A 115,412-nucleotide genomic window follows, 5' to 3' on the forward strand; every position below is an offset into this window, starting at 1 on the left:
AGTTGGAGGCACGGATTTCTCCCCACTTTGTCCACGCCTGCTTCAGATCCATTCTCTTGGTCCCAATCCTCTAACTGTACTGCAGTCCTTGGATATATCTTCGCCTAATAAGGGACAAAACTACATGTTATCCCAAGGAATAAGGACTAATATTACAGCCCCATTTCTTCTCTCTGATATTTCCTGTGATCACTCTCCAACCTAACATCTGGTGCCATTTCCCTGGCTGCCGGGCCAACCCGTGCCCAGAAGGGCGGGGCACATACATCTCATAATGGGCATTCAGCCATGGGATGATGTAAGGGCTTGTGTGGGAGATAAATGCTGGGGTGTGTTTGAGCTTATGTCCAATTACTCCTCTTTGCCAAGATGAGTAACTAGAGAAATGTCATTTGGAAAAATGATGAGAAAGCTACCCCGGATTTCCTCATCTCGGCCCCAGACTCCTGCCCACTCTGCCCCCTCATGCTCTCGTTTTCCAACCCACTTTCCTCTCCTATATAACTCTTGTGACTTTCAGACTGTTCCCCAGCGCCATCTACCTCTCTCAGCTTACTGCCCTACCACTTTACCTCCTCTGACTAGAACCATCCCTTCTTGCCACCCTACCTCACAGGTTTCACTGTCCAAATCTTCCACTGTTCGTTCCAAACCATCCACTCGCCACTCTAGCTCTAGTAATCTTGCTCCTCTTTCCTTTTACTCCTTTGTCTTTGCCCCTACTCCCCCTTCCAGCCCTTCTTTCTAGATATTTGAAGTCTGGTCCTCACCAACATTCCAGCCAAACCCATCCAGACTTCTGTGATCCATAAATCTTATCTTGGAGAGATGATTTCCTTGGGAGTGGGACAGTTCTGATGCCATCCAGAATTACCAAGACTGTGGATCTCCAGGAGACTGACCTGGTGAGCACTGGGAATTCAAGAGAATGCCGACCAGCATTCAGGTTGGAAGGTAAGCTCTGTTACTTACAGAACCCCTTTTCCATGATGGAGTTTTCAGCCATATCCTGGTTATCTTACTATTATCTGAATTGTGTCTCCATCCTTAACATCCTTAACATCCTTCTTGTTAAAGGTGTCTCTGGCACCCTTCAGATGCCAAACACACCTTTAACAAGATCCGCTTTGTAGAGAATCTGTTTCTTTCCTCTCTTCCCCATGACCCAGCCTGAATGAGCTTCTACATTTTTAACTGGCTTCTCCGTGGAACTTGGTCTGTGACCACAGAACAAACAGCAAGACCAGTGACACAAAGTAGAGAAGAGTGAGTGGAAAACTTCTAATCTGATCTCTATGCAGTTAAATCCTATTGAGATGCCCTAGATTAAATTGAGTGCAAGAATGGGTGACCCCTAAAAACTTACACACAAAGCGTAAGTCCTCTATTATAGACATATGGGGATTCGAGGTTTTATGATCTGGCTCCTCCAAGACTCTATTTTTCTGCATCCTAGGATTGTAGAAACTTACCAGGGACTTTCTGACTTGGAGAAATGTCTCCTGTAAAAAGATGGGGGGCCCTCCATTATGTTATCATCAAAGCTCTGAAAGCTGAACCTCTGTACCCCAGAAAATGGCAGGTAGTAGAGCCTAGAAGGCAAAGACATCCAGATCCTACTCAGGTGATAGCATCAGATGAACAGATGATACACTTTTTTTTTTTTTAAGTGCTTTCCTCAAATCAATACATAGGTTCAGTGGAATCTCAATCAAAACCCCAGCATATTTTTAGGAAGCTTGACAAGCTGATTATAATTTGGGTGGACAGGGAAAAGGGCCAAGATTAGCCAAGACTCTCTTAAGAACTGGTAGGGACAATTTTCCTACCAGATACCAGGATTTGTCACAAAAATTATATTAATTAAGATAGTATAGTAGTAGTACCAACATGGACAAATAGATAAGTGGCATAGAAGTGTCCAGACACAGGTTCCTACACATGTGGACACTTGATTTAAGACAAAAGTATCATAGCAGAACCATGGGGATGGGCAGTCTTTTCAATAAATTGGTTCTTGGTCCATTGAGTACTCCTATGGAAAAAAAATAAGCTCGATTCTTACCATGTAACTACACTAAAAAATCAACTTCAGGTAAAACACACATAAATGTGAAAGAGTAAAAACAAATCATGTAGAATTTCTCTGGTCACCCCTGGCTATTGAGCACTTGACACGCACTATCCAGTATAAAATTTGCGCTGGATTTGAAACACAGTGCGAAAAAAAACAATAAAATATCTCAACAGTATTTATATTGAAATGTTGAAATGATAATTTGGATATATTGTATTAAATAAAACATCTTTTAAATTAGTTGAATCTGCTTCTTTTTGCTCTTTTGATTAGATACTAGAAAATTTTTAATTGCTGGTGTGGCTTGCTTCATATTTTTATTCAACGGTACTGATTTGAAGGTAACATAAGAAAATACTGCCACAACATCAATTAGAAAAATATGTCTTCAGTGTCATTTAGAAAGCATAAAGGGAAAAACTGATATATTTGACCACATTTAAATTTTAAGAAGATACTATAAAGTGTCTTTTAAGTTATCTAAACAGTATCATTAAGAGTCTAAAAAGGAAAACCGTACAGTGAAAAAATAAATTTACAGAACATACAGCTCCCAATGGGCTTAGTATATCAATACTCTATAAAGAGCTCCAATAAATTAATAAAGAAAAGACAAACAATACAAAAGAAAAATAGAAAAAGATTTTTAATAGGAACTTCACAAAGGATATTCAAATGACCAATAAGCATACAAAAAAAGTTGGCCAACCTCATTAGTCAATAGAAGAACACAAATTAAAACCATAATGAGATAGCACTCCCAAGTATACAGCCAACAAAATGTTTGCACATGGGCATCAAGAGACATCTACCAAAAATGTGCGTGACTTGTAATGGTCCATATTGAAACAGCCCCATGTCTATTAGTAGCAAAATGATGGGGGGCCCTCCATTATGTTATCATCAAAGCTCTGAAAGCTGAACCTCTGTACCCCAGAAAATGGCAGGTAGTAGAGCCTAGAAGGCAAAGACATGATCTGGCTCCTCCAAGACTCTATTGTGACTGTCTTATAGTCACAAAAGTGAACAGTACACAGGAATGAAACCACAACCCCACACAACAGCACAGATGAATTTCACAAACATAATTTAAGCAAAAGAAGTCAAACACAGAAGCATGCACATTGTATGATTCCATTTACACAAAGTGAAAACATGGGCAAAGTGATCTATGGTGTTGAGTCAGGTTAGGGGGTACCTTTGAGGAGAAAGCGGAAGACAGGGTTTAGGTAGGGGTGTGAGAGAGGCTTCTTGGGGTGCTCTTAATGTTCTATTGTCTGCTTCTGTGATGGTTACACGTATGTACTTGTGGTAAATAAGTATGAGCTACCCGTTCTGCAGGAAAGCACTTTTCTGTGTATGTGTGATGTTTCACAATTAAAAAGTTTCTCTTGTGATTTTTAAACATGAGTGCTTATCAGGAATCCCTAACTTGTAACTGTGAGTTGTCACAGGTTAGGGTGCCCAGGGCTCCCATAAAGGACCCAGCAGCTCTCCCCTTGTACGTTTCCTCCACTTCTACCAAACGTAGAGATTACCATATGGTCTTTCTCTTTTATTTGTTAATATGGTGAATTGATATTTCCAAATACTAAACCAGCCTTACATCCCTTGAACAAACCCATCTGACTATGGTATATTAACCTTTTTAATTTTTTTGGATATAATTTTCTAATACTTAGTTAAGGATTTTTACGTCTTTTACAATATTTTACCTATGTTTGCAAGGCTTATTTTAGTTTTCTTTTTTTGTAATAATTTGTCTGGTTTTAGTGTTGATATAATACTGACCTCAAAATGAGTTAGGAAACGGAGCATCTGGCTAGCTCAGTCAGTAAAGCATGTGACTCTTGGTCTTAGGGTTGTGAGTTCAAGCCCCCACATTGATGGGTGTACTGCTTACTTTAAAAGAAATTTTTATAATTAGGGACGCCTGGGTGGCTCAGTTGGTTAAGCAGCTGCCTTTGGCTCAGGTCATGATCCCAGCGTTCTGGGATCGAGTCCCACATCGGGCTCCTTGCTCCTGCTTCTCCCTCTGACTCTGCCTTCCACTCTGTCTGCCTGTGCTCACTCTCGCTTGCTCTCTCTCTCTGACAAATAAATAAATAAAATCTTTAAAAAAAAAAAAAGAAATTTTTATAATTAAAAAATAAAAATGACCAAAAAATGCGTTGGGAAATAATTCTTCCACTCCTGTTTTCTGAAAGCATTTGGGTAGGAGTAGAATTTTCATCACTATATGCTTGACAGATTGACCAGAGAATCCATCTGGGCCTGGAGGGTATATTAGGGGAAGTTTTCAATCAAAAATTGAATTTTAGGGGCACCTGGGTGGCTCAGTGGGTTAAGCCTCTGCCTTCGGCTCAGGTCATGATCTCAGGGTCCTGGGATCGAGCCCCACATCGGGCTCTCTGCTCAACGGGAAGCCTGCTTCCTCCTCTCTCTCTGTCTGCCTCTCTGCCTACTTGTGATCTCTCTCTCTCTCTCTGTCAAATAAATAAATAAAATCTTTTAAAAAATTGAATTTTAAAAAATAGATATAAAGCTATATATATTTTCCATTTCCTTTTTTTTTTTTCTTTTTTTGTCAGTTCTGGAAATCTATGCCTTCTCAGAAGTTATCCATTTCGTTTAAGTTTTCAAATTTCTATGTTGCTTTTTTTCCTGACTATGGGTCACATTTCCCTACTTCAACTGTCTGCTTTGCTAATAATTTTCAATTGATGCTGTCCTTTGTGAATGTTATAGTGCTGAGTGCTGGGTTTTGTTTTCATTCTTTAAGATGTGTTGGAAATTTTTCCTGGAGACAGACTGGCCCTTTCTGTGGATCTATCTGATACTTGTAGAGCCTTGTTTTGAAGCTTTGTTAGGGAAAGCCTAGAGCAACCTTTTCTCTAAGCCTAGCTTAGTCTTTTTACTAAGGTGTTAACTTTTGGGGGTCTCCACCCAACACCCTCACCAAGGACTCTCTACCTTGTCTGGTCAGAACTCAGTTTTTTCTCAGTCCTGTATGAATTCTGGTTGTTGCTTGGCTCACAGCTTCCCAGTCGTTCCTTCACCGAGTTTCTCCCTTTTTAGTCTCGGGCAAGACTCAAAGGGTTTCCATGCACATTTCTGGCTCTCTCTCGCTCTCTCCCTCACCCCTCCCTCTAGTTATCGGCTCCACAAATTTTCATCTGCCTCACACTCCTGAACATTAGTCTGTGTCTCCTCAACCAGGCCATTATCACCTGCTTAGCTTGGGTTGGCCTTCCCTGCATTTTTGAGAAAATATCTCCAGGCAGAAATTTGGAACAACTATAGGGCTCATCTCCTTTGTCTCCCTTCTCTCAAAGAATCACAGTCCAGCACTGCTCCATACCCAGGCCCTGCATTTAAATGTTTGTAGAAGTTGGGGAAGCCCAGAAGGAAAAATATCTTGTTTTATTTACAAGCCTGCGTGGCTTTCCGATCTCCTTACCCCAATACACACTCACTCTGTACCATGCAGAATCAATCTTGTACCATATAGAGTTGGTCTGTTTGTAGTTTTAGGGCATAGTATTATATTATAAACCTTAGCCTTAACTTTTTTCAGTCGCTGCTGTTTTAAGATCCGCGCTCATGGCTATAAGGACATCTCATTTGTGGCTCTAAGTGTTGCATGGCGGCTCACCGGCATACGATGCTGATCTCCCCTTTTGTATGATATGGATAGTTTTAATTTTTTTTTTCTTCATAAAATGTTCATGTGTCTTTATTAGGTTAATTCCTAGATAGCTGTTTTTTGTTAATATGAATGACTTTTTCTATTATATTTTTCTAGTTGATTTCCCTGTTAGCTGAGTCTCTGCATCTGCTCCTAATGGAGAGGTAAGACAGATTTCAAGAAAAATCTGCAACCTCAGACAACAGCTGAGAAGCTAGAGGACAAGACCATCATGTTTTTCAACTCCCCTGTGTTTTTCAATAAATAGTCTCAGAGTTTAGAAGCACACTGATGGCCTGGAATGTCCCCAGGTAAGCAGAAGCTAGCCCCAGAGATTCACTGGACTGGCCTCCACTGGGCTGGGCTATGAAGTGTTCAAAGGCACCTGGGAAATATAATAACGTGGGGCTGGAGTGGAGGGAAGATGAAGCTTCAGTGACTCCCTTCCTTCTGAGCCTCCTCCTTGTCATAGTCCTTCCTGTATGGAGGGAGGGTTGCTGGATCACAAGTTCAGAGCTGAAGAAAGGTCAGTTTAGCTGGGGACCAATACAGCCTTTGCTAGTTGTCCCAGAGCTAGCAAGGCAGCTCTTGAGCAGAATGATGATTCATTCCGACTTAGGCTTAGGAAGACAGTGAAGACTTCAGAGGCCGTTTGAGCCTTGCTAGAAAAAGGGACCCAGGAATGGCTCACAATAAGTAACAAAGGGGCTTCTCTAGTTCAGTCCTGGTGTAATAGAATCCGTTTGTGTTTTTGAATCATGCGAGGGTTTATGTAATGATGTAAGCAGAAGAAAATCCCAGTACTAACTGAGCAGACATCCAAACAGCCAGCAAACCTTTACTAAACACCCATATCTGCCCATAGTAGGCCAGGTACTGGTCATGCAGAGATGGACCCAATATATTTCTCATTCTCAAGTAACTTACATGTAAACAAAGAATTTTAGTAAAGTAGTCCGGTAACTACAGATTTGGAGCAAAGCATGTCACAGAGAAAAGCTGGACTAGGGACTATGGAGTTCAGTAACTTTTTGGAAGAAGCTCACTGTACGTGAGCTCGTTATAAATAGGTCCTCTCCAGACAGACACAGGGGAAAGAGCCTTCCAGGCCAAGGAGAAGGAGTAGCAGGAGCTAAAACAAGGAGCCATTAAGGAGCTAGATGGGTTCAGGCCTGTCCCAGACCTACACACATCCTTGAATATGCTGTGTCCTTGAATGAATGCATGGATAGATGAATCAGTGAAGTACTTAATGGAAAAGAGCATGGGCTTTGGAGTCAGACTGTATTACATGAGGTATCTGGAGTAGTCAAATTCATACAGAAAGTGCAATGGCAGTTTCCAGAGGCTATGGGGGAGCAGGCCATGGGAAGTTGTTTAATGAGTATCAGAAAATTCTGGAAATTGGTTTCATGCAATGTGAATATACTTAACACCACTGAATTATATCCTTAAAAATGATTCTAATGGTAAATTTTATGTTGTGTATTTTACCACAATTGAATTTTTTAAGTAAATAAACTATAAAATCCCCAAGTCCCTTACATCAGGAAAGTGCTCTTCTTGGGATACCTGAGTGGCTCTGAGGTTAAGCAGCAGCCTTCAGCTCAGGTCATGATCCCAGGGTCCTGGAATCAAGTTCCACCTGGGGGTCCTAGCTCCTGAGGAGCCTGCTTTTCCCTCTGTCTGTCATTCCCCTGCATGTACTCACACCCACTCTTTCTCTCTCTCCCTGACTAATAAATAAATAAAATCTTTAAAACACTCCCTCCCAAAAGTAAAGGGTTCTTCTGTCTATATTATCCCACAGATGATAAGGGCCAGAATACCTTGTCAAACTTGAAACCTCCTCTGTTTTGTGAGACAGACATTGAGAGTTTCCTTTCTAGTCATCTGCTTTAAAAAGGGAGAGGTTGGAAGCCCAGGAGACCAGAGCGAGACGCGGGGACCATGTTCTGACGCAAGCTGATGGCCCTTGACTACCACAACCTGGCTGGTTTCAACTGCAAAGATGAAACCGAATTTAGAAACTTTATTGTTTGGCTTGAAGACCAGAAAATCAGACACTACAAAATTGAAGACAGAGGTAATTTAAGAAACATCCACAGCAGTGACTGGCCCAAGTTCTTTGAAAAGTATCTCAAAGATGTTAACTGTCCTTTCAAGATTCAAGATCGACAAGAAGCAATTGACTGGCTTCTTGGTTTAGCTGTTAGACTTGAATATGGAGATAATGCTGAAAAATACAAGGACTTGGTATCTGATAACACAAAAAATGCTGACAATGCAGCTAAAAATGCAGAGTCATTGATCAATTTGGATGTAAATAATCCTGATTTTAAGGCTGGTGTAATGGCTTTGGCTAACCTTCTTCAAATTCAGCGTCATGATGATTACCTGGTAATGCTTAAGGCAATTAGCATTTTGGTCCAGGAGCACCTGACACAGGATGCAGTTGCTAAAGCAAATCAAACGAAAGAGAGCTTGCCTGTTGCTTTAGACAAACATATTCTTGGTTTTGAGACAGGAGATGCAGTTCTTAATGAAGCTGCTCAAATTCTGCGATTGCTGCATATAGAAGAGCTCAGAGAGCTACAGACAAGAATTAATGAAGCCATAGTAGCTGTTCGGGCAATTATTGCTGATCCAAAGACAAAGGGGAAAGTTGGAAGATGAACGTTTTAGGATTTCAGCTTCTCACCTACTTAGTACAGTTGGGAACCATGTATGCTCTGGCATGTGTTTGGAAATCAAATGTCACATTTTCAAGGGAAGAATCCTAGAAATTTGACTATGTTCTCGAGATTTACCATCATTGCTTTTTCTTTAATAAAGTTCAGGAAAGTGGAAAAAAATCAAAAATAAAAAAAATAAAAAATAAAATAAAAAGGGAGAGGTTTTTGGCGATTCACAGACCTGTACCCCTGAGGATAAAAATATTATGTTTATTAAAAATTTTAAAAAATTATTTTTTTTTTTAAAGGGAGAGGTTTCTGACTCCTTCCCAAATCTGTTTTAGGAAATGACTGTCCAAGGTGAGGTCCAATCAAGTCCATTACCTCCTGGGTCTGCTGCTGGATTGTGTCCTCTCCTGGCGGTATGTGGGGTTGGTCCTAGGAACCAGGCTGGATCTTGAGAGGCTGGGCAAGGTGAGTCGTCAGTCAGGGTTTGGGCTTAGGAAGCAAGCGGGCTCAGAAATAAGGTTCTGGAAGGTGCGGACGGGGTGGGGGGATGGGCGGCCCCCGGGAGGGTGTATTGGGGGGTGGTTGTCGAAGGGAGGCTGTAATCTGGGACGCTGTTGCCGGGAGACAGTGTGGGACGCGGTTGCCTGGAGACGGCGCTCCTTCCTGCTCCCTGGCCAGCGTCCGGAAGGCAGGGAGAAAGGGGTAAGAGCGCACCCAGCACCGCCAAAGCCATGGCCGGACGCCAAAAAGAGAAAGTGATCCCAGACGAGGTCCACCAGAACCAGATCCTGCGGGAATTATACCTCAAAGAGCTTCGAACCCAGAAACTCTACACACAGTACCACGTGAATCCCCTCCGCAAAGGTGAGGGGCGCCCCGGGGCGGAGGTAGAAGACTGGGGTGAGCTTCCCCAGGAAGGAGGGGCCGTCGGGGTGCGGGATGGGGATGCGGGGCTGAGCACAGTGGAAGACGCCTTCTCTGACCTCGCCCCCCTCCCTAGATTTCAGAAGAGGGGAGAATAAGGGGAGAGTTTCGCTCCACATCCCACCAAAAACTTTAATGTATTAAAACGCACACACATCGGGGCGCCTGGGTGGCTCAGTGGCTTAAAGCCTCTGCCTTTGGCTCAGGTCATGATCCCAGGGTCCCGGGATCGAGCCCCGCATCAGGTTCTCTGCGGGCAGGGAGCCTGCTTCCTCCTCTCTCTCTGCCTGCCTCTCTGTCTACTTGTGATCTCTGTCTGTCAGATAAATAAATTAAATAATCTGGAAAAAAAAAATAAAATGCACACACATCACTATTAAATAGTATTTTTGTGGTCAAAAGGTTGAAAGACTTTTTGAAATTTTGCTTTCTAAATAATTACATCTTGTAGGGTTTTACGTTCTATTTCCTTGTTATGTTTTGGTTTGTTGTTAAGAAGCTAGTTGTGTTTGTGTTGCTAGTTGTGTTTGTGTTGTAAATAAGCTAGTTTGTTTTTCCAGGCTTTTCATATTGTCTTAAATGTTGGGAAAGTTCAGGGGGTGGGGTGGTGCTGGGCTCAGGGCCCACAGTGCCCCTCTGATAAACTGGCCCTGCCCTCACTCCTCACCTGACACATTCCTTGAGCAGTGCCCCTGAATGCCGGTGGGTCTCAGATGGAGTCCCAGACCCATGCCCCCAACCACCACCCAGCTCTCTTCCCCTGGACAAGCTGTGGGTCCCTTAAACTCCCCAGCTGGAAAACTGGGGGCAGGTGTCCCCCACCTGCCGCTACTCCAGAGGATCTTGTTTGAAGAGAAGGTACTGCAATCGTTTTTCTGTCCCAGACTGAAGCCTGGAAGTCATCCTCAGTCTCTCCGTCACTGCACACATCGAAGTGGTCGCAGTCCTGGCTATTCCTTAACATTTCTCTCACCCGACCGACCCTTCCAGTGTTCTGACATCAGTGAAAGACTGTGGTGTTCGTGAAGACCTCTCCACCTGCACTCACTTGCTTCCCCCTTCTAATTAGGGCCTGAGTCCAGCCCTCTCTCCAGCCTCCCCGCCAAGCCTCAGCAGGGCCCTTCTCACTTCTGTCCGCAGTGATATCGGATGGGCTCCTAACTACCCTCTTCCTCCAAACTCTCTGTCCCCACACCACTTCCTGCTGGAGCGATGCTAAAAATGAGTTCGATCCCATCAGTCCCTCTGTAAGACTCTCAGGGACCCCCAGCTTCTGAACCAAGGTTTAAACCAGTCAGTGCATAAGACCCCTGTGGATCCGGCTTTGCTGCCCACCCAGCCTCCTCGGGACTCCTCTCCCCAGCCACACACTGCTCCTTTAATAAATATTTTAGTGCCTATTCTGCACCAGGCTCCCTTCTCTCCCAACACATCTCAATAAGTGGATTTCCTAAATACATCACACCTTTCCCCATCTTGTTACCTTTGTAATCATTGTTTCTTCTTCCAGAACTTCTCTCCCAAATTCTGGGCCCAATTCACTGTAGTCCACTGCAGCTCAGCTATGCAGAGAAAATGTAAGGTCATTTTCTAGATAAAACTTGTATATATTTAAGTTCTAGAACATGATGTTTTGATATACATACACAGTGAAATGATTACAAGAGTCAAGCTAAGTAGCATACCCATCTCACAGAGTTACCCTGTGTGTTGGGGTTGGGGAGAGAGCACAGGATATGTAATGTCTTCTTCTTTTTTTTTTTTTTTCAGCATAACAGTATTCATTGTTTTTTCACCACACCCAGTGCTCCATGCAATCCGTGCCCTCTATAATACCCACCATCTGGTACCCCAGCCTCCCACTTCCGCTCTCGCCACTTCAAACCCCGCAGATTGTTTTTCAGAGTCCATAGTCTCTCATGGTTCACCTCCCCTTCCAATTTCCCCCAACTCCATTTTGCTCAGAACTCACCTGGTTTTCCCCTGGAGCTCCCAGCCAATTTCAGGAAAACAAATCAGCGGTCCAATTCTGTTTAAACTTGGTGCATTTCCACAATTTAAATTACCTTTTCGGGTAACGTTCAGTCTTTCTAGGTCTCTGAGCTCATGTCCCTTGGGTACACGATTAGTGTGATCCATTGGGATAAAGTGAGGAAATACTAGAATTAATACTCATATGTCTGCTAGAATTTGTATTTAGGTTTACTTTTAGATATAAAGTAAGAAATTTTACTGCTCATAGTACATAGAGACATATAAATACACATGTATTAGGTGTGCGCTCAGAAGTTTTTTACTGGTAGGAGTCTGAGGTAAAAAACAATTTTGGAGACCACTGGTTCCTTCTGGCTTCTGCTCATTTCCTACTACCCTCCACTTAGCTCACTCCACAGAATTATTCTGGTCTTCTCGATGTTTCTCAAACTCACCAAGCTCACACTTGGATTCCCTCACTTTATGTGGAGCTCTACTCACATGGCACATTTCCTTAGAGACCTGTCACCCCCACCCGACCATCCACACTCTACCCATGTAACGGGCTTTACTGTTCTACAGCTCTCTTGTTTTTCCCAGGTATTTATTTGTTTATTGTCTGTTACCGCAAATAAGAAGCTCAGGGAGTACAGGAACTGCCTCTGTTCACAGCCCTGTCTCCTGGGCATCGGTTATTTTGAGTTGAATGGATGTCTGTGGATTCTGCACCTCTGCGATCACACAGCCTCCAGGAGATATATCACCATGGGTCTAACCTTGTTTGGCTACCTGGTGTGTCTGCATCCCTGTAGGCCAGTACTCTTTGAGAGAACATTCAGCAACAATGAAACGTTTCATAGCTGTGCTGCCCCGATTGGGAGCCATTAGCCCCATGTGGCAATGGAGCCCTTGAAATGTGGCGAGTGTGCCTGTGGAATGGATTTCTAAGTGTATTTAATTTTAACCATTCAAATGCAAGTAGCCACATGTGGCTGATGACCACTGTCCTGGACAGTGCCACTCTGGACTGTGAAGTCCCTGAGAGCCTCATTCCCTGGTGCCCAATACAATACCTGACATGTGGCAGACACTCAGAAAAATGCTCAGCAGGTGTCTGGCTCGGGTGAGTCGTCAAGAGGGCGGGATGTTAATGTTGTAACGTCAACCTGTGATGCTGTTTTTCTCTAGTTCACACAATCACCAGAAAGCCCATGTCTTGGCATGATAACCTGGAGGAACCTGCAGATGGTAAGTCCTGGGCTTTGTGAACACCACCGATAGAGCCCAGATAGGCAGCTGGCTGGAGAGAACTTTCAGGGTAGTGTTAACTTGGGGCAACATTTTGATCATCTGAAAAGTGGACTCACACTCGTGAAGCTCACAGGAGACCAATATATTCAACCATATGGCCAGTTCATTGACTGTCAGGCCAAGAAAAATGCTCCTAATGGTCTTAGCAATGCATTTATATATTCATTCATCAAACATTTCGCTGTGACAAGCAGAGGTTCTGAAGTCATTTTAATGGAGTTCAAATCCTGGTTCAGCCACTCATTAACAGTGTGGCTTTGGGCAAGTTTTTTTGCCCTCCCTGAACCTATCTCTCTGGTTGTTGTGAGGATTCAACAGAATAACCCAAGTACTGAGAGCATAGAACAGTATAGTACATGGTGATCAGGAAATGCTATTACTTTCATTATTACCATGTCACTCTGATGGGGCAGGGGGTGGGGGAGGTAGAGACCTCACACCACAGTGAAGGAGACAGATGAGTAAATAGAGAACAAAATTGGGATGGCAACAGCAGAGAAAAACAGGTGCCCTAGACAGGTCGTGGAGTTCTGGGAAGTCTTCTTGGAGGAGGTGGTAACAGGCTGAGGTGGAGTAGGTCAGGTAGAGAAGACCAGAAGGACGTTCTGAGTTATATGGAAAGGCGCAGAAATGAGAGACAGCAGCACGGCCCAAGGAAGCGGGTAGCTGGGCATGGGGTAGCTGGGCATGGCTGTGGTCTCCAAGTGGGCAGGTCCACACTCAGGAATGATGGGAGAGGTATTTGATGGAAAGCCCAATCCTTCCTGGCAAGCTCGCCTCCCTCCCCCTTTAGAGTAGAATTTGATGGAGCGAAGAGGTAAAGTTTCTCTAGGAGGACAGGGTAAGAAGGTGGAGTGGGCAGGAGGAGGGAGGATCTCAGAGCATAGCGGAGACAGCCAAGCGGATCGACTCCTAGAGCTCGTCAGAGGAAGTGGGATGTTATCTGTGGTGAAGAGACCAGCCCAGCTAGAAGAAGGGAGAGGAGCTGGGGCTGGGCAGTGGCAGAGAGAGTAACAGGCAGCGAGGGACCTGAAAGTGAGCCAGGAGTGTACTGCAAACTGTTTATATCACAAATAAGCTCAGCCCGGGGCCAGGTCTTCATGCTCAGTTGTCTTGCTGAAGTAGATATTGGCCTCCCCATCTTCCAGATGAGCAAAGTGAGGCCCAGAGAAGTTAAACCCCCCATCAAGCTGGTAGCGAAAGGGCCAGGACTGTCTGACTACGAAGCACAGGTTCTTATGATTGTCAAACTGCCTCTCAAATTTGAGACTCGATAGGGTGGAAATTAAAAATGAAATCTTTGTAAGCCCGCAAGCTGTGGAGTTACAGATCGGCGTGGGATTGGCAGCCATTCCTATAGCCATACGGAGGATTTGGCCTGTTTACAACCCTCCTCCTCACTCTGCCATAGCCACATTGGCCCAGCTTGCTCGTGCCTCGGGGCCTTTGTTCTTGCTGCCTGTCCTGTGCTTTTCCTCTGCCTCTGTCTCAGGGCTGGATCCTGCTTGGCATCCAGACCCTGGTCTCCACCTCTGCATGCCCCTTTGCTACCTCCTGCTTCAGCTGGCATCACCCTCAGATTTGCTTGTCCCCTTGGTCATTGTGTACCCTGTCGCCCCACCAAGACCACACACTTCAGGAGAGCAGGGACCATGTTCATCACATTGTGCTCTGCCTTTGGGGTCCAGAAGAGTGCCTGGTACAAGTTTGTGCTCAACAAATATTTGTGGAAAGATGAGCCTTGCAAGGCCTTGGCAGGGCCCCCAAGTCTGGGCACTGTGTCTCTAAGGAAGCCTGTGGTTTGAGTAAAGGGCATAGGAACTCTCGGCCCCAAAGCATGCCTCCTCCATAACTCATGCCTACTTTCCCAGCCAGGTTTCTAAATCTTATCCACCATGCTGCCCTCGGGCCAAGAAAGAAATACACAGAGACACAGACCGAAAGCCAAGAAATTGGATGGGACTCAGAGCCCTTGGTAAGTGTGGCTTCTTCACCTAGGAAGCAAGAGGCAACAGAGGCCATTGGTTAAGAGAACAGTAGATGAGGCCAGACTGCCTGGGTCTGAACTCTGGCTGCCACTTACCAGCTGTGTGACCTCGGGTAAATCACAAAGCTCTTCCGTGACTCCATGTCCTCAGTGTAATATGGAGATAGCAGAGATACTACAGAATGCGCTAATTTGTAAGGTGCTTAGAGCAGTGCCCAACACATAGCAGACATCATCTAGGTGTGGACCAGACAAAGCTTGCTGGTGACTGCCTGGGTCTACTCTGCCAGTTTCTAGCAGGGTGGTCGGCACATCACGTGACCTCACAGAGTTCCATTCCTTTATCTATAAAATGGGAACGCTAGTAACATGCCCCTTGTTGGATCGGAAAGGCCCGGGAGCTGCCAGGAGCCCGGGAAATGGGATCATCAGCGTGTTGTCACCCTGCAATGAGACAGGGCTTCTGGTACGAGGACAGTTTGAATTTCCTGCCACATCTGCCTTTTTACTTGCCCACGTCTTTGATCACATAGACCGTCTTAGTTTTTAAGTTAAATGCGCCAGCCTTTTCCGTCACTGTTTCTGGGATTTGTGCCTTGTTTAGGAAAGCCTTCAATATTCAGAGTAGTCAGGTGACTAGCTTTCCTTCTAGATTTCTTTCCAAGTTGTTGTGTTCTTTTTAACACTTGGCTTTTAGTCTATCTCTGTATTTGGTGCCTGATGTGAAGCTGGAGACGCTCTTCCTCAGCTACGGCAGAACGTCCTGCGGCCCCTCAAAAGCACCGGGATCTCATACACCCCGTCTCCTTAGTGGATGCTTCCCGCAGCCTGCCTCCTGACCCCAAACCTATACTCCTCCGGGAAGTCCTCCTCGTCCTTCAGGACTGCTAAGGAGCCACCTCTTTATAAAGCACAAGTAAGGGATGTGCACCCCACACTCCCCACCAGGCAGATTTGGGCACCTTCCCCTCCTGCTACTGGGGCACCGCGTGCCTCCAGCTTCCGCACCAGTCAGCTCAATTCTGTGTATCAGTGTAACATGGTGGCTCTAGAGCCAGACAGCTGGAGTTCAAATCCCGGCTCCACCACTTTCTAGCCGTGGGAACTAAACCTCTCAACTCCCAGTTACCCATCTTAAAAGGGGAATAATAATACTGGCCCTTGAAGGCGTGTTGTGGGGATTAACAGAGACGCTGTGTCTAAACTGCTTAGGGCAATGCCCGGTTGTCGTCCTCCACTGAGCGTGCACCCTTCCCAAGACCACCACATCCTGTGGTTCTTACCTTTCTACTCTGGGGCCTCGCCTTCTCTTCCATTTATACAGCTCCAGTCTGGGGTGTGTGGGTCTGCTGCAGGGCTGCTGCAGGGAAACTGGAAGAAATAGCTCGGGAAGGAGGGAAGGAAGGGGAGAGAGGGAGGAAGGGAGAGAGGGAAGGATTGATTGAGTGAAAAGCTTCTCCTTTACAACAGCTCCTCTTCAGATGTGGGGCTCACCCTGAAGAGAGGACACTGGGAGACAGGAAGTGGGTCCAGCAGGAGCACTCCACCTTCCCAGAGGGACTGAGTCCCAAAAGAGCCGTGCTTAAACAGACAGAGGAGGAGGATGGGTGGGGGACTGACTTAAGAGTGAATGGGGGGGGGGTGCGCTGGAGGATTGTGAAGGGAAAGACAAATTATCTGAGTTACTCAACCAACATTAAAAATTACTATAAAACACAAATAATTTAATTCGCTGTTCTTCATTTTCTTAAAGAGGAAAGGCTGGGCCCCATGGGTACAGAGAGGGCATGTGGAAATGCATCTTTGACCCGCATGTCTCAGGGCAGGGCCAGTGGGGGTGCCCCGGCTAGCCCTGCCCCGCTCCAGCCTCTCCAGGCCTGGCCGATAAGGGACTGTGTGCGCCAGCCGTCAGCCATCGCTGTGAGCTGTGTTGGGTCTACAAACAACGCCACGCCTGTTCATCACAAACATAGGGAACTGTGCTGTCGGATGGCGCTGGTGGCAGAGTAAGAAAGTACAGGCCCCAAAAGTTAGATCCAGGTGTTGTGCAGCCATAAAAAGGAATTAAGCCAGAGATTCAGAGTGATATAACTGGGGGCCGAAGAGGCTTGATCAGCCCGAATTTAACTTAGGGCTCCCTGCCCTCTAGCAGAACCTCACCCTGGACAAACAGACAACCCCAGTCCCAGTACTTGGACACTGGGGAAGCCACACTCAAACACCTCTTGGCTTCTGCTCTCCTAGTAACATTTGATGGAAATGTATCCTTTAATTGCCTGAGTTCATCTTAGAGCTTCTATCAGATTTATGTGTCTGAGTGCTCGCCCTTAGCCCTCTGTGTAACCACATCAACGACATCCATTCTTTCAGTGACAAATGTGTCCTGAACCTCTAGTGTGTGCTGGACACTGTTCTAGGTGTTGGGGATAAGCAGTGACTGAAACAGGTATAGCAGCCGCCCTCCTGGGGCTCACGTTCCAGGGGACCAAGAGTCCAGAGGTGTGGCCTCCAACACAGGTGTGGGAAGGGTAGTGCAGCAACTTGGCCTACATTATAACTGTTTTGATGTAAATGCTGTCATTTCCATTCCCAAACAAGGTTGCGCCAGGAGATCTGGAGATGGCACACTGGAGCCCAGGTCCTTGCAGTGACGTGGTCCTTTCCCCACAGAGGCTTCCTTTTGATGCCTGTGTTCTCTTATCTAGGTCAACCCGGAACGTGATGACCGCAGGCTGAACCACTTCAGGGTCTACAACGATATCACGCTGTACAAAGCTAAAATGTGGAGCTTGGGAGAAGATGATCGCCACAAGTAGTCTTCCAGCGGTGACGGCGGCCCTGTCTTCCATACCCAACGTGTGTGCAGCTCAGATGAATAAAGATTACTTTCAAGCCTCAGTCTGGCTTTTCCTGAGTCTCACATTTCTCCTTTCTGCCCACGTCCACTGCTTCAAATCCTCGATCTTATAAACCAGTGGCAGAATTCCAGGTTAAGATGCAAACAATATTCCCTCTGAATATTCTGAATAACTCTGAATTCCCTCTGAATATTCCCACAATATTCCCTCCTCAGACCCCAGTAAAGGACAATGAAGAGACAAAAATGTATGAATGCGAGACTGGGAGAGGAACATCAGCATCCAAGAAGACTGAAGACGTATTTCGGAGATGGAAAGCTGATGGAAGAAGGTGAGGAAACCACACATAGGACCCGCTGAGTGGAACACCTCGGAGCACAGAGCCCTGGAGAGAGGTGCAGGACTTGGAGAGAAGGGGTGTGAAGCACGGAACCAAAAATGGACACTGGCATAAAGAGCATCTCCCCACACACCAACCAGGCATGGAGCATCGCCCACACTGGAAGCCTGCTCTTGGAGAAATGGGGAAAGCCCAGGGCTCAGGGACAGTGCATGAAACACAGGGTAGGAATGAGGTGTGAGGCTACAAACGATGAAAATCCGTGAAAGGAAGCTTGACCCCGTAGGCCACACATATATTGCATTTTTACCTTGGGATTGAAGCCGAAAGGTGGTTCTCCAGAGAAATGAAATGGCTCTAAAGAAATCCCCCCCCCCCCCAATGTACTACCATTTGAAGGTCCTGAGGAGAAAGAGGCAGCGAACTCCAGGCTGCTGAGCACGCGGAGATGTGGGGGGGGGGCACCCCAGAGCACATAGAAGCCCCTTGCCCACCCCCACTTTGCTCCATGTAGCTCTCACCTTTGGCTGTTCTGAGTTATGCCTGAAAGGGTGAAGCTATAGATCGCTGAGATCACTCCTGCTTTTGGAACCTGACAGCATCGAACGGAAGTCTGCAAATCTGAGTGGACTTGCCCTGGGAGACCTTTTCATAAAATATGGTGAGGACTAATCATTAATGACTACTCGGGCATCTAGAAATGTGCCCTTTTGCTATAAGGGACCTGTGCTATCATAGATCTACGATAGACCTGTCCCTGGTTCCTGACACAAAGCTCTAAATCCCATATCATTTCCTGAGAGGGTGATAGGGACACCTTTTATTCTAATGAGGCAACCCTTAGCAGCCTCTAGGTAGCTTCAGAATGGGGGCCCACTCACCAGAAAGACCAAACCTTGGTTAGAAACTTGGAATTTTAGCCCCACTCCATCTCTAGGGAGGGAAGAGGGACAGAAGATGGACCATCACCAATGGCCAGTGACTTAATACAATCATGCCGACCTAGTGAAACCACCATGAAAACCCCTAAACTCAGGGTTGGAGAGCTTCAAGGCTGGTGAACACGTCAAGGGCTGGGTGGGAAGGTGTCATGCCCAAAAAGGGCATGGAAATACCGAGCACCCTCCCTACCTCCATACCTTTAGAACATTTTGTCAAAATATTAAGATCCCCTTGTCTGATTTTTGGCAAGCAGCTCATTTTTCTGGTCCCGCACTACTGTGCAAAGTGAGGACAGCCTGTGTATACAGTAATAGCTTCCTCTCTCTCTCTTATGTTGAGTTAGTGAATGTGTTATATTTCAAGGAACAGACCTGCAGGAGCAGGGAGAACAGACCTGCAGGAGCAGGGACAGCTTTCAGAGCCAACAACTCGGTGATGAGAAAGAACCAGGGATCTGATCTACTTTATAATTTACACAGGATCAGAGTTAGACTCACATCTCTGCCTATTGACTGCCTTTTACACTCTCCTTGAAATACAATCTCCAAGATGAAGGGATTTTTAAAAGCTCATCAAAGTACTAAAACCCCACAAAACAGATAATCATGTCAAAAAAATGGGCAGGAGACGCCTGGGTGGCTCAGTGGGTTAAGCCGCTGCCTTCGGCTCAGGTCATGATCTCGGGGTCCTGGGATCGAGTCCCACATTGGGCTGTCTGCTCAGCAGGGAGCCTGCTTCCTCCTCTCTCTCTGCCTGCCTCTCTGCCTACTTGTGATCTCTGTCAAATAAATAAATAAAATCTTTTAAAAAAAATGGGCAGAAAACCTGAACAGACACTTCTCCAATGAAGACATACAAATGGCTAACAGACAAATGAAAAAATGTTCATCATCACTAGCCATCAGGGAGAGTCAAATCAAAACCACATTGAGATACCACCCTACACCAGTTAGAATGGCCAAAATTAACAAGACAGTAAATAATGTGTGTTGGAGAGGATGTGGAGAAAGAGGAACCCTCTTAACACTGTTGGTGGGAATGCAAGTTGGTACAGCCACTTTGAAAAACAGTGTGGAGATTCCTTAAGAAATTAAAAATAGAGCTTCCCTATGACCATGCAATTGCACTACTGGGTATTTACCCCAAAGATACAGATGTAGTGAAAAGAAGGGCCACCTGTACCCCAATGTTCATAGCAGCAATGGCCACGGTCACCAAACTGGAAAGAACCAAGATGCCCTTAAACAGATGAATGGATGAGGAGGATGTGGTCCATATACACTATGGAGTATTATGCCTCCATCAGAACGGATGAATACCCAACTTTTGTATCAACATGGATGGGACTGGAAAAAAGATTCTGTTGAGTGAAACAAGTCAAGCAGAGAGAATTAACTATCATATGGTTTTCCTTATTTGTGGAGCATAAGGAATAATGTGGAGGACATGGGGAGATGGAGAGGAGAAGGAGTTGGGGGAAATCGGAGGGGAAGACGAACCAGGAGACACTGTGGACACTGAAAAACAATCCCAGGGTTTTGGAGGGGCAAGGGATGGGAGGTTGGGTGAGGCTGGTGGTGGATATTATGGAGGGCACAGATTACATGGAGCACTGGGTGTGGTGCCTAACAATGAATTCTAGAACACTGAAATTAAAAAACAAAAAACAAAAAACGACTGTTACATGCAAAGAAAACAATAAAACTAGTTATTTGGTAGACTAGATTTTAAAACATTAAACACATTGAGAATCAACTGTTTTGTTTATAAAAAACAAAACAAAACAAGTGTTTGCCTGTGTTAATGTGTACAGGACACGGAGCAAGTTTCCTCTCCATGCTTTGGTAAACTGTCTTCCTCCTAAGTTTGGAGTTGGTTCTACCACGTCATCAGCCTCAATGCCCGGGGCTGTAATGGAACACAATGGGAGGCTGATACGGCCTGCACCCCGGTGATACTTCACAGGCTGACATGGTAGAGGTGACATGATGACTTCTATGAAGTATATCTCTGAAGTTTAGGACAGTGATTCTATTTGTTATCCAAGAAAAAAAAAAAGGAAGAAAGGTAGGTACACAGTTTTCAATTCTTTCTTTAAAAGTACTAGCAGTAATGAGTTACTTTTGGCCTTACCAGTATGAACTGTTAACATGTATTCTCCTTTCTTAAAACTCTCAATATGTTCCACACATAATCCAAAGTCTTGAACCAATTCTGAGGCTCCTTATTTGAATTACTATGCATTAGCCCGGGCACTAAGAGTGTAGATTATCAAAAACAGGTCAGGGTAAAACATTTTGGTCTTCTGAACACATGACCTGTTTGCTCAGAATGTTGTTAACTAAAATGCATTTACGAACACTAAGTTCATTGTTTTTGTACCAGAAAGAATCATATGGAACCAGAAATGTCCTTTTTTATATACCAATGATGCTACAAAAAAGGAAACAATGTGATAATACATTATTTTTTCTCCTTAAAAATATATAGTTCTCAGGTATTTCCAGCTGCCTTAATGTATGCTTTCTAAACTGGAATGGAGAAAAGAAAGACAGGTAAACAAACTTCCTACCCTCAACACAGAGTAAAACCCAACATGCAATGTGGCTTTCCTACCCATGTCCGACCTATGTCTCACCACCAGCCAGCACCTGAGTACCTCTCAAGTATGTACCATGAAGGCTCAGACATTATGGAAAGCCCCCCAGCAAAATAATTCCAAGCAGGTATAAACCCTTACCATATGGCAGGCAATGTTCTAAGCATTTTACATATACTAACTCATTTAAAGCTGACAGAAACTGTATTTGGTAGATATTCTTCTCATGTCTATACAGAAATGACATAGCACAGAGAAATTAACATGCCCAGGGTCAAACAGCAGGTAAGCAGTAGAAACAGGTGTTCAACCCAGCAGTCCGTGCTCTTGACTTCCATACAGCTCGACATGAAAAAGGGGGATCATAATGAACAGGGAGGGGCTGGGGGAAACCCAAGGAAACAGAATGAAAGGAACAGAGGAAAACTTAAAAAACCAAAATCAAAATTCACATTCTGAGATAAGAGAATAAAGAACTGGGGGTAAAATGGAAAATGAAAGCTAAAATAAATATTCACTAAATGATTAGGAACAAAAAATCAAAGAAATCTTTTCTCTAAAGTGGAACTAAAATACAAACTTAGAAGATCATCAGAAGGGGTTCAAAATTTGACCAACAGAAACTCCAGAATTGGGATGCCTGGGTGGCTCAGTCGGTTAAGTGGCTGCCTTTGGTTCAAGTCATGATCCCAGAGTCCTGGGATTGAGTCCCACATCGGCTCCTTGCTCCGTAGGGAACCTGCTTCTCCCTCTGCCTCTGCCTGCCACTCTGCCTGCCTGTACTCTATCTCTCTGACAAACAAATAAATAAAATCTTTAAAAAAAAAAAAAAAGAAAGGAAGAAAGAAAAGAAACTCCAGAATTAGAACAAAGAAAATAGGGAGAGGCTATCAAATAAAATTTGCCAGAACTGAAGATCTAGCATCCTTCCAAATATCCTCACCAAAGAATAATAACAGGTCCATGCCAAGACATGTCCTCATGGAATTTCAGATCACAGGAGAAGAAAAGATTCCAGAGAGAAGAGAAGGAATGGCAGCAACTTTTCAGTGGGGAGAGGAGGCAGTATGCAACAATCTCAGGGCAACTCCCACCAACCAAACTAAAGGCAACATCAGAAAGGCAGGAGTCCCAAAGGTCTCTTTCCTAGAAAGATACTAAAAGACGGTACATAGAAAAAGAAGGCATAAGCTAAGATGGGAATGGGATCCAGGAAATAGACCAATCTAAATGGTCTAGAAGAGACAGGGTGAGAGCTATATGACAGACCTAGGTTAGAGCAGGAAATTATAAAGTGGATAAAATGACATGTGTCTAGGGAAAAATAAGGATCTACAAGGAAAATTAGGCACACTGAAAAAATACAAAATAATAATTAACTCAAGGAAAACCCAAAAGCTGTACCACAAAAGAAATTTTATCCTAGTACATCTGGCTGACAATGAAGGTATTTAAACAGTCACAATGATATAACCACTGACTCCTGATTTATCTAAAATCATGATACAATTAATTAGGATGAGGTAGGTCTAAGTTAAATCTTCATCTATCATAAAGGAACAGCAATTTGGACTCAAAACCTAAGTAATCATCAATAAATAGCAATCTTACTTAATATGTAAAAGTAACTTTTCCACCTTTTATTACTGAGTTTTTAACCAAGATTCTATGTTTCTTTGAAAATTTTTTAGTTTATTGGAAAAACTTTTTACAAAAATATTCCAACAGAAGAAATACAACTGTCTAGTGAAATCCCAAGCCTGCAACCCCTTTTCTTGGTTCTTTGTGTATGAAGATGCTGTTCAGCGTGCTCTGCTCTTCATTTTCTCTCTTGTCCGTTTTCCAGGCCTCTTCTACAGAAAAAAAAAAAATACCACAGGTGATCACACAGCAACTTGGCCTTCTGCCCTAAGAAAGGGAAGGGTGCAGGTAGGTATGGGATAGGACCCATGGCTCACTTACATTTGATCCTTTCTTCCCAGGTCTCTTGAGGCCCTTGCCATGAGCCGTCTTGGCCCGGAAGCTGGATACATCATCATAGCTCTCACGCGTGTTCCACTTGGAGCCTTTCTTCTTTCCACCAAAGCCAAACTTCTGGTTTTTATACCGCCGCTTAGCGTTGGGCCTGGAAAAAAAGCAGGCTTACGGGTCACCCACGGCACTGCAAATCCTGATGATTCCCATGGCCCACCAATACCCTTATTTTCCAGTCTATAAGCAAAAGCTCTTAGATGTTACTGTTACCCAGAATCTCATCCCTGGCCCTACACCCTTAACTCTAAAAACTCCCCAGGCAAGCCCATCTACTTATGGTTTTAACTACTGGAGCACAAAAACAAAACAAGATCCAAGAAAGGATCCATATGTATCTTGTGGCTCAACATTTATCTCTGGAAAGCTTCTTCTATTTTAACTAACTCTTGCTAGATCATTCTCAGATGTTTCTACTCCTTTCAAGGATAGTACATACAGTTAACATTCAAATGTAATATATTTTAAAAACTGGTCATCCCGTAGGAAGCTCAAATTCAGCATATCCAAGATCACACGCCATCTCCCTTCCTAGCCTGGTTTCACCTCCTGTATATGAACACTGACTCAAGGATGGTGGTCCTCCCACCTATTCCAGCCTCCCAGGCTAGAAACCTGGGCACCAGTCTTGATTCTTCCCTCTTTCACTCTCTACGCCCAACACAATTACAGAGTGCTGCTAATTTAACTTCTTGAATATTTCAACCCGTTTTCTCTTCTCGGCCTGTTACCACCTTCAGCTCATTATCATTACTCTCCGGACTCTGTAGAAGCCCCCTAGTCAGTTTCCCTGCCTCCCTCAGGTCCATCCTTTAACACAGTTAAACTGTACCACTGTACCACTGTACCACTACAGTTTTTCAAACATATGACTATGACCTGCTCATTATTTTGAGTAAAGCCATCAAGGTCTACCTCACTGCCTACTGGATAAAACCCAAGCTTCGGAACAAGGCAAACATTGCATCTGTGACTCAGCCCAGGCACCCCTCCAGCTACATCTCACCTCCCCGAGACTGCCCCACACTGCACTCCCCACAGTACCAGATGCTTGCTATTCCTCATACACAAACCTGCTGCTCTCAACTCTATGCTTCTGCTCATTTGCGTTCTTCATTCTTGAAGCTGAAACCTGTGTCTCTCCTTTTCTTCTGGTTAATTCTTCTTGCTTATCCTTCAGACTAGGCTCAGGTGGGACCCTCCTCCAAAGAGCCATCCTCACACCCTGATCTCCAGACCAGGTCAGCTATTTCTAAAATGTGCTTCTGCACTATGTCTTAAATGCCTTTATCATGGCATTAATATATTCTACAGAAATTATCATTTCCCCCAGGCCTGGTGTCCAGGGATGCATAAAGGTAAACTAAGAAGAAAATAATAATATCCACCATTAGACCTTTAAATCTGCATAATGCTATGAGGGCATACTATTTTCTCATTTTCACAGATAAGGCAACTAATATTTAGGAAGGTCAAGTAACTTGCTCAAAGCTACCCAAAATGGCAAACTCTAGACCCGAACCCTACGTCTACACTCCAAACCATCGTACCGTGAGATGTGGAATCAACTTTTACTGAGTATTCACTTAAAATGTGCCAAGTCCTTATATCACCCTACTTCAGGGTTTTGTTGTTGTTGTTGTTGTGTAGTTAATTATTTTTTAAAGTAAGCTCTATGTCCAACGTGGGACTTAAACTCATGACCCCAAGATCAAGAGTCAAATGCTCTACCTGACTGAGCCCAGCCAAGCGCCCCCTAAGTCACTCTACTTTAACCTTCCAAGACTGATAGGGCTAAAAGGACCATCCCAAAGGCCCATACGCCTTGGCCACAGGCGGCACTGTGCTCTCTCAGCTCTGAGCCCACTCCTGGGGAGTTCCCCACTGTACTCAGACTGCTTGCCCAGTACCCACCACAAAGCCGAAGCAAAACCCCTCATACCCCTTCTTCATCTGCTGGCCTTTTGCTCCTTCCTTCGTTCTCCGTGCAACAGGCTTCTGATCTCCCTCAAGGAAATCCAGTTTATCAGAAAAGCCTAGGGGTGAACAGGTACTTTGATCAGCACCAACACATTTTATTTTTTTGAAGATTTTATTTATTTATTTGACACAGAGAGAACAAGCATAGCACGGGGACTAACAAAGGGAGAGAAAGAAGCAGACTCCCCGCTGAGCAGGGAGCCCAATGCAGGGCTCGATCCAAGGACCCCAGGATCATGACCTAAGCAGCAGACCCTCAGCCGACTGAGCCACCCAGGCACTCCAGCACCAAAACATTTTAAGAAAAGCTGAAGCTTCCAAAGAAGGTTGTTACTTGCTAAATCAATTTTAAGAGGCACATTCTGCTCCCCATGCTGTCCCAAACTTTAGGTCCAACGGTTTGAAATCAATCAAGGCTCTACAGCAACAGGTGTTAAAATCAGCAGCTGCCCCCACTCTCCTGTATCCTTAGAGGGAGGTATACTGACCTTTCTGATATTTCTTAATGGCATTCATCATATGTGTTTTCTCTCGCTGCCTCTTCTGAAGAACCTCTGTTTGCACCTGGGACATGAACACAGGGCTGTCACACCCACTCCAGACCATCATCCCCGTGAGTGTCTCCATCGTCTTGGTAACAATGCTGTGCTACCATCCCCACTGAACTTTTACTGTGTGCCACAACTATGTTAAGGCTCTAAGTATATTCTTAGTTTATCTCCTCAACTACCCTGTGAAGTAGAAATTCCTATCACCCCCCCGAAAATGAAGCACAGAGAGTAACTTGTGTGAGTCACACAGTTAGAAAGTGCACAGCTGAATTCACACCCCGAGTCTGCACTCTTACCCCATTCCACAATCCTACCTACAAAACTAAGTCTAGTTTTACATCTAGATCTAGGCCTACATCCAATTCTCAGATTAAGTATCTAGCCCCTACTGTTAGTAAGCAAGAAAGTATCAACAGAAACAATCTCGCAAAAAAAAAAAAAAAAAAGAAAAAGAAAAAACTAGCCGTAAGGACAAAAGCAGAGGATTCCACTCAAAAGCAGGGTTTCTCAATATCAATTCTACTGATCACTTAGACAGGATCACTCTCTACTGGGCGGTGGACGGCCTGTCCTGGGCATTGTAGGACACCTAGCAGCTTCCCTGCTGTCTACCCACTAGATGCAAGTAGCACTCTCCCCCTCAAGACATGACACCAACAATGTCTCCAGGCGTTGCTAGATGTTCCCTGGTAAGGCAAAATTATCCCCAGTTGAGAACCACTGCCGTGACATTTCTTCGAATAACAAATGATGAGTTAATAGGCCCAAGTAAAAGTTGTCTTTGCCTTTGATCAGTTGGGTTCTGTTACTGCCAACTATCCAGGTCTTTGAGTTGACCTCAGCTGTCAATCACCAGATCGATACAATACATGCACAGCTGCCCTTCTGCAAAGAACAGGATGCTGATCTACTCTTACTCCTTGGAGGACCTGTCAATGACGTAACTCCAATATGGAGAGCAGCTCAGCACCCCAGACCATGAACGTTTATGCCCAAAATGTTGACAAAGTCTGAACACTCGCGCTGATCCTCCCCACACTCACTTCTTCCCACAACCCTGACTTTAACTCCTGTCATCTTCTTTCCTAAATGGCCACGAAATAAAGGAGAAAAACCAAGAAGGGTTTCCCTAGATATTACGGTAGAACTCAGATATCCATTGGTCAAGCACACAGGAGCCATTTTTCTCCTCAATTGGATGACAATCAATAATATGGTTCTTTGAAAGGCTTTTCAGTTATCCAGACCAGTGAGTGATTCTCCAACACTGGATGCATTTCAGAATCACATGAGAAGTTTTTGGGGGTAGGGAAGACAATACACACAGATTCCCAGACATTCTGAAACCTAGAAATCTGTTTTGAAAGATTTCCCCCGGTGATTGTGCTGTGAGGTCAGGTTTGGACCCCACCGGTCTGGACCCACTCCTTCACTGCACAGATGTGCCAATGAAGCCCAGCAAAATGAATTATTTCCCAGCAGTGACCATGCCCCGCCACCACCACCCGCTGCCAACCGCTCATCCCTTGAGACCCTGGTATCAAGGAAAGATGGTGTTTATATCCAAGCACAGACGGCCTCTTTGAGGAGAGATAATCAACACAAGACGGAACACACACACACGGCACAGAACCAGATCTGACCCCGGCACCCCAGCCTGATGGATACTCGGCCTCATTCTAAGCCCGCACACTCTCCTTCTCACCTTCTTCCCGTATTTCCTAAGCGCCCGCAGTTGCTTCGCCTTTTCAGACTTCTCCATGGCTGCCTGTTTAGCCTGCAGCTTCTGTCGAATCTAAAACACAAAATGTTGTCAGCTTATGTTATTTGAGTCTGGCCCGACCACTAATTAAGGTGCACTGGAGTGGGACCAGATCTTCCCAGTTCTGCAAACTAGGGCTCAAAGGAAACTTGGACAAGAGGCCCAAAGGCTGAACACTTTGTCCAAGATACCGAAAGCATCAGCAGTAGAACCTGAAAGGGACCTTCCCAATCTCAGTGTGCTGTTTGTTCTGTTACGCAAAGCTGCCGGCTTGCATTCTGCCAGGAGAAACGAACTTCTCCCCAACCCTACTGTCTGCAGACTCGTGAAACCAGCATGCAGCCTCAGTTCCCTTCTCCAATATACGAGATACATGTTAAAAACTCAAACCAGTATCCGGTACCCAGCCTCTTCCATCAGATCAGCCAGTTCAGTCAAAGGGTAAGCGCTCGTCAGGATAAGTGTACAGAGATATGTCTGAGCTCATCTCTAAATTAGCTTCCCCAAGTACCACTGAGACAAGAGTTCCCTAAAATCCAGAGACCCAACTATTGGAAGAGATCTTGGATTAAATTCTGGCAATTCTCTTCCTCCCAAAGTTAAATGAGGGCCAAGTTCTGTCTAACTGGAAATTATATTACATCTGATATTAATTAGTCCCTCATCTTAGAAAACACTGAGGCCCAGAAAAAAAGGAACTGTTTACAAGTTATAGTCCCAGCCCGTGACAATGGCAGAACAAGAAGTGTGTTTATTCTACACACCATACCATGACCACACCAGCTAAGAAATGCAAAAGGCCATCTTTATCTCTGAAACCACAGTTCTTATAGTACTTCTCCTCCCCTTAAATGTTTAAATTAGGGGGAAAAAATCATCCTTATGTTTTTCTAATTGGCGGTGACCGGCACGAGTCTGAAGTAGACAGTTCTAGTAATTGTCCTCTGACAACCACTTCCCTATTATTGGGCTTAGTCTTTTTAAATGTAGTAGGGGGGCACCTGGGTGGCTCAGTTGGTTGAACGTCTGCCTTCAGCTCAGGTCATGATGCCAGGGTTCTGGGATTGAGCCCTGCACCCGGCTCCCTGCTCCACAGGGAGTCTACTTCTCCCTCTGCCTTTCCGCCTGGCTTGTGCTCTCTCTCCCTTGCACACTCTCTCCATCTTCCAAATAAATAAATAAATAAAATCTTAAAAAATTAAAAAAAATAAATAAATAAATGTTGTAAGAGATGAGGTGCCTGGGTGGCTCAGTCAATTAACTGTCAGCCTTCGGCTCACGTCATGATCCCAGAGTGGGGAGCCTGCTTCTCCCTCTCCTTCTGCCTGCCGCTCCCCCTGCTTGTGCTCACTCTCTCTCCCTCCCTGTCAAATAAATAAATAAAATCTTGAAAAAAAAAGTTACAAGAGATAAGTCAGCTACCCACACTTAAGTATAAAGTCTTCGCTTTCCAGAGTAAACCTTTGTGTCTTACCTTCTGCATCTGTTGATCAGACTTGGCCATCTCTGCAAAATAGTCAGTGGGCCTCTTCGTAGGGACTTTGAGCTGATGGAGGCGGGGTAATACCGCCAACACTGCAGCCTGGGCCTGCCGGTAGCTGAGGATGGAGGACAGTGTGATATGGGACAAACTGGGCAATAAGCTAAGAGAAAGAGACCTTCTATTCCTTCTCACTTGCCTATCTGACAAGGATAACCTCAGAGTTATCCATGATCAGAAAAATTCTCAACATCTGACTTCCACCAGCAAGAACACACACACAAATGCAATAAAACCTCTTTTACTTGGTATCTAGGAGAAATTTAGCCCTTTTTAGAAGGGGAATTCTGCTAAAAAAAAAATTTTTTCATTTAAAAGAGTGACCGCACTTGGGCTACCTGGGTGGCTCAGTGGTTAAAGCCTCTGCCTTCAGCTCAGGTCATGACCTCAGGGTCCTGGGATGGAGCCCCGCAAAGAGCCTGCTTCCCCCTCTCTCTGCCTGCCTCTCTGCCTACTTGTGATCTCTCTCTCTCTGTCAAATAAATAAATAAACAAAAATTTTAAAAAAAGAAACAATGTGGTTTAAAAAAAAATAAAAGTACCCATCAACTTACAAACTAGTATCAATTATGAATTCTTATGTAATCACTGGAAAAAGTTCACATAAGAACCTACCAGAAGCAAGTTTTTGTTAAAATAACTGAAAGTACAAAGTAACTCTAAAACTAAATACTTCGAAATAAAATTTAAAAATAAACTGGACTTTGAATTATAACTGGTGGACCCAGCAGGCGCTTGTCTCAACCACGCACAATCTCCTTAGCTCTTTTGAATATTAAGAAGCCCTCTTTCTTACTCTCAGGCTTATGACAACGTCCGAGGAGTACAGGTACACTACTTCCCCCGCAGCCCCCTCCCTCCAGCACAGGGACCCATAATTCCCACACCTGAAAACAAACATACAAGCTCATCTCCCGCTGGAAGTCATCTTCTGGATCAACAGCTTTCTGATCCTTATTCTGAGGTGTTGACTGAGGTCCACTGACTTCCGGCACGGGACCCAGGGTCACATCAAGCCTTTCAACCCACTCCAGATCCCGCTTGAATTCAGCCAAACACTGCTTCAGGCCACTCTAGGAAACCCAGACACAGAGCCAGCATCAAGGACACAGGCCAACCCCCACAACCGGGTCGGGAACTGACCCTCCTGGCACTGCGCAGGCTGAGTCTTCCCTGGGACAAGAACTCCGCCTGAGAAGCACAACAGTGTCTCATGAGCATCCCGTGTCCCAGGACCCCGGCCGGGCGTCCAAGCTCACCACGTCGTTCACAGCCTTCTTCGGCCCCTCCAGCACGACATTGAGGCCTGGCTTCAGGAGTCCCCGCGAAAACGCATCCTGCAACTGCAGAGTACAGTGGGCAGTCAGCACCGGGGGAGTGAGGACCTTCTCCCGCGCCCTGCCCCGCGAGCCCGGCTGACACCTACCTCTCGGTCTGTGACCAGAGAATCATCAGAATCCGAGTCCGAACCTGACAGCGGGGGAGTGTCCATGTCCCAGCGAGTGCGCGCGTCCACGCTACTCTAACTCGCCGGATGGCCCGAGGCCCGCTCGGCCGACCAGTGGCGCCTCTAGCCGCGACTGCCTGTCCCCACCCGGTGCTCTCACACCGCGGCCCACGTGGACCAGAGCGGCACCAGCAACCACTGTTCTCCGCAGAGGCTGCCCTCTTCGACAGGGACTTCCGCTTCCGGTTGCAGAATCACACTTCCGGTTTGCCGTTGCTATAGGAACCACCCCGGCGTCTGAGAGAGACAGGATTGCTTGGGACCCGTAGGAGTTCTACCGCTGGATACACGAGTAGTCTGGTGATCCGGAGCGAAAGAGCGAAAGGTGGGAGCGCGTAGCTGGGGGTCGTCTGGAGAAGCAGGCGGCCAGGAGGAGCGAAGGAGAGGGAGAAGCAGCAGCCCGGGGCAAAAGGGCGTGAGGAGGGCGCTGGAGGGGCGGGGGGAGCGGAGGAGGGCTCCGGGGCGGGGTTGGGGGCGGGGACTTGGCGGGGCGGGGCCAGGGGCGGGACGGGTCTCCGCCCTTACCAGCTCGCGGGATGTTCAGCAGAACTTTGCGGGGTACCATGTCGACCGTGGTGGCTCAGTCGCTGCATGTTTTTGGTCTTCGATCCCACGTGGCCAACAATATCTTCTTCTTCGATGAGCAGATCATTATATTTCCTTCAGGAAATCACTGTGTGAAATACAATGTGGACCAGAAGTGGCAAAAATTCATTCCAGGTAAAAACCCTTTCCATCCTGACACATACATTAACCGTAGGAGCCAGATATGACCCGATAAACCCAAGGAGAGTACTGAAAGGAAAGGTTTTCGACCAACTTAAATATACGTGTTCAATCATATGAATCGAATGTCTCAAATATGTTTATCCATTTTAGTGTGGATGGACACTTGGGAAACAATAGTTTTTTTGCTATTACAAAGCGTGCCACTGTAAAGTTTCTTCTTTTGTGCATGCTCCTCCGCTTGTGCAGATTCTGCAGGGCACGCAGCCAGGACTAAAATTACTGGGTAATGCGCTAGTACCAATTTACACTTCCACCAGGGGGCATGAGAGTCGCGATTCCTTCCTGGCCTCCAACCTTTGGCATTGTCCAACTTCCTAATTCTTTGCTAAGCTAGTGGTTGAGAAAGAGTATCTTGTTGTAGTTTTAGTGTGCATTTCTTTGCTACTAATGAGGATGAATCGCTTGTTACATGTTTATGGGCCATTCCTTTTAGTCTTGTGTGAATGTCCTGTTCGACTCTTTTACCCATCTCTCTCTCTCTCTTTTTGGTAATTTTCTTATTAATTTATGGGCACATTTTATATACTCTATAGAATTTCTCCCACTTTGGGGCTTGTGTTTTCTCCTTTTGTATGGTATCTTGATGAACAGAAATCCTTAGGGTTTGTTTTTTTTTTAAAGATTTTATTTATTTATTTGACAGAGAGAAATCACAAGTAGATGGAGAGGCAGGCAGAGAGAGAGAGAGGGAAGCAGGCTCCCTGCCGGGAGCAGAGAGCCCGATGCGGGACTCAATCCCAGGACCCTGAGATCATGACCTGAGCCGAATGCAGCGGCTTACCCCACTGAGCCACCCAGGCGCCCTAGGGTTGTTTTTTTTTTTTTTAATTTTTAAATTTTTTAAACAATTTCATTTTTTTAAGATTTTATTTGTTTATTTGACAGAGAGAGATCACAAGTAGGCAGAGAGGCAGGCAGAGAGAGAGAGAGAGAGAAGCAGGCTCCCTGCTGAGCAGAGAGCCGGATGCGGGACTTGATCCCAGGACCCTGATATCATGACCTGAGCCAAAGGCAGAGAGAGGCTTAAACCACTGAGCCACCCACGCACCCCAAAATTTTTAAATTTTTAAATTAACATATAATGTATTATTTGCCCCAGGGTTACAGGTCTGTGAATAACCAGGTTTACACATCACAGCACTCACCATAGCATATACCTTCCCCAATGTCCATCACCCAGCCCCTCCCCCCCAGCAACCCTCAGTTTGTTTTGTGAGATTAAGAGTCTCTTATGGTTTGTCTCCCTCCCAATCCCATCTTGTTTCATTTATTCCTTTCCTACCCCCCAAACCCCCACGTGGCCTCTCAACTTCCTCGTATCAGGGAGATCATATGATAATTGTCTTTCTCTGATTGACTTAAGACATTCTTAGTTTTAATGAAGTAAAATTTATCAGCCTTTTTCTTGTGACTTGTTCAAGAATTCTTCCCTACCTCAAGATTATTAATATATATTATTACTATATCCCCCTATATTGTTCCTATACTTTTTCCTTTCACCTTTTAGGCTCTGAGTTAGGAGGGTGCTCAGGGCGTTAGGGGAATAGCAAGGAGGCCAGTGTGGCTGGAATGGAGTCAATGGAGGAGTAGGGAGGGGGAGGCCAGTGGGAGAAGTACTAGGGCTTTGTAGGTTAAAGGCTCTTACTCTGATAAAGTAGGAAGCCATGGGGGCCTTCTGAACAGAGTAACAGGATCTAACTTATGTCTCAATAGACTCTGTGGCTACTGTATAGAGAACAGATTTAAGGAGGGGCAAGGGAGGAAGCAGGAGACCAGGTAAGAAGAGACACTGGCTTGGAGTGGGGTGGTGGCAGGCAGTTGGGACAGTGATAGAAAAGACTGAAGAAAGGTCAGGTTTTGCGGAGAGTAGGGGGAAACCTCCTACTCATAGTTGGGATGCCCACTAGTGAGGCAATGCAGATATTAAGTGAGCAGTTTGATTTGAGGTCTGGATACAAGGAAGAGAGGTCCAGGCTGGTGATAGAAATTTGAAGGTCATCCACACAGAGATGAAATATAAAATCATTCAAATGCCAGAGATCCTCTTAAGGGTGAAGGTATTTATAAAACAGTAGAGTACTCTCTGGGACACTCCTACATTTAGTGCTGGGGAACTGAGGAAGAGCCAGCTGAAGAGTCTTTGAAGGAGTAACCAAAAAGATTGGAGGAGATCCATGCAAGAGGTGACAATATTTCAAGGAGGAGTCTGTCATCAACTGGGTTAAAACAGCGCAAAAGCATTTTACAAGCTCTGCAATCAGCCGACATGTATCAGGCACAGGTTTGGTGTCAGGCACTGGTGATTGGATGGGTTGGGGAGGGATGGGTGGATGGAGGGGTGGGGGAGGGATGGGGGAGGGGTGGGTGAATGGAGGGTTGGGGGAGGGGTGGGTGGATGGAGGGGTGGGTGGATGGATGAGCAAGAAAGCCACGGCCCCTACCCTCTAGGGGCTCTCACTGTTGTTGTGCAGACAGGTATGTGTTCCAAGGAGCAGGACTTGGAAATGAGCAGGACAAATGCTATGCCAGGGATGGCCCTGGTGTGAGAGCACAAAAGGAAGGAGGGAGAAATTTTCCTTTGCCTCCTCCAGGCAGTCTCATCTATGCTTTTACAGTTTCAGCTTCTCACATGACTCTTACCCCAACTCTGCATTTTCAGCCCAGCCCGTCCCTGAGCTTTGGAATCATACACAGCTCTTGGCTAGACCTCCTTACCTAAATGTCCTGCCGTGTGTAGCTCCCACACAGTATATCCAGAACTGAATTTATCCTTTCTTTTTTGCTCCCTCTCTTCCCTTAAGATCCTCCTTTGCCAGATTGTCAAATACATGATAAAGCTATGATTACAAAAATAAGTAGTGCTGGTATAAATATCCCAGAAACCCAGTGTATATATTTATATATGTAAATGAATTTGATTTATCATTAAGGTGGCATTAGGAATCTATGCTGCGGGCGCCTGGGTGGCTCAGTCGGTTAAGCATATGCCTTTGGCTCAGGTCATGATGCTGGGGTCCTGGGATGGATCCCCGTGTTGGGCTCCCTGCTCCAGTGGGGAGCCTGCTTCTCCCTCTCCCTCTGCCAGCCGCTCTGCCCACTTACGGTCTCTATTTCTCTTTCTCTCTCTCTCTCTCTCCCCCTCTCTGTCAAATTTATAACATCTTTTAAAAAACTATTTTAAAAAAGGAATCTTTGCTGGGACAACTAGTGAGGTATTTGGAAAATGGGAATCAACTTAAATCCCTCACTTCATGTCTTTAACCATCCCGAACCCAAGATGAAGTAAAGACTTTAGGGTTAAAAAAAAAAAGAAATCAGAAAAAAACTAGAACCAAATAAACATGAATAAAAACAAAATTCTTGGGGCGCCTGGGTGGCTCAGTCAGTTAAGCGTCTGCCTTTGGCTGGTCATAATCCCAGGGTCCTGGGATGGAGTCCCGCATCGGGCTTCCTGCTCAGCTGGAAGCTTGCTTCTCCCTCTCCCTTGGCCTGCCACTCTGCCTACTTGTGCTCTCTCTCTTTCTCTCTCTGTCAAATAAATAAATAAAATCTTAAACACACACACAAAATCCTTGGACAGGATGTTTTCAGCAAAAAACAGTAGATGTCATCTTCACCATGACCCCTAACTGTCCCCTACCTGTGTTCCTTCCCAGCTGTCTCCCCTACTTCCCGTCACCAGATGTCAGTCATTGCTCGCTTCTCCTCTTCCTGGGCCTCACCCAGGCAACCACTGGGTCTGACTTAGCATTTCTCTCATCACCTGTCCCAACCTTCATATTGCTTGTCACTACCATTCCCTTTTTTAAATAATCTGCCCCCTTCCCTGGCTTCCCTTCCTCCAAGACTGTCTCTCACACAGTTGCCAGAGTGATCTTTCTATGACACACATGTTACCCTTCCAAAAATTTCTCTGTGGCTTTTCATTTGCCTCCGTGGTGAAGTTCAAACTCTCACACAAGGCTGCCAGTGACCTAAAACCTGGCTTTTTTGCTGAGGCGCAGTGACTCTCTGCAGCCCTTCCAGAGAGGTCCTACTGCTGGCCAGACTTGCCGCAGCTCGTTGTAAAGCACAACAGAGGGGGCCCAGGGCATCAGGGTTAGCGCCTGTCCCCTGCCTCACTCACCCTCCCCACCCTGGGCTTGAATCCCGGCTGGCTTCTCCACACAGCGTGGGAGGCACAGAGGCTTGGGCTGCTAATACTTTTAAACACTCAAGAAAATGAATAGAATAATAATAAATCCAATCTGCATTACATTCTTCTTTATACCAATGCGATCATAAAATGCAATTTGTTTTTTAACATTTTATTTTTTAGACCATTTTATTAATTGTTACCATTAATGGAAGAAGGGATCCATGAACATCATAACACAGGCCATTTAATCTCCCAGATAAAGTTTTTGGCACTTCACCTTTGCCTCGGCCTCTGCTTTCTAGACCACAACTTCTATTCTTGTGCCTGGTACCTCATGGTTGCAAGACGACTGCTCTATCTCCAGATGGCACCGACATGTTCCAGGAAAATTAGGGGTAGAATGCATCCATCTCTGGTTTTTGAGAATGCACAAGCTTTGCCATAAAGCCAGTCCAGCAGATTTCTGTGGCTGTCTCGTGGTCAGAACATTACATAGATGACCTAACTGCGAGAGAGCCTGGGGACCCCAGTATTTGGCCTCTCTGCCTCAAAAGTAGAGGAATATTGAGGGCTGGTGGCTCTGAGCATCAAGGCCCACCCATTTCCACCCCTCTAGATCCACCTTTGGCTTCCCCTGGCTCCAACCACACCCCACTGTTCTTACTTCTCCACCATCTGTACCCTTTCTCACATCCACACCTTTGCTTTTCCTTCCACCTGCCCCACCTGGTCCTCCTGGCATCCTTCCATAACTTCTCCTTCTACCTCAGCCTCAGTCAGGTACCCATCCTCATCATTTCCTAATACCCCATAGTGGTACCAAGGAGCTACAGGGATTGACAGGTACTCTTTCTGTGCCTTTCTCCCATGTTGCAAACCCGCCACCACTGTGCTTGGCTCATGTCGAGTCATGGCGAAAGCACCATGTGCCCTCATTATCCGCCTTTACCTCTGTCCACAGGCTCAGACAAGAGTCAGGGCATGCTGGCCTTGTCCATCAGTCCCAATCGGCGATATCTTGCTATCTCCGAGACTGTGCAAGAAAAACCCATCATCACCATTTATGAACTGTCATCCATCCCTTGTCGGAAGCGCAAAATCCTTAACAATTTTGACTTCCCCGTTCAGAGGTTTATTAGCATGGCTTTTTCTCCAGACTCCAAATACCTGTTGACTCAGACATCACCTCCAGAGTCAAACCTTGTCTATTGGCTGTGGGAAAAACAGAAAGTAATGGCTATGATTAGAACCGACTCTCAAAACAATGCTGCCTACCAGGTACCTTCCCGCATAACAAGTACTGTGCAGGTTATGAAAAATAGTATAAGCTTCATGGAATGCTGTGTGCGAGCAACAGTGCTGATTTCATTTGCATTTCTAAATTTAGTCTCTCAAAAACCACATGTGGTCTGTATGATTATTATCGTCCTTTTATATATGAGAGGACTGAGGCTCCTAGAGGTTAAGCCTCTCACCTAAGATCACACAGGTAATGGGGTGGCGGGGGCTGGAGTCCCTGTCTGCAGTGCCTGTCTTCTTTCCTGTGGCCCAGAACTGCTTTCCCAGCTTGGGCCCCGAGATGGACTGAGAACTCACTTTTTCTTGCTGGTCCTGACCTCTTCTGGCAGTGGGAAGATTTTAAGAATGTAATGCGAAGTGGTAGAACTTGAGGAACATGTCCATGAAATTGCAGTTACATGGGGAGTGGAACTTGCCATCATGGTTTGAGGGTAAAACGAAGAGGACACTTGCGAAGGCTGATGGATTACTTAGGCAAGGGGTCCCAAGGAGGTTTTATCTTGGTGCAGTCACCCCAGGCTAGGATCTGGTACTCAGCTTTACAATTCAAGAACTCAGATCTGCTCATGTTCAGAGATATGAGCCAGTCAGTGTCTCAGGAATGGACTGCATTATTCTCACGAGAGGCTGATGGCAACCCCAGCATGTGACGATGAGAATGCTCCCATCATTTACCTGGTGCAGTTCCTCCCTAGCGACAGAGAACTTGGGAGGTGAAATGAGTAATCAGAGGTTACTTGGTGACCAAAGGCAAGAGAGCTGGAGGATTAGTTCGTCTAGGCCTTGGTGAGGTCAGGCCCAGCCTCTCTAAACAGAGTAGAGTACATCCCTTAGAATGTAGATTCTAGATCCACTAGATTCAGTGAACATTTATGGGACGCGCACTATGAACCCAGCCCTGGAAATACAGGGTTGAAGAAATTACAGCCCATCAGATGTAGTAGGAGTGCAGGTTGACCGCTATTATAATACATCCCATTTGGTGGGAGAATGCATAGCTGTTGCTGACATGGTCCCTTTCCCCCTGGGCAGGGCACGTAAACCCACCAGAGCCCCCCTTTTCCAGCTGAGGCTTTGTTCCATTTTTGTCAAGACCTGCTTATCTCCTTTTTGGCCTTGGTAAATGATCTCTGTAGGTTTCCTAGTTTAAGATGCTGGGCTCTACAAATATGATGAAACTGGGCACTTGTCAAATATGGTATCAAAACTTACCGTGATTTCATGATGTTTAAAGGCTACTCTGGGCTACCGGAAATAAATATTCATGAAATGAGAAGTAATTCCATCACAGTAAGTTTGATCCTTTCCCATTTTACAGGTAAGCTTCAATCCCCAGGATAACACTCAGGTTTGTGTCACCGGAAATGGGATGTTTAAGCTCCTCCGTTTTGCTGAGGGAACCCTGAAGCAAACCAATTTTCAGAGGGGAGAGTCCCATAACTATCTAGCCCATGCCTGGGTGTCTGAGGACAAGATCATCGTTGGCACCGATACAGGCAGGCTCTTCCTCTTTGAATCTGGAGATCAACGCTGGGAGACAAGTATAATGGTCAAGGAGACCACAAGTGAAACCAAGAACCTGGAGAAGATCCAGGAATCTGAGAGGTAATGGTGCCCCTCTGGGCTGGTGCTCTTGTGAAAATATGCTCATCATCCTAATAGCCTTACACCAAAAATAGCTTTCTTTCAAAGTTACTCAGAACCCCCTCCCACCTTAAAATCAACTCTTTTCATCTTCCCTCTGCCTTTCTCATGTTCGTCTGTATTCACGCACAAATTTAACAGTTACGACCACAGCCTAGATACAATTCTTTTTATTTTTATACCTACTCTCATTTTATAACCATTTCAGATGATTAGTCTTCAAAACCACAGATTTTCAAACAGACATTTTCTAGTAGCTACCTAATTTTCTGATTCAATTCAGTAACTGGCCACTAAGTCCTTGCAGTATGCAAGGCACCTTGCTCTGTGCTAGGGACATGGGTACTCAATGACCTCACAATTCGAAAGGAGCCAGCAGACCCACAAAGAAGTACAGGGAGGTTGTTGGTAAATCCGACAAAAGCATATGGGGTAAAGCAGGGGCTCAGGTCAACTTTACCTTTACAACAGCCAATAATAGTCATATCTCAAACATATTAGGATGCACCATTGCATGTACTAGTCACTGTGTTAAGCACTCTGTGACTTTGTGTATTCTCATTTGAGGCTTACCCAACATAGTGCATACTATTATCATGCCCATTTTATAAAGGACAATGAGGCTCAAACAGAGCCTCAGAGATCATAATACATAAACCCCAAGATCGTAATACTGTCTTCCCGGCTCTGGAAACTAAGTCCTCCAGCACATGACATATGATAAAGTCTTCTCCCCGTGTAACTTTCAGTCCACCATCCCCCTCATACATGACCTCTCCTTTTTCTGTCATGATTTTATTAAGAGCTTCCTAATAAGTCCCCCTGCCCTCCAGTTTGCCATGTTCCTAATCCTGCTGTGGTCTGGTGCTCTAAGAATAAAGCCCAGACTCCTGAACCTGGCCCACGCGTCTCCCTGCTGCTCGGACCCATCTTTACACCCGGAGCATGCACTCCTGCCTCTATCTACCACGCATGTCTCATGCACTCTTGCTTCCGGGCTTGGTCATATGTAGTTCTCCCTACCCCCGTCCTCCAGACCCATTCACACCCTGACGTACTCCTGTCCGTTCCTCAGATCAGCTGGGAGTTCTCAGTCTCTGCTCATCTCAGGTTGCGCGCATCTCTGCTGTAAATGACCTCAGAAAATCCTCGCTACTTGCCGACTGGCTGCTCGCATCCCACCCAGCTGTTCCCTAATGGTCCTTAGGAGTTGTCCCCTAGACTCTATGCTTCTGAGGGCAGGAACTATGTGCCCTCTTACTTACCATTGTTTCACAGAGTTGTTAACACCGTTTAATTCCAATAAGTATTTGTTATGTGGAAGGAAGGAGGGAGAGAAGAGCAGGAGGGAGGGGAGGAGGAAGGAAGTAGGGAGAGAGGGAGAAAGTGGAACCCTGGATTCAAATCTCAGCCCTTCCACTCATTAGTTGTGTATCCTAGAAAACTCTCTGAACCACTTTTTCCTAAAAAGGAGGATAATAGTGGATGGAACGACTGTAGTAATAATAGTGACCACACAGGCTGGATGAGACTACCGAATAAACGGGCAACCTTCCAATCTTTGGAGTTTGTGTAACAGTCTGAGGACAAAGGGTAGCATTTAGGTTATGGGACTCACAATGGGTGATTCCTCCCACATCCAAAGACAGCCCTCCCTTCTCATCCCTAGCTGAACTCTCCTCGTTGGAATCGTCTCTGTCAACCTTATATGCTATTTTCTTTTTCTAGCCTGATTGAATTTCCAACCATCAGCTCCCCGGCCCCTTCCTACGAACAGGTCATGTTGGCCAGGAGCCTCAGCCAGCTGACCATGCCCCAGGTGTTCGCCATTGCAGCTTATTCAAAGGGATTTGCCTGTTCCGCTGGTCCAGGCAGAGTTTTACTGTTTGAGAAGATGGAGGAGAAGGATTTTTACCGGGAGAGCAGGGAAATCCGGGTAAGGAGGGAAGGAAGAGCAGAACTGGGGTTCTCTTGGCACCTGTTCTCCTTGATCAGAGCACGGACAGGGATTTTGCCGGGAGGAAAGGGCTATAGTGCTGAGTGGAAATGGGGACTTGAGCCATTAGTCCCTGTTGGTAGTTTTAGGATGGGGTGCACAGAGTGGGGTTTTTAATTGGGAGGATCTGGATTTGAATTCTGGAAGAGAACTTTGGCAAGTTATATTTTCTCTTTGAAGCTTAGTGTTGCAATAAAAATCGTATTATGATAGATACTGATATTTAACGTCTGGCACACAGGAAGCGTTCAGTAAATGTTTATGGAATAAGTGATACATACCGCTATCGAGAGAAAGATCGTCTGTGCTTGGGGAAGATCCAGGAAGGCTCTGGGTGTCTGGTGGGAATCTCTGGAGAGGGGTCCTCGACGAAGGATAGCAAGTGGCGGGAGGGAACAGTTTGGGAATTGCAGGTGGAAGGAACAGGTGAGTCATAGGCACCATGGACAGCAAGCAGGTGGCGTGTCTGGGAGATGCTGTGCTTCCCGGTGGAGAGGAACTGAATCACTCGAAAGGAAAAGATGGGAGCTGAGGCTGGTGAAAGATCTCGAATGCCAGCGGAAGGAGTGTGTGTGATTCAGCAGAAGCATTACACTTAGGAAAACCAATCCTCCTGGGGCGTGTAGTGGGGGGTGGGGGCACTTGGAGGCACTGGATGTGCTGTGGCTACAGACACACTGAAGGAGCCAGCCTTGATTCTGACCTTATTGGCAGAGTGACTTGAGATGAGCTGCTGACTCCAGCAAAACCTCTGTTTCTTCCCTGAGAAAGTAGCCCATCCCTGGTGGGGTTACCAAAAGGAGGAAGCAACACCTGTGAAATGATGTGACCAGTGCTTTGTGCTCCTCAGATGATACCTATTACCACTGCCATGCCTCGGAATCCGTGAAGAGGCTGTGTTAGTCCAGCCAAGCAGTAGTGAGGTCTAGTCACAGCAGTGAATAGCAGGGAAAGTGGGAGGGAGAAGAGCCTTTGTGCAGGTTAAGCCTGTAGAACTTTCCCTGAGTGGACGTGAGCAGGACCTTGAGCAGGACTGAGCAGGAGCCTCTGGCTCTGGTGAGAAGGAAATTTCTACGGTTGATGAGGACACTCAATAAATGATATAGTAGAAGAAAGTAAGAACTGAGTGAGAGGTAAGGATGTGGAAACACTATGTGCAAGCCAACCTTTCAAGAAGTTTGTTAGCAGACAAAAAGCAATGGCAGGGGAAAAGGAAATCTAATGTTACAATGTCTACTTGGCAACTCCCGGCCCTCTCAGGGACTGCTGGCTGAGCTGCTGTGTGACCCTCTTGTCCTTTCTCTGCCCTGTCACCTGCCCCACATGGAAGAGGAGCCGTCACCTTCCCTTCTGCTGCCCTGAGATGCACAAAGTGTGCCCGATGAGGTGACACCCACACTGGGCTTCCGACAGACGGGCAAGGGTGGGATTTAAACAAACACTTGTTTTCAGAGGCAATCTCAAACTGAGATGTAGAGAGATCATTTTCATACGTGCTGCTGTCCCTTAGTCAGCCAGTCATCATGTAAGGGTGAATACGAACCCCACAGAAACCGAAGTGACTGAGGCCCTCCCTTCTCCACATCTGAGGAGGGTCCTGGGAAGCATGCTGGTCTGGGAGTCTGGGAGCTAAAAGTATCTGAGAGAACACTGGAAGTCCCAAGGACACACTGATTGACGATGTGGGAACATTCCTAACAGTTGTTTTGCATCTTGGGCAGATTCCTGTGGACCCACAGAGCAATGAACCAAGTCAATCTGACAAGCAGGACATCCTCTGCCTGTGCTTCAGTCCCTCAGAGGAAACCCTGGTTGCCAGCACCAGCAAGAACCAACTCTACAGCATCACCATGTCCCTGACAGAGATCAGCAAGGTGAGTCTTCCCCAGCAAGGCTTCCCTCCATCCCAAGGACTGGTTACCATGTGGGCAGCTTTTAATCCAGATTTGCTGAGCCTGGCTCATTCAGCCTCTTCATAAGAGCAAAAGAAACTCTAATCTTAAGATTTCGCTGTAGACATACTCCACTCTCGGTGGGATTGTGATTGCTTGCAGCCTTCTTGGAGGACACGTTGGAGTTGTATGTCAGGTTTAAATTGTACATCTCCTTTAACCCTGCGGATGCACTTAAGAGAATTCAAGGTACTCCTATAGCTGCTCATGGACACAAAGATGTACATATATAAAGAAGTTTATTTTTCCTTTTTTGGCTTTAAATAACAAAGAAAGCTAGCATAAAGACACTGCAGACATTGCAACAAAAAAGTATTGTTAAAGATAAAGAGAATCACTCTGAAACACCAAAAGGTTCACTTCACTGAGAAGATAATTTTAAAACCGTATGCACCTGATAGCATGCATTCAAAATACATAAAGCAAAATTTGACAGAACAACAAGGAAAATAGACCATCTACAATCAGAGTAGGAGATTTTAACCTATCTTTCTCAGCAATGGTGTTTTTTCTTAAATAATAGTTTTACTGAGTATTGGTATTTATTCACATGCTATACAATTCACTTATTTAAAGTGTACAATTCAGTGGTCTTGAGTGTATTTACAGTCATGCAGCCATTACCAGAGTCAATTTTAGAGCATTGTCATTGCTTCTGGTTCTTTTTTGCTTGTCCCTGTGGATTTGAAGTACCATCTGAAGTCACTCCCTTAGCCTAGTACAGATTTGCTCCCGCCTACCTTCTTTTTGTTTTTATTGGCAAATATATTTCCATGCACCCAACAAAGCATAAAATGTGTATTTTTTCATATAGTGGCTTTCCCACTAACGTTAAAGAAGAGTGGGGATAAAATATGTGTTTATATTACCTTTTATAATGACATGCTACCTTTACTGGTGGTGTATTTTTCGATGGATTCAAACTACTCTCTGGAGTCACTTCTTTTCAATGTGAAGAATCTCCTTTAGTATTTCATATAAGGCAAGTCTGCAAGCAGTAAACTCTTTTAGTGCTTGTTGGGGATGTTTTTATTTCCCTTTCATTTTTAAGACATAGCTTTGCCTGATATAGAATTCTTGATAGACAGTTTTTCCTTTGAGTACTTTGAATGTGTTATTCTACTCCCTTTTGGCTTCTATTATTTTTGCTGGGAAATCTGCTGTTATCTTGTTGGAATTCCCTTGTAACTGATCAATCATTTTGATCTTGGTGCTTTCAAGGTTTTTTGCTTTTTGTTTTTCTTCAGTTTTTGAAATTTTTACCATCATATGTCTGTGGATCTCTTTGTGTTTATCTTTCTTGGAGTTCATTCAGCTTCCTGGATGTGTACATTAATATTTTTCAATAAGTTTGGGAAGTTTTCAGCCATTACTTATTCAAATATTTCTCTGCTCCTTTCTCTTTCTCCTCCCCTCTGGTATTCCTATCATACATATGTTGGTGTGTTTAATCGTGTTCCACATTGACCTGCAATTCAGTTCATTTTTCTTCATTCTTTTTTCTGTTTTTCAGATTGTGTAATCTTTATTGATCTGTCTTTAACCTCACTAGTTCTTTCTTCTGCTAGTTCAGATCTCTTTTGAGTTCCTCTAGTGGATTTTTCACTCCTGTTAATTGTATTTTTCACCCCCAGAATTTTTTTCTTTCTTTTGATAGAGAGAGAGAGCATATACACAAGCAGGGGTAGGGTGTGAGCCAAGGGAGAGGGAGAGAATCTTAAGGAGGCTCCATGCCCAAAGTGGAGCCTGATGTAGGGCTCAATCTCACAACCCTGAGATCATAACCTAAACTGAAATCAAGAGGCAAAAGCTTAACTGACCTGAGCCACCAAGGCACCCCCATGAATTTCTATTTTTTTATTAGTTTTATTTTATTTTTTAATTAACATATAATGTATTATTTGCTCCAGGGGTACAGGTCTGTGAATTGTCAGGTTTACACACTTCACAGCACTCACCATAGCACATACCCTCCCCAATGTCCATAACCCAACCACCCTCTCCCTACCCCTCCTCCCCCCAGCACTCCTCATTTTGTTTTGTGAGATTAAGAGTCTTTTATGGTTTGTCTTCCTCCTGATCCCATCTTGTTTCATTTTTTCCTTCCCTACCCCTCAAACCCACCACCTTGCTTCTTGTATCAGGGAGATCATATGACAATTGTCTTTCTCTGATTGACTTATTTTGCTCAGCATAATACCCTCTAGTTCCATCCACATTGTTGCAAATGGCAAGATTTCATTTCTTTTGATGGCTGCATAGTATTCCATTGTATATATATACCACATCATCTTTATCCATTCATTTGTTGATGGACATCTAGGTTCTTTCCATAGTTTGGCCATTAGGGACATTGCTGCTATAAACAATGAATTTCTATTTTTTAAATAATTTTTATCCCTTTTTGATATTCCCTATTTGATCTGACATTGTTATCAGAAGTTTCTTTACTTCTTTAATTATGGTTTTCTTTAGTTCTCTGAATAGATCTATAATGGCCACTGTGAAATCTTCATACTTTGAATCCAATACCTGGTCACTCTCACAAGCAATTTCTGGTGCCTATGTGTACAAAAATGCAAATTAAAACAAGTCTGAGATCTTTCCTTTTTTTTTTTTTTTCAATGACACTTTTCCTTGCTTTAATATTTTTTAATCTTTTTTTGCTTTTGAAATGAACTTTCAATTACAAAATATCAAACTACACTCAAAAATGCCAGCTATTGGCGTAGTATGGAGAGGCTCACAGCTAAGGACAGATAGCAGTGGCAGGTGGCAGGAGGTGGGAAGTGATTGAAGCAGTGGTTACAAATGTTCACAGGAAGCTAAAACTATCCTGTACCCTAAAGTTAGCATAAGCTAGAGTCTCCACTGCCTTGGTGGGTGGCCTCAGAGTGTTTGGGTTCAGATTCTACAAGGCAATACAGTTCCTTCCAGTTAAGAGTCCTTGGCTTGTACCAGTCACAGGGTGGCCAGATGGCACTAGACCAATCTAGTCTATTGATTTTTCAGACTGTTGTCATAGATGTACCAAGAGACTTCAGGAGCTCTACACTTCAGTGACAGCACGTAACTTGGGTTTCCTGGCTAGATACGTAGCTCAAGCAAAACCCAAATGCCATCAATGAGCTTCAGGGATTAGTACAGCATGTTCTGCCCTTCCAAATTCCTCTTGGCAGTAGTATAAACGTTGTTGTTTTAAATTTGCTGGAAAGTGTTGACATTTAAATAACATTCCTTAATCTAAAACTGAGCTTTGTTTTCATTGGGAACATCCTTCCTTGTTGCAAGGAAGACCTGGCACTTCATTTGCCATCTTCTACAGAATGCACATTGAGTGGGATGAGGCAGCTGAAGTAGTGTCATGGTGATGTACTACCCCCTCTGATTCCCCAGAGAGCAAAGTGACAAGTGGAAGGGCCAACTTTTTCAGTAGCATATTCTAGTCATCAGAGTCCTTGGGTAATAACTCTAGAAACTTCATTAGTTGAAAGCACCAATACTGAGTTGGCAGGAGATAGCCAGGGAGTTATGTGCTCACAGATGCTCTAAACTTCTGTCATTGTTAAGGTTGTTGTTAGATAGTCCAAGATGAAAATCTGGCCCTATTCAGTGTACTCATTTGGGGATGTCAGCAGCTTATTGATGTTCTGTGGATTCAGATCGAGCAGGTTGCTATTTAGGTGGGGTTCACTGATTTCAGATAATGCTACCACCACTGGATTTGAATCTGCTATGAGATCCCACAGAGAATCCGCAAATCCCTGTTCTTCCACCGTGTGAGCATTGATATCATAGACTTTTGCCACACAAAATTGCTGCTGCTGTTTTCCAACATAGGGATCATCCTTCAAGCACGTGCAAAAGGGCTTACAAAGATCTTGTATAATTTTGTCCACCCAGATACACCCCATGGTCCTGACTGCCAAGGCCATAACTAGAGGATAGGGATCTTCACAGTCCTACACAAAGCTGTTGACAGCCATGATGGCCATGGCTGGCTGACTCTTGGAGTAGTTCATCAAATAGAGATACACAAGCCTCTTTAATTCCAGACTGGTTTGCATACGGTTCACTACATATGGAAAGAGAGAGCTGACATCCTCCCCCACAGTCATGGCAACAGTCACTTTCTTCACAGCCTCCCTCTCTTTTCTTTTTTTTTCCTTATTGAGTTCAGCCTGCAATTGAAAGATTTCTCCTTTTTCATTGATTGTGAAATGCTTGGAGTCAGTTATGGTTTGAGATTTTTTTTTTAATTTAAATTTTTTAATTTAAGTTCAGTTAACATAGAGTGTATTATTCGTTCCAGAGGTAGAGGTCAGTGATTCTTCAGTCCTAGATAATACCCAGAACTCATTGCATCACATGCCCTCCTTAATGCCCATCACCTCAACTCCCTCCCCTCCAGTTTGTTTCCTATGATTAAGTCTCTTGTGGTTTGTCTCCCTCTCTGATTTCATCTTGTTTTATTTTTCCTCCCCTTCCCCTATGATCCTCTCTTTTTTTTTTTTTTCTTAAATTCTGCATATGAGTGAGATCGTATAGTAATCGTCTTTCTCTGATTGACTTATTTCACCTAGCATGGTTTAGGATCTTTAATGTGAGACAGAGGCAAGGGCAGGGGTGGCCGCAGCAGCCAGAGAGCATGGCCCGAGTGGTGGGGTAATGGTTTCCTGCACGTCACAACTGAGAGTCTTCTTTGTAAGAATTATTTTTAATATATTACCAAAAATTAGAAAGTCAGATCTCAGAGACTTCTGAGAACAAGGGAGAAGGGGGATCCTAATGTGATGGTGATGGGGATGTAAACCCGCACAGGTATTCCAGAGAGCAATCTGGTAGTTCTTGGTCAAATAGAGAATGCATACATCTTGTTACCCAGTGGTCTGGCCCTAGATGCATACCAGGAGCTATATCATGCCGGTCTGCTAAAGAACATGCCCAAAGGCCTTCACCTTGATGTTCGTAGGAATGGAGAGTTGAAGACAACCCAGATGTCCATTCCTAGGAGTGATAGAAAAGTGAAGTAGCTGGATTCATTCTACAGAATACTAAACCTAAGTTAGAAGCGATGATTATACATATGACAACACAGATGGTTGAGAGAAAAAGGTAAAACTAAGAATGCCATCTGAAGCACATGCCGTTTACAGAAATATCCAAGGACAGAAATGAAACACATTGATTGGTGCCTTTGAGAGGGAAGAATAAGAGTGAAAATTAAAGAACAGAGAAATGAAATAAACATAAAATAAAAAATGACCATACATGAATTGATTATGACGGTCTACAGCTCTGCCCCTGGGATATAAAATAAAGAGAATAAAGATACCAAATCAAGGAAATAGGAAGCCAGGTCATCAGATGAGCTTTGGGAATGGGAGAAGAGGAAGAGCATTTGAAGGGCCTAGAAAGAGAATAAATAGCATGAAATTGGTATCTCTTGTAGATTCAGGAAGTGAACTTACTGAGAAACCTGGCAGAGTTACTGGGTCCGTTAGAGGGTTGCGGTCTTGAATTCTAAGTGAAACCAGTAAGCCTGCTTGCCTGATTCTCCATCATTGTACAGCTTCTCAGGCAAAGGCACAGAAAAAAACCCAAAAAACGAAAAACAAAAAAGGAAGAACTACTGCTGTTCTTTTTTTTTTTTTTTAAGATTTCATTTATTTATTTGGCAGAGATCACAAGTAGGCAGAGAGGCAGGCAGAGAGAGATGGGGAAGCAGGCTCCCTGCTGAGCAGAGAGCCCCATGCGGGGCTCCATCCCAGGACCCTGGGATCATGATCATGACCTGGGCTGAAGGCAGAGGCTTAACCCACTTAACCCACTTAGCCACCCAGGTGCCCCACTATTGCTGTTCTTAAGATAAGAGACTTGAGTATGTTTAAAAGCTGGTAGGAATGTACCAGTAGAGACAAGGAGGTTGAAGATATTGGAGAAAACAGGGGTAAGACATGGAAAAGAATGGGAATAATTGTGCCTGCTCATCGTCCCCAGCACGGCACCTTCCTCCGAGGTGGTAAGGAAGGCCGAGAGGAGAGAGATAAGCTAATAAGTGGGAAAGGGCCAGGATTTGACGGAACCCTCATCCCAGCCTTTGTCTGCACCTGATTGAACTCCCCGGCCATCACTCCTCCTTCAGGTGTCCCAGCGATAAAGCCCCCAGTTACAGAACACATGGGGCCTACACAGCCAGTGTAATAGAATACATTTTCATGTCAAATATTCACCCAGTTCCCACTGCTGCCTGTGGCAGAACAGCACCGTTTCTCTGGAGAGGAATTTGGCAGTACCTTTCAAGGTCTTTAGAATTTCAAATGACATCCCCCTCCCCTTATTCTATTTCTAGAAAAGTATCCATTGTGTCAGTCCCAGCCTGCTGATGACGATGCTATTGGCTAGGAATGCCTGAGGCACTTGATCAGGCCCATAGTACTCCTAGCAAACCCCCAGACGTTTCTTCCACCAGGGACAGAGATGTGGCTGGACCAGACCTTTTGTTTCTCACTAAGATTGCAGGAGGCACTTCAGCAAAAACCCTCAGGGAACTTCGGGGAACATGATTTATTACTCACAGGCTCTGGAGGGTACAGAGCACACATGAGGGCCACACGGTGAGGTCATGGAGAGAGAGAAAAAGAGAGAGGGCACGGGACTTCGCTTATATGAGGCAGTAAAGGTGGGATGTCTAGGATTATATGTGTTCACTCTTTATGGGCTAATTGAAGGCTTAAGGGCAGGATTGAGAGCACAGGAAGGGAGAAGTGGGATCAATCAAGCAGTCAGTGTCTAAGTTATCCAGGGCATTCTGAAAAAGGGACCTCCATGGGTAGGGGCACTCTACTTCCTTACCTGGTGGTTTCGCTAGCAACCGGCAATAAGTCTATTCAGGTGGAGGTATTTGGAAATGGATGCCTGCATATTCAAAAGCTTAGTGTTGGACACTCACACCTCAGGATCTAAGGAGGTAATCACAGAGGTACACAGACATACATGCAGACATGTTTAGCCTGGTTACTCCTAAATAACAAAAAAATGGAATCCACTGAAGTGTTCCCACAGTAGAGGAATGGTAATCTATATTAAATTCTGGCATAGCTATAGAATAAAATATTGTAGCGCCATTAAGATAATGTTTTAAAAATAAGATGCATGATACTAAAGCAGTCTTCCTACAGCCTGATTCCTGGGCAGCCAGGCTAACTGATGCTCCTGATAGTACTGAGAGCTGACGTGCACAGCCAGCCTCTCGCTCACTCTGCCAGATCTCACTCTGTGATTTCTCCAGGGGGAGCCCGTTCACTTCGAGTATCTGATGTACCCCTTGCACTCGGCATCCATCACTGGTCTAGCCACGTGCATCCGCAAACCCCTCATTGCCACCTGTTCTCTGGATCGATCCGTTCGCATCTGGAATTACGAATCAAAGTAAGGATGAAAGGCATTGCTATTGTAGTGTGCAAGATTTCAGTTGTTAAATTTGTTCATGTGAATTGTTTTAATTAGAAAATTTTTAAATGTAATTGCTTAGAAGCTTTCAGTTGGAAAAGAATTTTTTTTTAAGATTTTATTCATTTATTTGAGTGAGAGAGCACATGCAGGGAGGAGGGGCAGAGGAGGAGGGAGAAGCAGGCTCCAAACTGAGTAGGGAGGCCAACACAGGGCTTGATCCCAAGACCCTGGGGTCATGATCTGAGCCAAAAGCAGCTGCTTAACTGACTGAACCACATGGGCACCCTGGAAATGATGTTTTTTTTAGCAAGTCAGGCAACGTACCTGCTTCCCTTCTGTTTTTGTTTGTGCTTGACCTAGAAGATTGCTTTGTGTTCATTAAGTACTTACCACATGCCAGACACCATGCTGGACACTAGGGACATAAAGATAGCACACCAGTATCTCACCTTCTTGTATAACTTCCTATGTTCTTCCAGTTTTCCTATCCCCTCACTCCCATTTGATGTACTTTTTGCCACATAGAGCTCTCAGGATCACTCATTCCATCTCTTTCTCCTTATCCCTGCCCCCGTCACCCTTAACTCCCTAATGAATTTACCCTCCTGGCATAGCTCCCCTGAGAATCTCCAACTTAGTTTGGCCCCACACTGGAATATCTTGGGTCTTTGTGTATGGCCGCTGGGCTGCTGGGAAAAAACTGTATGATCCCTCTGATCTGGTGACTCTAAATGGAGCTGTGCCCTCAGCATCACTAGACAGCTCATTGATCACATCCCCTAATCTCCATACTCATTGCTGGGAACACTCCCCAAAGAACCAAAATCTAGAAAAAAGAGGAACCAATCATTTTAAGCAACAACATATCTCAAATGCTATGATAAAAGAATTTACCAGATAAAGTGGAGGGCTCAAGGGCATTAGCAGGCTGGACTTCTAATTCAGTAGTTGGTCTTTCTCACAGCACACTGGAGCTATTTAAGGAATACCAAGAAGAGGCATATACAATCAGCCTTCACCCGTCTGGACACTTCATTGTAGTAGGGTTTGCTGACAAACTACGCCTTATGAATCTACTCATTGATGATATACGTTCCTTCAAAGAATATTCTGTCAGAGGATGCAGAGAGGTAAGACGCTGGAGATAATGGTCCAGTTTTGTAGAAAACTGGGGTTGAAATATCAAGAACTCTTGTTCTTTGAGTATTATCAGATAATTGAAGTGAGTGGACTCCCTCTGGAAAAACACGCTCTTGTGAGGTGAGACCAAAGCCTGTCTTAAAGAACTTCAGTGACTTTAAAAGAAGAAAAAAGGGGGATGCCTGGGTGGCTCAGTTGGTTAAGCAGCTGCCTTCGGCTCAGGTCATGATCCTAGCATCCTGGGATCGAGTCCCACATCGGGCTCCTTGCTCCGCAGGGAGCCTGCTTCTCCCTCTGCCTCTGCCTGCCATTCTGTCTGCCTGTGCTTGCTCTCTCTCTCTCTCTCTGATAAATAAATAAAATCTTAAAAAAAATTAAAAAAAATAAATAAAAGAAGAAAAAGGAAGAAATCTAGTTCTTCTCTCACCACATTCTTGAACGTATGGGCTCCATCTCGTTTTTCTCATGCTCATCAAGATATTTCATAGAACCCCAAGCCTCGTGAGATCCCAGGTGTGATTAATCCTCTCTGTGATTGCAGAGAAACAAAAAACATCAAAAAGCAAAGCTATCTCAGACTCAGAGTCCCAACTGGAAAGGTGAGGTTGGAGACTGAGTGGGGCCCGGGAATATGCATGTTAACAGGGAAAGGCAGGAAGCAGCCCATGCCCATCGCACTTCCCCCTGAGATGACTGCAGAAACCAGATAGTGACTGAGGGAATTGCTTCCCCACTCTGAAACTTCTAGAGACGGATTGGGTGCTGTGCACTACGATCCAAGCAGCTTCACGGTCAGTGCGCACGGCAGTGGCAGCAATCTTGGCCAGTATGAGCTATGGCAATAGCAAAGATGCAGTCCGTCCTCAGTCCTAGCTGTGTCTTCCACCAATTCCCACTTCCACAAATGTTTTAGCCAGAGCTCTCCAGGAAAAGGAGCTCTTAGCTGTAACGTTCGGACTACTCATTTCTTTCTTTCATTCTTGATGTCTTGCTTTATCTCTTTGCAGTGTTCCTTTAGTAATGGTGGTCACCTGTTCGCTGCAGTCAATGGAAATGTGATTCACATTTTTACCACCACAAGCCTGGAGAACGTCTCGAACCTGAAAGGACACACAGGGAAGGTAAGTGAGTGAGCAGTGTCCAGGGAAATGAGGCGCATAGTCAAGCATTTCACTCACTGAGTGAACAAAAAAGAAATGAGCACTTTCTTCTTGGATTTCACTGTTTAAGTGGGGGAAGGAGACAATAAAACAAAAGCACAGGCTAATTACTAATTACAATAAATGCAGTCAAAGAAAAGCATGGGGTGTTATGAGATTAAATAATGAAAGAGTTGGCATAATTTAGGTGGGGTGTTGACAAAGGCTGGGTCCTAAGAAAGTAGGAAGGAATTAACCAGACACAGCTGGTGATCATCATTGCAGATAGGAATCCAAAGACCCTGGGATGAGAGATTGCATGGCTGTTAGAGGAACTGAAAAGTCTGTGGGGCTGGTATGTACACATCAGGATGAAACTCAGGAATGAGCCGAGATTGGTGAGGTTAGCAGGGCCCCAAGTACATGGAACCTTCCAGGCCTTTTAAGGATAAAAATAATAAAAAGGGGTTGTCCTCCTTGTTCCTTTAAACCATTGTAGACATTCAGGGCAGGGAATAATATGACCAGATTTGCATTTTAGATTACTTTGGCTGCAGAGAGAAGAATATATTAAAAAGGACAGGGTGGAAATGGTAAAGAGAATATTGTAGATATCTACACTATTTTGGACCACAATGGAGGTGGGACAGATAGGGAGAAGTAGGTGGATTCAAAAGATATTTAGGAAGCAAAGCCAACAGTTTTTAGACAGAGTGGAGGTGGGGTATGAAGAGAAGGGAGGACCCAAAAGTTGAAAGGCTAAGAAGAAAGGTGAAAGAATTTGGAAAGGAAAAGCACTTAAGAAAGGCATTATATGCAGAAGGACCTGTTAAAGATGATGGAATGGGAGTATAAAATAGGATAGTGGTTTGGGATATACATGGCTGGAACACTGAGCACATTCCAGAAGTGGTAGAAGGAGCTGGAAAGGTTGGCTGCATCATAGTGTGTGTCCTATGCCAAGAAATTGGACTGTAGGCGATGAGAAGCTACTGAAAGGATTTAAGAAAGGAAGTAGTGGGATTAGAAGGTACTTCTCCAGGGGTGCCTGGGCGGCTCAGTTGCCTGGGTCCTGGAATGCAGCCCCGCATCAGGCTCCCTGCTCAGCGGGGAGCCTGCTTTTCCTTCTCCCTCTGCCACTTTCTCTCTCACTATCTCAAATAAGTAAGTAAAATCTTGAAAGAAAGAAAGAAGCGAAGGAGCAAACAAAGAAATGAACTTCTCCAAACAGTATTGAGGATGGATTAGAGAGGAGGGAAGTTGGAGGGATGGAGACCAGCTAAGAAGTGAGGGTAAAAGATGAGTCAGGAAGTAAACCGTGGCTTTTGTAGTAGAGACAGAAAGAAACATGATATTAGTTCTATATTGTACTTGTTATGTTGATGTGCCCAAGAAGTATGACACATGGAAGTGGAGGTCAGGAAAGAAGGCTGGAAATGAAGATTCAGGGGATTCGGTGGTAGTGGAAGTCAGAGGCATGAATTACATCACCAAGGGCCTGTGTAGAATCTGAGAAGAATCTTGGGTAGGAGACAGTTGACCAACATTTAAGGAACTGGTTTAGTAAAGAAAGCCTGTGAAGGAAGGCACAGAAGAACTGGGAATCAAGGAATTGTATCACAGAAGCTAAGGAACTCATTCCCAAAAGGATATAGAAGTTGGGGGCATTTAAGGTCAGAGAGGGGCCCTGGGGGGCTCAGTTGGTTAAACATCTGATTCTTGGTTTTGGCTCAGGTCATGATCTCATGGGTTGCGAGATCAAGCCCCATGTTGGGCTCCATGGTCAGAGGGGAGTTTGCTTGAGATTCTCTCCCTCTGCCACTTTCTCCACTTGCACACAGGCACACATGTGCTCTTTCTCTCTCTCTCTCTCAAAAAAAAAAAAAAAAGAAAGAAAGAACATCTTTTTAAAAATTTAAAAATAAAGGTTAGAGAGAAATCCTGTAAACTGACCATTGAGTTTAGCAAGTCACAGGTGGATCAGTGCAGGTGCTATGAAAACACAAGTGTTATTGAGTTACTGACCTTCTTCAGTTTCAACAGTGGGATTGGTCTTCAAGCGACTATGGAGATGCAGATGTAATCATACCAGGTAATTCTGATGCTCTTTCTAGAACTATGTGCTCCTCCACGGGAGGCCCTCCCTCACCAGCAGCCATTTGTTTCACAACTTAGCAAATATTTATAACACTGGTGTCTAACCAGGGAAATATGTTGGACTTACATCTGCAATGTATAAAAAAAATACAGATGGAGGATGCAATAAAGCCATACTTAAAGGAAAATTTATAAACTTGAATGTATATATTAGAAATATAAAAAAAGATAAAAAGTCAGTGATATAATCATCCACCTCAAGAAATTAGGAAATGAACAGCAAGTAAATTCAAAGAAGATAAAAGGAAAGAAATAATAAGGCTAAGAGCAAAAGTTAATGAAATAAAAAACAAACACAATAAAAGATCATCAAAGCCAAAACCTGCTTTGGATTTTTTTTTTTTTTTTAAGTAATCTTTACCCTCAACATGGGGCTTGAACTCACAATCCTGAGATCAAGAGTTGCATGCTCTACCAAAACCAGCCAGGTGCAACCAAAACTTAGTTTTTTGAAAATGCAAAGCCAGGTGCAACCAAAACTTCGTTTTTTGAAAATGCAAAATGGACAAGCCTTTGACATGACTGATCAAGGGAGGACAAAAAAGAGGTAAATAACCAAGGTAAATAACCAGTTTGAGAAATGAAAAGGGGGTATCATTACAAATCCTATCTATAATAAAAAAGATCAAAAGAGGATATTTTGAACAACTTTATATAAATTGAATATATAGATGAAACCAACAAATTCCAAGAAAAATTGAGTCTGTAGAGAATTTATAAGGAAAACTAGGCCCAGAGCATATCACTAGAGAATTATATCAACTTGTAAGGAAAAGAATGACACTAATCTTTTTTTCTTAACTTTATTTTATTTTTTCAGTGTTCTAAGATTCATTGTTTATGCATCACACCAGTGCTCCATGCAATACGTGCCCTCCTTAATAACCACCAGTTTCATCCTAACCTCCCACCACCCTCCCCTCCAAGACCCTCAGTTTGTTTCTCAGAGTCCACAGTCTCTCGTGGGTTTGTCTCCTCCTCCAATTTCCCCCAACTCCCTTTCCTCTCCTTCTCCCAATGTCCTCTGTGTTATTCCTCATGCTCCACAAATAAGTGAAACCATATTATAATTGACTGTCTCTGTTAGACTTATTTCACTCAGCATAATCTCCTCTGATCCCATCCATGTTGATACAAAAGTTGGGTATTCATCCTTTCTGATGGCTGAGTAATATTCCATTGTATATGTGGACCATATCTTTTTTATTCATTCGTCTGTTAAAGGGCATCTTGGTTCTTTCCACAGTTGGTGACTGTGGCCATTGTTGCTGTGAACACTGGGGTACAGATGGCCCTTCTTTTCACTACATCTGTATCTTTGGGGTAATACCCAGTAGTGCAATTGCAGGGTCATAGGGTCTGTTTTTAATTTCTTAAGGAATCTCCACACTGTCTTCCAAAGTGGCTGCACCAACTTGCATTCCCACCAACAGTGGGAACAATACTTGTTATTTACTGTCTTGTTAATTTTGGCCATTCTAACTGGTGTAAGATGGTATCTCAATATGGTTTTGATTTGAATCTCCTTGATGGCTAATGATATATGAACATTTTTTCATGTGTCTGTTAGCCATTTGTATGTCTTCTTTAGAGAAGTGTCTGTTCATGAAGAATGATGCTAATATTGAAGAAACTCTTACCAAGAAGAGAAAAAAGAGCAAATACTTCCCAATATTGTTTTATGAGGCCTGCATAATCACGATACCAAAACCTGCCAAAGACATCACAAGAAAGGGCCAGCCAGTCTTTTTCATGAACATAAAAACATCCTAAACAAAATATTATTAAACCAATCCATCAACATATAAAAAGGATAATACAGAATGACCAAGTTGGATTTATTCCAGCAATACAAGGTTGTTTTACAACTTAAGATCAATTAATATACTATACCACATTGACATAAACGTGATTTTTCATCCTTATTATCTCCATAAGTCCAGATACAATAAAAATTGATAACATTTAATATCCATTTATGATTTTAAAAACAACACTTAAAAACTAAAAAATAATGGAACGTCTCCTTTTACTTACTAAAAATCTTATACAAGGAGCACCTGGGTGGCTCAGTCAGTTAAACATCTGCCTTTGGTTCAGGTCATGATTCCCGGGTCCTGGGATCGAGCCCTTCATCGGGCTCCCAGCCCAGCAGGAACCCTGCTTTTCCCTCTCCCTCTGCTGCTCCCCCTGCTTGTGTACGCTCTCACTCTCTCTCTCTCTGTCAAATAAATAAAATCTTTTTTTAAATTCTTAAAAATCTTATGCAAGATATTTAAGAAAACCTACAACAAATGCCCACTTGATCAAAAAATTATGAAAGCATTCCTTCTGAGATAGAGAACAAAACATGATGCCTTCAGTTAGCCTTGTACTGAGTCCTAACCAATGCAATAAGGCAAGAAAAGGAAATATGTGTTAGTCCATGAGCCTGCTATAACAAAATAGCACAGACTGGTAGCTCATAAACTATAGAAAATTTCTCTCACTGTTTGGAGGGTGGGAAGTCCAAAATCCAGGTGCCAGCATGGGTAGGTGAGGGCTCTCTTCCTGGCTGTAGATTTCTCATGTCCTCACAGGGTGGAAGGGGTGACCTAGCCCTTTGGGGCCTCTTTCCTAAGTGCACTAATCAACATATGAACCATGGGGGAGGTGGGATGGGAGGTAAGAGACACAAATATTCAGACCATAGCAAAATAAAAGGCATAAAAATTGGAAATAAATAAATAAATCATCATAGATGACATGATTGAGTATGTAGGAAGCTCAAAGAATTTATCTGAAAATAAACTATTAAAATTGGTGAATCTAGGAATACTGTTGGAAATCATGTCCCTATATTTTTTCAAGTGTATTTTTACATAATAGTAACAAACAGAATGCAATTTCAAAGGTGGAGAGGGAGCTAAAGAAGTGGTCAAGGATGTGCCTGACAGGGGTAGGAGTCCTGGAAATACCAAAAGAAGTGGCCAGTGGGTCAGGATGTAGGTCACTTAGGAGGAGATTGAGAAAATAAGCAAACATACTGAAGATAATAGGAGGCACGTCTCTCACTGCTGGAGAAGGGAATTACAAATATGACAACAGGGAAAGCCTAGAAAGATGTGTCTTTGTTTAGTGACCTGGCTAAACTAATTCTGAGAAGTCTTTCCTTCCCCTGCAGTGTGCAGCCTTGATGTCTCTGCTCAGATTTTTTTTTCTTCTTTTATCATTCCTTCTGGCTACCTAGGGACTGCCCCTGGGCTGACGTGAGTCACTTAGGAGTCACAGACTGGGCTTAGCTCCCTGAGCCAGTTAGCTTTTTACCCTTTACTGTTGGATTTGTGTGGCCAGGAGGCTGTCACAGTGCACGGAGTTCACATTTTTTGTTCCTTGTTCAGCCAGAGACTGACTAGTAGTTTGGAGGTTCTCTCTGTGATTGCACCCAAGAGAGTACAGCTTTAGTCATGCATACAGTCTTCCAGACTGCCAGGAATAAGTGTGATTTTTATCTCTAAGCCTGGCTTCCTGGGAGATGCCGCGGACCAGAGATGATTATTATTCAGTTAGCGTTAGGTCAGATGTTATGTTTAAACCCCTTGTGCCAGTGAGGCTTCTGCCCTGTGTTAACGGGTCCCCATGCAGCTTAGAAGACGCTTTCCAGTTTTCCCCACATCCTGCTCTGACAACTCTTGAGCTGGTGTGGCTGAGCCCATGCACACAGCCCTCCCGACCCCCAGAGTTGTCTCTGTGATTGCAGAAGGGCTCTTCCTGTCCGTCTCTTTCCCTTGTTCTATAAAATAATTCTTATGCTCTGCTATTTTGCTTATATCGTGGACTGAACAGCCTTCTCTAAATTGCTTTCCACCAATATCTCCATGATTTTAGACAACGCCCAGAGGGTGGACTTCTTTCTGCTGTGTTCCAAATAAAGTCAGTTTTGTGCTTGCTGAAGGGCATGTACCAGGAAAGGACATGCTGCCTCAGTCTGGTGGAACACGTGAGGCATGCATCCTCCTTTCCCAAAGGAGGGGTGTGTGTGTCTGTGTGTGTGTTCGCGTGCGTGTGCGCGTGCATGCAGATTTTTAACAGGGTTTATCTTCATCCCTATAGGTTCGTTCAATTGTGTGGAACGCGGATGACAGCAAACTGATTTCCTGCGGCACAGATGGTGCCGTATATGAATGGAATCTGTCCTCTGGAAAGAGAGAGACAGAATGTGTGCTGAAGTCCTGCAGCTACAACTGTGTTACTGTCTCCCCTGATTCCAAAATTATCTTTGCAGTTGGATCAGACCAGACCCTCAAGGAGATTGCAGACTCTTCGGTGAGTCGGCCTGGGCCTCCCTCCCGGCTGCTGCATTGGTCTGCAGAAGGTAGCCTCTGTGTGGGCTGCAGGAAGAGTGATGGGAAGAGGGCTCATGAGAACAGGGTCCCTTCTCCTTATAATGTCCAGCCCCTCGTGCCTATTGGGTCAGCTCAGTCACTGTTACTCCTGGCATTTCCTGCCCAGCACCCTACCTGACTGGGTGAAACTGTGGGGCCCCTTTCCGCTTCCGTTTTGCTGGCTGGCCATTAAGGTCTCTTCCACCATCCAAGCCCGCAGGTCAACAGCATCTCTAAACTACATTCTTACCCTGGGGTAGAAACAGAACTATAGTTCCCGCTGTTGCCTCAGCTTGCCACCCTATTTGTTTGAAACCCTCAAACTCTGAATTTTAGGAACTACCTCATTCGGCTCCAAAGAGTTGAGGGAGGAGAGAGGAGCTCAACAAAGGAGATTCTTTGTACAAATGTGGCTGTGTACTTCTCTGGGCGTCCAGCAACAGCTGACCTTTGTTGGCTTCTCCAGCTTCTCTCCAGTGCTTGTCCCCATCCCGGTGCTGGTGCCTGGGCAAGTGCACAGATACCACTGCAGCAAACTGACCTGAGATGGGTTCCCCCATGACTAGAACACAGCTGAGAGGAGGGGTTCTGTTTATTGTGCCCCTGAGTAGCTTAGTCCTAATTGTGTGGTGGCTTTTCCAGTGCTGCACCAGAGCAAAGCCCCTGCAGGGCAGACCTACTGTTGCCGCCTCTTGGGATCCCTGCTAGCTGTGTGATCCGTGCAAACATTCAACAAGTGTTTGGTGGGAGGGGGGATGGGCAGTTGGGTGGCTAGATGGGGAGGTGAGTAAATGAGCAAGTGAAGAATTGAACGAGTTCCCTGCTGGTAGGGTTTCCTTTATGTAGGAGACACTGGTAATTGCTGAATAACTGTAGGACCCACATCCGGTTCTGAATTTGAGATGCAAGGTGGCCCAGCAGTCAAGAGCAGAGACACTGGGGCCAGATTAGGGGCCTGACTGCCACAGGCTCGGTGGGTGAATCGAGGCAAATTACTCGCGGGCCCTGGGGCTTGGGCTACAGCAACTACCTCAGAGGGTTTTGGGGAGGATTGAATGAGTTACAAAATGTGAAAGCCATCAAATGGTGCTAGTGAGGAGGTGAGGAAGGAGGGACACCCTGAGGGTATGGCTCAGCCCCTCACCCTGAGCAGAGCCATCTGTGTCTCCGCAGGTCCTTCGAGAGATTTCAGCAATTGATGTCATCTACACGGCCATTGTCATCTCGCACTCCGGGCGGATGATGTTTGTGGGCACCTCGGTGGGGACCATTCGCGCGATGAAGTACCCACTGCCTCTGCAGAAAGAATTCAATGAGTACCAGGCCCATGCAGGTCCCATCACCAAGGTAAGTAGGGTTCCTCTGCTCAGGGGCCCATGCCCAGAACTAGCCCTTGCTGGATCCATCTGATCCTGCCCTCCACATACCTTCTTCATCCCTTCCACCTCCCTGGTGGCTTTTCTCCCCTTATTCCTCTCTCCTTCTTTATTCATCCAACCTCCCATTCCGTGAACATTGATTGGTTACTAATATTCTTTATTTAAACTACTCCCAGGAATATATTCTAGGAAATAATCAGAAAGAGACCTAAAGAATCTTGTACAACGTTGCTCCCCATAATATTGTGCCTGATAATGGGCCATTTAAGAGATGCTGTAGGCATGCCACCCAGATCTCCCATCTGCTGAGTGCTGGTCGTGGCACACAGGTTTCCTCTTCCAAGGAAGTGCCTTGGACTTAAAAAGAGCCAAAGCCCGGGAGATGAGCCCCTGCCACTGCCAGAAGGTACAAAAGACCTTTCCTGGGGCAATACTGTGAGCACATATTTGTAAATTGTCCCTCCAACAACTCTAATACCTAACTAAGGCTTTGAAGTTTGTCCCAAACTCTATACTGGCTTGCCTGCAGATAATGTCCTTATTAAGAAAGGAATTTTTTAAATTAACCTATAATATATTATTTGCTTCAGGGGTACAGGTCTATGATTCATCAGTCTTACACAATTCACAGCGCTCACCATAGCACATACCCTCCCCAGTGTCCATCACCCAGCCATGGCCATCCCTCCCATCCCCCTCCACTCCAGCAGCCCTCAGTTTGTTTCCTGAGATTAAGAGTCTCTTGGTTTGTCTCCCTCTCCAGTTTCATCTTGTTTCATTTTTCCCTCCCTTCCCCTATGATCCTCTGTCCTGTTTCTCAAATTCCTCGTATCAATGAGATCATATGATAATCATTCTCTGATTGACTTAAAGAAAGGATTTTTCATTATCAACTGGAACATTCTTGTACTGACCTTGAGTCTTGCACTCAAAGTAAATTTAAAAATCCCCCTCTTCTCTTCATAAGTATGAAGTTTTGTGGATAAGGTACTTATTTTGCTGTTATAAAAATAATGCATGTTTATTTTAGAAATAAAATTCCTCCTAAGGCGCCTGCATGACTCAGGTGGTTGGGCATCTGACTCTGGATGTCAGCTCAGGTCATGATGTTAGGCCTCCGAAGGGCTCCAAGCTGGGTGTGGAGCCTGCTTGAGATTCTTTCTCTCCCTCTGCCTGTCCCTCACCCTCTCTCACATGTTCATGCTCTTTTTCTCTCTAAAAAAAGAAAAATCCTCTTAATAATATCATCATTAATATTTTGATGCATTTTCCCTTACTCTTTTGTTACATTTTGTATGCATTTTAAATACATTGAGAGTATACTGTATATACTCTTTTGTAGCCTGCTTTTTTTTTTTTTTACTTAATGCTATTATAAGCATTTTTTCATATAATTAGATGTTCCTGCAAGACATGATGTTAGTAACCACACATATATCCTGTCAAATGATGGACATAACTTACTTACTTCTTTTCTTACAACTGGGCATTTGATGATCTTATGAACTCTACCCACTATGCTGCTCCACAGAATCCTGTGGGTGTCTCTGATCATCCCAAAGGCTGAGCTGGTAGACAGAGGTGATGAGTAGAAGAGCATTGCCATTTGTAAGGTTCTCAACACATGCGCTGATTGTTGAGAAGGCCTTTTTCGTCGTTGATTCTTCGGCCTTCACTTTTTATTTGGGTATAATTATGGAGTCACAGGAAATTTAAAGAGAGCATAGAGGCCTGGGCACCCCCTCCCACTTTGCCCCAATTAAGTGCATCTGTCATACCTATTGGGGCGATATTGTGGAAGTGAATCACACAACAGAAGAAGAATGGTATCGTACCACTGACATTGGTACAATATGCGTGTGTGTTTCCATGTCATTTTATCACGTGCCTTAGATTCCTGTCTCCAGCACTGCAGTCAGGATACACAAGAACTCCATGGCCACAGAGAGCCCCCTCGTGCTGCCCTTGCAAGTGACCCCTGCCCCCATCAGCTGCCCCCCCCCAAGTCCTTCGCAAACACTCCTTGGTTCTCCATTTCCATCATTTGTCATTTTGAGAATTTTATATAAATGGGATCATACAATATATGAGCTTTTGATAGTGGCTTTTCTTGCCCAGCACAATACCCCCGAGCTCCATTGAGTTATTTCACGTATCAGTACTTCATTTCTCCTTACTCCTGAGTAGCATTCCATGGCCCAGATGCCCCATAATTTGTTTAGCCATCTACCTGTTGTAGGATAGTTCATTTTTCCTAGTTTTGGGCTATTACAAATAAAGCTTCTATGACCCATCATAAAAAGCTTTTGGGTGGACCGTCATTTCTCAAGATAAACACCTGGGGGAACGATTGCTGGATCATAGGATATGTTTATATTTCATTTTTTAAGAAACTGCCAAGTTTCTTCCACTCCCACCAGCAATGCATGCAAGATCCAGTTTCTCCACATCATTGCCAGCTTTTAGCATTGTCACTATTTTTATTTCAGCTGTTCTAACAGGCGTGTAGTCCTATCTCCCCCTAGTTTTAATATGCATTTCTCTAGTGGCTAATAATGTTGAACATCTTTTCATGTGCTGTCTGTATACCCTCTATGGTAAAATGTCCCCATATTTTTGGCCCACCTTCTAGTTGGATTGTTTGGTTTTTTTACTGTTTTGAGAGTTCTTTTTATAATCCAGGTAATAGTTAACTCTTAAGATTCCAAATCCACAGAGGACATAAACACAGTCTTGCTTCCTCTCTTTGTTAACAGAAGCTTGTGAGAGCTCCATGTCTTCTTCTTACCCAGGATCCAGTCTTCCTGCCCGTGAGGCTGTGCCCACTCGGGGTTGCCTGAACAGTTAACTGTGCAAATAACCAGGTCAGTTCTGGTCATCCATGACCTCTGAAAGCTTCCTCTCTAAACTCTTTTTCTCCTCAGATGTCGCTCACGTTTGATGACCAGTTCCTGCTGACCGTTGCCGAGGATGGCTGCCTGTTTACCTGGAAGGTCTTTGATAAGGATGGTCGGGGAATCAAGCGTGAGAGGGAAGTGGGCTTTGCCGAAGAGGTGCTTGTTACTAAAACAGACATGGAAGAGAAGGTAAGAACCAGATCGAATGAAGAGGGATGTGGAAGTTCCTTAGCAGTCTGTGTCCAAACCCCCAGGATCAGCATTCAAGGCCCCACACACTTGGCTGCACCCAGTGCCCTGTGCTGAGTCCCACGCTCCCTGCTCCCTGCGTATTTCCAACCCACACCGCCATGCCTCTCTCCTCCCTGTGGTTGGATCTCTTTCCACCCTCACCCCTGCGTGCCATCCTGCCCCCTGGTCATCCTGACTCCTACTCTGCTGTACTTCTAGCCTGTGAACCAGCTTTCCTCCTCCCACTCTTGGAGAGCGGGAACCATGACAAGTCGTTCTCTTGTGTGACCCTTAGTTTCTAGCCCTTGCTAGACATGTGGAAGAGGGTCGTAAATATTTGCAGAATTGAACTGACAACTGGCTAAATGTGCCAGTTGTATCTGTGAAACTTAATAACTGCTTAGGGGAGCTGCCTTTATTTAAAAAAAAAAATGAAGTATTTATAAAACAGCCCTGAAACCCAGGCTTTTTAATAATAAAAATAATGATAGCCAGCATTTTTTTTTTTTTTTTAGATTTCCCACGAACCAGGCACTGTACTAATTACAAGTGTTTTCTTGTTTAAATGTTACATTATCTCTGTGAGAAAGATCCTATTCTCCCCATGTTTCAAGAGGTGACTTTGGAGAAATTAAGTGACATGTAGTAGGATTAGAGTTCTGCTCCATATTTAATCTCAACCCTACTCTCTTAATCACTACCCCCAAAGTCCCTTCCCTCCTGGGAATGCATTAAACACTCTGGGAAGATGTGTTTTGAGAGTTTTGAGTGGACAGCTAGCTCTGCACCATGCTCCCTAAGGGAGACACCAAAGGGATGGGAAACTCACAAGGCTTACAGAGAATGGCAGAGCTATGCATTCATTGCTGTTCATCCAGAATCTCAAGGGCATCTACTGAATACCCGCTGTTTGCTAGGTACTGGGGATGCGTGTATAAAAAGGCCTGGGCCCTGTGATCAGGAAACTCAGTCAAGTAGAGATGAGTAAAACCATCAGAACCACCATGCAGAAATGGCCCCCAAACAGGATGATAAGACCCAGACATTTCCAGAGATCTCTACAAGAGCTCCCTGGAACTTTCTGCAAGAAAGGCAAAGTGGGAGGAAAGGATGAGGGAGGGCCTATGACAGTCAGGCTCTGCCCTACGGCAGGCAGGCAAGTGTGTCTCCTCCTCTTCTTTCTTCTGTTTTCTCCCCCATTCCTCCCAGAGGGTAGAGGAAAAGAGCAACTGGGAGACTCTAGGCTGTGCCAAAGGCCTGAGGTGTCTGGGCTGACTCCCGACCCAACCCCCAGCTTGGCCTGGCCAAACTGCTGCCAAGCCGGAAATGACTAGTGTATGTTCTGCTCACTTCCTGGTGCTCCTTTTCTCTCTGTATCTGTGAGACTGCGCTCTTATTCCCTGTGAGCCTCTCTGTCCTTCCCAGCTCCCTCCCAACCCTCTCTCACATTTCTGGGGGTGCCTTCATGGCTTGGTCAGTTAAGCATCCAGCTCTTGGTTTGGGCTCAGGTCTTGATCTCAGTGTCGTGAGATCGAGCCCCACGTCGGGCGCACTCAGTGGGAGTCTGCTTGGATGTTCTCTCCCCCTCCCCCTCCCCCACACTTGCGTATGCTTACTCTTTCTCTCTCTCAAATAAATAACTCTTGTTTAAGAAATAAAAATTAGAGACACCTGGGTGGCTCAGTTGTTAAGCGTCTGCCTTCAGCTCAGGTCATGACCCCCAGGATCCTGGGATCGAGCCCCGCATCGGGCTCCCTGCTCTGCGAGGAGCCTGCTTCTCCCTCTCCCATTCCCCCTGTTTGTGTTCCCTCTCTTGCTGTGTCTCTCTCTGTTAAATAAATAAATAAAATCTTTTTAAAAAATAAAATAAAAAATCTTAAAAAATAAAATTTAAAATAAAAGTCACATTTTCCAGAATTCCCAGCTCTCTTTTTTTTTTTTTCTATGTAACTGTCTCTCAGGACATGATTTACCTACTCATTCTGTCATTCATTCATTCATCCAGCCATCCAACTAGTACTCACAGAGGGGTCTGTTACATACCAGACACTATACTAAGGTCTGGGGTGCCAGAAGTGAAAGATATGCAGGGGCCTTTAGCTTGTAGCCTGGGAAGAGGTACCGGTAAAATGAAAAAGGAAAATTAAGTGTGTTACAGGTGTTATGAAGGAACGATGCTCTGGGGTTACAGGGGAAGGGACCTTGACCCAGGCCAGGTGGTGCTAGAGGAAGTGAGCCTTGGATGGAGCCTTTAGGAACAGATGGAAAAGGGTCCTCCACACCAAGGGATGAGTGTGCAAAAGGATGAGAGAGGTGCTCTGGGGAAGACTCTCCTGGCTAGGTGGGGCCAGAGAAGAGAGCATGTGTGGAGCTGGAGCTGGAAGGGGATTGTGGAGGCCTTTTACACCACGGTTTAGACTTTGGACATTGTTCCTAAGGACCCACTGAAAGATCTAAGTCAGGGAATGACTTGATGAGATTTGCATCGTAGAAAGCCACCTCTGCAGCTAGGGGGAGAACAGACTGAGGAAGGGCGGTGAGGTGAGCCCAAAGCCAGCACTCCCATCAATAAATGTATCCCACCAGTCCAAGGCAGACCCCAGGGAGACCGCCTCATCTGATAAACATTCATTTAGAGGTATGTTGCTGGTCCTGGGCTAGGCACCCAGGATAAAGCGGTGAAGCAAGAGAGTCCAAGTGCAACCTGCAGGGGGCGCTCTTCCAAGGAGCTGTCCCCTCCACCCCACTCCCAGTCAGACACCACATTCCCTAAAATCTTGCTCTTTTTAAAAAAAAAAAATATTTTATTTATTTATCTAAGAGAGAGAGAGAACAAGTGGCGGCAGGGGAGAGGGGGTGTTGGAGAGGGAGAAGCAGGATCCCCAAAGAGCAGGGAGCCCAACGTGGGACTCAATCCCAGGACCCTGGGATCATGACCTGAGCCGAAGGCAGCCACTTAGCCAACTGAGCCACCCAGGTGCCTCTAAAATCTTGCTCTTGAATCTCTTTATTCCACTGGACTGTGAAGTACCTCCCACACACACACACACACACCTAATCCCTCTGCCTTCATGTTTAAATCTAGCCCGAGCTACACACTGCCACCAGAGAGGCCTTTCTAAGACCAAATTAACTTAATCAGGTTGAACAGGACCTTCAGAGGCCCTCTAGGAGAAAATCCTAAATGCTTATCATGGCTGGCAAGGACCTTGATGGTCTGAACCGGTCTAGGCCTCCTGTCCCTCTGCCTCCCACCCATTCCACATCACATGCAGTTCCCTGACCAGACATCCACACTCTCACCCCCAACTTTGCCCAAGCAATTTGTTTTCCACTCCTCATCTCAATCAGTCTCTCCTGTGTGCCAGGTCCACACTTGTCTACTGGCAGGGATTGCCGAAATGTGCATAACACATTCCTTCTTCTCTAGTGGTCTGCAGTGGGGGGTGGGGGCGGGGAGATGAACCAAAATAGATGAGATAGAGACGCACGGCTGAGAGTGAGGGGTCATCATGGATGAGTGAGAGGAAAACACCTGTGATCTCACCCTCTCTGTCATTAGCATTACCTTTTTCAGGAAAGGAAGGGTGTTTGTCTCACAGTATTTTTAGAAAACTTTGGCATCAGTGAATACAACAGATTGAAAGAAGAAGTCCCTAGACATAGGAACCAGCAAGGCAGGAAGAGTTAGGACCTCAGTTAAAGTGAGGATAGTGAGGCCAGAAGAGGCATGATAGACGTTGAGAGGGGCACACTGACAGTCCTGGGGAACCACCCGGCTCTGGGCACCTATCGGAATTTGTAATGATGTTATTTGGCTTCCTCAGTAGTAAGTTCCATGGGGCAGGCATCCTAGTTCAACACATGTTCTTTAGGTACCTACTGTGTGTTTGGTACACTTGTATATATCAGTATACCAAGCCAGCAAAGAGCTGAGCCTTCCTCGAGCTTAAATTCTAATGGGGGAAGAAGACAAAAGACAATAAACAAAATCAAACCCTAATTGCATTGGAAAGTGCCTAGATCTAAGAAAATAGTAATGTAGAGCAGAGGGTCATGAGTGCCAGAAATGGGAAGGGAAGGGCCGCAGGAATAATACCTAGTGTGGTCCCAGTAGACCTCACCAAGCAGGTGGCATTTACGCAGATCTGAAGAGGAGAGAGTTGTTAGTGTCGTGCCTGGCGCCCAGAGGGGCTCACTGTATGGATGTTGTGAGGGCAGAGAAAGAAACTCCTATGTCTTCTAGTTTTTAGCCCGGGTGTCTTGCGGGGAAAAGATGACAAGGTGCAGTGGAGACTCATGAGTTTGAGGTTGGGCGGAGCTGCAGATCTCAAGAGAGCTCAAGGCCACCAGGTTAACTCTTCCGATTCGCGCCCCCCCCCACTGTGAATGTTCTTGATTCTGGTGTCCTTCCCCCAAAGGCTCAGATTATGTTGGAGCTGAAGACTCGTGTGGAAGAATTAAAAATGGAGAACGAGTATCAGCTTCGACTGAAAGACATGAACTACTCTGAGAAGATTAAGGAGCTAACAGATAAGTTCCTCCAGGAAATGGAGTCCTTGAAAACGAAAAACCAGGTGTGTTTGAGAGACTCAGCCAACAACCACAAATAACAAGATGTTTTCAATTTACTCAAGATGGAAGTGGCGTAGGCTATCCAAGCTACACTCGGAAGGTGAACCATATGATAATGTGTGGTTTTTCAGCAGAGCTGCTATCATCAGAGATGCTTCCAGCAAAGTGCCAGGTGGAATAAAGCAGAATTTATAACTCTCTATAGCAAACGGTATTAATCAAGTAAAATAAACACACATAGACCAGTTAGTAAGAAAATAGCTAGCAACAGGATTTCCTCTGGAAGTTGGGATTATGGATTATTTAAATTTTGTTCTCTATGCTTTTTTGTATTTTTGCAAATTCTCTACAATGAGACTATATTATCTTCATGATCAAGAGAAACTTATTTAAAAACAGAATGATAAGGTCATAAGAAAAACAGAGGATAGGAAGAGAAGAGCTACCAAACACTGATTTCAGGATTGTTGTTCAGGATTGAACAAAATTAGTCTAAATGGTCCTCCTGCAGTAAGATTTGATCCAGGACTCTCCAGAATAATTCCCTTATTCTCCACAAATTGGTCCTGCCCTTCATCCAAAACCCCCAAATTTTGACTCGGAGAGTAACTGTGCTTTTATGTTATCTCCACGGGTCAGAGAATTTGACCAACCAGGGGGTAAAAAAAAAAGCCCCTGGCTGTTAGTTTTATTATTTTGTTCCTTTAGTCAACAGACATTGCTGTGGGGCCTTCCATAAACTAAGCACAAAGGTATTCCTGGGGGTGGCCCCTCTGCCTGCAAGGAGCTTTCCTGCCCTATTAAAGAAAACACCCCTTAGAAGCTGACACATTAGCACATCCAAGAAGTTAGTTGACAGCAATGTGCAGACAACAGAGAATTCAAATGAGTCTTTACTTTCTTCCACCCCAAAATCCATCTGCTACATGTCCAAAACTGAACTCATCATTGACAAGACCCATTTAGTAGACAGGATATAAATAGAGAAAGTCTAGAACTTTCAGAGCAGAATATAATATAAATAAAAAGTGATAGCTTGCTTGTTGCTCATGGAACAATGCTTGGTGCAAAATAAGGGCTTGAGGAATGTTTGTGAGCGAACAAACGCTTATAAAATGTGTTCTTGCCTTAGGGCTGCTTTCAGCAGATGTGTGGGAATGAGAACGGTGGACTCTGTGTTTTAGGTTTTAAGAACAGAAAAAGAAAAGCAGGATGTGTCCCATCGGGAACGCATTGAGGACCTGCTAGACAAACAGAGCCGAGAGCTGCAGGACCTGGGTGAGTCCCCAGGTAGAGGCCATGGGCTCTGGTGGGGACAAAAGTCTGAGAGTCCCCCGGAACCCCAGAGAAGTCCCAGGTAATCTGGCTTTATCTGTCCACAGGCTGCATTTATGCCCTGGACCTCACTGTGGTTTTTACTCCTGTGTATTTGCTCATTCGTTAAACATGTATTAAGCACTTACTGCATGCCTGTAGGAGATACAGAAGAGTGCAGGTCTGGAGCCTGATAGGCTGCCATGAGTCCCAGACTCACCAAACACATTGGGTGCTCTGGGGAGTCATCTAACCTCACTGAGCCTCAGTTTACTCTTCTGTATAACAGGGGTGCTGATAACTCTTTTGCATATTCAAGACATTCTTCTTGGACCTGAGTCCCCACATAGCCCTCTGCCCCTTCCTGGAAACCTTCTGCCTAGCCGACACCGCAGCAGAGTTTGGTTGCCCGACGAGCTGATGGGGTGTGGGCAGGTGAGGCAGCTGGGCAGGCATTGGCATCACAGCTTTGGTGGCGCCTGCCCTTAGCTGCTAATGGCAGCAGGTGGGAGATCTCAGAGGCTCCCAGGGGACCCTAAGGTCGTGCTCCTGTCCCACGTGAAATAACCATCCTTGCTTCCCTCCAGAATGTTGCAACAACCAAAAGTTGCTTCTAGAATATGAGAAGTACCAGGAATTGCAGCTCAAGTCCCAGAGGATGCAGGAAGAATATGAAAAACAGCTTCGGGATAACGATGAGACCAAGAGCCAGGCCCTAGAGGAGCTGACTGAGTTTTATGAGGCCAAACTGCAGGAAAAGACCACCCTTCTAGAAGAGGTACTCACCAGAAGCGGACCTGTGCCTCCCTTTCACGATGCATCCTGCAGGCCTGGCCTGTGACCGGCCCAGATAGCCGTGGGAGTGCTGGCCTCGCCCCCTTTCCCTTCTGTCCCCCACTTTCAACACACATGCATTTGACCTTGGGTTCTGCTCTTTTACCATTTCTTGCCCTCTAGACCAGGGGACCTAAGGACCTGGGAGGTGCTCAGCTTTAGGGACTGAAATTCTGTGGACAGACTAAGTTCATATCTGCTGTTCTATCCTAATTGTACCTTCAAGCCTTAAGGTCCAGCAAGGCCTTTTTAGGAGACACCAGTAGGAGAAAGAGAGGAACAAGGGCTCTGAACAATGGGACAGGCGGTTGCCTGAATCCCTTTAGCCATTTCTTGTGTCTTTCGAGATGAAATCATTCCTTCACGGATTTAACAAACCCAGATGGTATCTTACTGGTTTACCAGCTTGAGTGCTGGGTGACCAAGAGAAATAAAGACCCGGGCCTGTTTTTTCAGGCATGTGAAGGAGTCAGTCCCACAGAAGGATCCTCGGAGAGGTGTGCCCAGGAGAGAGCAGGGGGACGCAGACCTCCCGGAGGGGTCAGAGGAGACTTGCAGGAGCTAAGGTGGCCCGGGAGTGGGGGTGGGTGGGAATGGAAGCTAGAATGAACAGGAGACAGGGAAATGCAGGAGGCAAAGGCACACAGGCAGAGCCAAGTCAGAGAATGTTCAAGCAGTTTGGTTTGCCAAAATATCTAGTTTCCCAAGATGGAGAGAAAACGGAGAAGAGCCAGATGGCCGCCTTTTCCGCGTGAAATTGCAGCAGATGGCACCCTGCAAGTGAGGGGGCAGGGGAGTCAGGAAGGTGTGAAAGGAGTCTTGAACGGAGGGAGGGAGGGAGTGACGCAGAAGACGACTGGCAGGTGTGTAGCTGAGCATGCAGCTGAGGTTTTTACCTGAATTCTGGCTGAATTCGGGTGGCATTCATCCACAGCAGGGCTCAGAGAGCAGGAATGGGAGTGAGGAAGACGGGGAGCCACCCTGCTGCCCGGCTGGGGGTTTAAGACAACACAGGTCCTCTGATGAGCAGCCAGCAGGTCCAGGCCAGAGAGCCTGGAAGACAGTGGAGGAATCCGGACAGGGTTGGGGAGGGGGCGGGGGAGCGTGGTGAGCTGGAGAGCTGTGCCTGGTACCTGGGGTTCCCCAGGGAGATCGCCGAGAGCAGGGCCTGAGTTTTCGGGCTGCAGACATGACCCCATTCCGGCGGTGGACCGAAGTGTGGGTAGCTGAGGCCCAGGTGAGACGAAGGTCAAAGCACCCTGGGACATGACAGGGCCCTCTGTCACCACCCCCAGTTCCAGCTCAAGAACTGAGTGGGCACCCAAAAGTCTTCAGTGAGCAGGGAAGGGAGCAGGCCATGGGGGATAAAGGAGGTGAGAGGTGGAGAGTGGGGGTCTCTTCACGGAGCAGGCTGAGCTCCGACAGGGAATGTTCCCTGCCGGGTCCTCCCTCACTTCCGCTGTCTAGCCCCCTCCCACCCAACCACATGGAGTAGCCAAGATCCCTACACAGCCTCTGAGCCACCGCTCTGGATGTTCCCTCTTGCCCTTCCCACTGGTCCATCCCCACACAGACTCGGGAGGAGAACCAGCTCCTATAGGGTTCTTCGCTACCCCCATCTCCCCTCCACGGGGCCAAGCAGTCTTCCTCTGCATCCTCAGGGCCCCCAGACCCCTTGCTCTTACTGGCCTATCCAGTAGCATCCTGCCTTTACTTCTCTTCCCCCGACACCCGCCCAGGGGGGGCGCTTCTCAAGGGCAGGGACTGTGTCTCACCCATCAGTGATTTTCAAAACCTGCAAGGCATGGGGGGAGGAGGGCGTCCTAGAAGCACCTGAAACATTAGTCCACCTCCAGTAAACTGGTCGGAGCTTTGCCTTTGGGGGCTCCGGGGTTGGGCCGGGGATGAATCTGCCCTGAGGGGAGAGAGGCTGGCCAGAGAGGCTGGCCAGGACCCCCACAGGAATGACAACCCGTTTCTTCTTTTGAGTCCAAGATTTCAGCTCAGAACTTCCCTAGGGAGCTCCCACCTGGCAGGCCTCGCCAACCTGGCTGGCTTACTTTCCTTCTTAATGACACCTACCAGAGCCAGAGTGGTGGCTGGCGGGCGACTCTGGGCTGCAGATGGAGTGCTCCGGGCCAGGCTTCTGTCTAGCAAGAGTCTGGTGACATGTGATGGGGAAGGAGAGCAGCCTTCCCCTTCCCCTTCCTCTGGAGCCCAGTCTTAAAACCATCTTGTCTCTCTGAATCCCCGAAGCACTCACTGCAGGGATCCTACAGCTCAGAGCATGCCAGGGGCCATGGGAGGGGAAACCGGTGGCCTCTGACTTCTTTTAGAACTCGGAGCTCCTGGGGGCAGTAAGCAAAGAGGAGGCACATCCCAGTCACCTCTCAGACTCCACCAGGTGGGCGGAGTTAACTTTTCCAGCATCCGGACTCCAGGCTTTCATTCTCTGTGTACCAGGAGCAGGGCAAGGCCCCCCCCCTCCCCGTGGGGTGCAGAGGAATGTGACCCCACCAGCCAGCGAGGAGCTTCCTTGCCAGGGGAGGATCCTGACAAACAGGCAATGACAATGTAATGTAAAGTGCTGGGGGACGGTCGGACTGGATTAAGGAGCTGGAGGGCAGAGTTCAAGACGCGCTCCTTCAGGTGGTGATTAAGGACCTACTGTGTGCCCGTGGGGGCTGTACTCTGGGAATGCAGTGGTGGGCCGATAGACCAGGTTTCTGCCCTCGAGGAGCTCCCATCTAATGGGAAAGGCAGTCAAGTTTTTTTTACAAATACAGTTCCAACTGTCACAAATTCATTGAGGAAAAGATAGAGGAAGTGTGGTTGTGTCAGGGTGAAGACCAGCGGTGGGGCGGGCGTGAGGATGTCGGGAAGGTGGTTGTTGAAGTGATGGAAGTGGTGGCCTCATCTGGTAGGTAGAGAAGAGAAGATGGGACAGACAGGAGGACAGGGGAAGGTCCGGGGACCCAAGGCCTTTGCTCCCATGTCTGTAATAACACCCGCCTTCCCATTCCCCATGAGAGGCCCCATATGCTCCTCTCATCCCGGGCCCTGTCAGTGCGAAAGGGTTGTGTGTGTCCCTTCTCCCCAAGCATACAATCTCCCTTCTCTGACCCAGGCACAAGAGGATGTCAGGCAACAGCTGCGGGAGTTCGAAGAGACCAAGAAACAGATTGAAGAAGATGAGGACCGAGAAATCCAAGATATCAAAACCAAGTACGAGAAAAAGCTTCGGGATGAGAAGGAATCAAACCTGCGGCTCAAAGGAGAAACAGGCATCATGAGGAAAAAGGTATGACGCTGTTCTGGGCAGGCTTGGGCTGCATTGCCCAGAATACTTCCAACCCACCAGGCAGGCATACTTTTCCCACCCCTCCTCGGGGCTCTATTCTCTGTCCTTTTCACAGGGTTAGTGACTTAGTGATGTTGGCCCTGACACTGATGAACATCCCCGGCTTTCCTTTATGGTCAAGTAGGATTTAGTCAGTTTTCAGAGTTCAACCTCTGCTAGAAATGGAGATGAGACCTTCTGGACGTGAGGTCAAGTCCTAGAGGTGTCCTTAGGTTCTCGGTATAGGGAGCTCTGGGTGGGAGAAGGACTGATGCTTAGTCTACACGGCAGGGCAAAGAGTTCAGAGATCCTTGTAGAATGTTTAGCCTTAAAGAAACCAACTTCAAAGCAAACTTACATTCCTTCCTTTTAGAAATCCCACGGCATATCAATCCAGGGACAATGTCGCCTTCTCTTCTTAGACATGGCCATGGTGGCTCATCCATTACAATATCTATGACCTTGATGGGGCACAGATCCCCACCTTTCAAGGTTGGTGTGGTCATGGAAAACTCTGGGTCCACCTGGGGAGCTGGTCTCCGAGCTTCTTGCCCCAAGAGTCCATCCTCGCAGAGGGGACTGGGACTGGATCTTCCCAGACAGAACGCTACATCACTTATGGGGCCCGAGACATCCCTGACCTGTCCAAAATCTCCAAAAATTCACTCCTAAAGGCCCAGGAACGTTGAGCGTTAGATGTGATTTTCAGCTCACAAGGGTGGGGAGTTTGGGTCACAGGTTGGTGATGGGGAGCTCTGTGTGCAGACAGGCATTTGGGAGGCAGAGAGGGGAGTGCAAAGACTTTGGTGGTCTCTGTTGTTGCCACTTGTACCCGCAGTTCAGCAGCCTGCAGAAGGAGATCGAGGAGCGAACCAATGACATTGAGGTCCTGAAGGGGGAGCAGGTGAAGCTACAGGGGGTCATCAAGTCCCTGGAGAAGGACATCCTGGGCCTCAAGCGGGAAATCCAGGAAAGAGACGAGACGATTCAAGACAAGGTGAAGGCTCCTCTCTGTCCTCCCTTAACCACCACCAGGATAGACCCAGTGGATGAGGACAGAGCTCAGGAGAGGGGGCCCCTGGATGCTTTAAACACATTTGTGGAACCTGATGGGGAATGAGTGGTCTGCAAAGTACCTGTTGTGCACTTGGCACTGGGCTGATTGCTATAAACACACCACACTATTCTCCCAGCGACCCCAGGGGCCACAAGGGACCCAACTGTGAGCTCAGGAAACTGAGTTCCAGGCGGTTGGTATCTTGCCCAAGGTCATATAGTCTATAGGCGACAGACTTGGGCTAAGAACTTAAGTCAGCCGACAGCAGGACCCCTGCTCTCCACTGCTCCAGGCATCCTTGGGCAACTGTGCCTACCCCACTGCCTACCCCACTGCCACTGCCCACTCCCTGTGGTTGGCCTACAACCACTGGGTGCCCCAAAAAGCTGGTATCCCTTTTTAGGATGCTTTTCTTACAAAACACTTAGAAGACAGACACGTCACATTTTGTGAGGCTTACCCCAAAGTTTTGGCTCCTCCTCCCCAGCAAATCCAGGCTGTAGGCTCTCTTGCCCACCCCCTCACCATTCCTGCCTCAGGCAGGCAGAATTCTCTGGTGGTTGAGACCCTGGGCTTCAGCCCTGGTTAATTGGGTTCCGGCACAGGTTTTGTCATTTACTGGCCACAGGACCTTGTGCAGTGTCTCTAAGCCTAGTTTTCTCACCTGTGAAGTGGAGTCCCTCAGGGGGTCTGTTAAGAGGAATGGGAGGGTGCCTACATGAAATTTCTGCACGTGTTTGTGTATGTGTCTGGGCCTTGGGGTAGGGAAGGTCCTAAGCTCTCTTCAGATCCTCAAAGGGGAATAAAGAGGGTAAGGCCTCCTGACCTGGAATTGCGACAGTCTCCTATCCAGCTCAACAGCCTTCCTTCCCACCGCCTACCCCAGCTCCTGCCACCATCCTCTGTAACTGTGTCACTCCGCCACCTAAAATTCTGCCATAGCTCCCCACTGCCTGCAGCTTGGGCAGCAGGATTTTTCTGTAAAGGGCTAGGTAGTAAATATTTCAACTTTGCATACAGTGTCGCCTCTGTCACACTACTCAATTCTGCCGCTGTATTGTAAAATCAGCCACAGACCACACATAAATGAGTGGGGTTGGCTGCGTTCCAATAAAACTTTATTGGAAACGGGTCAGATTTGACCCAAGGGCCATAGTTGGCCAACTCTAGCCTCCTGGACACCTTCTGAGCCCCCTTTAACCCAGCAGGCTGGCCCCCAGTCCCCTCGCCTCCTCCCCTCCGGTCCCATGAAGCACTGCTTTACACGCCCCCTGGTTATTCTCGATGGCCTCTGTACATACTGCGCCTTCTGAGCCGTCCTCTCTTACACCCATGACAGGGCCAGGCTGCTCTTGTTGACAAATCTGCTTTCCCAGCCAGTGCCTTCTCCTGCCTGTAAGGACAGGAATGGTGTCCTATTTCTGGCATCTCAGCACAAGGTCCTCATTCAGTAACTGTTTGATGGATGGACAGATCTGCTTTGCAGTTACTATTGCTGTGGAACAAATTATCCCAACACCTGGTGGTGCCAAACAGCCACTGCTTGATTATGCTCTCCGGTTCTGTGGGTCTGGCATTTGGAGAGGCTACAACACAATGGCTTGTCTTTGTCCCTAGTGGCAGGGACCTTCCTGAGCCTCAACCAGGGGTGACTCAAACAGCTGGGGGCTGGAAGACCAGTATCCAATGTGGCTTCTTCATGAACCTGTCCAGCCCCTTGGCCGGGGGCGCTAGGAGGCTGGGCTCAGCTGGGACTGGCCACCAGAGTACCATCATGCTCCTCAGTCTGATGGGCTTGGTGTCATGGGACTTTTTCCAGAGCAGATGACCTCCCTCAGAGCACAAGTCCCCAGAGAACCAGGTGGGAGCTGCTTGGCCTTTTCTGAGCCAGCGTGGGAAGCCACACAGCATCACTCGAGCTGTGTTCTTTGTGTTGCAAGCAAACCATAGGTTGAGCCAGATGCAAGACAACAGAATTAGATCTTAGCTCCTGACAGAAAAGAGTACAGTCCCATTGGAGACAGAAGAGCGCGTGGGATGAGAGATTCTGGAAAATACAGTCCCCTCCAAGCTGTATTTGAATGAGTGAATGAATGAATGAACGAATGAATGCAGTCCTAGCACAGAAGCCACAGAGTCGGGGCTGCAGCCTAGCAGAGAAGCCAGTCTTCGTATCCCGGGCTGGGAGAGTGGTCTGTGGCCTCCTCAGTCAGGGTACAGGACTGATGGCCTTTGCCTAAAGGAAGTGCCATATTCTCTCTCTCTCTCTCCTGCTCTCTCTCTCTCATCCCTCCCACAGGAGAAGCGCATCTATGATCTGAAAAAGAAAAACCAAGAACTAGAGAAATTCAAGTTTGTACTAGACTACAAAATCAAGGAGCTAAAGAAGCAAATAGAACCGCGAGAGAATGAGATCAAGGTGATGAAGGAACAGATTCAGGAGGTGAGAGCCGTCTGCTTGGGCGGTGGTGGGCCACTGTCTCCTCCCCTACTCTTCCTGACACTCGCCAGGGCAAGGAGACAAAGCTCTCGTCACAAGCCCTGCCCACTCCCCAAGGGTGTGGGTCCCCACACTGCAGGGGAAGCCCCAGAAAAGGTCCCGCTGGGAGGTGAGTGGTGCAGAAGTGAAAGGCTTTCCGATTTGGCTTGCCGAAGGCCGGAGGCTGGGGTGGGCCTGGGCCCTGCCGGAGTCGCAGTGCGCTCGCTCTGTGCGGCCTTCGGCCACCAGGGGGCGGTGCGTACTCAGCCACCAGCCTGTCTCCAGGGAAAGCGCACCCCTCCCCTTCGACATCTTTTCCATCTGGAACTGTTGGTGGGGGCGGGTGCGCTGCTGTGTTTGGACTTCGTGTGAGGAGAAACGGGAAGTCATGAAGGCTCTTGAGAGGAGAGTGGCAGCTTCAAGTGTGTGTTCTGGGAAGCAGACAGGATGCAGGTAGAGAGGAGAGATTAAAAGCAAGATCAACAGGACAAGGGCTCCCGAGAGTCCAGTGAGGGACAAGTGTCCCCTTTCCACCCCTCCGCCCCGGACATAGCATCTCCTTAAACAGATTGCAGCTGACAGTAGGGTCCATGGTTGATCTCAAATCGAATTCCTGCGGCGCCTGGGTGGCCCAGTCGGTTAAGTATCCTCCTCTTGATTTCTGATTTTGGTGGAGGTCATGATCTCAGGGTCAGGCTCTGTGCTCAGCAGGGAAGCTCGGGGTGGGGGGGATTCTCTCTTTTCTCTCTCTTTCTGTCTCTCTCTCCCTCCCCCTTGCCCATCCCCCACTCGTGTGTGTGTGTGTGTGTGTGTGTGTGTGTGTGTGTGTACTTTCTCTCCCCCCCCTTCTCTCTCAAATAAATAAATAACTCTTTCTTTTCTTAAAGATTTTATTTATTTGACAGAGACAGAGAGCAATCACAAGTAGGCAGGCAGAGAGAGAAAGGAGGAAGCAGGCTCCCTGCTGAACAGGGAGCCTACAGGGCTGGGTCCCAGGACTTGGAGATTATACCCTGAGCTGAAGGCAGAGACTTAACCTACTGAGCCACCCAGGTGCCCCTAAATAAATAAATCTTAAAAAAAAAAAAAAAAAAAAGACCCTGAGGGGTGCCTGGGTGACTCAGTCGTTAGGTGTCTGCCTTTGGCTTGGGTTGTGATCTCAGGGTCCTGGGATCGGAGCCCCACATCAGGCTCCCTGCTCAGTGGGAAGCCTGCTTCTCTCTTTCCCACTCCCCCTGCTTGTGTTCCCTCTCTCCCTGTGTGTGTGTCTCTCTCTCTCAACTAAGTAAATAAAATTTTTAATTAAAAAAAAAAAAGCCTGAATTCCTGATGTCACCTTTCTCCTATTTCCTCTTAGTAAATGGTACCACAATCCCCCCAGGTGCTTAACGTATAAGCACAGAGTCTTCTCGTTTCTTCCCTTCCCCTAACTGCTGTATCCAAACAGTCACCAGAGACAGCTCCAACCCAGGCCTCCTCCCTCTCTGCTGTCTCACGTTTATCCAAGCCTCTGTCGTCTATCATCTGGACTTGACTCCAGCCTCCAGTGTGGTCTCCACACAGAGGCCACAGCAAGCCCCCAGTGGTGTCCCCTTCCACCTAGAAGAACCCATACTTGCCAGTGGGGCCCTGCATGGTCCAGGCGCTACCCCTCTCCATTGCCAGCCCGAAGTCTCTGGCAGTTCTGCTCCCCACCCATTTTCGAGGATTGTGCTGAGCAAGGATGCGAGTGTGTCAGAGAGTGTCCATAGCCTCAGTGGAACTGGATCCAAGAGCTCTGGTGGGTCTGCAGGAGACCCAGGAAAGAAGTCGGGTGGTGGGATCAGTCCAGGGCTAGAGTGTTCGGAGAGGGTATGTCCTCGTGGCAGTGACTTTCTCCCTGGCCTCTGGGAAAGGGGAGGATGTCCCCAGCTGACCACAGAGCTGTCTCATCCGGGCCTCCTGCCATTCTTGAGTGACTTCCGGGTCCAGAAATGGCTGTCTGAAAAAGAGCAGACGCCCCACTTGCCTGGAAAGTGACACTGCAGCCTCCCGAAATCACTCTCCCGTTTCCCCTTCTCATTCTCGGGGAGATTTACAGTGGGGTCACTTACTTTCCACCCCAGCACACTGGAAGGATTATTCACTTTGCCTTTGGTAACTGGGCTACCCACACATTGATTCCCAGCACGGTATCTCTGCACCCTGAGGGTGATCCCAGCAGGGCCCCTCCTACCCCGACCCCCGTGCCAGCTGCCACCAGGACTGATGTTTGGGCCTGATTCCTCCACCTGGAGGCGGCAGGGGCAGGGGACGACTCTGATTTTGGGGCCTCCCTCTGGGGGGGGCCACAGACCTCTTGGGCCCATCCACTGCGTGTCTCCCATGAAGTTCCTTTTCCTACAAGAAGGACTGGGGGGGTTTCTAAACCTCAGCACTTTCATGTTTTAGGGTGGCTAATCTTTTGTTATGGGGATAATCTTTTGTGATGGGGAGCTGCCCCACACTAAGGCCCTTAGCAGCATCCCTGGGGCCTACCTACTAGATGCCAGTGGCCACCTTCCCCTATCCCCAGATGTGACAACCAAAAATGTCTCCAGATGTAGCCAGATGTCCCCCAGGGGGTAAAATGCTTCTTTCCTGCCCCTTCCCCCAAACTGAGAGTCACTGAGTGTGAAGAGTAACACATGGGAAAGTAGATGGGATTTCCTCCCCTGGAAGAGGGCGCTTGTTCCCACATCCTGGCTAGTATCCTAGCTGTCCAGCCAGCGATTCAAATTCAGCATATTTCACAATTTCTCTATGAAATAGGTTATTTCTGTTCTCAGCAGGTTTTGATGCTTTGCCTGTATTACTTCCTTTCTAACCTAATCTGTCATTACTGGCTTCAAGACTACAGAGAAAGAGGCACAGCCAGCTGTAGGCTCACCGACATGACCTTGGGGAAGCCCCGTTCTCTCTTCCAGCCACCGTTCCCTTGGTCTGGGCATCCTCCTGTTGCCTCCTGACTGGTCCACCTGGCTCCAGTCTTGCTCTCTCCAGGAGGACTTCTGCGTCGGGCCCATGTGACCCAGCTCAGCGGACCTCTCCAGCCTCCATAGCCCTTCCTCACCTGCACCCCTCCTGCGGCCCCCTCACCTCCACACCACACCCCAGCACCTGTAGCCTGCAGAGACGCACACCTCCGGTCCTCCCTCTCTGCCCGGAGCTCTCCTTCTCCACTCTGACCTCCCATACCCATTTGTCTCACAAAACCTGACGGAGCCTCCCTGTTCATGCAGAGGGTGCTTTCTCCCTAGACCTGCAGCCTCTTGAAAACTCCCTCTTCATCAGTTCTGTCTCCCCAGGCCTGGCATGACTGGCCAGCGCTCTCCGGTGGACACATCCTTTCTTGAGCTGCGCACAGCCCCACACCTGCTGTGTCCTCCACAGATGGGCCGACAGAGCCCCGCCAACACAGCACGTTTATCTTTCCACTCCTCTCCTGGAAGGCAGGTTGCTTCAAGCGCCCCTCTCCTCCCTCACGGGGGGGGCTCCCCTTTGCCTTGGACATTTGCCATGCACTCGTTCATTCAGACGCGTGTCTACTGAGTGCTGCCTTCCTGCCAGACAGCGGGTCAGAGGGCTCTTCTGTCTATACAGACTGCTTCCAGTCATGACGAGAACGTTCTACAAGCTGCCCCTTCGTGTCCAGAACACGGATGTGACTCACTCGGGCTTCCTGGTACCCCAGAATATGGTCAGGAGCTTTCAAATCTGACCAGAGGGCCTGGGATAGACAAGAAGAGCTACTCCCTCCAGCCATTAAAAAAAAAGACCCAGTGAACTAGCCCATCTCCCCAAAATAGCGAACCTCTCTATTAACAGGAATACTGGTGTCCACCAGATTTGGGGCATCAATCAAACATCACCCCTTTGCTTTTGGCAGAAATTAGATCAACTGAGAGCTTGCATACACCTGGTCTCATCCTAAACAAGTTCCAATTGACATTCTCATGTCCCTGGTTAATACAAACGCAATAATGAGTAAAAAAAACATCTTGCAGAAGCCCATTAGTAGTTTCCTCCTTTTCTTTCAAAGACGAGACATTCTCCTCAGTTGTACTTTTTAACAGAATGACAGGTGGAGGTTCCTTCAACTGGGGAATACCTACCTGCTGGTCCCTTACAACTTTCTGCTTTGGGATTGACTCTGATGTCTTCGGGCCCCAAAGGGTCAGGGTCCACTCACACGATTTCACAAAGTAGGCAAGGAGAGTGCTTCTCTGCAGAACCCTGCTTCAGGTTCCAGGTTCCAGCACTTGAAAGCCACCAAGTAATAGAGAATGCAAGAAAAGAAGGTAATCAGCATGGCTGAAGGAACAGGGAAACGAAGACAGAAGAATTCAGAGCCTGGTTATAAAAACACATGGTCTGCCTCAACATGTCCACCAAGGGGCAGGGGCTTTGGGGATGGCAAGGAGTTAAGAAGAAAGGTTTGGGGGGCACCTGGGTGGTTCAGTTAGTTAAGCATTCGATTCTAGATTTCAACTCAGGTCTTGATCTCAAGGTCTTGGGATCCAGTCCCTCATCAGGCTCTGCACCAGGCATGGAACCCGCTTGAGATTCCCTCTCTCTCTCCTTCTTCCCCTCCCACCAACACTGTCCTGTGTGTGCCTGCTCCGTCTCTCTATCTTAAAAAAAAAAAAATGTTGGGGTGCGGGCAGTGGAGAAGAAAGGTTTCATTGCAGAGGACATAGGCGGGAACTAGGAAAGAGATGCCCTGGTAGCCTTTCTTATTTCTTGACTTCCCCCCTTGTTCCCTGTAGATGGAAGCAGAACTGGAGCGTTTCCATAAGCAGAACACGCAGCTGGAGCTGAACATCGCAGAACTGTGGCAGAAACTAAGAGCCACCGATCAGGAGATGCACAGAGAGAGACAGAAGGTGTGAGGATTTCGGAGTCTGGCAGATCTGAGCTTTAGAATCTGGCACCTGTCTGCAGCGGGCAGCTGGCTTCCAAGAGACAGTGCCAGCCCATTGCTAAGATACATTCCCATTTTAACTCGCTCTCCCCTTGCTCACAGCCCTGCCTGGTTTCATGCCCATGCAAATGCACGTGACTGCATCCATCTGAGACTAGGAGGACTTTGGGTAAAATGTTCAAGGGGATGGGAAGCCGAGCATCATAAGGGCGCTTGCGGCATTGGCTTGTTTGGTCTGGGAAGGAATATGCTCAGAGAGGTCATCTGTAGGCAGTGGGAAGAGGTTTTGACTCTCAAAAACAAAACGAAAACATACTGAAGCAAAGAGAGCCTCAGAAATTGTTTATTCTGGTCTCTTTAGGTAATTTTGTAAGGCCAGAGGGATTAGAAGGTTAAGGCACCCATAACCAAGCAGTGTACCCAGAGCCAGCACTGGGAACCACGTCTTCTGCTCCTGGGCCAGGACTTGGCTGCACCCCCTACCCCCTAGCACAGGCCCCCCATGTTTGGTTCAGCGGACTGACTTTTTCCATCCCCCACACTAAGCACTGACTCTGTACTGGGTCAGAATAGAAGCTGCGAGCCACCACCGTGAACGGACACAGATCCCGCCAGGTGGCTAGGTGATCTGTGATGTGTGCATAGCAATCCTGATGCAAGGCGAAAGGTTCTGATAGATGAACAAAGGGCTACAGGAGCAGGAGGCAGGAGAGACCCTCCAGGTCAGGGGAACGGGAGGCTGGGTATCAGAGAAGGCAGGATGGAAAAGCAAGCTTCTGGCCCAAGTGTGCAGACGCAACCAATCTGCCCCATTTGGTCATGTTTTTGCTACCCTCTCACAACAGTGCTCCCCGGGCGAGCTCAGAGTGGGGGACAGGGAAGCGATGGTCCAGAGACCTGCAAGGGAGAAGCGATACTATCCATCTTCGCTCAGAAAGGAGTAGTGGGACCACTCGGGCTTCCTTTCATCTTTTAAGATGTGTGGTCCTAAAGGGAGTCTAGAGCCAATGAAGGAATCTTCTGGGTAGACTTTTAAAGCTGAAGCTCTTCGGGCAGATGCCCATGAGTGTTAGTACCTCTCTCTGCCTCTGGGCTGTGAGCCCCGCTAGGTCTCTGTGTCCCGCAGCCAAACATGAGCCCCAGAGGCGGTGTGTCTCGTCCTCCTGCTGCCATCTGCCTTTCCCCTGGAGAGCCCCTGGGGGTGCCAGAAGTACATGCCTATGGTTGCAGGAGCGGGACTTGGAGGCGCTGGTCAGAAGGTTTAAGACAGACCTTCACAACTGTGTGGCGCACATCCAGGAACCCCGGCTCCTGAAGGAGAAGGTCCGAGCTCTCTTTGAGAAGTACGTGCAGCGGGCGGACATGGTGAGCCCTGCTCCCCTTTCCCGTGCTCACCTGCTCTCCTGGCTCCCCGCTGCCTCCCTGAGAAGCCCTTCTGCCCACCCCACCCCCCACAGGTGGAGATCGCGGGGCTGAACACGGACCTGCAGCAGGAGTATGCCCGTCAGCGGGAGCACCTGGAGAGAAACCTGGCCACTCTCAAGAAGAAGGTGGTCAAGGAGAGTGAGCTGCACCGCACAGATTACGTCCGCATCATGCAGGTACCGCTGCTCCTCAAATGGCCAGGGGCCACTAGCTCTCTCTACCGCTTTCTCTTTGACTCCTCTCTGCCTTCCCCAAGCTTGACCTGGCTGAGGCCAAGGCCCAGAGCCCCTCCAGGTTTTTCCAAGTGCTCCCTTGCCCACCCTGGCCCCGTCAGCGCCCATTCCTTTCTACCCCCAGCCTTTCTCCGAGGGCATCCTTCCCTGTCTCTGCCCGTCTCCTCACGCCCCCTCTGGCCCTGCAGCCACAGGATTTTAGCTCTCCCAAGTCATGCTCTCCTCTTTCCTCTGGTTTCCCACTCTTATTTCACCTTAATTTGTTTTGCTGCTTTTCATTCTGCTACCTGAATCCCGTGACCCCCAGTAGCCGGTTCCCTCTGAGCACGCCCCTTCTCCACCCGCTTCATCTGCCTTTTCTGGTGCCTCGGGTCCCTTCCCTTATCTCTCGGGTCCAGAGCCAACCACACCCATGATAGTGCTGGCCCTACTCTGATTTAATGAGTTGTCCACACCCACCTCCCGATCCCTCACCTGGCTGTGCAGAAAGCGCTGACCCCATTCCCACCGCCTCCACTTACACACATTATCAGGACTGCTAGGCAGGATTCTGCTGCCAGATTTCTGCCCGAGTATCAGTATCGTCTGAGGCAATTAACATGATTTAATATCAAAAGAGAACATCGCATTTATAAGGCACATACCTTTTTATATTTATATTTCTTGAACGCCATAATTGAAATACTAGGATGGGGAGGGGCTGCAGCTGGGTTGAAACAAACCAGTTCCCAGCTCAGCCAGTCGCTGCCTGGGTGAGCAGAACACATCCCAATTCAGGCCAGACCCAGGCGTGACGGGTCTCTCGCACCATCCTACAGCTGGGCCCCTGCCTCAGAGCACCCCACCCTGTCAAACCACTGCCTTTTTCCTGGGCCACCAAAGCAGTCGAAGCCCAGAGAGAGGAGTGCATTCCATTGATGGGACTGTTTAGGTACCAGCAGCAGAGACACGGAGCCCCGGCTAAGATCTCAAGGCCCCCAGGCACCGAGCCCCCACTGGGTTCTGGAATGCAGTGCGCTGGGCAGTGGGACCAGGACCACTATAGGAGCAGTTGGCAGCTGGGGATGTTGCTGAGCCTTCACCTGTGTCCTGCCACCAGTGCACAGGCCTGAAGGACCCTCCAGGGTCAGGGTGCCTCTCTCCATGCCAAATGGATTTGGGGAAAGCAAATGTCAGTCCTAGGAGAAGAAGAAAAGGGAACTGAAAGACCACAGGCTAGCCCGACGGTACAAGCATCAGCATGAGGCCACTCAGGACACGCACAGGTCTTCTTTTGCTCCCTGGGACCCCAGAAGGCTCCTGCCCACGTCTGCTGGGCAGGGTAAGAGGGCAGAGGGAGCAAGGAGACACAAGCAGGGCTCCTTCCCAGCCCTGCCCTGCCCCTGCCTGATGGCTGGCAGAGGGAGCTGGCATCCAGGGGAAGTCCCTGGAACAGTGCTTTCTCCAGCAGCTGTGTAAATCTGGGTGCTGTGGCACCCAGTGGATCCGTAGATGTTTCCTCAGACAATAGCAGGGAGCCAGAGTGGGGCCGAGAGGCAGGGTTCTGGGGCCCTACGCCCTCACCTGGGAAATGCCTTGCTTACAGTAGGCTCTGGTATCAGATTTGGTTTGGAAGAAAGGAAAGGAGGGAGGGAGAGGGAAAGAGTAGAAAAGAAAGGAAGTGAGAGAAAAAGGAAGAAAAACTTTGAAAGCCACTGTTTTCAGTTATTAAAGTGGTTTCCTTCTTTGCTATTCAGCTGAAGGAGAGGGAACAGGCTAGGACCTGGCAAGGTGTCAGGGCAGCAGAAATGAGAGTCTGTCTAAACCTGGGTTATCCTGCCCCAGCCACGCTTCCTGGGAGAACTGGGGGAAATTCCTTCTCTTCTCCAGGGGACTTCTTCTCTTTCTGTAAGATGGGGAAGAAAGTATCCACCTCAGCAAGTTACCATGGGAACTGAATGAGATTAACCACCATAAAGCACAAGGCCCTGGCTGGGACAGGACAGGTGCTCCCAAATGCCCTCTCCCTTCTGGTCCTCTCACCAAAAGACCTACTCAACAACCAAGGCAGAAGTCAATGGGAGAGCTTGGAAGGCCATCCCAGCAAGGACCAGGGCTGCCTGTGGACTGTGGACGTGATGGATGGGAGGGAGGGGGGCTGGCCAGACATGTCCCAGACTCCCCAGCAGGTGGCCAGCCCATCTCCCTCCTCCCATCACTCCCCCCCACCTCCCCGCCCCGCCGCCCCACCTTGCTCTGCGTCCTTGGGTGCCAAGGCCCTGGCACTTCAGTCCAAAAAAGCAAGGAAGGTCAGGGCAGAACCCCAGAAAATGAGGTCACTGTCTCATTTATATGTTGAGACAGGAGCTCAGGGCCTCTGCACTGGCTCTCTGGCATGCTTGCAGAGAGAAAGGTAAGAGCCGCTTTGAATACAAACAACTAGGACACACATTTTATTCATTCAGGACACAATTCTGAGGGCTTCTTGCAAGCCAAGCTCCTTGCCAGGCCGTGGAAGATTCCGAGATGAATGTGATGGTATGCCTACCCTCCACAGATCCTGGTAGGAAACTTAAACCAGATACAGACAATCCCTGCTCAGGACAGTGTATCCAGTGCCGTGGGCCTGTCGGAGGGGCGGCCTTCAGGGCCCGGAAGAAGCTGGGCCTCGAAGGGGAGTAGAGGTGGTCAGGGAGCAAGTGGAGGAAGAGACTTCCAGGCAGAGAGAATACCTGAGAACGGGCCCGCAGAGAAGAGCGAGGTGTCTGGGGTATTTGGGGGCCCAGGAGTCCTCAGACCTTCATCACAGAACTCCGGGGACAAGGAGAACAAAGCCCGCTGGAAAGCCAAGTAGCTTAGGGTCCCTTGCCAGAGCTTTCCTGGCCACACTAAGAAGCATAATGTTCCTCTTAGAAGCAGGTGCCACCCAAGGTTGAAGCAGGGAGGGGTGTTTTCTGTTGAAACGATCACCTCAGTTGGCAGGGGGGGGGAAGGTGGGTGGCGGAAACCCCCATGAGAAGATGGCCGCCTATTATGGGGAGAGGAGAAGGCCTTGGAAGGGGCTAAGTTGTGACATCAAAATACAATTCAGCATGAAACGTCAGGTCGGATGTGAGAGAAGGGTTAAGAGAGGAGCAGACAGATGCCTCGTCCATGCAGTTAGGCGATGGCGATCCCACCAGCGGTGGTGGGTTCTGGAGAGACGCCACTGACGGAGGGCTCCCAGCATGCTGCCTGCACTTCCCACACGGCCAGGCGCGGCCATATTCTTTAAGGTGTCAACATAGGGAAGACCGGTAGGGGGTGCTATAGTCATTCCCTTCCTTCTCCCTTCTGGGCTGAAGGCTCAGTCTGGGTCAGTCCCCGCCCCTCCACCAAAGGCAGTCCTGGACAGCTGAGTGTAGCCCCTTTGTTTAGAAGGTTTTCTATAGAAATGGACTTTAGCATTCTCCCAGCCGGTCATGCATACCCCAAGACCTGACACTTGATGGACCCCAGGCCACATTTTTTCCTGCAGCAGAGGAGCTGGGGGTGGGGGAGTGGGGGGGTGCTGGAGGACTGGAGGGGCTTTTGAAGGTGGTGCTGACTGAAGAGGGACCAGGACCGGAAGATCAGCAAACCTGTCCCGTCCACATGTTAAGCTCACACAGCTACCCAAAAGCATATACAGCTGACCTCAGTGTGACCTCTGGACTCCTGAGAACACAGACCTCGCCAGAAAACACTGTTTAAGGTGCCAAACTTGTACATTTAGGGGACTTCCATGGCTGACCACATACTATTTGAGGTGTTAGAATGGGGTGACATCAATGAGAGATGGAAAGTAGACTCTGGGAGGCAATGGTCCTAGAGGCTGATGCAGCTAGATTCAAATCCCAGTTCTACCACTGTGTGCTGCCATGGCCTCAGTTTGCTCAAATGGAAATGAGTCTAATTATAACTTCTTATGTCATAAGGTGGTTGTGGGGTTTAAATGAGTTACTGTATACAAAATGTTTGATGTGCTGCAGGGATCCAAGCAGTGCCTGAAGTTATGATTACTCTTATTGTCGCCTGAAGTTATGATTACTCTTATTGTCGTCATCATCATCATTTCGTGCCTCAAATCCTGCAGGCCTGAAACACTCTCCCCTGCCCCCCACCTCCCCAGGGAGCCTTTCTCACACTGGGTGAGTGCTGCTCTTCAGACTCCCATGGCATCTCTAAGCACTGGATCCAAGCTGGACCTCCCCGTGGTCGCCACAATGACCAGTGCCTAGTAGGCTTCCAGGAACTGGTTCTTAGGTGATTTTTATGCATGAGTAAGTGAATGAATGAATGAACAAATGAATGAACAGAACCGGGAACTGGATCGCATCAAGTCATGGGTCTCGATCACACTCTAATAGGGACTGGGTCACATCTGGAGGCCCATTTAGGTGGCAGGTGTCATGGAGGTGTCCGAAGCAGGCAGTGGGGTTAGAAACAGGCAATCGCATCAAAAAGTACCGGGAGCCAGAAGTCCCAACCTTGGTAGCAGGGTTTTCGAGGGCGGAGGGATGGGGAGACACCAGGGCAAATACTCCGCCGGGGGTCATCACGGTAGTAGAGCGGAGAGAGGCTGAGAGCTGGTTGCGGATCACAGCAGGAAGGTGAACATGAGATCCAGGGGAGGCACAAAATTGATAGGACTTAGTGACAGAATGGATGGAGATGAGCAAGGAGTACCTTAAGACACAGCTGGAGAAGGCAGGCCAAATGATACCTTCCGTGGTCTCTAATCTTCATTCTGGTTATTGTTACTTCATTGAAGGAGGCAAGCGAAGGGATGCTAAGTGACGCCCATGAAGAGGGGAGTGGAACGAGCCCCTGAGCCAGAGCAGGTTTGCCCCAGTTCCCTGAATCTCCCCTAAATCTCTCTTCTGTCTGGTCTCCCCTGTCCAACCTTTACCCCCTAGTTTGTAATTTCCTTGTTAGGAAGAATGACTTCAGCTTGATATCTGCTGCATTCGTTATTCATTTGCTACCCATCCCACAAATATTTATTGAGCGCCTCTTACACACAAGGCAGAGTCCAAGGTCTTAGAACCAAATACATACATATTTAATTGAGCAAATCACAATAGAAAGTCAGCAGTGGAGAGGTTCCAGGGGAGGAAACTGGCAGCGAGTTTTGTTGGAGAGCATCTGGAAAGGAAATGTGGGAGATTCATCACTAAGGCCTGGGTTGCTTAAAAGAGAAAAAGATCAGCCGGAGAAATCTGCTGACTTTGTAGGGAAAAAAAGCACAAAGCCCAGCCTGAAAACAAGGGATCAGCAATAATTGGGCATGGCGTCTGAGAGAATTTTTTTTTTTTAATGAATGCTGAAATTAAGTGATATACTAAAAACCTGAAAGTATATCTGACAGGCTCAGATACAGAGGCTCTGGAGGGAAAGAATATGTCAGGATGTCTCCAGGCGCTTGGGCTCTGCGGGCATATCCCCCCAACAGAGAAGTGGATGTCGTGCCTCATGGACTATAGTGCTTGGGATCACCCTGTTCTCTGGACCGACTCCATACTTCCCACTATGGGAAGTGTCCCGAGTGGTGGCAGTCCCTGGCACAGATATGTTTTATGGAGATTTGGCCTGCATTTGCCCTGACCCTCGAGGACTTTGCTCCCCACGGAAGGTCTGGCCCTCATGCTGGCGGCAGCATCTCTTAGGAGCCAGTTCAAAATGCAGAATCCCAGGACCAGCCCCAGGCTGACTGAGTCAGAAGCCACATTAAACAGGATCCTTAGGTGATTCGTTTGCATTGTCACAGGAGAAGCAGTCTCATGTGTTTGGGGACAAGCCAAACAGAATACACTAACCAGTCCTCCTCTGGACCCATGGTGACAGGGACACCTTCACGGAGGCACCCTCAGTGCCCTCAGGCTGAGTGTGAGAAGGAAAGCAGAGATTTAAGGTGTGGGAAGGGAAGACAGAAGTGACTGCTTGGTTCCAGGTGCAGAGCCCCCACCATGGGCCCCCCCCCCCCGCACTTTGTGTCCGGCGATATAGAACAGCAGCAAGTCCTGCCCACGCCAGCCATGTCTTATTTCTGTGCCTTTTTCTTGCTGTTCCAGTTGTATGTGACCCCCCACACACGCCCCTTTCCCCTTTCCGTCGTAACTCTTTGCAGCCTCAGCCCAGGGACCAGTTCCTAGGAATCCCCCCTGGTCATTCAGGCAGGGCTAAGTGCCTTTCCTCTGTGCTCCACCCCTCCATGACAGCAAGGTGACCACCATGCTCAGTTACACCCAGATCCCCCACTAAACCCTCACCTATTCAAGGGCAGAGGCCTGGTCTTACTTTCGATATTCCTCAGGATTAGCACAGTGCCTGGTCCATAGTAAGTACTCAAGTAAGTATTGGACGGATGGATGGATAGATGGATGGATGGATGGATGGATGGATGGAAGGGTGAATGGATGGATGGATATTTGTCAAACAAAAATAGGAGAAGTGAACTGTCCATGAGTATAGCAAATGTTCATTATTCATTTATTTTCTGTGATCCTCACTAAACAATATGCTGCTAAGGGCAGAAACCATTTCTCATTTCTGTCTGTATCCCAGGGCCATACCAGATACCATATAAAAGTAGGTTCAACAAATAAATGGGGGAAAAGTGAATAAAATATAGCACAGCACCTAAGAGCTCAGAGCTCTGGAGCCGGACTGTCAGAGTCATTCTGCCACTTGCTGTTTATGTAATCTGGACAAGTGACATAACCTCTCTATGCCTCAGTTTCCTCTACTATAAGATTGTGATTAAAATAGAATTTCCTCAAAAGATTATTGTAGTAACACATTCAATTCATATGGAATGCTTAGAAAAGCATTGTTGTTGATGCTGGAAAGGGTCTGGATGCTTGGGACTGGTACACTCTATCTGTAGCTTGTGTTGCCAGAGTCCACCTGAAGGCAAATCAGCTGGTGCCTCAAGAGGCTGACCCATGAGCTAGTATTAGGACTCGTACCCAGCAGAGGAATCTGGGTCCAGGCCCAATCCTGTCTGTTTCACACGCCCTCAGCCCTAGGCCAGGGCAGGCCCTGTGCCCACTGATCACTCATCCATCCATACTCATTCTCTCTTCTTTTCTACAGGAAAATGTCTCCCTGATCAAGGAAATTAATGAGCTCCGCAGGGAGCTCAAGTTCACCCGCTCCCAAGTCTATGACCTCGAAGCAGCTCTGAAACTGACCAAGAAACTTCGACCACAAGATGTTCCAGAGACAGGTAATATCACCAGTGGCCAAAGGGGATGAGCACTGGGATCAAGGAGCCAATGGCAGCCACAAGGAAGTCTCCCTTTGTCTTCCAAGGCTACCTTTCCCGATTCTTTCTGTCTCAGGTCACATCTACCCCATGGTCTTCTGGGAACGTCTCCATGCTGTACACCTGCTATCCAAAGGATCTGTGAGGCACTTGCCACATGCAAACATGTGCGGGACCAAAATCCTTGGCATTAGCTATAGTTTCAGAATTCAGAATCTTTCTGATTTTAGAAAGAGCGTACTATATACTGCATATTACATAACATCCCTAGAGGAGTCTGAGGCAGGGTCCTGAAATCAAACACATTTGTATTTCTGTAGTGAGACATGAATATTCACACTGAACTTCATAAATTTTAAAATACTTTACATTTTTAGAGCTTTTGGCACTTTAGGATTGAGGATAAGGGATTGTAGACCCGTGCAATTAAAATAAAGACAAAAAGAAAGATTAGAAATATTCAAATGGAAAGGGAGAAAGAATGACATTGAAATAGTAAATGAGTTAGTTACTGCGATTATATCCTACAGTTCTGAATTTCTGACAGCCAAGGCAAAAAAAGAAACAGAAAAACACAATAGTTTACATAGTCCTCATTTATGGCAAAAAGAAGGTTTGGAGGCTTTTTTTTCCTAGGGAAACAAACCTTTCCCTGGTTCTAAATTTTGTAAGAAACTTAACACATGGATCCTTATGAAAGGGCTGTTAAATCACACAGTGGACAGCCTTTAACTGTATGTCTTCAGACTATTAAAAAACATTCTTCAGGTATCCATTTCGTATCTGGACAGTCAATAAAGATGGAGAGTATAAGGCATTTCCATGGAAAATTAAGTCAGTGTGGTTTGAGTATATTGTTTTCTGGTGGTTTACATTCAGGAATAGAGCTTAGAAGCCTTGATGAATGGAAACCTGCCATTGGCCGTGGATTGAGTCTTTCACAGTCTTTCACAGTCGTCTCATGTGCTATGGTCACTTAAGAGGTTTTCATTGGGAGAAGGTGACTGAAGTATACACAGGAAGTCTCTGTAATTTGTTGGGACTCTTAAACTATTACAAAATTATACATATAATTGTGACAGCACAATACAATTATATGTATAATTGTACCCTTTTCATTAGAGTCAAGGAGTTGATGCAAGAGGGAACTCTAAGTAGTGACAATATTAGGTCTAAAGACCTGACACAAGAGCACAGTATGTGGGATGCCTGGGTGGCTCAGTGGATTAAGCCCCTGCCTTTGGCTCAGGTCATGGTCTCAGGGTCCTGGGATCAAGCCCCACATGGGCTCTCTGCTCAGCAGGGAGCCTGCTTCCCCCCTCTCTTTCTGCATGCTCGTGATCTGTCTGTCAAATAAATAAATAAAATCTTTTTAAAAAAATAAAAAAATTTTAAAAAGAGCACAGTGAGTGTTAGAAAGATTGAGATACCTGACTTCTTGGAGATGCAGGGGAAGTGTAGATGTGCCTGTGAACAACTGCAAAGCCTCCCTTTAAAAAATGTTTCAAATATGCCCAAGTGTCCCAGCAAATAATCAGCTGAGACCTCCTCAGGATACTCTATGATATAGCCAAGTTCTTCTTATTACTATTGTTGAAACTGTCAGGCATATTTAAAAAATGGAAGAAAAGTCTAATGAATTCCCATGAATCCATTCCCTGACTTCAATGAGTATCAGTTCCTGTCTCTCTTGCTTCATCAGTATCCATAACCCCAGTTATTTCCTCTCCCATCAATATGGATTATTTTAAAACAAACCCAACATCGGATCATTTGTGTGCTATAGTTTTACTCAAGGAAGATTTCATTTGTAACAGTTGACAGATATTCCAACTGTCTGCTTTGATCATGAAGAACCTAAGTCTGACTTCTAATTTTGAACATGGGGCCACGAAGACCAGTTAGCTCAAAATATATATCCTTAAGTTGTATAAGATTGACCAATTCAGTTGGTTTTTAAAAAGTTTTTATCTGGGGGTGCCTGGGTAGCTCAGTCAGTTAAGCATCCAACTCCTGATTCAGCTCAGATCATGATCTCAGAGTCATGAGATAGAGCCCTATGTTGGTCTCTAGGCTCAGCCTGAGATTGTCTCCCTCTGCGCCCCCCTCCACTGCCCTGTAAAATAAACAAATAAATCTTTAAAAAAAAGTCTTTATCTGAACAGGACAGGTTGCCATCCCCAAACCACTATTTTAATTTTAGCATTTATATTAAGTTTTCATTCACAAAACAATTAACTAACAGATCTAATAGACAGACCTGCATGTTTTTCAATTATTAAAACCATATAATTAGAACTTCCAAATAAAGATGGCTAATTAGAAACCTGCTAAAATGACATAAATAAACCTTCAGATCAAAGAAAACAAAGAAAGAGACACAAAATATTGAAAGCTGGGAAACGGAAAGATAAGTAGTAACTGACTTTAGAGACTCCTAGGCCAGAAGTGGGGAATCTAGAAGAAACCTAATGTACATCACAGAACCCCCTCAAGGTTCAGGAATTAGCTGAAGCACATATATCAGGAGGTAGGGGTGAAGATGGGGCTAAAAACAAGGGAAAGTCTTTAGAAGCTGTTCAATCTACATTGTAGCCAATACAATGGCTAAAAATAGATGGATCATGAATGAAATTCCCAAAGACCAGAGAACAAAGGAAAAATCCTACAAACTTCTAAAGAGCATGGGGGAGGTTTCATGCAAAAGATCAAAAATCCCAATTGCAGGATACAAAATCAACAGAAAATCAGTTGCATTTTTATACACTAACAATGAGCAAAAATGGAATTAAGAAAATAATTGCATTTATAATAAATCAAAAAGAACAAATACTCAGGAATAAACTTAAATATGCTGGCAAAAAAACGTATACATTGAAAATTATAAAACGTTGTTGAAAAAAATTAAAACATCAATAAATGGGAAAACATCTTATGTTTGTACTAACAGTACAATCCCTGTCAAAAATCTCAATTCAATTACTTTTTTTACAGAAATAGAAAATCTATTCCAAAAATCACGTGGAATCTCAAGATATCCCAAATAGCCAAAACAATCTTGGAAAAGAAGAACAAAATTAGAGGTGTCACATTCTAATTTCACACACTTCCTGATTTCAAAATTTACTGCAAAGCTATAGTAATCAAAACAGTGTGGTACTGGCATAAAGACAGACATACAGAGCGGTGGGATTGGGTAGAGAGCCCAGAAATAAACCTTCACATATATTGTCAAATGATTTTCAACATAGGTGCCAATATCACTCAATGGGGAAAGGACAATATTTTCAGCAAATGGTGCTGGGAAAACTATACCCACATATAAAAGAATGAAGTCGGACCCTTACCTTACATCATATACAAAAATTAACTTAAAATAGACCAAGGACCTAAATGTCAGAGCTAAAACTATAAAACTCATAGAAGAAATATAGGAAAAAAGCGTTATGACTTTGGATATGGTAATGATTTCTTAGATATGACATCAAAAGCACAGGCAACAAAAGGAAAATAAACTAGACTACATCAAAATTTAAAACTTTCATGTATCAAAGAACACTTTCAGTAAGAGTGAAAAAACAATCCATACAATGGGAGAAAAATATTTGCAAGTCATATGTCTGATAAGCGACTGAGATCCGGAATAAATAAAAAACTCCTACAACTCGCCAACAACCAAAAAAATTTTTTTGGTGAAGAGAAGACTTGCACAGACACTTAACCAAAGAAAATACACAAATGTCTAATAAGCATATGAAAAGATACTCAATAGAAATATGCAGTTTTTGTTTGTTTTGAGAAAGAATGCACATGCGTGTGCACAAGCAGAAGGGGAGGAGCAGAGGGAGAGAGAGAGAATCTTAAGCAGGCTCTATGCCAGCATGGAGTCCAGAACAGGGCTCGATCTCATGACCCTGCGATCATGACCTGGAGCCATTATGATCACTATCATCAAATAACAACAACATCAACAAACCCTGTAAGTGTTGGTGAATATGTAGATAGGAAAAGGAAGGAAGGAAAGGAATGAAGAAGGAAGAAATGGAGTCAGATCAATACAGAATGAATTGGAAAACTATATGCTAACTAGAGGAGGAAATATACCTTACAGAGGGAGATAGGTGAGATAAGTATCTGTCATTCTTGACTCTGGATGAAGGAAAGAAAACACAAGAGAAAAGATCTCTCCCTGAAAACGTCTAACCAAAAGTCCATACTCTCGGGCAGGTTTAAGTCCAGAATTTACACTTAATTTGTGGCTCAAAGCAACCTTGGCTGAAGATTTAGTTTCACTGGCAGTGTGTCCAGGTCCCAAGCAGAAGCAAATGCAGATTTGCTAAGGAAGAATACATTTTAAACACGGTTGTCAAAGAATTCCTATAGATAACATTTTAAGGAACATGAGCTCACAATCAAAAAATCACTAAATACAGGAGGAAATAAATCACCACGAGTGAAACATGACAAAAACATCAATCTACAGGATAAAATCAAAAAGATCGTGGATAGTAGGATTATTAAAATAAGAATACTTAATATATTTAAAGAAATAGAAACTTAAGGGGCGGGGCGCCTGGGTGGCTCAGTGGGTTAAGCCGCTGCCTTCAGCTCAGGTCATGATCTCGGGGTCCTGGGATCGAGTCCCGCATCGGGCTCTCTGCTCTGCAGGGAGCCTGCTTCCTCCTCTCTCTCTGTCTGCCTCTCTGCCTACTTGTGATCTCTCTCTGTCAAATAAATAAATAAAATCTTAAAAAAAAAAAAAAAAAGAAAGAAACTTAAGGGGCGCCTGGGTGGCTCAGTTGGTTAAGCCTCTGCCTTCAGCTCGGGTCATGATCTTGGGGTTCTGGGATCGAGTCCCACATCAGGCTCTCTGATCCACAGGGAGCCTGCTTTCTCCTCTCTCTCTCTCTCTCTCTCTCTGCCTGCCTCTCTGCCTACTTGTGATCACTGTCTGTCAAATAAATAAATAAAATTAAAAAAAAAAAAAAAGAAAGAAATAGAAACTTGGAAATAAGACAAAATAAGAGTTTCCCAAAATTGACTAGGTAGATTTGGAAAAAGAGCCAAAAACACTCCTAGAAATGAAAACTATAGGTTGCAAATTAGTCTCAATGGACAGACTGAACAAGGGGTTAGAGGTATCTGAAAGGAGACTTTGTGAACTGAAGGAATGAAGAAATTACTCACACTGTAGCCCAAAGGGACAAAGGTGTAATAAGAAACAAAGAAGATGGGATAGGATAACCCAGCTTACGTCTAACTGAAGTCTGAGAAAGTGAGAATGAGGAGAGGAGACATTATGATAAAGAATAGCTGGAAGTTTTTCGGAATTGATGAAAGATGCCAATCGTGAGGTCCAGGAAGCCCGGGGGAGCTCAAGCTGGATAAATAAAAAGAAATCTATACCTGGTCTGCAGAAAACCAAAGGCAGAGATGTTAAAAGCAGCCAGAGAACAGAGAGACTGCGTTTAAAGGAGTAACAATTCAACAGATACCTGACTTCCCAAGAGCAGCAGTGTAAACCACATAGAAATTCTGAAATAGAGTCTTCAAAGTGCTAAGAGGTAATAACTGTCCCCTGGAGTTATGTAACTGGTAAAACACGAGAAAAAAATTTTTTTTACAAACAAAACCAGAATTTGTCACCAACAAAACCTCATTAAAGGAACTGTCACAGAATACATGTCAGGAAGAAAAATTATTCCAGAGGGAAGTCTGACAACTGTATAAAACAATACTAACAATGTCTAAATTGTGGATCACAATACCAAGACAGAACTAAAATTCTGAGCATTTAACCAGGGGGATCAAAGCTAAAGCATTCTAAGTCTTGTATTGTTTTGCAAGAAGGTAAAGTTGGACTTTAAGTCTTGGACTCTAAGTTAAATATGCTTCTTAAACTTTTGAGGATAACTATTAAAAAAGAAAGAGTATGTATACCTTATAAACCAGTAAAGGGGAAAACCCCCTAAGTTTTGAAAAGGCCAAAAAAGAAAAGGAAAAAGTGACACCAACATAAATGCAAATAAAACAGTAGAAATAAATGCAAATGTATTAGTAGTCACATTCTTATTTCCCATCATTTAAAATCAGAACTCAATCTCCCAAAAGAAGCTTGCAGGCAGGGTGCAGAGAGGAGACTGCCCAGCTCTTGGTAGATGGCAGGATCAGAGCAGAGCATGGACTAAGAGGACACGGGGGATATGAGGAGCAAGGTGGCGAACGGGGCCAGGAGGAGAGCACTGACTTGACCCAATCATGGAGGAAAAGGACAGGAGGGTTTACACACCCACGGCACATGAAGAAGGACCATCAAAGGGGGACTCTGTAAGACGGAACCAAACTCTGATGAGCAGGCAGTTCACTATCAAAGAATGCGAGAGAATTGGGGAGTGAGGAGAAGAAACAGGATAAGCCCAGCCCATGCCCTCAAGAAGCTCACAGACCAAGGAAGGAGACAGAGGGGGAAACATTGGGCCCACATGAACTGCTCTCAGGAGACAAAGCTGCACCCCTGGGAACATTAATGGACAATGTCACCCAGGCCAGGGATATTTCAGGAGACAACTGCTTCTGGAGGCCAGCCACCAGCCAGCAGCTGTGTCAACCCTGAGCTGTCTTATAATGCTGCAGTGTCTGATTCCCCCTCCCCATGCCAATTAGGATACTCCTTATCCATTACCTCTCACTGCCAAACCTCTGAGGTTCACTGACATCACCCAGTGATTGCAGAACCTAGAGGAGCTTAAAGCTACAATCTGCATCAAGACCCTTACAGCACCCGGTGAAGCACTGAGACAAAGAGAGGATGGTATGGCCAGTGGCAGGGCAGAGCTCAGTCTGGTACGTATCTCTAGGACTGTGGCTTCACAAACACAGGTTGGATCTCTCTGGGCAACAAGACAATAACTAAGTATGAAAGCCAGTGGGGAGGGCACAAAGTTTAGTCCAAAAACTATGCTGGTAACCAGGAAAGAGGAAATAGCTAAGGAAGCAGGTGGAGAGGCAAACCGAAACTAGGCAGAGGCAAGTGACACAGGTGCTTGGGCTTGTTGGTTTGGGTATGCTGTCCCTCCCCAAGGGTGCTGCTCTCCCCAGGGCCAGGCCACAGCTTGACCAAAAGGATGGTTATCAGGGGCAACCTGTAGCAGCAGGAGGAGGAAGCGTCAAGAGCTAGAAAAAGAAGAAATACTAAAAGATCAAGAGCCTAGATATTGCCAAAAAAAGAAGAGTTGAGGAGCAAAAGCAAGAAGAGAATGGTCTAGATTTCTCTCAGGAAGAATGGGATGAGTCAAGCACTCTTAATGCTGGCTCCATCTTCAGACCAGTTACAAGCGTAAGGCAAGGCTGGCCTCTGGGCATTGCTGACAACTTGCTCCTTGCAATACTGTGTTCCAACATGGATTCTTTTCTAGAGTTAACTTCTGAGGTGCAGGGAAGAGTTAGCAGTGAGTAGGAAAGAGACCCCTCTTCTGCTGAGAGGAGCTTGACTGGGAGCTGGAGACACAGACTGTCAGCAAAGTAGATGTCAATGTCATCTGTGAAGAGTTGGGGAGAAGATGGATTTGGCAATAATTTCTTGGATGTGACACCAAAAACACAAGCCACAAAAGAAAAAGTAACTACATAAAAATTTAAACTCACATGTATCAATGGACACAATCAGCAGAGTCAAAGGGCACCCTTGGGATGGGAGAAAATATTTGCAAATCACACATGTGGTAAGGAGTTATGGCCAGAATATGTAATGAACTCCTGCAACTCAACAGCAATAACAAAACAACCAGGTTGAAACATGGGCAAAGGACTTGAATAGACATTTCTCCAAAGAAGATGCACAAATAGCCAAGAAGCACATGAAAAGATGCTCAACATCACTCATCATCAGGGAAATGAAATCCAAAGCACGATGAGGAGCGCCTGGGTGGCTCAGGCAGTTAAGCAGCTGCCTTCAGCTCAGGTCATGAACCCAGAGTCCTGGGATGGGGTCCCATGTTGGGCTCCTTGCTCAGTGGGAGCCTGCTTCTCCCTCTCCTTCTACTGCTCCCCCTGCCTGTGCTCTCTCCCTCTCTCTGTCAAATGGTAAAATCCTTGAAAAAAAAAGAAAAGAAGAGAAAACCTGAACTTTCAAAAAACAAAACAAAACCATGATGAGATGCCACCTCACATGTTTTAGGACAGCGGCTCTCAAAACAAACCAATGGAGAAGCATTGGTGAGGATCTGGAGAAATGGGAACCTTAGCGCACTGTTGGTTGGCACCTAAAATGGCGCAGCCACACAACATGGCAGTTTCTTAAAACATTGAAAACAGAATTACCATATGACCTAGAAACCACTTCTGGGTATATACCCAAAAGAACTGACAGCAGGTTATTTGTAACCCCTTGGTGATAGCAACATTATTCTCAGTGGCCTAAAGGCGGAAGCAACCCAATGTCTATCATTGAATGAAGGGATAAAACAATGTAATATATACACGCAATAAAATATCCTTCAGCCTGAAAGAGAAATGATTTTGACACACGTTGCAACACAGATGAACCCTGAGGACATCAGGCTACGTGAAATAAGCCAGACACACAAAAAAACATACACTGTGTGATTCTACTTGTCCGAAGTTCCTAGAGCATTGTGTTCTTAGAGACAGAAAGCAGAACAGAGGCATGAGAGTGCTTGCTAGAGTTCTGGAGAATGATTATACAACAATGTAAATAAACTCAATGCTACCAAACTCTATACTTCCAAGTGGTGAGATGGTAAATTTTATGTTATATTTGACCATAATTTTCTTTAAAGAGGGTGAGGAGTTAGAGGACAGGTCAAAATTCAGAAGCATAGCCGGAGTGGGGCAATGAGAATTTGCTGACTACAGGCAGGAAGTTCGTCTGGGGCTGGAAACTGAGAATTTGAATCTCATAGGTAGCACACAACAGGCCAGATGGGAATGGGTGGTTGGATGATCTCAGATTCAGGCTGTGCAGAGCACACGGGGCAGGGAGATTAGGCATCTAGAACCTCGAGGGTGCTGTCAAGAAAATGGCAGAGAGACCCACAGTGAGCCTAACTGGACAGAAAAGGTAGTGAATCTAAAAGGAACCCATTTGGTGGGTAAAAAACGGAACTGTCCAGAAAGAAGAGATCTATGCTCCGTCAAAGAGCAGAAATCTTGAAGGCAGTGAGAGAGGTGGGAATGGGAGGATGGGTTACTACGGTAGAGATTTGAAGGTGTGGGGTCGTAGGCCTGCTGAGGAAGGGGAACCCACAGAACGGGTGCCAACATGGCATGGAGGCCAAGAACATAAATGAGCATTCAGCCTGTGGGGTCTAGGGAATGGGATGAGCCATGGACTGTCGTGGACACTGGCATTGCGTGGGATGATGGCAGCTCCTGAGACAGGAGAATGGAGTCTGGGGAAGGTCCTCAAGGCATGAGTGAGTTGCCAGTCCAGGAGGGTTAAAGAGGGGTCTGCCTCCTGGAGCAGGGGTCTTATGTGAGGAGGAGGACCGGGGGCTTTGGAAGCCGACCTAGGTCAGCAGGAGAACACCACCCTGCTTGGGGAGTGGGGCGCGGGGGAATGAGCAGAGTCCGCTGGAGGGGCCTGGGGGGCTCAGGACACAAGCTTTCTCACTCTGGAGAAAGTGTCACTTCATTCTTCCATCTCTGCCAGACAGTGAGAGGGCCTGCCTCTGCCCCTAGCATCTGGGATTATGAGGAGCTCAATAAATCAGGGGACAGTAGGGAAGAAGAGGGGTAAGTTGGTTTCAAAGACCTCACAGCAGTCTAGTAACAGGCCCACAGAAGTCCTGCTCTGTGCCTTCCAGTGTCCAGCGAGGACATGCCTGGAATCGCACCCACCATGAGACTGAATGAGCAAGAAGAAACCGGGAGAATCATCGAAATGCAACGCCTAGAAATCCAGCGCCTCAGAGACCAGATCCAAGAGCAAGAGCAGGTGCCGGGCTTCCACCCCCTTGCTGGAATTCGGCTTCCTTCCCTGGTCCAGTCAGAAGTGGACACTGAGGTACAAACCAACTGATCCCCTCTGGTGAGCCATCTGCTGATGCCCCTGTGCCCCTGCCCTCAGGCCAATCCTGTACTGTCCCTCCAGTACCTGTGGCACTGGCCACACCAACCTCTTTGTCCTGCCCCTGGGCAGAATAAAGATATTTGCCAGCAACCATGTCCAACTCTCTGTTTACCCAGGGAGCCAGAGAGGGGTGAGGGAGAGAAGGTATCCTGAGGACTTGCAGGGGCGGCTCCAGCTTGTCCAAAGCCATTGCTACTTATCCCTGTCCAGGCACAGGGCTGCCTGTCACTGTGGAGACCAACACAGTAGACTTGGGCCCAGCTTCCTGCTGCCCGTCTACTCTTTCTGGGCCTCCAGGGTGCGGCTGCCTATACCCTGTCACAGGTGCCAGCTCATCCCCCTCAGACTAGTGTGTACCCAGTATGTCCTCTGCCCTCTAGGTGATTCCGGCACCCCCTGACTGATTTAACCACCGAGACAACAAACCGTGACGTCATCGTGCCCGGCAGGTGGGCTAGAACAGATGTCACTCCGAACCAGGCTCTTGGCTTTACCTTTGCAGAAAAAAATGGCTTGAAATGGGGGTCAGGGAGGTCAGCAGAGCCCGATGCTGCAGGGTATTGAAGGCCAGAGATGACACTGTCCAGAGGCCAACACAAAGCCCCTGAGCCATCCCTGCCCTCCCTTCCCAGGCTCCTGCCACACTGACTTCCTTTCAGTTCCTATAAAAAGTCAAGTTCTTCCTGCCTCCAGGTCATTCCACATACTGTTGTCTCTGCCTGAAATGCTCTGTCCTGACGCCTCACTCAGTGAATGTCCTTCTTCAGAGGGTAGTTGAAATGCTGCTTTCTCAGAAAGACAGTCCCCGATCCCTTCCTCCTCAATCTGGATTACATGTACCATATTGTTTTCCTTCATCACCCCCACTAGAACACATCCATCTGATGGTGGGATGCTGCCTCTCCCACTAGGCTCTCAGTGCCGTGGGTGCAAGGGCTGGGTCTGTTTTTAAAGTTCCCTTGTGTGTCTGGGTGGAGCATTGATGGAGGGACCCAACAGGAGAGGCTAGGGACTGTGGGGAGGATGCTGTGGCCAACCATGACTAAGAAGACAGCGACCCGGATGGTGGCAGTGGAGATGCAGAGACGTGAATGCCTCTGACTTCGGGATGAAGGGAGCTAGCCCAACACAGAGAGAGGGAGAAGGATTTGGGAAGAGGGGACATGCAGAGCAAACCTGTGGTTCTTCTGCCGGCCAGAAGGAAATTCACTGGAACTAGGATGCAGCGACATTCAAGCAAGAGGGCTTTCGACCTAAAAATGCCTGAGAATCAAGACCTCACATTTCACCTACAAGATGGGCCACAGTTTCCAAGTGAGGAAATCCAGACTGAGAAGGGTGAAATGGTTGATCCAGGCTCGTCCTGGCAAGGCCAGGATTGTGGGCCCGGGCTGCCAGCAGCCTCCATATTCCAGCCCTTTAAGCCTGCTCTGGAGGAACACCACATACAACCTGGGCCAGATGGCAGAGATGACAGGAGTGTGAAGCCAGGAAAGTCTAGACCAGAAGTAGAGGGAGCTGATGACTCCCAAGCTCAGCTCACCTAAGCTGCTGGCTGGCTGCAGTTCAGTTGCTGGGAGGGAAGTGGAGGCAGATGCTCAGGCAGAGGGAGAGCCCTGTCCCAGCCATGCCTGGCACTTGGGCCAGCAAGGGACAGGGTGTTTGCTCAGCTGCCCAGGGGGGCGGGGGAACCTCTTCTTGCAGGCAAATCTGGAGCCCGAAGTATAGTCTTGTTGTTCCGTGCCAACCTCCACCTCTCCATAACCAATGTCATGGCCAGATTGGCTCTTGTGGTTCTGATTACGATTCCAGACTCCCTTCAGCAACCACCATCAGGAAAGAAAGGCTTATCGTTTGGGGGACGTGGAAATAACACCAGGGCTACACAGCAAGGTCAGGATCGGGGGGAGGGAGAGGGAGGGAGGAGAGACAGCCATCCCACAGGCCTGGGGTTCTGCCCTGTTGGGGTCAAGCGTGGGGGCCTATGGTTTCTGGGATCATTATTTTAAATACAAGAATGGGAATTTGAAGGGTAGGAAGCGGGAGGAGAGGGTATCAGCTGGTCAGTTGCTGAAATCCACCAAGATCTCAGAAACAGAGAAGTCTTGGTGGCTGGCAATCTGTTTTCTGAGATAGTCCTCTTTGAAACAGAGGTAAGGCACTTGCGTGACAAAAAAAAAGAAAGAAAGAAAGTAAGTTACTGTCAGGGCTTAGCGACACAGTTCACCTCTCCATTTTCCTCTGTTGTTCCTACTTCCGGCTGCTGGGGGCCGCTGACTGGGCTTCCCACAGAGGAGACCTCTCTCCATTTTGCCTATCCTGTCTCCATGGGGAGCTTCTCAACCCACTGGCCAACCTCTGCCTTCACAACTTCCCTCCCAGTGGCCTAGAGCCAGTTGACCCCCCCCCCCCCGCCATTAACAGAGTAGGCGGGCCTGGCAGTCCCTCCTCCTTCAGGACCCCACTGGTCCCCCAAGTGGCCAGGCATTTGGCATACAGACCCCACTCTTGTTCCTCTGGTCGCAGTCCATTATGAAGCTCTGGGGACTCATTCATTTATGGTGCAACGGCCGGTGCCCTGGGAATATGAGCGTGTCCAGGTAGGACCCCCTTGCAATCATCGGTCTGGATGCAGAGTGAGAGGTCACAAAGGAGGGTGTCAGGCCCTGCCATGGGGTTCATTCTTCCTGAGCTCTGCTAGGGTAAGCTCCCCTAGACCACTGGAGGTTCAAGGGCCTACTTAGGCTTGGAGATTAACTGGATGAGAGAGCAAATTTACAAGGACATAACCCCTCAGGGCGCCAGGCAGGCGGAAGAACTAACCCTCGCCATCGCTTCCGATGACCAATCCTGTACCAGAATTGGCGTTTACTGCTCATCTAGGGCATGTTGCGTACTGGGATTTGACAGGGGTGTCCCGTGTAGACGGGGACTCAGGACTGGGACTCAGGACTGGGACTCACCTAGCACCGCCTCTGTGTTCTGGTGGAGTAAGTATATTCAAGTTGGGACTTTGAGAGTCTAGCTCTGAGTAGAAGAACTATGGAAGCCCTTCTTTAGGTCCAAGTAACAAAACCCAGCTCCAGCCAGTTTAAGGCAAAAGGGGAAGTTTATCACCCGGGCTGGGCAAGGGGGTGAGAGTGGGGCTGGTCTCAGGAATCTCCAGGCAGAGATACAACCGGGCCTCAAGACACACTTGAACCAGAGCCTAGCTGAAACCACCCCTCCCTCTCTTGTCCTCACCCATCTCTGCAGACCGGTTTCCACCCCCAGCTCAGCTGGCAAAGGGTGCCTCGGCGTCTCATTAGTACCCGCTCCAAAGTTGAAACAGAATCTCTAGTCTGACTTCAAAATGCCAAAAGAGAACCATTTGGGGCCTTGCTTGAGTCTGGGGCTCACCCCTGGCTACAGCCAGGGGGATGGGTCACAAAATGTGATCCCCGTTGCTGGGGTTCATCCCTGGGGTGGGGAGGCAGTCATTGTGCACAGGGCAGATACTCCCAAAGATGTGTGTCTGAGGGGACTGTCACCCCAGCTACAAACCGCTATAAAGCGGTTCAGGAGGGTGGGAACAGCACCTCTTTTGCTCAGCACAATGTCTTCTGGCACCTGGAACAGCACCTGGTGGGAACACAGAGAAAGGAAATGGTAAATGTTTGCTGGAATTAATCAAGAATATAATTATATTATTTAATCACACACACACACACAATTTAGATTAAGTACTTATTGTTCCCATTTTACAAATGGAGAGCCTGAAACACATACAGTTTAAGCAGTTTTTCTCTGGTTCCCCCGCTGGAGCTGGGGCTTGACACTTCAAGGTCAATCTAGCTCCCAAACCCACGGGCTTTCCACCATTCATTCAAAGCGCATTCACCGTGCACCTGTTACACGGCAAGCCTATTTTAGGAACTGGGGAGACATCATGAATCACACTCAAAAAAATCCCTTCCATCATGAAGCTTCCGTTTTAGGGGAGTATAGAGACAATATTCTAGACAGATAAGAAAAATATATAGCCTGCTGGGCGGTGATAATTGTTACAGAGAAACATAAGAGTATAAAGGAAATAAAATAGGGCGGGGGTAGGAAGTGGGGAAGGCTGTGATTATAGGGTGTCGGGGAAGGGCTTCTTGCTGAGAAGGTGATATTTGAACACGTACGTGACAGAAGGTGCAGGAGGGAGTCACGTGGGAGAAAAGCATTCCAGGCAGAGGGAACAGCCCATGCAAAGCCTCCAAGCAAGAGCAAGTGAGGGAGGGATCGCTGTGATGAAATCAGAGAGGGCCTTGGAGATCCGGGAGGACTTTGGCTGTTTGAGGAAGGTGGGCCACTGGAGGCACGTGCATAGTAAGGACAGGACCAGCTCCGCATGAGGACAGGGTCAGCCCAGCTTCCCACGTGACAGTAGGTTGAGGGGGAAATGCAGCAGAAGCAGGGAGACTGGGCCACGGGGCCTCTCTTTTGAGAAGTGGACCTCTCAGAACTCCCACCGTCCAATGGCCATCTAATCGACCAGTTAGAATCCACATTTTGGGAGCGCCTGGATGGCTCAGTCATTAAGCATCTGCCTTTGGCTCAGGTCATGATTCTAGGGTCCATGAATTGAGCCGCATCAGGCTCCCTGCTCAGCGGGAAGCCTGCTTCTCCCTCTCGCACTCCCCCTGCTTTGTGTTCCCTCTCTTGCCATCTCTCTCTCTCCATCAGTTTAATAAATAAAATCTTAAAAAAAAAAAAAAAAGAATCCATATTTTGTGTTCTGTGCCCACTGCCACCTCCTACTCCTGGCTTTCACTGACGCCCATCTGAGCGAACTCTGTAGTTTCTATTTTGGGAACACAGTTCAAAAGCCCTGCAAGGAGCCTGCTGCCCACTTGGACTCCAGACTTATTTGATAATACTCAGACAGAGACCAAGGACTCGTGCAATCAGTGTAAGCTGAGGAACCTTTTAGGCTGCATTACCACCGCCCAACAAGGTCTTTTCAAACCACTAGGGGGGAAAGGGAGAAAAAAATCTCATGAGTTCCCCTGCCCAAGCTCCATTCAGGACAGCTAGATCATGGGCCTGGCTGGGCTGACGTCTTAAAACCAGGAAGGTAAATAATTGTTAGAAATCAGCCTCTCAGCCCAAGGAACACACATCCTGGAACCCTGACCCTCCCCACCCCCTCACCCCTCTCACCCCACTCGCGCCAGGGCAGGGGGACCTTTGTAAAGTTTCGCAAAGTGGCACACCCACGTGGGCCTCCCTGAGATCCAGCCCGCCCCAAAGCAAGTCAGCTTGCCTGCACTTTTCCTCGAGGGGAAAAATCATCTAGATCTGCACCAGTCAGGGAACCATGGGCCACATGTGGCAACCGAGCCTTTGCAACATAGCTAGTCTGAACTGAGATTTCCAGAATAAAGGACTGAAGTATCTTATCACTCATTTGTAATCATACACTACATGGAAATCATAATCATTCACAATCATGAAAATATTTGGGGGTTAAATAAAATAATGATCATATGTTATTTTCACCTTTTTTTGAACCTTTTTTACGTGGCTACTAGAAGATTTTTTTTTTAAGTTGTTATTTATTTATTTGACCGAGAGAGAGAGAGAGAGAGAGAGAGAGCACAAGCAGAGGTTGCTGCAGAGGGAGAGGGAGAAGCAGGCTCCTCCAGATAGATGTAAGTCTTGATCCCAGGGATCATGACCTGAGCCGAAGGCAGATGATTAACCGACTGCCCACCCAGGCGCCCCTACTAGAAGATTTTAAATCACATCTGTGGCTCACATTGTAATTCTATTTGCTAGCCCTGCTCTCAAGTTATGACCGGCTCCCCCATCACCTGCACAGAACAAAGCTAAGAGAGGCACAGACAGCTCAAGCCTGGTTGTTTTGTAAGCTGATAAGGGGAAGAAAACCCAGACTTTGTTTTCCTTGTCTATTTCACACATATCAGAAAAAGAGAGAGCAAGAGACATTGCAAGAGGCCCAACCCAGGAAATGGGTGACCGTCTGTAACCGCCTCCAAGCAGGCCCCCTTCACCTACCCAAAGTGCATGTGGTGGGTGCTGCCAGATTCCCCTATTATTAGAAGCAGGGAGGCTCCTGGGTGGCTCAAACGTTAAGCATCTGCCTTGGGCTCATGTCATGATCCCAGGGTCCTGGGATCAAGCCCCACATCGGGCTCCCTGCTCAGCAAGAAGCCTGCTTCTCCCTCTCCCACTGCCCCTGCTTATGTTCCCTCTCTCATTGTGTCTTTCTGTCAAATAAATAAATACTTAGAAAAAAAAAAGAAGAAGAAGAAGAAGCAGGGCCCCGGCCACATCTCTGGGACACTTCAGAATCCCCCAGGGCACCTCAGAAGAGTCCAAATGCCTCACCATGGCCTACGAGTCCTCAGTCTGGAGTCCCAGTCTGGAGTCCCGAGTCCCGGTGCAACCTGTCAAACTTGTCCTTCCAGCCTTATCTCGCACACTGCCTGCCCCTATCACTTCACACATTCATTCATTCGACAAATATTTATCATTACTTCTCACATGCCAGGCAAAATGCTGCCTACTATGGTCAGGTGGTTAGCAGAAACAGACACTAAGACCCCTGTGTCATGGGGGACGACAAGTAGGTAAATAGAGGCAATTACAGCACAGGCTCAGGTAAGAGCAGCTGCAGAGCAAGCACAGGGGCCGTGGGTGTCCCAGAGGCACATAAACCCACCTGGAAGTCCCAAAGGGCTTCCTGGAGGAGGTGACATCCCAGTTGAAGAATTTGAGTTGGCCAGACTGAGGCTGGATGGTGGCAAATACCCTATGCAGGGGAACTCTGAGTTCAGAAACCCACTGGAAGGGCAAAGCAGTGGACAGAGCACACAGAACTGCGGGGCATGCCATCGGGCTGGAGGGGAAGGGCCAGTGGCAAATGACTGGTGTGGGGTAGACGGAAGGGGCAACTCAAGCCCAGCAAAGGAGTGTGGTGGCTACCCTGAAGGGTTTATTCTGCAAGAGCTTTAAGCAAGGGAGTTCCTTTTTCACACCTGAAAAGCCTTTCCCAAGTCCCACCTCCCCCAGCAGGAGCCGAGTCCAGGAGGCCAACCTAGGCACTTGGGGCTTTAAAGGAAAGAGAGCAAGGGGCTTGTATGGGCTCCAATCCAGGTCTGAGGGTAGTGGGCCTGGGTTTGGGGATCAGCTGGTGTTGGGATTTGGGGCTGAGGCAGGATTCGAGTCTGGGGCTGGGATTTGGGGGCTGAATTCAGGAACAAGAGTCAAGGTTGTAGTCTAGGATCTAATTGGAGAATATGGAGCCTGCGGCTGGGGTGAGGAGTTGGAGCTGAGGTTTCAAGCCAGATTTGGGGTTGGGATTTGAAGCTGGGACTGGAATTGGATTTGGAAATGGGGCTGGGCGTTGGGGCTGAGATGTGGGCTAGGGGTTGGGTCGGAGCTAGGAAATCTAATTAGGGTTTGAAAGTGCACCTGGGGTTGGGATTAGGTTTAGGATAGAACTAAAACTGAGCTGGGCTTGGAGCCGGGGAGATGGGTTAAAGAGTTCCGACTCTGGGGCAGATAGACAGCTTTCCTCCTACTGCCCAGATCTGAGAATTGTGTTCGAGCCCTAACAGCCAGCAGAGAGAAGCCCCTCCCTTCCCAGGAACGCCTCAGCCCAGGCAGATGGAGCTGTGCCACGTCAGCCAATCGGCTCAAGCCCTGCCTAGGAAACACCTGTTGATACCCCTCCCCCACCACACACACACCCCCAGGCCTTACCTGGATGCAGGTTAAGCAGGTGAAGCGCCTCCCCCGGAAACAGAGATGGAATGCCCCACCTGCCTGGCCCAGCCTGCCCTCATCGGATCCAGCACTTCCAGGCCTCTGTGAGTCCCCCACGATCCCCTGATCCCCCCCGCCCCCCCCCCCCCCCCCCCCCCCCCCCGCTCTGCCTGAGAACCTTCACTCCACCCCCAGCCTGGCCCCACTGTCCCAGCACACCTGTGCTAGCACCTTCAGATCAGTGAAGTCACAGCCCTGAGGAATGCTGGGATTCAGTCCTGGTCCCCTCCTAGGGCCCCTCCCCCACCTCCCTTGGGGGCACCTGCATCTGCTCCTCCTACCCTGTGTGCAGTGGCTGCCCTTGCAGGGGGGTGGGGAAGGACCACTCTTTAGGGGTGTTAACCCGTGGAGGACCACGTTCATCATATTCCTGGAACAACCCACGACCCGCATCCTATGTATAAAGCAGGAGTCCTCTCCTGAATTGGAGGAGAGAACATGTATTCTTTTATTTTAAAAAGAGTTCTTTGGACATCTATGCATTTGAAGCGGAAATGTCAAATGACTCGCCCCCATGCTTCAAGATAAATATTATCATCCTCGCTTTTCCAATAGGGAGACTGAGGCTCTAAGAGGGGCTTCTCTGACCCTCCCCCTCTGACCCTCCCCTAGGCCCCTCTTCTGACTCCCCCACTCCGGGCTTTAATCACATATACACACCTGCTGTAAGCTGGCTTTCCTTGAAGGCAAGGACCATAACTGCTTTATTTTGCTCAGTTTGAATCATGTTGGCTGTCCTCTAGAGGAAGGTTAAATGTTAAATGAGTAACCACTGTCAGGTCCCTCATCAGAGTCCCATGGCTGGTAAGGACAGGACAGAGCCCTCCTCCGTTTGCTCCACTTTAGAATAATGGTGGAGGAGGAGGATGGCATGGAGGGGGGGGGGGTTGGTGAGAGGGAGAATGAAGAAAGGAGGCAGGAAGAGGGGCTTGGATGGGGATGATGTGGCAGGAGGCGTGGGGGTGGAAGCAGGGACTGTGTGGAGAGAGGTTTACAGGTGGCCTCTTTGAGACGTGCACTTCACAAGGAAGTAAGAGGAGGAGGTCTAGGCTAAGATGACGGAGCTTGGGCGGGGAAGTGTTGCATCAGAGACGACTAGGGAACATGAAGGTGACGATTGGCTTAGGGGTCTGGAGCTTAGGAGGGAGATCCAAGTTTGGGGAAGAGAGGGATGGGGCACCAGCAGCTGTGGGTAGGAAATCAGATGAGATGTGGGGGAAGGGAAGAGTTAGGGATTCGATCCTGACCCACAGAGAAGTAGCTGTAGTCCCAAGAAAGAAGGTTCAGGGTCAAGCTGCTGGTTCCAGAAGGGTTAAGTCATAAGCCCCCTCCCTCCCCACAACCCTCCCCCCAGGAGCCAGCCGTGACAGCTGAGGCCATGTGAGGCAGATCCTGAATGAGGCTTTATCTCTCTGCTCTTGGTCCTATCATCCACTGTGACACCAGCTCCTTAGGCGGCGGCCGCCGGGATGGGACAGGCAACTGAGAGAGCCAAAGAGGTCAGGGGCTGGGCCAGGGGCTTCCCCGGAAGGGGTGGGGGATGTGTTATGTGGGGGAACTCTCCTGGGATCATTGGAGAAGCATTCCTGAGTGGCAGTGCTGGGGAGGGGGCTGCTGGGGGACACTGGGGAGGATTCCCAGGGACCATCCCCAAGGCTCCCAGGAGAGACCAAAAAGGGTGAGTTGTTTGGGGAGGTAACAGGTGTGATCCCCCCTGCAGGTGATGGTGACCACACCCCGGACGGGGAGAGGAACGGGACTCTGGGCCTCTAGCTGCCAAGCAGGTGGTGGGGGCTCTAGGCCATGACCCACACCCTCTAACCCCTGACACTGCCCTCTGCCCTCTCGCCTGCCCCCCAGCCATGTCTGAAGGAGAGGCTCCAGCCCCGACGGGCCCGGGGGGGCTGCCCCCAGACATGCTGGGAGAGCAGGTAGAGCTATGGTGGTCCCAGCAGCCGCGGCGCTCGGCACTCTGCTTCGCCGTGGCCGTGGTCCTGGTGGCGGGCTGTGGGGCGGGTGGCGTGGCGCTGCTGTCCTCCACCAGCAGCCGCTCCGGCGAGTGGCGGCTGGCGACGGGCACAGTGCTCTGCCTGCTGGCCCTGCTGGTGCTGGTCAAGCAGCTGATGAGCTCGGCCGTGCAGGACATGAACTGTCTTCGCCAGCCCCATCATGTGGCCCTGCTGCGGAGCGGCGGAGGGGCCGATGCGCTTGTGGTGCTGCTCAGCGGCCTGGTGGTGCTGGTCACCGGCCTGACGCTGGCCGGGCTGGCCGCTGCCCCTGCCCCAGCCCGGCCGCTGGCTGCCATGCTGTCGGTGGGCATCGGCCTGGCTGCCACGGGTTCACTTCTGTTGCTGGGCTTGCTGCTGTACCAGGTGGGCCTGAGCGGACACTGTCCTCCCCTCCACGCAGCAGCCCCCGCCACCCCCAGTGACCACGGTGGCCACGGCAGCACCTTCAGCATCTCAGGCCAGCTGTCTGCTGGCCAGCGTCACGAGACCACGTCCAGCATCGCCAGCCTCATCTGACCAAGCCCCACTTCCCCTTTCCGCCCCCCGCCCCAGCAGCCACAGGGCTGCGCCAGGCTGTCGGTGCTTGTGGGTGGGTGTGTGCTTGCACAGACACATGCCGGGGAGTGTGCGCGTCTGTCCATCTCCCCAGGACTGTCCGACCCTCTGTGGGGCTGCGTGACCTGTGCTGAAGAGCCCACTTGTCCCCCTGCCACAGGAAGGCATGGGGGTGTCTCCTCAGAAGTGGGGGGGTGTGACCCTGCCTCTCTCTGGGATCCCTGAAGACCCTTGGCCCTTACTCCCGACACCCCTCAAATGCAACCCTGCCTTGTAACACCTGTCAGGGAGTTTCCGGGAGTGACTGTTACCTGCCTAGCCCGGAGACCATCCTGGCAACTGTTCACTGAGGAGAGTGACGGGTGACAAAGTGAAAGGACACAGGCTCCAGGAAGTGCCGGGACTGGACTGGAATCCCCCCATTTACCACTCATCAGCTGGGGGCCTGGGGCAAGTGACTGAACCTCTCTGAGCCCTGGGTTCTAGAGACTCACAGTCTTGTGCTGTGAACTGGATCGTGAGGACCACATGCCATCGTGTGTGAAGGGACCAGGCACGTGGCAGGTGTGCAATAAAAGTGGTGGCCGCTGTCATGGTGATTGTCTGTCCCTGGCCATCTCACGTAGAGACCTTCCTTCCCCCTCCCCGACAACCCCCGCAACAACTGCCCTTCTACAGGTTATATTCTGTGTCTCTAGCTGACAAAGGTGCCATGTCCCCAGTCAGGGGTGTGGTTTCTCCTCACTGGTACTGTGCGAGCGAACTGGGGGGGGGATGGGTTTCTGGTCTGGAGCGGGGGGAGCGTACCCCAAATTCTTCACATTTGCTCCTGCACTGTTTCGAGGTAAAGCCTGAAGCACTGGGGTTTCATCAGCTGGTTCCCCTGGAGGCCACAGTACCCTATCTCACCTCTGGGACTGGGATATCTTGGCCTGTGTACTTGCTGCACTGGCTGGCCTCCCTCTGCACCCCACCCTCACCTGCCCCCCCAACCCGAGGCACGGAAGGGTTGTTGGAAACCCCCCTGGGCTGTAAGAGTCACTGTCTGCTTGGGGTCAGCCCTGGAAGGGATCGCCCTTCTAAAGGCACAGAACTTCCTGGGTGGCAATGATCACCTCTAACATCCAAGATCAGGTGCCCCGCAGCCCTGCCAGGGAGCCAAGAGAGACAGGGACACCGGACAGGCCTCCAAGGGGCACTAAGCGTAGAGCTACCTGGGTTCTGACGGGGAGAAAATTGCTTTCAGGGCAAGATCTAGGGGCTTTCCTGGAGAAAACTCTGAGCTGATGGATGATGGAAGGGTGTTGCCTGCCAAGGAGGGAGCCAGGTGAGCCGAAACAAGAAGCCATGTCCAGGACCACTGGAGCAGCAGAACCTCTGCCCGGGTACTATGGCATCTCCGACCCCACATATTGAACATCCAATCCCCTTTGTCCTCATCCTGAACGAGCTCCTCGTCTCACCTGGGAGCTGTGGCCCTCACCCAGCACCCAGGCTAGAAAGCGCAGCATGGTCCCCGACGGCGCCCTCGCTTCTTCCTTACCCAGGGTCTAGCGACCACATCACCACCTGCAGACTCCCCAAACACATGTGTGTGGGGCGCCCAGCTCTCTGGACTCACTTCTAGCACCTTCCCCAACCAAGCCTGATTTCTGCAGCCTCCCCTTGGGGCTTCCTGCTTTTGTTCTTTTCTTCTTCAGTTCATCTCCCTCCCAACCCCAACACACACCCTTGAGCCAGTGACTTTAGGGGAGGTGATGGGGTTAGGGGAACGGGACCGCCAGCTGACCCATGAGCTGGACCAGGCAGTGGGAAGTTCCCCACCCCTTCTCCTGTCCTTCAGATGTGTGTCCCACTTGACTTTCCAGCTCCTGGAAGCTGCCCCAGAAATACAGCCTTGAGAGAGTTGTGTTGTGTGGAGACTATCGGAATGGCACATGAGACTGAACCCATTGAAGACCTCTGTATAAACTTTCAAGACCTGACGGGCAGGTCCGGAGATCTCCTTGTCTTGTTGTGACCCAAGAAAACCTCATAAGTCAGTTCCCTTACCCATTACACCTGCGAGCCACCGATCTAGAGTGGCCTGTCTCTGTGTCTCATCTCTTCCTGCCCTCCTCGTACGAGGGCCAGTTTCAGACTATACCTGGGAAGCTCCAGGTGGCAACCCAGGGCTGTCCTAAAACGTTCAAGTCCTTGCCTGACCCTCCATGGCACGCAAGCTAACGCGCGGGCTCCCCGACATGATCTGGCCGCTCCCGCACCTCAAAGCAGCCCAGGAGCCAGCCGCACGCAACTGTCGTGACCGTCCCATGTCCTCTCAATTCTCCCAGGCTTCGTGTCTCTCTTCTCCTTGCCTTCATACCCTTCAGACCTAGTTCTCTAGGCATCTTCCCCAGCCCTGTCCCCTGAAACTAATGAGTTGCCCATTTTCTATGCCTGGACCCACAACTGTAGGCACCAGTCTAGAATTCTTTCCCTGTGTGCCTGTCTCCTGAATCAGGATTGTGATGTTATTCATCCGTATGTCCCTCGCTCCCAAGGCGGGCCTGACACATAGTAGTTTTGCTGCATGGATGAAGGACTCAGCTTGGTTGGATGGCAATGTGTATGTGAGGATCAGGAAGAGACCCACCCAGAACAGGGACGGGTTGGGAACTTGGGCCACTGTCCACTACTGGCCTGGAATCCTCCTGCCCCCAAATTTTCCCTCTTCTGGGGCTCCCATTCTCATCACCTCCAGGGCCATCGAAGGACCACAGACTGCCTCTCCATCCTGTAATATGGGGAGAAGTCCTGCTTTTTTGCAGCTGAGTAAAGGTTAAACTCTTTTACGATGTTTCTTTTAAAAAACTAAAGGAAGGGTACATGACTGGCTCAGTTGGTGGACCCTGCAACTCTTGATTTTGGGGTCGTGAGTTTGAGCCCCATGTTGAGCCTAGAGATTACTTTTAAAAACCCAAACAAGAGGCAGATGGTTTCTTTGAGAAAAACAAACAAACAAATAGCATGCTACAACAAAAACAAAAAACTAAAAGAAAACAGAAACACAGTCCTAGGGAAAGGGGAGGGAAGGGGTTATACAGCACACATGTCCGAGTAAGCAGCCACCATGGGCAAGGCCTTTGTTGAGCTCTCCTGGGAAGGATGCCAGATGAAGAATCTGGCCTTTGCCCCTGAGGGCAGTTCCAAAGGGCTGGGGAAGTAACACACCACATGCAGCTATAACGTAGCTTATAATGTGGGTCTGGGCAGGAGGTGGGTCGAGGCACAGGCAGAGCAGAAATGCTACAATTTCCGCAATCACTAGGGCTGACTTCCCACAACCTTCCACCTCCAGCTTGTTTGCTCAGAGCCTCTCACGGATTCCCATCTCAGTCCACACCGCCAGCAGCCATCCACTGGCCCTCCTGTCTTCGTCTCCCTTCTGGTTAAGATTCCATGACCCATCATTTCACCCACTCCTTGACAGAGTCCTCAACTCCTTAGTCCCTCATCCTTTGGTCCCACTTTCTAACAAATCCCCGCCCTTGGATAAATCCACCCGTCTGCCTCATGGTGAAATGTTATTAGAGAAATCCACACGGCCAGGCAACCTGGTGTCCCCACCACCCATCTCAACCGGTCCCCAGTTGTACTCATCAGTTACACAAGCTTCCCTGGTCAGCTCCTCCTTCCACAGCGGCCCCCAGGTTCTCTCCACGACCTTCACACCCCAGCAAACATCCCCCCACCCCCAGGCTTGGCCTCCCTGTCACGAGAAAATAGAGTCATGTGGTGGGAAGCCTTCACCTTGCTCCTACCAAAGAGTTTCACCACCTTTCCTGTGGTCTGTGGAATGGCTGTGTCAGCCCAGCAGAGGAATTTGGACTTTGTCCTCAGGACAATGAGAAGCATGGAAAGCTTTTAATGAGGGAAGTACTCTGCCCAGAATAGGATCTGGGCCCCGCTGGCTGCGATGTAGAGCCGGGAGTTGGCTTTAGGAGAGAACAAATCAGAAGAAATGTCCAGTCAGTCCCAGGAGGGCCGTTTCTGCTGGCCCCTGAGGGACGAGCAGCAGCAGGCCAAACTAGAGCGATGGAGAAGAAAGGGTATCCCACAAAGAAGGAAGAGCAGGAGGAGGGTCCAGAGACGAGAGA

At 47.4% G+C, this 115,412-nt stretch overlaps 4 protein-coding genes, 2 long non-coding RNA genes and 1 pseudogene across 16 annotated transcripts; 4 read left to right on the forward strand and 3 right to left on the reverse strand.

Annotated features, from left to right (window-relative positions):
• The first annotated feature begins 7,664 nt into the window (after positions 1–7,664).
• On the forward strand, positions 7,665–8,629 carry LOC309842653 (RNA transcription, translation and transport factor protein pseudogene; annotated as a pseudogene). Its single transcript has one exon. The product of its transcript is annotated as an RNA transcription, translation and transport factor protein pseudogene (transcript).
• Positions 8,630–8,789: 160 nt separating this feature from the next.
• Positions 8,790–17,543, forward strand: CFAP144 (cilia and flagella associated protein 144). Its single transcript, XM_082687163.1, has 5 exons — positions 8,790–8,914; positions 9,128–9,313; positions 12,536–12,595; positions 14,530–14,633; positions 17,351–17,543. Exons 2-5 carry the CDS (start codon positions 9,181–9,183, stop codon positions 17,459–17,461), a joined length of 408 nt encoding a protein of 135 aa, XP_082543289.1. The 5' UTR covers positions 8,790–8,914; positions 9,128–9,180; the 3' UTR covers positions 17,462–17,543.
• A 5,512-nt stretch (positions 17,544–23,055) lies between these two features.
• EBNA1BP2 (EBNA1 binding protein 2) lies at positions 23,056–31,204 on the reverse strand. The gene is made up of 9 exons (XM_082687167.1): positions 30,675–31,204; positions 30,508–30,591; positions 30,152–30,321; positions 29,183–29,306; positions 27,652–27,741; positions 25,884–25,959; positions 25,358–25,451; positions 23,347–23,509; positions 23,056–23,237 (listed from the first exon to the last, which is right to left on the reverse strand). Exons 1-9 carry the CDS (start codon positions 30,738–30,740, stop codon positions 23,187–23,189), a joined length of 918 nt encoding a protein of 305 aa, XP_082543293.1. The 5' UTR covers positions 30,741–31,204; the 3' UTR covers positions 23,056–23,186.
• Positions 30,993–100,981, forward strand: CFAP57 (cilia and flagella associated protein 57). Of its 4 annotated transcripts, none has more exons than XR_014299717.1 (23): positions 30,993–31,080; positions 31,303–31,475; positions 36,644–36,960; positions 38,300–38,586; positions 40,354–40,561; positions 42,343–42,495; positions 49,865–50,004; positions 50,993–51,158; positions 52,176–52,289; positions 58,557–58,769; positions 60,002–60,175; positions 63,132–63,293; positions 67,757–67,912; positions 69,095–69,188; positions 69,812–70,002; positions 73,186–73,359; positions 74,237–74,395; positions 76,755–76,898; positions 81,722–81,838; positions 83,107–83,219; positions 83,334–83,477; positions 90,630–90,762; positions 100,626–100,981. XR_014299717.1 is itself a non-coding variant. In XM_082687164.1 (23 exons), the coding sequence occupies exons 2-23, from the start codon at positions 31,319–31,321 to the stop codon at positions 100,838–100,840; spliced, it is 3,753 nt and encodes a 1,250-aa protein (XP_082543290.1). In that variant the 5' UTR covers positions 30,993–31,080; positions 31,303–31,318; the 3' UTR covers positions 100,841–100,981. The 4 variants fall into 4 exon arrangements, 3 of the variants coding, with proteins under 3 accessions (XP_082543290.1, XP_082543291.1, XP_082543292.1); XM_082687164.1 differs by having other exon boundaries at positions 83,107–83,241; XM_082687165.1 differs by having other exon boundaries at positions 31,000–31,080; positions 31,300–31,475; positions 83,107–83,241.
• LOC309842662 lies at positions 63,194–103,252 on the reverse strand. Its single transcript, XR_014299722.1, has 4 exons — positions 102,435–103,252; positions 88,221–88,679; positions 70,955–71,111; positions 63,194–63,270 (listed from the first exon to the last, which is right to left on the reverse strand). It is a non-coding gene; the product is annotated as an uncharacterized lncRNA (long non-coding RNA).
• A 729-nt stretch (positions 103,253–103,981) lies between these two features.
• On the reverse strand, positions 103,982–108,734 carry LOC309842661. Its single transcript, XR_014299721.1, has 2 exons — positions 108,647–108,734; positions 103,982–104,512 (listed from the first exon to the last, which is right to left on the reverse strand). It is a non-coding gene; the product is annotated as an uncharacterized lncRNA (long non-coding RNA).
• TMEM125 (transmembrane protein 125) lies at positions 108,602–114,107 on the forward strand. Of its 7 annotated transcripts, none has more exons than XR_014299718.1 (4): positions 108,602–108,753; positions 110,064–110,208; positions 112,520–112,658; positions 113,142–114,107. XR_014299718.1 is itself a non-coding variant. In XM_082687174.1 (3 exons), exon 3 carries the CDS (start codon positions 110,572–110,574, stop codon positions 111,232–111,234), a length of 663 nt encoding a protein of 220 aa, XP_082543300.1. In that variant the 5' UTR covers positions 108,613–108,753; positions 110,156–110,208; positions 110,430–110,571; the 3' UTR covers positions 111,235–111,866. The 7 variants fall into 7 exon arrangements, 4 of the variants coding, with proteins under 4 accessions (XP_082543300.1, XP_082543298.1, XP_082543299.1 ...); XR_014299719.1 differs by having other exon boundaries at positions 108,605–108,753; positions 112,520–112,600; XM_082687174.1 differs by lacking the exons at positions 112,520–112,658; positions 113,142–114,107 and adding an exon at positions 110,430–111,866 and having other exon boundaries at positions 108,613–108,753; positions 110,156–110,208.
• The last annotated feature ends 1,305 nt before the right edge of the window (positions 114,108–115,412 follow it).

This window comes from Mustela nivalis (genome assembly GCF_964662115.1).
Source record: "Mustela nivalis genome assembly, chromosome: 10".
NCBI classification, from domain to species: Eukaryota; Metazoa; Chordata; class Mammalia; order Carnivora; family Mustelidae; genus Mustela; species Mustela nivalis.

Coding starts and splice junctions, on each gene's coding strand:
- CFAP144 (XM_082687163.1), top strand. CDS start 9,181: ATGGCCGGACGCCAAAAAGAGAAAGTGATCCCAGACGAGGTCCACCAG. Junction 9,314..12,535: donor CGTGAATCCCCTCCGCAAAG/GTGAGGGGCGCC, acceptor GTTTTTCTCTAG/TTCACACAATCACCAGAAAG. Junction 14,634..17,350: donor GATGGGACTCAGAGCCCTTG/GTAAGTGTGGCT, acceptor TCTCTTATCTAG/GTCAACCCGGAACGTGATGA.
- EBNA1BP2 (XM_082687167.1), bottom strand. CDS start 30,740: ATGGACACTCCCCCGCTGTCAGGTTCGGACTCGGATTCTGATGATTCT. Junction 30,322..30,507: donor AGAAGGCTGTGAACGACGTG/GTGAGCTTGGAC, acceptor TGGGTTTCCTAG/AGTGGCCTGAAGCAGTGTTT. Junction 29,307..30,151: donor TTCCAGCGGGAGATGAGCTT/GTATGTTTGTTT, acceptor CTCCATCCTCAG/CTACCGGCAGGCCCAGGCTG.
- CFAP57 (XM_082687164.1), top strand. CDS start 31,319: ATGTCGACCGTGGTGGCTCAGTCGCTGCATGTTTTTGGTCTTCGATCC. Junction 51,159..52,175: donor CTGTCAGAGGATGCAGAGAG/GTAAGACGCTGG, acceptor ATCTCTTTGCAG/TGTTCCTTTAGTAATGGTGG. Junction 73,360..74,236: donor CAGGCATCATGAGGAAAAAG/GTATGACGCTGT, acceptor TTGTACCCGCAG/TTCAGCAGCCTGCAGAAGGA.
- TMEM125 (XM_082687174.1), top strand. CDS start 110,572: ATGTCTGAAGGAGAGGCTCCAGCCCCGACGGGCCCGGGGGGGCTGCCC.